This window comes from Myxocyprinus asiaticus, chromosome 48 (assembly GCF_019703515.2).
Source record: "Myxocyprinus asiaticus isolate MX2 ecotype Aquarium Trade chromosome 48, UBuf_Myxa_2, whole genome shotgun sequence".
Lineage (NCBI taxonomy): Eukaryota > Metazoa > Chordata > Actinopteri > Cypriniformes > Catostomidae > Myxocyprinus > Myxocyprinus asiaticus.
In genome coordinates, this window is record NC_059391.1 from 14,245,817 (window position 1) to 14,348,898 (window position 103,082).

The 103,082-nt window shown below is 39.3% G+C and overlaps 1 protein-coding gene across 3 annotated transcripts; it reads right to left on the minus strand.

Annotated features, from left to right (window-relative positions):
* Nucleotides 1-24,175: 24,175 nt before the first annotated feature.
* On the minus strand, nucleotides 24,176-97,171 carry LOC127437775 (chemokine-like protein TAFA-5). 3 transcript variants are annotated; one of them, XM_051692944.1, is made up of 4 exons: nucleotides 96,179-97,142; nucleotides 57,811-57,960; nucleotides 30,232-30,359; nucleotides 24,176-25,580 (listed from the first exon to the last, which is right to left on the minus strand). In XM_051692944.1, the coding sequence occupies exons 1-4, from the start codon at nucleotides 96,285-96,287 to the stop codon at nucleotides 25,572-25,574; spliced, it is 396 nt and encodes a 131-aa protein (XP_051548904.1). In that variant the 5' UTR covers nucleotides 96,288-97,142; the 3' UTR covers nucleotides 24,176-25,571. The 3 variants fall into 3 exon arrangements, 2 of the variants coding, with proteins under 2 accessions (XP_051548904.1, XP_051548905.1); XM_051692945.1 differs by lacking the exon at nucleotides 96,179-97,142 and adding an exon at nucleotides 79,607-80,284; XR_007896601.1 differs by lacking the exon at nucleotides 24,176-25,580 and adding an exon at nucleotides 42,556-42,913 and having other exon boundaries at nucleotides 30,229-30,359; nucleotides 96,179-97,171.
* Nucleotides 97,172-103,082: the final 5,911 nt, after the last annotated feature.

Here is a 103,082-nt window from a genome sequence, read left to right on the forward strand (position 1 = left end):
GCTTCTGCCCGATCAGGGGCTGCCTGTGGAGCTTCGAGGATCTGGACCAGTGTCCCCACCTCCATCACTGGACACTGATCCTGACTGTGTCCAGCTTCCTCTCAGCAGACCGGCCCAGGCTTTCCTTCCACACTCGTGGGGGTGGTCTCGCCAACCTAGGGGGGATAGCAGAGGGAGACAGAGGGAGTAGGAGGGACAGACAAGGGGAGGGGTCCCCTGGACCGGGGATGGGGTTTTGGCGGGGCACCTCCCCACTTCCGAGGAGTTGGAACTGCGCAGGACTGGGAGGGATGGGGTGGTTGGGGGTTGGGGGTTGGGGGAAGGAACATAAGAAATGGGGTTTGGAGAGAGAGAAGAAGGAAAAGAAAAAAACTGGATAGCTGCCTCCTGGAAATGCCGCCATGTAGTCCTCTGCCAGCTGGACGGCCTCCTCCAGCGATGCCGGGCGGTGGCACTGGACCCACTCGGACATTCCTCGTGGAAGCTGGGCGACGAACTGCTCCAGTACCACCAGGTCGACTACATCCACGACGCCCGGGTTCCCCCTGTCAGCAACCATTTCCGGCAGGCATCCCGGAGCTTCTGAGCAAAAGTGAACGGGTGGCCGTGCTTCCCAAAACTCAGAGACCGAAAGACCTGATGGCTTTGTTGTTGATAATTGAGGAGGCTGGCAGCGGGAAGTTGTTGTGCCGCCATCTGCGCCTCCCTGGAGAGTAAGGGCCATAGCCGGGCCACCCAATGGTCAGGACACCACTTCCAGACCTCCACAGTCTTCTCAAAGAGGTCCAGAAAGGCCTCCGGGTTGTCGTCCGGCCCCATCTTCATTAGGGCCGTGGGTGGGGTGGGTTCCGGGGATGTTGCAGCACAAGCCCCCTCTCTGGCGATCAGGCCCCGGAGCATCTGCCGGTCCTCCGCTTGTGTCTGGAGCAGGACTTGGAAATGTTGTTCCTGCTCCAGGCGTATGTCCATGAGGGCCTGGTGTTGAGTCTGCTGGATGCTGGCGAGGGTTTTGAAGATTTCGGCACCACTGTAGCAAGATCTCTGAGTTCTAGGCAAAGGAGGAGTGAGGAGACAGCGAAGAGTCAAAGGTGAGTGTTTTATTACTCTCTCTCAGTCTTAATAAAACTTAAACAAAAAGGGCTCTTGATGGCCAAACACACAAACAGCTTCAGGTGGTGGCTCTGGTCTCTCTTCCCACTCTGACGCTCAGGGGTGCCTTTTCAGGTCTCCCTCCGCCATCACTATAATGAGAGACAGGTGTTAGAGATAATTACGGCCCAGGTGACGAGCCTTACCACTCTCCCTCTCCTGCAGACCGACACATGACCACGCCCCCATGCCACAAACTTATACTTTACTGAGCGAACAGGCTTCTTTTAGTTTTCCTAAAAATTATGATGAAATGCACTGATGGTTTTGTTCTGCTAAGTTATTTTGTTGATATTTCTCCTGTTAGTGCACATCCCTGAAATTATTGACCTAGGAGGACTCGGTTAGATAATGGAATTAATCGTGGGTGTGATTCGGACAATCATGTGTGCTAGCTGAGGAGATTGTAGCTAGCTTACTATTTTAACATTAATTAAAATGAATAACTTTGAAGCCCACCTCTCAGAGTTTGTTCTTAAGTACACTATTTTATATGATGCAAACTAATTTTAAAACTACGCTGCACTTATGATAAATACAGGTTTTTATCGCCTAGGGCAGGGGTTTTCAAAGTCAAAGACAGTGGGCCTCCCTTGTGACACAACGTACATGATGGCCCATCTCAGTCAAACCAGTCAGAAGATCTGTAACAGAGAGGAGGAGTGTGTGTGTGTGTGTGAGTGTTTTTTTGTGTGTGTGTGGGGGGGGGGGGTGTTATGTGCTTTGCCCACCTTGGCAATATGCAGTGCAATATGATATGAAGTTTCAGTGGCCTTTACATTTAATTTGACAAATTCTCTGACAACTTTTTCTGACCTTGAAAGGCTTGAAGTTTTCTTTGGAAAAACTCAGGAAGTTTTCCCGCTACCTCAGCATGCTTGGTGTCAAGGTGTCGGCTGAGTTTAGCAGGTCGCATAATGTCATTAGCTAAAATCTCCTGACAAACAACACATAAAGGTCGTGGTGCATCAACTGATCCTGTCCATGTAAATCCTAAACTTAAATACTGCTCATCGTATCGTCGTCTTTTGGGTTTGACTCCTGAAACTGAAGGATTTGAATTTGGTGGTCTCAGAAACCACTCCATTGCAATTACAGACTAATCCGTCACATCTTCTTTATTGGCGGGCTTGACAAATATCAGAGAATCTTCACAAAGATTCTTGACCAAAAAAATTTTTTGCCTGTTATTTTGCCTGTTATGTTTTAAATATAATAAACTCAATGCATATATATATAGTCAGGCTTGAACCCCTGACTATATATATATATATATATACACACACACGTGCTCAAAAGTTTGCATACCCTGGCAGAAATTGTGAATTGTGGTATTGATTTTGAAAATATTTCATACTTGTGGTTGTTTCAAGGAGCACAATACTTGTTGACCCCTCTCCAAACATAGCACATAGCACATAGTAATTTTTTTAATTAATTGTATTTATTTATCACACATTATACATTTGCACATATACAGTGAAATTCTTTTTTTCACATATCCCAGCTCAGAGTGCAGGGTCAGCCATGATATGTGCCCCTGGAGCAGATATGGTCAAGGGCCTTGCTCAAGGGCCCAACAGTGGCATCTTGGCAGTACTGGGGCTTGAACCCCTGACTTTCTGATCAGTAACCCAGAGCATTAACCGCTGAGCCACCACTGCCCCTTGGCTTGGTATCAAGAGATCCCCAAATTTTCCACTTCTTAATAAGTGATTGAACCGTACTGACTGGCATTTTCAAGGCTTTGGATATCTTTTTATATCCTTTTCCATCTTTATAAAGTTCGATTACCTTGTTACGCAGGTCTTTTGACAGTTATTTTCTGCTCCCCATGGCTCAGTATCTAGCCTGCTCAGTGCATCCACGTGAGAGCTAACAAACTCACTGACTATTTATACATAGACACTTATTGCAATTTAAAAAGCCACTGGTGTGGGAAATTAACCTTTAATTGCCATTTAAACCTGTGTGTGTCACCTTGTGTGTCTGTAACAAGGCCAAACATTCAAGGGTATGTAAACTTTTGATCAGGGCCATTTGGGTGATTTCTGTTACCATTATGATTTAAAAAGGAGCCAAACAACTACGTGATAATAAATGGCTTCATATGATCACTATCCTTAAATAAAAGACAGTTTTTTTGCATGATCAGTCATATTTTTAAAATCAATGCCAAAATTTCACAATTTCTGCCAGGGTATGCAAACTTTTGAGCACAACTGTATATACACCACCGGTCAAAAGTTTTGAAACAGTTACTCATTCTTTATTATAATTTTTTTTTTTTTTTTTTTTTTCACATTTTAGAATAATAGTAAAGTCATTAAAACTATGGAATAACATAAATGGAACTATGGGAATTATGTTGTGACTAAATAAAATCCAAAATAAATCAAAACTGTGTTATATTTTAGCATCTTCAAAGTAGTCACCCTTTGCCTAGAATTTGCAGACATGTACTCTTGACATTTTCTCAACCAGCTTCTTGAGGTATCACCCTGGGATGATTTTTAAACAGTATTGAAGGAGTTCCCATCTATGTTGGGCACTTATTGGCTGATTTTCTTTATTATGTGGTCCAAGTCATCAGTTTCAAAAACCTTTATTTTTTTTATTCAATTTTCATTTTATAATGAAATAAATTAATATGGTGGCACAATTATATTTTTGTCTACAAAACTAATTTCAAACATTTAAGCATATGCCTTCAAATCAAAAGATTTTTAAGATCATGAGAAACATTTCAGTCAAATGTTTCAAAACTTCTGACCGGTAGTGTATATATATGCATATTCATTATTTAATAAAAATTTCTACCACACTCGGCGGCTCTCCTTACATGCTGTCTCGCCCCACACTTTGAAAACCCCTGGCCTAGGGTGTTAAAGTTCATTCAGGATAATATTTTTTTTGCCTTTTTCCATTATAGAAATTGTTACCCAATCAGATCAGAGCTTGCCAGATCAAGTCTCAAATGTAATTTTCAACTTTGTGTGCTGATTGGAAAACACACACACACACACACACACACACACACACACACACACATATAACCCACCCTTGACCCAGGGAGAGAAAGGAAAGAGACAATGGGAGGAAGAAATGTGATAAACACTTATTTAGCCTCAAGATACCAATGCATCTCACCTGAAACACACTACATGTGGTCAACCATGAGTGGGATGTAATGTAATCTGTGCTGGAAGTATAATTTAACTCTCCTTGTTTCTGTTGTCGTTACTTCTCTTTTCTAAAGTCTTAGAACTTAGAAGCCCATTTTTGTTCAGTCCCTCATTTCCTTGTCCCAGGATGATTTGTGGGGCTCACTGAAGGGCGAAGTGGGGATTCCAGCAGGTTAAAACAATGAGATCTGAGTGGGAAAGTGATGAATGAACCAACTCCGACCACATTTGTCTTCGGTTTAACATTTTCTTGTATCAAATGTTCGGGAAAGCTTGCTTAATATGCATTTCTGAGAACACTTGCACTGAAGGAAAGAATGAATCAATAGAGCTCTGGAACAAAAGAAGAATAGCAAGACGATTTGGGACTTCAAAACTCTAATTAAGAGCTAGGTACTCCATTTTGCCTGTTGTAATGAGAGCTCTATGATGAATGTCAGCACCGTAGATGCTACATAACAGGGTCTCCAACTGGGGGATTCGGAAGCCCCTAGGGGTTTGTAATGGAACAGTGGGGGGGGGGGGGGGGGGTGAAGGGGTTGTGAGATTGTTATAAAAATGCATTTTAAAAATGTATACATTTAAAAACATAAATTAAAACTATTTAAACTCTCTCATAAAACATTAAAAAAAAGTTGTAAATCAAATAATATTTTAAATGAAAATATTTAAATAAAAATATATTTAAACTACAGGTATATGAAAATAGAACACTTATATAGTCTTATCAAAATGTATTAGATCATAGGATTTGGCTGCCAAAAAAAAAAAAAAAAAAAAAAGGCTTTATAAGATTGTCAAACAAATCTCTCAGGTCCATACACTGAAATAAACAGCAAACTATATCATCCACTTCTGAAACCCTCTAGAAATAACAGGTGACAATTTTGAGTTTGTAGAAATTGGATTCATTGTTTGTTTATAAAGCTAGTAGTAAACCTCCTCCTTACGCAATGTCATGAATTAAACGAATGGCAGCGGAATAAAACAAGAAGCACTGCTGTGTGCAAAATTTATTTCACAATATCTGATGTATCATTGCACTCACTCTGTTTAATGCCATTGTCACTTTATATTCACTTTAGTTAAAGTATAGTCTTAGGCAGTTCATATTTGTCAAAGAAAACTTTAAAATGGGACAATGCCCAGCTGTGATGAATAGTCAGGATTGAGACTGAAATGGGTACTCTAATCTACTGTATATATTGACAAGCGGTTGATAAATGACATGAATGGCAGGCGTTCACTGATAATGAGCCAGTGAAGCTACCAGCCGCTTAAGCTCCAACTTTGATTCCAGAGCTCGGCATTCTTTGATACATCCCTTGAGAATAGACAGCATGGATGAATTAAAGAACATCTCCCATTGCCTCTTGAGCTGAAGATGAATATATACACTCAACTGTTACCTGATGTATACAGTATATGCTCTAAATAGTTCCCTGATGGATATGACAGTACAATTAATTAATCTTATTGTGATGTAAAATGCTTTCAGTAAGGGCTGTCAATTTTACATGTTAATTTACTACTTTTCTACTTTACTACTTTTTCTTCTTCTTCTTTTTTTTTTTTTTTTTTTTACATATTTAATAATGTCCTCTGACTCATATGTAAATTCCGTAATAAGGAATTTTTACCACCTGAGGAATTCAGGCTTGGAATGCCACCTAATTGCAAAGATGCGCCCAGCCCTTGCTGCTACTAGAAGCAACGCACCTTGCCAAGCCACACATTCACCTAACAAGAGCAACGAATGAGTTCACACAGTGTGTTTTTGTGTTCAAAAACTGCTAGACTGAGTCCAACAAAATAGGACAGGATGTATTTTTAAAAGGTGTATTACTTCTAACTTGAATGAGGCACCTTAAAAAATGTGGTGGTCATGGCACAAGATGCAGAAAAATAACAGCAAGATGCGATGCAATGGCCAAAAATGTCTGTCTGAGCATATGTACATAACGGAATTTAACAGAATTTGTCATGTGTTCTGTGTTAATGTCCCCTAATTCTACCTCTACCGAAATCTAAAGATTTTCTTGCAAAATGGATTGCTGTGGACTGCACAGTCAAAAGTATATTTTGTCAGATAACGTATATAATGTGCATCATTGGGTAACATCTAAATGAACAACTGTTATTCAAGTTAAAAATACTATTTAACATCACTGAATCAATATGAATACATTAGGTCACACCAACAAAACAAATTTTTAAAGGTTAGATCAGGTAGAAATAGCTCTTTAAGGTAACAATTGCAGGTAACCAATTTTTACATTGAGGCTTATGTTAAAGGGATAGTTCACCCAAAAATGAAAATTCTCTCATCATTAACTCACCCTCATGCCATCCCAGATGTGTATGACTTTCTTTGTTCTGCAGAACATGCGCGATATGCGCGAAGAATGCAAATCACCAAAAATACAAGAAAAAGGATTTCAATATTAGACTGTTTCTCACCCACACCTATCATGTCGCTTCACAAGATATGGATCTTGAAAATATTTCTGATTACTTTAATTAGCATATCATATTATTATTGATTAAAATTTACTCGAACAACAGCCCCACTTTCAATGTACTAAATGTTATTCTTTAGAAAACCTAGTCATTCTATACAAGCTTTTATGGAGGACAACTGTCACACATCATCCTTCGCTACAATAGCAGCCAAATGCACTGCTAGGAACCAAGACTTTTAAAAACACTCCCAAGGACTAATGTTGTTCCACTAGGTGCTTGTGGTGTGGTCCTTATGGAATTGCACGATGAACAAGACGAATGATGAATAGCCTGTCTCCAGGGCTCATCTGTCTTCTGAGGGGTTAAACAGCATTCAGTCTATCTGTTTTACCTTCTGAAGGCGACATAAATGTGCTTTGTTTAGCTATGGAAAACGCTGTACATAGATGTTCACAAAGCATTCTTAGCTTTCCTTTCTGATATCAGGGCATGACAGACATGACTATTCAAAAGCTAAAGTCTATTACTGTGCAAAAGAGCAAGGCGGTGACGTCTTTTCTGTTTTCTAAAGATATTTTTAATCAATACCATTCCTTCAGAACTTTGCTGCTTTACCTCACAGTGCATTTGTATTTTGCATTGTTTAAATGAAAACATAGAGACGTGTCACTGGTTTAAAAGCATTCTTGGTGTTTGAACACTGAAAATTGTGCAATCTCCTGCCTGCTGCTGTCACTGAATAGAAACTGATTCTATACTGTCTTACATCTGAAATCATAGGGATAAAAAAAGTCCCATAATGCTTACACTTTACGTTTCCCATAGCCAAAGCAATATATTAGATGACCCTTTCCACAAAAATGTGGCCAAGCTATGATCAATTTTGCCATTTAATGGTAATTTATGAACAAAGTTCAGGAGGAGCAAGTCCATTTAATCCGACCAATCACACAGCCAGAGTAAGAGTATATAAACAGCTGCTTACCTCTACGTAGCATTGAGAGTTTCCGGCATTTGGCCCCGCCCATTGCTCAGGAACAGACTCAGGCTATGTTCAGACTGCCACTAAAAATCAGATTTTTTGCATATCCAGATTGTATCCAGATGAGTTTTGATAGTCTGGACAGCAAAAAAACCACATGAAATCTGATTTTTCTGAATCTGATTCAAACCACATCGGGAGGTGGTTTCAAATGAGATTTAATTCTGATTTTTTCAGATGCGTCTCAGTCCGAACGCTCTGGCTGCTCCAATCGGATTTCAAATGGTCTTTTGCGTCACTCTTAACGTGACACACAACGATGACGTCAAAAATCGGTGACTGCAGCACGGAACATCACAATATTTACCAGTCTCCTCCATCGCTTAGTTTTTCTTGTGTGACGGAGAAGTTCTGCACCGCGACTGGGCAGGGCGCTTATTTGGAGAGCGTGATGATGCACCTCCAATTTTCCCACATCTGTTTTGAAAGCATTGTCACGTGAGTATGCCTAAGTCGTTACCAAAGCAACCCATGCAGATAGGTTGGTTATGTCTGAATGCGCAAATCTGATTTGATCACTTGCAATTAATAGTACGGACAGTCTGCCTGAAAAGATCTGATTTGAGAAAAAATCAGATTTGACTGCAGTCAGAACATAGCTTCAGATCATTGGATTGCAACTCCGCTGCAAAGCATTCACCTTCATCAGAACAGGTCTTCTATCTAAATCATCTTGTCTCAACAGAAGCTGCAACAGCAGCTCATTCATTTCACAGCATTGACTGCTACCACTTTAAGTGCTACTTTTACTCTGTCTTTCCTCCTAATCTCTATTCGCCAGAGCAGATCATTGCGTGAAGCTGCTTCCGCAACTGGCTGCTTTGGCACTGTATACATGTCAAACAGCTCTCTATGACCGCTCATATGTTCTCCTCTCTAAATTTCCACCGGTTCATCGCGTAAGCCAGCCTCCATGAATCGGCGCTGCTCCGGCTCATGCCTCTCAAGTTCTATTACAGCTTCATTTGAACGCAAGGGAAACAAAAGATTAACTATTTAATTAAATTAGCATTACAACGCTCCCCAGCATATCAGTCTGGTTCTCACACAGGTGATTCCTATCAGCCTCATTACCTTGTTGCACAGCTCGTTTAGGGCATGATCCATTCAGCGATTCTATTTGTATACTTTTAACATGAATATCACGATTGTTCTCCTTTCAAAGTGCCCTTCAGAGTGTGATTTATTCCATCCGGAACACAGGGGCAATTATGCAACAGCGAACTCCTTCCAATCTACCGATACTCTAATTACAACTTCTTTTCAAACCAACACAGACATTTTAACGCAAGCTCGCTCTGACCATTACACAACACACTGCAGTTATACACAGCCTCTGTCCGAACAAACACGAGCTGAATTCGGCTCTGCAAGAGGCGGATCACATGCCGCGTCCCAACTAATTCATAATCATTCTGCAAACTCGCCTCGCCTCTCAACATTCAAGCTCGCCTCGCCGCACAGCCCCGATAACATGAAGCAAGCACTGCTACAAACTTCCACTCATCTCTAAGCTATAACATCACTTTCCCTCTTTCCATAAGGACAAACTCTTTATGCAATTAAAATCAATCTATCATTTTATTTTACAGACAGTCGTCTCTACATTTGCCAGAATCATTGGATTACAAACTTTTATTCATAAGCTTGACCATACAACTTAAATGTGTGTGACGAGGAGGAGGGCGGGGCGGGGCTGGGCCGTGACTACGCATGCCTGGACCCCAATTGGGCTAATCAGCCGAGGAGAGGGATAAATGCAGCGGGATGCGGCAGTTTGAGAGAGAGAGAGCCACATGCAGCTGTCATGTGTGTATTTGTGTTTGTGTCTTTTTGTTTAAATTTAAATATTATTTTGACTGTTCAGCCGGTTCCAAGGTGCTATTTGTAAGATTGACAACAAGTGTTTGAAATGGGTACTGCAGTCCAAATTCAAAATACTGGAGAGTTGTCTGCCCCACCCCAGACTCGAAGCTCATGCGGGCTGCCAGAATGAGGACATGCAACAGGAACGAGCGAAACTGAAAATGTCAAGCGACGAGCTTTACACTGTAAGTTGATCAGTTTTTAGACAGATGACGAGGCTTTTTAGGTCAGGTGGAATCTGTTATCTCTGATCCAGTTCGTTTGCTGGCTTCCATGGCTGCAGCACGTAGAGTTGTTTGCCTGCAAACTTGTTCAAATCTGGCAACCCAGCGGTGTCTAAATACTATTGGTGAGTGGGCAGTAGGTGGGATCACACAGGCCAAAACATAAACAGAAATTCCAGCCCCAAATGGAAACTTCAAAGTAGAATATACTGGCTGTAGCATTGTTATCGGAGAAGCCAGTATTTCAACTTAGCATGTTTCCTAATTCTCTGATGACACAGTATTATGGTCATTTTATGATTTAGTACAGTAAAAATATTACATATAGCACCTTTAATTACTGCATGATTTTAAATGCGTTCAACAATCTGTCATAATTTTATGCTCCACCCAAGTTTAAAGTAACCGGTTTAAATCGACGCCAAACAATTTAGCTTGGCACCTTACTTTATACTTCAATGTTTCAGTTTTTCTGTAGAATTTATTACAGGTCATCAATATAAACAAGTCGTTTTATTCACCACACCACTGCAAATGGTGCTTTTAGAGTATCTATTAAATCCAACTCTCAGGCACAAACATTTATGATTTCATATGTCCTCGTCAAACAAGACAAGTCACCCCGTACCGATAATATAGAGTCATGAAATGACTCACATTACGTTGGAAAACAATATACAAAGCTCCAAACCATACACTTAAGTTAATAAACAGCAGACTATGGCATTCATCTGGGCACTCAGTTTCAGGGGCCTTCTAATTTCATGACAAACCAACTTTAAATGACGTCATTCGTATGCACACGCAAGCATGTTTCCTGACATTGTTTTACAATTGTTCCCGACATTTAAACTAGCAACTATTACATTCAGGCGTCCGCAGACACTACGTTTACCATGTTACCATGTTTTCTATTGGCTCAACACATTCCTAAGCAGCACAAATGTGCTGTCCAGGTGCCGCAACTGAGGCGTCTTTTGGGCCATATTACAAACTCCCACTACATGGTAAACAGCGCAAACGCGCCGTCCAAGCGCCGCTACTGTTCACATACCACAACTGCAGCACGTCTTTAAGATCATGCGTCTCAGCCTCCATGGCTCCGTAACCCATATTATGCCACACATACTAAATGAACCATCACACACTTAGCAACTGACAACAATCAGGCTGTTTCAGGTCTTCCCTAAACAGTTCACCATAAGCCTGCATCACCGCATCAATCAATTTCATTCAAACATAGCCTACCATACGCCCTCACGTCAAATGCCATGCTCAACCCATTCGTACCGCAGAGTGAGTTCTTGCTCATTTGCAGCATAAACTTTTCACACGAAAACATGGACTCTTCCTGTTAAACTCCGCGTGAGTCTGCATGAGTCCGTGCTCGAGGATTCATCCCATTCATCCTACCATTGAATGCTGTGCAGGCCCTGCGGATCCAGCCGCTCACAGCTTCGAGCAAGCTCAGTAAAATTCAACATAAACATTCTCACACAAATCATATGCTCTCCCATTGAATGTTGTGCAGTCCCATGCCCGAGGATTCAGCCCGTTCATATCATAAATGCCAACGCAAGCACATATCCTGACATTGCCTCACATATGTTTACATTTACATTTATGCATTTGGCAGATGCTTTTATCCAAAGCAACTTACAGTGCACTTATTACAGGGACAATCCCCCTGGAGCAACCTGGAGTTAAGTGCCTTGCTCAAGGACACAATGGTGATGGCTGTGGGGATTAAACCAGCAACCTTCTGATTACCGGTTATGTGCTTTAGCCCACTATGCCACCACCTCTCTATATGTTCCGGATGCCTTAGTTTTTCATGCAACCTGTTATCTCTGTCAACATCCATCACTCTACCCTTTCCTATCCATGGGCCTCTGGAGCAGATTCCCATAAGAGGCTGCCTCCGCTGGAGAACCTGTTCTAGACCAATTCCCCTCTTCACTTTATCCCCCTCCTTTCTACCATTTTAATCTCTCCTACTCCAAAACCATTCCCTGCATGAGGCTGCCTCCGCAAGCGAACTTCGTCCCAAATCCCTCCTCAAGAAAAACAGACTTCCACTACACCGCAAACAGCACAAGAGCTGTCCAAGCACTGCAACCGTGGTGTCTTTAGGGCCATACGACAAACTCCAACTACACAGCAAACAGCGCAAACGCTCTGCCCAAGTGCCACAGCTGTTCATTTGCCACAACCTCGGCACGTCTTTCAGACCATGCGTCTTTCGGGCTGTGCGGCAAACCTCCTACTGCACAGCAAACAGCGCAAATACGCTGTTCAAGCACCACAACCGTGGTGTCTTTAGAGCCATACGACAAACTCCAACTACACGGCAAACACTGTCCAAGTGCCACAACTGTTCACGTGCCACAACCTCGGCACATCTTTCAGACCATGCATCTCAGCCCCATTGCTCCTTAACCATATTATGCCACTCATACTAAATGAACCATCACCACCTAGTGATTGACAATCAGGCTGCTTTAGGTCTTCTCTAAACAGTCTGCCACAAGCTGGCATCTCCTCATCAATCAATTTCAGTCAAATATCGCCTACTATACGCCCTCACGTCGAATGCCGTGCTTGACGACTCAACCCATGCATTTCACTGAGTGAGTTCTTGCTTATATGCCGCGTGAACTGCTCACACAAAAACACAGGCTCTTCCTGTTAACGCCACGTGATCCTGTGCTCGAGGATTCAGCCCCTTTTCACATAGAGAGTTTCCTTATATGCATAATATATCACTTCCACAAGAATTTAGTGTCCTACTGTCGTATGCCATGTGGGCCCACGTCTACGGATTCAAGCTCAGTATAATATAGCTAAAATATTCTCTCACAAATTGCACGCTCTCCCATTGAATGCTGTGCGGTCCCTTGCCTGAGGATTCAGCCCGTTCATATCGCAAACATACATGCAAGCATGTACCCTGAAATTGCCTATAACGAGGGCATTTATTTTCATTTTCAATTTGCCAACTCCCATATCAGCCATCCAGCCCTTCCTGGACCCTCGCAGCAAGCCCAGAAGCTCTCCTGTGCGTACTGCTGAGAGGGCCGTCCCACATACATACATCCAAGGGCTGTCCCGTTCAAACACAGGAGGGTCCTCCCATTTGGATGCCCGGTGGACCCTCGCAGCAAGCCTGGAAGCCCTCCCGTCCATACCGTTGCGAAGGCCCTGCCACATACATACATCAAGGGCTCTCCCGTTCGAATTCACGAGAGCTCATTTCTATGCGGCAACAACTGCACTGTTTTTCAGTGTTTCAGCCTAATTTCACTGTCTAATTTCTCCCTATCCTGCACCTACTGGTTTCCTATCCCCCAAGCGGACCCTAGCGTGAGGCTGCCTCCGCTAGCAGCTACGTTTGTTCTATCGTCTTTGGCACCTCTGCCCATATGGCACAAAAGGTTAGGCTAGCACCGCCTTCCGTCCCAGTACATCGTTTCAGGTTCCATTCTTTTGGGGTGGGGTGGGGGGGAGATATTGTTGTTAAGATCAGTCGGTTCCTGTTATTCCTTCTAACACATCACTTCCGCCCCTCACAAGGCTACGACGCCAGTGACTTGCTGTTCCGTTTCTTGGCTTCTTTTGGGGGGCATTCGAGCTCAGGTCAAGTCTCGAGCCTTGAGCCCTCCGCCAGGGACAGCAAGCCACATATGTTTACGCTATCCTCACTGCAAGATTACATTAACTTGTGAACTACTGAAATGGTGTTTTATTAACAAAGTTCAGGAGGAGCAAGTTAATTTAATCTGACCAATCACACAGCTAGAGTAAGACTATATATATAGTTGCTTACCTCTACGTAGCATTGAGAGTTTCCGGCATCCCACCACCTTCCCGTCTCCTCCTGTCTATTCCATAAATACTAATCCTGTCCGGGGGGGTATTCGAGCTCAGGTCAAGTCTCGAGCCTCGAGCCCTCCACCAGGGACAGCCAGCCACATATGTTTACACCATCCTCACTGCAGGATTACATTAACATGCGAACTACTGAAAATATAAATGAGGCAATTAAAAAATGTTTATTAATTATTTGCCCAGGGGTTGATTTGCTCTCTGTGTATATCATGAGGGGTGAAAGGTCCCAATAAAATATAAATATAAACCACTCAAGTGAAGCATTTTTTAATTAGAGCACAGTTGCTGCAAGGCCAAAGTCCACCACCAGCGGAAAATGACAAGTGGTTGGTTCTGTCACTTCATCATTCTTAATAATCTTGATATAATGTAATAAAATTATGAATAGATAGTAATGATTACTCTATAGCAGAGGGAGGGAGATTAATAAGACCTTAGAAATCCATGTCTTATAAATCAGACTTCAGGATTTATTAAACGTCGGTTTCCTAAAGCTGAAGTGTGCAATTTATTGATGTTAAAATACTTGATTCTATCACAGCTTGATTTCCCTGAAAAGTGTAATCACTGTGACGCTATCAAAACAATGACTTTTCTTTCTTCTGTAGAACAAACTTGTATATTTTTATCTAATGTCCTGGCCATAAAATGAAAATGAATGGGGCTGTCAAGTTTCAAAATGACTAAAAAAGCACCATTAAAGTATCATAAAAGTGGTCCAAACGATATTCCAAATCTTCTAAAGTCATAGGATCACATAAGGATTGTGTTGCATCATGATCACATGGGAAGTCAGCCTGTTGTTTCATAGAGTTCCAGTACCCTAGGATTGGCCACATTATGCCAACACAATGGCAAGCGGCATCTCCTATCAGACAATTTTACATCGGCTCCAGTGTGATTACCTTCCTCTGTGGCACGACAAGAAGCATGTGGTGTCAGCAGTGTAGGAGACCTGGTTTCATATACTGCATTGAAACTAGGAAGTAACTGCATTCGCATAATTACTCATGAGCACGATTTGGAGGGTGCATTTTTCCCTCTAACATTACATTTTTACTCCACTGATGGTTAGGTTTAGTTTCAGGGTTTGGATTGGGGTGAACAGTTTATAAAATATGCATTCCTCTTCACTGTATTAACGTCTGTGCAGCTGAAAACAACTCTCTTCACAACTCCTTTTTGGTACCCTTCTGTGGGCATTTCAACTGGAAAATGGAGCTCACACATGCCCATTTGCCCAACAACAGGTACCTCTTTGGCCACTGGGGGCAGTGTTTCGAATTTCAGTGAATACAGACTGATTTTACTAAAGAAAAGTCAATCTACTGTTTCTGATTTCACTGGGAGATCAGTCTGGTTATTTTGAACCAAAACTGCTCTCTCAGGCTCATTTTCACAGACAAAGTTATATGTTTTCAGTGTGTCCTTCTGACCTTGGACTGCAGGAGTCTTTTGTGTTGATTTCCCCTCTACAGTCAGTTTCCCACAATCCCAATATGCAGTTGAGGGGTAAAGAAAGGCAAGCTGTTAATTGATTGGCAGCGGTTTGCATATACAGTACTGGAAAAATATCACGTCAAGCTGTTTGTGTGACCTAAATGGCTCTCGGTTAGAGTGACTGAAGAGGGTAATTTATCATTTGACAGGCTTTAGAACGGGCTGTCTGTGCTGTCTTGCTATTGTTAGCATCAGCGGTCAGCTGTCACGTATGTTGGATTAGCAAGCATAGATGAGCGACTCAGGATGGCCACAAGCATGGCCACACAAGGAAATGTCACAGGAAGACAAGCGCTGCATGAAGATCAGGAGCAATAATTAATAATCTGTGTGGCGAGAATATTTGGGAGGGGACTAAAACAGTTATAGGTTGAAAAATGATGCAGATCAAGTTATAACTAGATATGCATTTCCTGAATAAAATACCAGTACCAGCCAAAAAAGAGCTAACGTTTTAGGTAAATTTTAGGCTTTGGTTCTGTGTAAATAAAAAGCTGCATCAGAGCTGCTTTGTTGTCATGACACTCAGCATGCGTTTTCTGTCGGCTTTGCATGAGAATCGACACATAGGATGTGACTGAAACCGATAAGGCTGCTACCTTGCTGTCCAGTCAATGAAATACTTAATATAGACAGCGTTTTTGTATGAATTCTGCTTATGGAACTGGTTTCAGACAGGGTTCAAAGGCACCATATTGCTATTTCTAATCATCTAGAGCAAATTCAAGTGAGCTTTAGAGATAACCATGCAAATATTTAGTAAGTACAGTGCTTGCTTATTGGTAGAAATCCTGTCAGTAGAGTCATAAGTTATTTATTAAAAAAAAAACTAAAAAAACAATGGATGTCGGACCACCGAACTACATGCACAGGGTTGTAGTTTGTGTAGAATCTATGCTGCCTTCAAAGACCGATCAGATAAAGGCATCTTAGTAGACAAGATGTTACAGAAACATTGATTTGCAATTCAGAATGCATATTACAATGAAGTCATTGCTTTTGGTTACATTTTTTTATTGGGTCAGTAGGAGATTTTCTAAATTTAATCTTACATTTCTTGATAAGTATGAACTTCACAAAAAACAAAAACAACACAGCATACCCAAGGTTGAAATTACTTTCTTGGTGTAACTTAATGTGATCAGATTCATGTAGTCATGTTAAATAATATTTTTGACTTTAATAAAACAGTTCATTTAAATGTTACTACATGAAGCTCATGTTTAGGTTACCTTAAAAAAAAAAAGAAAAAGTAGTTTGCAGTGAGTCTATTCAACCCGGTCTCATGATGAGTTGTAATAGTAGTACGAGATGGCAAAATTGAATGAAATTGTACGAGTTACTTTGTACAACTACGTACAACTTTTATTCCCATAGATAAAAAATAAACAAACTAATGAACTATGTTATAACGATAAGTTTCAACCCTAACCCAAACCTAACCACAAATGTAAGAATGAGAAACATTGGTGTTTTGAACAAGATTTCTTACAAATTTTCTTGCATTTAACCTCAAACCCTTTCTTACATAAATTTTTGTATAGGAGGCTAGCTAAAATTGTATTGGTTGTTCTCTATAGGAATGAAAGTCTTTACGAACGTGTCAAGTCGTAGATATCTTACGATTTCGCCACTTGTACAAATTATTGTTGAGTTGTCATGAGACTATGAGTCTGTATGTTAAGCAGTTTGAGCTGAATTAATTGCATATGTTTAATTCTTTTGGTTAGGGGTTTAGAACAAAACCCAAACCAGAATGTCTGAGGAATATCAATACTTCACTATAATTCAGAGAATTTTGTGTCATTTTGTAATTCCTCAGGCTAAATTACAAATATCATAACTTTATATAGGGTCACTAAAATGACAGCTTTTGGCTTTTAGTAAATATATCCTCATCTGGAAAGTTGACTAAGGTTAAGAATGAGAGTATGATACAGAACGAAATTATGATAGTGACATCTGGTTCTTATCAGATGTTTCCACCTAACAGTTAGAGACTCCCTAGAAATGAAGACTTAGAGACCTCCGTAACAAAATGAATGCTCCCCTATCTCCCCGTCGTCAGCTGTGGCATTCTGTGCACTTCTGCCCCCCAGACTTGTCTTCCTCCCTGCGTTCCTGCATTAAGTTCATATCTCCCCAAGCCACAAGCATCCCTTTCCTTCTCACCTCTGCTCCCACTTTCAATCACACTGTGCAGTGAATGGCACCGATGTGGAAAGGTGACATTCAGGTGTTTGGTAAATTGTAGACGTGAATCAATCAGTTTTGGTAGATTCAGCTCAGAATGACTCACGGTCAGAGGAGTGCTGGCTTGCCGGTGTGCATCTCTATAATCCTATTTTGCAGATGCCCCTTGCAGTTCAATGTTCTGCCATTGCACGGCTGACACTGGAGGATACGGTTTTGGAACATTACGATTTTATAATGCCACTGCTGAGCGGGTTTACCTCTGACATAGATACTGTAATCGAAAGGTTTTAGACAATTTATATCTGTACAAGTCCAAAAGACTCCATTGTCTCTAAGTGTCCATTATTTTGGGGGTATTCTGTTAAATTCAGAGGTGAAGTTACTAAAAATTTCTATTTTCATCCCAAAGATCAGTATTTTTTTTTTTTTTTTTAATTGATAGCTCATAGACCTGTTTTGGAAAGTAACCATGGCTGGAAGAAAAATGTAGTGCAAAAGTGACAAAAAAGCCCTAGATATATAATTAGTTTAGATTTTAAAATGTTTAACATTTAGTTTATGTTAGCTTTAAAAAGGCAACATACTGTTATTCTACAAACTTGAATTAGTGTTACTCTAGAATCCCTAAACTAAGACCAAAATTCCAGTTGTGACACCTCCTTGAGCTTTGAAGTATCCACCAAACTTGATACTGACATTCAGACTGTTCTGACTTCTATGATTTTAACTGATCAGACATAAGTTTTTCAAGTAACGGATTATCTAAAGTCCAACAGTTCTATAGACTAATTATCCTATTGATGGCCTCGAAATGTCTGTGCATCCATCCATCCACCCATCCATCCGAACCTTGTTTTAAAAATTATTTTAAACTGTCAGGTCAGGCCAGGTATTTTTCAAGCCATCATCAAAGTTTTTACAAACTTTGCCTATATAGTTCTATATATCTGTTATTTAACATTTGGCATACATCAAAATAGTTCTGATTCTATCTAGCTGTTGATTTAGTATAGATTTAGTGCTGCTACAGACAACTGTCAGATATCAGTATTCACTTTTCCAAAGGTGAGTGTTGTTAGATGTGTAAGATAATGGGAAGTGTTTTAATGAAATAAAGATATTGGCTCCGAAAACAGTAAATGTGTAAAAAAACAGTCCCAAGAACTACAGTATAGAGCTGTATGACCTTGAGATTGGGCAGTTATTTAAAATATGTCCTAGCAGAGAGTTAGGTATTATGTACAAATACTTTAGTATTTGATGTTGATTCAATTTTATAAGATTTCAGATCATTTTTATTTTCTACTTTTTTTTTTCTTTTTTTTTTTTACCTTATTATTATTATTATTATTCAGTGAATAGTTTTAAGTATTTGACAAAAAAGGAAGAAATGCTGTGTAATCTTATATTGGTTGAAAAAACATTCCATCATATAAATATTTTCTCTTAATCAGTGTTGTGTAGTAATGGACTGCATGTAACCTTTCTTATGTAATCAGATTACAAAAAATCATGTTCTTAGTATTACAAGTAATTTGATTACATAACTGTTTTTAAATGTGTATAATCAGATTGCAGTTACTTTCTTTGGATTATATAGTTGTAGATAGTTCACCCAAAACTGTAAATTCTCTCATCAGTTACTCACCCTCATGCCATCCCAGATGTTTATGACTTTCTTTCTTCTCAGAACACAAACGAAGATTTTTAGAAGAATACATCAGCTCTGAGGGTCCATGCAATGCCTACACTGAGGTAATCCATAAGACTCTAGTGGTTTAGTCAATGTCTTCAGAAGCGATCCAGTTGGTTTTGGATGAGTACAGACCAAAATATAACTTCTTTTTCACTTTAGATTTCCAGATTAGATTTTCTAAAAGTGTAATTTAAAAGATTGTTTTACTGTTTACAATTTTAGTTGTGTAATTTGTAATCAATACCAGATTACATTTCAGAAGTGATCTGCCCAATACTGCCCTAAATTGAAAAATAAATTTCTGGCACTGCATTATGTATCCAATATAGAGTATACGTCACAGGCCATTGGCCCATTATGTAAATACAGTATATGGCCTTCAGTTGTGAAACTCAGTTACATCTACTGTATGTTTTGCATGGGCTGAATAGATGGTACAATAATTTCTTTAATTATTTGGACATAATGACACTTAGTTCAATACCAATGGCTAATACATCATACTTACAAGAGGGAAAAAGAACGCTTTAGACCTAATTTGTTATTGGATGATACTCCAGGGTTCTATTTCAGAGACTGTCCCCTTAAGAGGTCACACTGTTTTATGCTGCATCCTCTTTTAGTGGCCATGCTTCATCTGTCCTGCTTGTGCTGACTGTGTATTCAATGACCAACTCAATTAATTCTTGCAAAACATAATTTCATCTTGCATGACCCTCAAAGTACTTGTCCAAAATAAAAATAAAAATGCAAGTTTTTGACCTTAGTGTGACTGGTCCCATTGGAAGCTACAGCATCTCCCTCAATTTAAAGTCAGATTTTTTTGCCTCATCTTTGTGGTCCCATGTGATGGGCCCCAAAGGGACTGAGGGTGGACAGGTAGGGTGACAAGCAGGTCTCAGTTTGGTTTGGGAACACATTCCAGACCTCTTTCAAGAATGGGGACACCGGGCATAGATGATTAATGGCAGGCATATATGACTGCTTGAAGGGCAGACCATAATTCACCGCCCAGGCCTGAAGGAACTCTGTTGAGCCGAAACGCTTGCAACATTTGCTTAGCCTGTGGGTAAACCACATCCCCCTACTTGCGTTCATCTCAGGTGCAAAGATATCATTCTTTATGTGTGCAGTGTTTTTTATCATGCTAATACATAATTGCCCACTCGCAATTATCGATAATTGCGGGACTTCTCCTTCGGTTTTCCCTTAATCAGAAATTTGCACTATAAAAAGGGTCCTAGGTTTAGATTTGACACAATTACACATTCAGGGCTTTTCATCTCTTTTTAATCTCCTCCTAATCTGAAACACAGAGTTTGTTCATAAACACAGCTGAGACCAAACAATTTGCTTTGACATTTTGCTAAACGAATTGAAGCAATGCTATCAATGTTGTGCCTCTCTCTGTCTAGTGATTAAAATCATTTGAATTGCAGATGACTCGTCTTTGTCTAAAGAGTTCAGTAAACAGAGGCCTCATTTTGATAGGCATGCCAATTTTTAATTGAAATGAGATTGCCACCAGCTTTGAGCCATAACACACATAATGATGTGTGACCATTGAAAGTATTATTTTTTCACGTTCATCAAATGCGGCGGTTATGACTGTGATAATCTGGATTATTTCAGAAATCTATTATAATCTTTGTCATTCAAAATTATTTGAAATATACAAATAAATTGCTAATTTGGTACTAGAAAATCACTTGCCATTATTTCAAACATAGTTGAAAACTATTTGTTTCATTAAATGAAGCTTAACATTGTCTTTGTTTTTGTTTTTGAGTTGCTACAGTATGCAATAGACTGACATGTCTTAAGGTCAATATTAGGTCAAAAATGGCAAAAAAGAAACAGCTTTCTCTAGAAACTCGTCAGTCAATCATTGTTTTGAGGAATGAAGGCTATACAATGCTTGAAATTGCCAAAAAACTGAAGATTTCATACAAAGGTGTACACTACAGTCTTCAAAGACAAGTGCCCGACAAGACAAGACGGCCACATCTATGGCAAGTGTTACAGGAAGCATGGGGTGAAAAACAGAGTATCTGGATAAACTGACAGCTAGAATGTCAAGGATCTGCAAAGCTGTCATTGCTGCACGTGGAGGATTTTTTGATGAGAACTCATTGAAGTAGTTTAAGAAGTTCTGAACATTTTTTTCAAATTGTAATAGTAATTTTTCACGTTATTAATGTCCTGACTATAAATTGTGATCAGTTGAATGCCACTTTGGTGAATAAAAGTACCAATTTCTTTTCATAAGAGCAAAATCTGTACATTATTCCAAACTTTTGGCTGTCAGTGTATGTATATATATATATATATATATATATATATATATATATATATATATATATATACTGTATCAGAAGAGGCACAGAGCTGCATTATGCAGAAAATCAAACTGCTTGCCTTGTTTTTCTTACAAAAGTCTTTCTGCTTATGCAAAAACTGTGGCTAATTTATTCATAGCTCAGCATTTAGTACCTCTAATCTATGAATGATACTGTTACTGGTGCTCGTAATTGTATGATATTGTAAAAGCCTTTTTTCAGGCAGGGTGCTTATCAGGACCTGTTTAGTGTGCAGCTTGTGGGGAGGAAAGCCCAAATTGAGGAGAAATCAGCTGGCGCCTTGGTAAGCAGGGTCGGAATTACCGTGATGGACTGGTCCTGGATTTCTCTCCCATGCTTATTTTTGCCCATTGTCATGATCTTCGTCCTTAATAGGAGCTGACAGAATGTAAATGGGATTTTAAGGGAACTGGCAAAGTCTGTCATTTTTCTCATTTAGTCCATGGATGAGTGAGCCAAGCCGGTAAGATTTGTATGGGAATTTGAGATGGTTCAGTGCTACATGTCAAAGCTTGATTATGAACTCAAGAGAGCCTCTTTACCTCAGTCAATAATATTCGCGCCTCACATTCCTTACAGGTTTTTAAGAAGGGCTAATTGTTTGCAATGATGCTTCAATAGATAAAACAGATATCTGCATAAAAAAATAAAGATAACTAGACAACAATTACTGCTGAATGTAAAGTCTTAATCAGTATTTCTGCCCTGTTTTCCAGTATAATATCAAAACATCCTTAAAACAAGATACACTGCAAAAATGTCATGTCTGTAAACCTTAAAATGTGCTTCATGTGTTAACATCTTAAATCTAAAACTGGTTTAACACAACTCAAAAATAGTATTTATTATGATAAATCAACCTAATTATTAATTAGGTTACATTAACAAAGATAATTTTAGATGAAAGATTTAGATTTTGATAATTGCAGATTTTTTAAAGTGGACAAGCAAAAAAATATAATAATAAGAATTGTTTTCAGAGTATACATCTTGCATTAAAGGAATATTCCTGGTTCAATAACAGTTAAGCTCAATAGACAGCATTAGTGGAAAAATGCTGATTACCACAAAAAATATATTTTCTGCTCGTTCCTTGTTTACTTAGAGAAAAAAATGCTAAAATCGCGGCTTCAGCACACAGCAAAAAACATTTTCTTAATCTGTATTTTTGAAGTGAAAAAAAAAAGCATGTAAGCAAATTTAACACACTAAAATCACAACCGAGTCTGATAGAAAGAACGTTACTATAACACGTTTCGTTTGCAGTTTCGCTGCAGTTTCCTGGTGAAATTAACACTAGAGGCGCCACAATGACACATTTCTTAACACTTCTTTTTCACATTATTACTTACACACTGCTATGTTATGATATTGAAACACTTTTACTCTAATGCATAATTTGAAAAACGACACATTTTAACACTTGTATTACAGACTCACCTACATTTACACACTTATTCCAGCATGATTAGCTCCTGCGATAGCTCAACTGATAGAACTTTGGGTCTTCAGAACTCGGAACTTCGAACTTGGAAGACCGACTTTTTAGAAACAAGTCAAGCATGCAAGCTGACACGTGAGATGCGAGTGTCATAGAAACGACACAAAAGGATGAGCTTGCTTCGGAAAATGTGCTATTAATTTCTCTCTCTTTTTTTTACACTATCGGTTAGGTTTAGGCATTGGTTTAGGGTAAGGATGTCTGTTTATTTTTGATCACTATTGGTTAGATTTAGGTTGAAGTTTTAGGTTAGGGAGGTACATTTTACAGATATAAACCTCCATCTAATGTTTACCTTAAAACCTCGTCTGATTACGACACCATTTCACTCGCTTATGGCACCCCCCGCTGGACATTTTACTGGGAAACTGCAGCAAAACGTGTAATGAAAAAAAAGATACATTTTTTGCCACAGTCACGTAATGTTCATGAGACCAGGCTATAAAATCATGTTAACATATAATGTTTACATCTTGTGGCAATAATTTTAAAACAGTGTGTATTTTATTGTTTATGGACTGGCCCCATTCACTTCCATTGTAAAATTGCCTTACCATACTTGCCATTTTTTAACTTTTTTTTTTTTATAAACAAGGGATGGTTTTCTGTGGTAATCAACATTATGTCACAAATGCTGTCGAGTAAGCTTAACTTGAATTGAACCCTGAATACACTGAATATTTAAGTAACTGACATGCAAAAATAATTATTGTTTTCTAATAGGTTTCAGACTACTTCCCCTTGTCTTCCATTGGTCCCCAAACAGATAGTTCTGCCCCAAACTCACACATTGATGGAGCCAATGTCACGTAAATAAAGAGCAATGTTTTGAAAGCACCACAGAGACACAGTGTTGACACTTTTCAGGAAAATTAAATGGCTTGCTTATAGTTGTCTTTGCATACTATACTGGATTAAGAATAGCATTTTAACTTTAACAAAATGAGTATAAATTATAAAGGTCCTACTGTATGTTCCAAATAACTGAAGTAAATCATTAATATATGTTGACAAGATCTTATGAGAACAACAGTAAAACCAAGAAATCAAGCCAACACTATTCTTCTTCAAATCCTCAGGGTACTTCTGGGGAATAGGGGGACGGTGTATGGGTGGGTGTTATTGGGGGGCACTGCGGCTGTAGCTGAGAGACGCTGTGTGTAATGCAGGCTGTTAGTGATGTTAAATGAAGCTTGAAGCCTGGCTGACAGCAGCATTCCTCCACAGACCTGGCGCTGAGAGAAGAGGAGGAGACGGGCCAACAAGGGCAGAGTAATGGTCTAAGAGAAACTACGCAGGACACAGGGCTTTCTGCGGCGGACGGTCCATTATCTCATAAGGGCCATTATCTTAATGGGGCGACCGTCTCGATATGACAGATATCACAGAAGGACTGACACATAAACAGTTTTTATAAGATGAATTTTCCAGTGTACAATCACTGCGGTAAAACACATTTGACCCATAGCCATATACTGATGTATATAACCTTGTCAAGGTGGATTACAGTTAATTTTTATGTGCGTACTATATTGTAACGGTGTTACAAAAACAAGTTTACTCACAAATGCACTTACATTTTCATATTTCCTTGTCATTAACTATTATCATTTGCGATGAAAGCAACAAGTAAATAACTTCCCAGGACATTATGTTTTTCCAGCCACCCTTTATGAATAGGATCACACTGTCAGTGTTAAATAAGGTTCGCTACAAAGACACATCATACAAAACTGTTAAATATATATAACTTTATGACTCTGAAAATACATAGGACAGTCTCTCCCAAAGCATAAGTCTTTTCCAGTCTCTGCTAGAGTCTCTTCGGGTCAGATGGATAACATTCTGTTTTATAGATCACCTGCCATGCTCAACTCCGTTTCCAAATCCTAGCTGATATCAGTTCATTTCACAACAATGGCAGCAGATCTTCAATCAAAGAAGAGTCGACAGAGAACTCAGTTTTATTGTAAATGTCTTTGTTGTCCATTTCAGTGTGCTCAAATGGAAAAACTCCTTACAAAGTTCAGGTAAGTGTGCATTGTAACTTGCGTTTTTCAAAGCAGAAGCTGCTGATTTGTACTGAAAATCTTTCCACAAAAATAGTTTTTCCATATTTCTTTGGTCTGTAAAATTTCGATAGATCCTCACACGTTGCTTAATCCAAAGCAGGTTTGATTCATAAACTATTTTGTGTCCGGCAATATTTCGGCATTGGCAAACAAATCATCTGCCAGTTCCGATGGAGTGATGCTACCAACTTGATTGACAGCATGGGGGTGGGGTGGGGCGGGGTCCATGCCTTGTGGCCCATCTAAGCTCCGTATCTAGAGGTCCTCACCCCTTATCTTATGAGACTGAAGGATAAATGGAGAGACTAACAGACAGGGCTAACATGACTATGATGAATGCTCCCCTCCCCCACCCCGCTGTTGCTTTGGAGAATGAAGAGGTGCTCCCAAATGTGGCACCTCTCTTGGGAAAATCAGCCCCCACTGGCGTCAGGATACCTGGGATTCAACAACACAGGGGAGACACAAGAGGTACAACATGCTCAGTTATTAATTCAGAAAGGTTTCAGTGTTGGGCTAAATCCTACCCACTTGGACCCCTAAACTATTAAATTGGCTGAAAAAACTCTTGAGAATACTATTTGGTGCCTCTGCAATTCAAATGAAAAATTTTGGAAATGTACGTTGCGTCCCAGAATCGCACACTTCTACACTATTTTACTCTATTTTGTAGTGCGAGTAGTGTATTCACACTGAAAAATGCAACGAAACGAAGAGTACACGGATGATGTACTTCAACAAAACGAAAAAGTGTGCAGTCGTGGCTTGTCCTATATAGCGAAAGTGGCAGGTTTATGTAAAAGCGATGCTGGCCTGACACAACAATCATAAATAATGATAAATGTGGCAACTAGTGAAACTTCTGTGAAGACAGTACCATGCAAATGTAAGTTGAATGCTTTCCCATCACCCATGCTGTATGAATATGTAAATCATTTGCGAAAAAAATGCTCTCATGAACCTCATGTTTGCTTAAAGTTGCCAACTTTTTGACAAACGAATATGAAACGCTTGAGCCTTTTGAGTACTTCAATACAGGACGGGTCCCCCTCAGAAGTTTCGCCATCGGACCGGGGGGCTATGCAGTGATATTGATGATATTCTCTGAGTGAATTATGTAAATGGTGTATTCACATGGCTTGTTGGGGCTAATTCACATGACTTCTTTTATGTGTACCTATATTCCTATATAATACTGTAGGAATATATTTGGTAAATTTGTTTCCATCGTAGTTCATGTGCATTTCATCTTATTGAATAAAAAAATGTATCCACCTCAAACAAATGTATATGTTTTTATGCACATTTTGGAGATTTTATTTCCACTTTGGGGTTTCCATCCATCATTTTTAATGTAATATCCTAAAATGCACATGAAAATACATTTATATTTACAAATACACATTTACATATCACATTATATAACAAAAAGTAAATTTTACATTTCTCTTTATTTGTGTTTTACTTGACTTACATTTTTAGCAAGCTAACTGATTAGCCAGCTAAGCTACTATACCTTACGCAAGTTACCGCACATACAGTTGAAGTCAGAAGTTTACATACACCTTAGCCAAATACATTTAAATTCAGTTTTTACAATTCCTGACATTTAATCGTAGAAAACATTCCCTGTCTTAGGTCAGTTAGGATCACTACTTTATTTTAAGAATGTGAAATATCAGAATAATAGTAGAGAGAATTAATTATTTCATTCTGAGTGGGTCAGAACTTTACATACAATGTATAAGTATTTGGAAGCATTGCCTTTAAATTGTTTAACTTGGGTCAAACGTTTTGGGTAGCCTTTCACAAGCTTCTCACAATAAGTTGCTGGAATTTTGGCCCATTCCTCCAGACAGAACTGCTTTAACTGAGTCAGGTTTGTAGGCCTCCTTGCTCACACATGCTTTTTCAGTTCTGCCCACAAATTTTCTATCAGATTGAGGTCAGGGTTTTGTGATGGCCACTCCAATACCTTGACTTTGTTGTCCTTAAGCCATTTTGCCACAACTTTGGAGGTATGCTTGGGGTCATTGTCCATTTGGAAGACCCATTTGCGACCAAGCTTTAACTTCCTGGCTGATGTCTTGAGATGTTGCTTCAATATATCCACATAATTTTCCTTCCTCATGATGCCATCTATTTAGTGAAGTGCAGTAGTCCCTCCTGCAGCAAAGCACCCCCACAAAATGATGCTGCCACCCCCATGATTCATGGTTGGGATGGTGTTCTTTAGCTTGCAAGCCTCACCCTTTTTCCTCCAAACATAACGATGGTCATTATAGCCAAACACTTCAATTTTTGTTTCATCAGACCAGAGGACATTTCTCCAGAAAGTAAGATCTTTGTCCCCATGTGCACTTGCAAACTGTAGTCTGGCTTTTTTATGGCGATATCAGAGCAGTGACTTCTTCCTTGCAGAGCAGCCTTTCAGGTTATGTCGATATAGAACTTGTTTTAGTGTGGATATAGATACTTGTCTACCTGTTTCCTCCAGCATCTCACAAGGTCTTTTGCTGTTGTTCTGGTATTGATTTGCACTTTTCACACCAAACTAAGTTCATCTCTAGGAGACAGAATGTGTCTCATTTCTGAGCGGTATGATGGCTGCGTGGTCCCATGGCATTTACAGTGCATCCGGAAAGTATTCACAACGCTTCACTTTTTCCACATTTTGTTATGTTACAGCCTTATTCCAAAATGGATTAAATTCATTATTTTCCTCAAAATTCTACAAACAATACCCCATAATGACAACGTGAAAGAAGTTTTTTTGAAATCTTTGCAAATTTATTAAAATTAAAAAATGAAAAAAAATCATATGTACATAAGTATTCACAGCCTTTGCTTAATACCTTGTTGAAGCACCTTTGGCACCAATTACAGCCTCAAGTCTATTTGAGTATGATGCTACAAGCTTGGCACACCTATTTTTGGGCAGTTTCTCCCATTCTTCTTTGCAGGACCTCTCAAGCTCCATCAGGTTGGATGGGGAGCATCGGTGCACAGACATTTTCAGATCTCTCCAGAGTTGTTCAATCGGGTTCAAGTCTGGGCTCTGGCTGGGCCACTCAAGGACATTCACAGAGTTGTCCCAGAGCCACTCCTTTGTTATCTTGGCTGTGTGCTTAGGGTCGTTGTCCTGTTGGAAGATGAACCTTCACCCCAGTCTGAGTTCCAGAGCGCTCTGGAGCAGGTTTTCATCAAGGATGTCTCTATACATTGCTGCATTCATCTTTCCCTCGATCCTGACTAGTTTCCCAGTTCCTGCCACTGAAAAACATCCCCACAGCATGATGCTGCCACCACCATGCTTCGCTGTAGGGATGGTATTGGTCAGGTGATGAGTGGTGCCTGGTTTCCTCCAGACATAACACTTGCCATTCAGGCCAAAGAGTTCAATCTTTGTTTCTCATGGTCTGAGAGTCCTTCAGGTGCCTTTTGGCAAACTCCAGGCGGGCTGTCATGTGCCTTTTACTGAGGAGTGGCTTCCGTCTGGCCACTCTACCATACAGGCCTGATTGGTGGAGTGCTGCAGAGATGGTTGTTCTTCTGGAAGGTTCTCCTCTCTCCACAGAGAAATGCTGGAGCTCTGTCAGAGTGACCATTGGGTTCTTGGTCACCTCCCTGACTAAGGCCCTTCTCCTCGATCGCTCAGTTTGGCCAGGCAGCCAGCTCTAGGAAGAGTCCTGGTGGTTCCAAACTTCTTCCATTTATGGATGATGGAGGTCACTGTGCTCATTGGGACCTCCAATGCTGCAGAAATTTTTCTGTACCCTTCCCCAGATCTGTGCCTCGATACGATCCTGTCTTGGAGGTCTACAGACAATTCCTTGGACTTCATGGCTTGGTTTGTGCTCTGACATGCACTGTTAACTGTGGGACCTTATATAGACAGGTGTGTGCCTTTCCAAATCATGTCCAATCAACTGAATTTACCACAGGTGGGCTCCAATCAAGTTGTAGAAACATCTCAAGGATGATCAGTGGAAACAGGATGCACCTGAGCTCAATTTTGAGTGTCATGGCAAAGGTTGTGAATACTTATGTACATGTGATTTTTTTCATTTTTATTTTTAATAAATTTGCAAAGATTTCAAACAAACTTCTTTCACGTTGTCATTATGGGGTATTGTTTGTAGAATTTTGAGGAAAATAATGAATTTAATCGATTTTGGAATAAGGCTGTAACATAACAAAATGTGGAAAAATTGAAGTGCTGTGAATATTTTCCGGATGCACTGTATGCTTGCGTACTATTGTTTGTACAGATGAACGTGGTACCCTCAGGCATTTGGAAATTGCTCCCAAGGATGAACCAGACTTGTGGAGGTCCACAATTATTTTTCTGAGGTCTTGGCTGATTTCTTTTTATTTTCCCATGATGTCAAGCAAAGAGGCACTGAGTTTGAGGTAGGCCTTAAAATACATCCACAGGTACACCTCCAATTCAGTACACCTCCTATCAGAAGCTAATTGGCTAATTGTCTAAAGGCTTGACATAATTTTCTGGAATTTTCCAAGCTGCTTAATGGCACAGTTAACTTAGTGTATTTAAACTTCTGACCCACTGGAATTGTGATATATTCAATTAAAAGTGAAACAATCTGTCTGTAAACTATTGTTGGAAAAACTACTTGTGTCATGCATAAAATAGATGTCCTAAACGACTTGCCACAACTATAGTTTGCTAATATTAAATCTGTGGAGTGGTTAAAAAATTTGTTTTAATGACTTCAACCTAAGTGTATGTAAACTTCTGACTTCAACTGTAGTCATAGCAAAACTTTGTGGAATTTCATGCTCTCAGTGTTAGATGTTGCTTTGAATTACATTGTAATCTTCAATTGTTCAAAGTGAGGTCTATGCATTTATTATTTTAGGGATCACAACAAAAAGATATAACGTTATGGTCAATGTAATATCCACACAAACTCTATTTTTTTTTTACTATACTATCGATATAGCAGTACCTTTCGGCTTTTTAATCAGGAGCTACAAACAATCAGGTTGAGATTTGGCACAGAACTCTATTAAGCTGGCATTACTGTATATTATTGCTTTTCAGTGAAAGATTTACATCACTTACTGTGGTAGTTTTCACTTTGCCTCCCGGTTGTGCACACGTCCAGCCTGTTCTGTTTACCAGCAGGTCACAGCCTTCATCGTCCAAACAAGGCATCATCTCACACCACTGTCTGTTCCTCACAATATGCACTGATGAAACAAGAGAAAGAAAAAGATCAAGAAAACAAAACAAAACAAGAGCAAGTTAAACAAATACTTTAAAGTCAACATGAAACGGCATTTGCAAGCCATTTTAGTTATATAATGTGACATTTTCCTTAGTGAAACGGGCTATTCAACTAGGAAAAATGTAGGACAGGACTCGATTTTTTCCATCTGCAATTATTTGGAGCATGGTGTGGTCTACGTGACAGATCATTGAAAGGAGGGGGGCTTTGTGATGTCAGCCAAAATGGAATGATGTTTCAGAGGTGGTTTTTATGAAAGATCACAAAGACAAACAGTTTTTTCTTTGAAACAATGTGCAATGATAAGTCATGCAGGATAAGTCCAGTAATGTGTATTATGAAAGTAAATAAGGTCAATTTTTTATTTCATGTTGATTTAAAGCCCATTGGTGTACCAGGTATGCAAAAGAATTGCAATAAAAATTCATAGTAGAGCAAATTTATTACATTAATGTCATGAAGGTCAGGTCTACTAAACTAATACATAGATATAAAATTATGGTATTGCATAGATGAACATAGTTACACTCAGAGGTCAAGACTGAGTACAGTAAGGACATTTCATACAACAAAAGCAGATAACAATGAAAGAAAAGTAATCCAGCCCTTGGCCTAATATACTAAACCTTTCTCTTTGAAACAGATCGCAAAAGTTAGATTTTTTTTTTTTTCTAAGGTAAGACTGTTTTTGCACTTAATCGAACATAAATGTCTATTTATAATAACTAGGGCACCCTAACATGTTCATTTGCATACCATGACACCCCAATAGGCCCTTAGAGAGAGACAAAAGGGAGGGAGAGAAGGAGACAGAGAAAAAAAATTAAAGAGAGAGAAAGAAAGAGCATTCGTGAGGTAGGGAAAATGATAATCAGAGTGAAATATAACCCAGGGAAGCAAAAGTACATAAATATCAGGGCGGCAGCATTGTAAGTTTTGAGGAAGGCTAACAAAGTGTGCGGCAAATGAGTAGATACAAATGTTGAAACAAAAGAGGGGAAATGTCATTCTCTCCAAGCAAAAAGGCACATCCTTAAAGGTAAAAAATAGTTTTGGAGATGACTTAACATCTCAGTGTAGTTTGTTATTTAGTGAATGTTTCCCTTACAGCGTCTACTCTAGGGACTAGCTTCCACTACTAATCTCCAGCATTAGTATTCACAGTTATGCCCTGGGCCATAATGACAAATAAAAGAGCCTTTCATGCAAATGTGGTACGTCTTCATTCTGTAGCCATCATTCACAAAACAGTAGGTTGCAGCCAGTGTGGTGCTCTTGTTTATGCTTTGAGATTAGCATTCAATTCGACATGACATCTGTCTTATCCATAGATTTTTCATCGAATTTCTTGTGTCAGATTTTTAAATTCATCAATCAGAGTTGGGTGTAGAGGAGAGCGGGTTGGTTGGCACAGTTTTCATTCTTTGTTGAATATCTTCGGAGAAACAAACAGCTTAAGTTCTTGGCTAAAAACAGGCACATTCAATGTAACAAAATATCCCCAACATGGGGCAAAAGTAATATTTTAAGTATCAGCCACTGAAAATCCCTTTGGTGTGCATACATTAGGAGGCAAATAATCAGTTAAATAAGTAAGTGAATTATTTTAGTGGAACTAATCAGTATTTTTATCACATATATCCTTTAGAGCTAATGATTTATTATTCTAAGTATCTTAATATATGTTCTTTGTGATGTCATGCTCGTACAAGCAGTTTGAGACCATTCCATATCTGTCTTCATGCTTTAGGAGACAGTGTGTCTTCTGACTAAGAGGCCTAGGTCACATTGGCCACTTCTCTAGTGTCTTCATGACCCAACACTACACATTTGATTATGAATGTTTCTGCCAAGTTAGCAAGAATACAACTTCAGGTCTCCTGAGAGAAAGTACAATTATCTCTAAGTTTTAAGTTCCAATAAGACCAGTCTCCAACAGAAGCTTTGTAGTATAGGACCTTGAATAAAAGAAACTGTGTGTGTGTTTTTCCAAAGGTATTTCTGTTTCAGGATTTCAGTAAAGTGAGAACAGCAGTCGAGAGGTGGACAACTGGACCTCAGAGACCTACTACTGCCTATTAAGGGGAGAATGTCCATGGCCTAGGACCTGACTAGGACCACTGGATCCTATATATGGAATTAAAATGTCATGCCAACAATCAATGAGATAAACAATGTACATGATGACCATGTTCAGAAATGTTCTATAGATATCTATGCTTGTAACCGATAAGGATTCTAGAAACAATAACATTAACGTCAACGTGATGCTGTATCTTACTATAAGTATTGATGTTTTTGGACATGAGTTCAGTTCGTGATTCTCCTGTCTTCAAACTCAGAGGCTTTTGTACTGCTGACTTCTGCCATTTGATTTGCAAACAACTGTCTTCAGTAAAATTCAACTAATTTGATTGACACCTCGACTCCTGTTCTTCATTCCAAGCCTACTGGTCTACAGGCCCAAGCTGTAATCCCCTACAGTACAAGTCAAATGTTTTCTTACGTTTTCGCCATCTTGTACTATTATTACGTCTTGTCATCATGAGACTGGGTTGGAATGATTAAATGTTAGTGGTGCTTGCTTTACCAAGGTGCCACTATTAGTATTACTCAGACCTACATTTAGGGATTTTTCAAAATCCTTAACCATATTCTTCTCTTGTATGTTCTTCCATAACTTGACCTGCACGTACATGCTATGGACATGAACAATACCTCAAACCATGAATCTTATGGAGGAGAGGTGTGTTATGACTTTTCTAAGCCTCTTTCTAAGACTTACTGTTTTAAGAATTTGCAAAGAAATCCATTAACACTGAAAAAGGATCAGAAGGATGTTTGTTTTGATACATAAACTTGAAAAATCGTGCTCACCTTGATAGGATTTAATCATTTAATGTCTTGATAGAATCTATAATTTTGTCTCAAGAGGGCAAACAATCAGATCAACATCCAATTCTGAATTATGAACAGTGTCCATAATTTGGTTAAAGTAATATAAAACCAGAGGATCTCGTACAGCTAATAATCTCAATAAAGAGTGAAAACAAATTACAGTAAAGTACTCTGCTACTCCAAATACTCAGCTGTTTAGGAAAGAACAATACCCCAGATCCCAAGACCCCATCTCGAACTCACACTTTCCCTCTCTAGTAGGAAGTCAGACCACTCCAGCCTTCAATGATGCAAAACGCATGACAGATCATCAACATTTCAACAAATCAACACACAACAGGCAAAATGTGTCCTGTCAATGCACAACACAGTAAGCTCTCAGATTAGCTCTCTAATGAGCTGTCCTCGCCGTCTCCTGGTAGAGTGTAGAGATTGTCACTTCTCTGATGGCAAACAGACTATGACAGAGTGCACAAAGCGCCTCTCTGAATCAATACTGGTACATCAAAGAACTTGGTTTCAAAACTTGAGTTTTTTGGACAAAGGGGACCACAAATAATATTAAAGCTTAGCTATGAGTAACACAATGTGACAGCGTCCAATTAGACTAAACATATTCTTACTTACAATTTAAATACTGTAGATTAGAATGACAAATTCCTGTTACTGTTAGAGATGATGGAAATTGAATCTCTTGAATTATAATCTGTGTATACACAGAATCCTTACTGATTTAAATTAGAATAGGCAGAAATATTACAAATAAAATAATCCCTGCAATTAATTCCACACAAATTCCTGCTATTTTTGCATTTGTTTGTAAGTACAGATGGAATCTTTCTTTAAAACACCACAGAAGTAGAGCAGTTCATTTTAAATCATGGCATATCAGTATGTCACCAAAAAGCACTCTAAAGGAATAATGTTAAAAGCTCTTGCCATAATTAAAGTAACCAGTATGTATTTTTATGTTAATAGTGACTAGTATCTTTTTCAATTTTACTAGTACTTATTTATTAGACAGTAGTACGTATTTCTTTGCTACTAGTCACTAATTCAGTAATGACAAGTAACTATTAAAGTTTTGCCATTGAATTCTATGGAGATCTGTGTTTCAGATTTCAACAATTCACTTCCAACTTGTATGTATTCCAGTAGCGACTTCTATCTTTTTTTCATTTTATTAGCAGCTATTTATTTCGATGCTAGTACTTATAACAATTAGTATATATTCTGGTTTAACTTGTACTAATGTAATAGAGACTAGTGCTTATTTGTTAGACAGAAGTGTTTATTCCAGTTGTAACTACATTTTTAAATGAACCATAATAATAATGAGATAACAGTTGTTACTAGCAACAACCAGAATAGACAATAGTGTCTAATAAATAAGTACTAGTATCTAATCAATAAGCACTATTAAACTGGAATAGACACTAGTCACTAGTGGAATTAGTACTATCTAATTAATAATGAACTAATAAAGAACTAATTATTTTGTTTGTGGATAGTTGATATGCCATGCAGTGTGATATGCTATATTCCTTCTTAAACTATTCAAAAAGTATTTGCAAACCTTTTATAGTTGTTATGAATGCAGCTTTCATGACCTCAAATTAATTAAGAGACTACAGGACATCAAATGCTTGTACTAAAAAACCCACTTGTCACACCACAGGACCATTTATAATGAACTACTGAAAACAAAAGGCTGGTTAAAATTGTGGTAAGTCCATGGGCATGCTATGTGAAAACTACAGTACCCATGCTGCCCTACAAAGGCAAAATGCCAACACTAATTACGGCAACATTGAAACATGGCTTCAAAGTTACTTGGTTTCAGTGTGAATTTTATAGTTACTACAGTTTTCACACCCTGTTTTCTCTGAATCTGAGTAGAGCTATAATTATAATATAATTTTCTTTATTTATCACACATTATACATTTGCACATATACAGTGAAATTCTTCTTTTTCCACATATCCCAGCTAGGCTGGGGTCAGAGTGCAGGGTCAGTCATGATACAGTGCCCCTGGAGCAGACAGGGTCAAGGGCCTTGCTCAAGGGCCCAACAGTGGCATCTTGGCAGTGCTGGGGCTTGAACCCCTGACCTTCTGATCAGTAACCCAGAGCCTTAACCGCTGAGCTACCACTACCCAGCTGAGACAAACTCTTCCATTTATACACCTAGAGCCTTAACCGCTGAGCTACCACTAACCAACTGAGACAAACTCTTCCATTTATACACGCTAAATATGCTTCTCATCTGCAAAATGATTTTTTTAGCTGTGTGATTGAAGCCTGGTTTTCGCACGGGTGTGGCACGGGCCATTACATAACCTCTCAAGCCAATGATCTGCTCTGCTATAACCTACTGTATCTCTGGAGCGCACACGTGACAACTGCCCTTCCATCGATATTGCGGCGGAGACCACAAAATTGATGTGACCCGTTTGAATTTTAGTGAGAATCTTCTAGTTTAAAGCACTATGGAGAAAGTCCTCTCAAACAGTAGACAGCCCGGACATGCTAAGGAGGAAAAGAGACAAACCTATACCATGCGCCAAAATAACGTTTTCATCACCATCACTATTTTACCATTTTACAGTAGTAACAGTATTGGTGATATTTTGACAAGTGTTATAGTTTTATAATCAATAATCTAATTGGGTAGAATCTATTAGACAACATTTTAAATTTTAAGTTTCTAAATGTGTTTAGGCTACTATTTTTCATAACATACTATAATTTATTATTATTATTTTTAGAAAGACTAGTAACATTGACCTAACCACAGTAATGAGGAGCCCTCCATGGTCTTAGCTCTGCTTATATGGCATTCATTGTACTGTAATTATAAAAAAGAAAATGTGACCCAGGCCACATTAAATACAAGTAAAATTTTTTACTATGTTACTAGTATGTACTATGTCATGTCCAACGTAAAATCTGGGTCCTGAAGCAAAACCAGTCGAGGACCACTGGTCTAAGAGACCTGATATTGGTCATAACTCAATTTTGACAAAATGTGTAGTTACAGTGTTTTGCCTTTGCACTGCAGCATGTGCGAAAAAAATATATAGCTGTGGGTGTCCCACTTCTGTAATTTCCTCCAACGATGATTTAAGGGCACTAAGCAAAATAATTTAATAAAGTAAAATCCATTTTCATATTCTGGGCACTTTTTAAACCTGATTTGACTTGTATAATGGGTTCTTGATAATGTTGTGAGGAAAGGTAGTTCCAGTTCTCAAGGCCCTATCAGTCTTGCCCCAGTTAAGACTTTAGCTGTGACTGATGACCGATGCAGAGGCTGGACTCAGAAATTTATCGGAACAATAAATGAGATGGGCTGCTCATTGCAGCGGGCTGCGATTACTCAGACATTTGGCAAAGAGGAGAACATTAAACATCTGTCCATACATTTTTACAGCAGATACAGGTTGAGCATTCTATATGTTTATCATTCTAGTAATGGCACACACTAGCTTTCCGATCAGCTTTGCTTACATAGGAAATGTCATTAATTTACAAGTAACACGTTCTTCTACATAACTAATTCATGAGCGAACATTTCAAACTGTTTCTAAACCAAGCCCTTTTTATCCTCAATGTTAAGCCTGCAGCACGATCAGTGCAATCGATAAAGAATGTAAGAATTTATGATGTCATAAATGCCTCGATAATTAATTGAATGTGATGATGCAGAATAACAACAAAAATTGTTTTGCATCCATCATTTATCATGATGACATAACACCATTGCATTATTTGTTTTCATAACGCTCCTGCTAAAATAAAACTCTTGCAATAATCCCAAAATGTCCAGTTTTAAAATATATTGTTCCGGTCCTAGATGCTAATCGGTCAATACAGCATTCCAGCCATGCTAAAATCCACAATATAGTAACAGCTATGACGCAAAATTCCTGCTAACTATATCACAGTGCAGCACCCATAGTGGATCATTATTTTTGTTACGTAGCAATGTTATATCTTCAAGCAGAAAGATGGCATTAAATTAAATTATTAAAATAATGTCTAAATGTGATATTTTATTATGTAGTAACTATTTTCTAAAAGGTATAAAACACTCAAGGCTGTGCTAAATTGTGATTATAGTCATGGCTAAAGGGGTTGCAAGCTATTTACTGTGCATGATGCCTAACAACGGCCTTTAGCTGTGACTATATTTACAATATAGCACCGCCTCTTGAATCCTATTGCTTAAATATATACACACACTAATGGGCTTGTCCAGTTTAATTGATCCTAGAAAACAAACTTATGCTATAATGGATGTTTGTGTGCCTAATATATGAGGAGTCAGTATGTAGAGACTATGTAATCTATGTTTTCATGGGCACAAGCGCACATTCACACCTGCAGACACTTAATCACAGTGCATGCACATTTTTTGAGCATTGGGGAAACACAGAGGGTGCATTATATAATTAGTTTCTAGTGGGACCACTTATGTCAAGTTCCTGTATGTATTTAGTGGAAGTGCATTGTACATGTTGTTCCTTTCAAAAATACTGTCTAACCACCAAATGTTTACTTCCAAACAATTCTGAAGATGTTATGTCGTTTTCAGAAGGAAATACCAATGCTCGCCAGGCAGCAATAGAGTAATGTTAAAGTTTTAAGTAAATTAAGGTTTTAGGCTTTGGTTCTGTGTGAATGAAATGCTACTGAAGGAAGACCAAGGCAGTATGCAAATATTACGATTACATAATTGCTGTTGCTTATGTATATTTTAAATACAGAACAAGTCAATGGATTATTAAATTTCAATCTTACATTTCTTTATTTTTAACAATTTTTTAATATTTTTTATAATATGTTTAATATTTTTTCATCCTTTTTAATAACTTCCAATAATTAAACTAACAAAAAGATGCAGTGTTTTCAGACCTCGAATAATGCAAAGAAAACAAGTTCATCTTCATTTTTAAACAACACAATACTAATGTTTTAATTTAGGAAGAGTTCAGAAATCAATATTTGGTGGAATAACCCTGATTTTCAATTACAGATTTCATATGTCTTAGCATGCTCTCTACTAGTCTTTCACACTGCTGTTGGGTGACTTTATGCCACTCCTGGTGCAAAAATGTAAGCAGCTTGGCTTTATCTGATGGCTTGTGGCCATCCATCTTCCTCTTGATTACATTACAGAGGTTTTCAATGGGGTTCAGGTCTGGAGATTGGGCTGGCTATGACAGGGTCTTGATCCGGTGGTCCTCCATCCACACATTGATTGGCCTGGCTGTGTAGCATGGAGCATTGTCCTGCTGGAAAAAACAATCCTCAGAGTTGGGGAACATTGTCAGAGCAGAAGGAAGCAAGTTTTCTTCCAGGATAACCTTGTACGTGGCTTGATTCATGCATCCTTCACAAAGATGAATCTGCCCGATTCCAGCCTTGCTGAGGCACCCCCATATCATCACCAATCCTCCACCAAATTTCACAGTGGGTGTGAGTCACCATGGCTTGAAGGCCTCTCCAGGTCTCAGTCTAACCATTAGATGACCAGGTGGAGGATCGGTGATGATCTGGGGGTGCTTCAGCAAGAGCAACAACTGCAACCTGCATTAAAATGTAAAGAATTTGAACACTGCAATGCTGTCTCTTGGATTCTCTGATGTGATAATCCCCAGATGAACCCAAGTGAGTTCTATCTTGACTTGGGGATCTTGATTGATGGCACAGAACTTTTCTAGCCACTCTCAATGTTTTTGGGGGCCGGCATCCCATTTGTAATGCTGCCACATTGCACAGAAGACACACACGATATCAGGCAGATGCTTCTGAATTCACCGCCTGGGGTCAGCCCTGACCTATCACATCCATCTAGGCTGTGTGACTCAGGAAGCATAACTAATCTTTGGACTGACATTCTGAATTCAATTCCAGAGCCAAAGATATGGAATTAAAGGAATAGTTCAGCCAAAAAAATGGCTCCATGGAGCATTAATGAGTTCACAAGAGAAGTAGCAGTTCGTGAACTAATCGTTCTTTTGGGTCGGACTGATTTGGTTCAGCTCAATGACTTAATGATCCAGTCACAGTTGTTCTCAAGTTAATAGCTCACTGGAAAGGATAATATTGAATATTTGTTAAATTTCTGTCTGTTTCTCACCTAAAGCTATCATATAAGACATGTAATATAGCACACAAGTCATATTGACCACTTTTATGATACTTCTATTATGAATTTCCATCCTTTCTGAAGCAATAATGCTGCAGTCCCCATTCAGTTGTAACTGCATAGAAAAGATTGGCCAGCACATTCTTGAAAATATCTCGTTTTCTGTTCCATAGAAGAAAGAAAGTCAAATGCGTTTGAGTAATTAAACAATGACAAAATTAATTTTTGGGCAGTGAACTGTTTCTTTAATGGGAGAGTTCACCCAAAAATAAAATACTTTGGTAAATTTTGTGGTTACTATGGTTTCACTAAAAATACCATAGTTCAACTATAGTCACTGTAATAAAACCATGGTAAATTTTCATGAGGGATGGATAAAGCAACAGTATTAAAAGGGAATGCAAATTATTGTGAGGGAAAGCAAAAATATTGCATATCAGAAAATAAATTCCCTCCCAGTCCTCTGGGGCTCCATTTCAAAAGGCGGTGTTAGGAATATTGTTTATTTTAAAGTAAAAAAGGCACAATAAACGTGAATGGTGACTGAGGCTAACATTATTTTTTTCAGTCATTCTTGGCTGAACTATCCCTTTAATGAAGGTGTTCTTTGAGGGAAACTTGATTAACCTGGCACCTGTCTGACAATCACCTTGTCTAATTGTTAAAATGCTCTCATTGCTTGACTTTCTGCATTGATTTCAGGACATACTCCAGCTGTCGGCTCTCACCTCACTGCTACCATCAGCCAAAGGAACTGGATTCTGTTACTGTCACTTCATGCCTGCTTCCAGGAAGAATCTGCAGTCCCTCTGTGTCCCCACATGCTGTAGCCGCCTCATATTCGTTTTATTTATTTTTGATTTTTTAGCCTGGCATGATATTAATGCCAGATATTTTTATGCCACTTTGATTCTGTTCTAAATGAAAACTTAATGATAATGAGACTATTGTGTTGCTTTAATGATAAATTTATTCTAATTGTCAAGTTGCTGCCATTACAAAAGAATTTAACAGATTTCACAGAGAAAATGTGTTTTGAGCTCTGCTATGTTTTTGTGTGCAGTCCGTTTGCAGCTGACTTGTCACTGTACTTGTACAAGTAAAAATGTAATTATGATATGCACATGAATTATACATCATTTCAGCCTGGTTTCGTGCCAAATACTTTTGTTTCTTACAGGTTCAGTATGTATGCGAGCCACACATAAACTGAATGCAATGCTACAATGCCTCCAGGTGTCAAATCATATATGTATATAATGTATATACACTGATGAGCCAAAACATTATGACCACTCACAGGTGAAGTGAATAATGTTGATCATCTCCTAACAAGGCCCCATGTCAAGGTCTGGGTAGATTAGATGTTAAGCAAACAATCAGTTCTCGTAGTCAACGTGTTGAATGCAGGAGATATGGGCAGGAGTAAAGACCAAAGCAACTTTGACAAGAGCCAAATTGTTATCCAGATGATTGGATCAGAGCATCTCTGAAACGACAAGACTAGTGGGGTTCTCCCAGTCAGCAATGGTGAGTACCTACCGACAGTGGTCCCCGGGAGGGACAAACCACAAACCGGCGAAAGGGTGTTGGAAACCCAAGGCTCATTGATGCATGAGGGCAACAAAGGCTATCCCATCTGGTCTGAAGCGACAGAAGGTCTACTGTGGCACAAGTCACAGAAAATTTTAATGATAGTTATGGGAGGAATGTGTCACAACACACAGTGCATCGCACCCTGCTGCGTATGGGGCTGCGTAGCCGCAGACCAGTCAGCGTGCCCATGATGACCCTGTCCACCATCGAATGCACCTACAATGGGTACGCGAGCATCGGAACTAGACCTTGGAGCAGTGGAAGTAGGTCGCCTGGTCCGATGAGTCTTGTTTTATTTTACAACACGTGGACAGCCGTGTACGTGTGCACCGTTTACCTGGGGAAGTGATGGCACCAGGATGCACTGTGGGAACACAACAAGCCGGTGGAGGAAGTGTGATGCTTTGGGAAATGTTCTGTTGGGAAATCCTGGATCCGTCCATTCATATGGACGTCAATTTGATACGTGCCACCTATCTAAACACTGTTGCAGACCAGGTACACCCCTTCATGACAACGGTATTCCCTGATGGCAGTGGCCTCTTTCAGCAGGATAATGTGCACTACCACACTGCACACATTGTTCGGGAATGGTTTGAGGAACATGATGAAAAGTTCAAGGTGTTGCCCTGGCCTCCAAATTGCCTACATCTCAATCCGATCGAGCATATGTGGGATGTGCTGGACCAACAAGTCCAATCCACGGTGGCTCCATCTTGCAACTTACAGGACTTGAAGGATCTGCTGCTAATGTCTTGCTAAAGATAGCACAGTACAACTTCAGGGGTCTTGAAGAGTTTATGCATCGGCAGGTCGGTGCTGTTTTGGCGGCATGTGGTGGACCAACAGCATATTAGGCAGGTGGTTATAATGTTTTGGCTCATCAGTGTATATACATATAACAAGATGACATGATAATATGACACTGTATATCACAAGTATAGTGTGTATATATATATATATACACACACACACACACACACACACACACACACTCAGTGACCACTTTATTAGGTACACCTCTCTAACACTGGTTAGGACCCCCCTTTGCCCCAGAATGGCTGGAATTATTAATGGCATGGATTTAACAAGGCGCTGGAAACATTCCTTAGAGATTTTGCTCCACGCTGACATGATGGTGTAACAAAGTTTGTGATGGGGGCAAGGAGGAAGCTGGAGATGGCGAAATTAAACTCAAAATGTAATTTATTTCACACTAAAAAAACTCGCTTTCAGCGGACTGTCAACACACGCTTTCTCTTGGTGTGTGTGTGTGGGTAGCTCTCACTCTCTTCACTGGCGTCTGGCTCGCTCTTAAAACCCATCTCCACTCTCACTGCAATGACAAACAGCTGTTAGAGACAATCATTGCCAGGGGATGATCCTTGTTGTTCTCATCTCCTGAACTCGCTCTCCATTCACAAGCCAGCGCTCAAACACGCCCCCACCACCACATACCCCCACCGCCTGACTCAGGCTAGGGAGCCATTCGGCCTGTCCAGTACTCACCCCCCTCCCCATTTCTGGAGAGAAAGTCAGCAACAGCCATCTGCACTCCCGGCCTGTGGACTACCTCGAACTTAAAATGCTGAAGAGCCAGATACCAACAGGTGATCTGTGCATTGGTATCCTTCATGCGATGGAGCCATTGTAGCGGGGCGTGGTCCGAACAGAGGGTGAAAGCCCATCCCAGGAGGTAGTACCGAAGGGTGAGGACTGCCCACTTGATGGCCAGACACTCCTTCTCAATGCTGCTGTACCTTACATCTCTCACCGAGAGCTTCCGACTGATGTACAGCACCGGGTGCTCCTCCCCCTCGACCAGATGGGACAACATGGCTCCCAACCCTCTGTCCGATGCATCTGTCTGTAACACAAAAGGGAGAGAGAAATCAGGAGAATGTTACAACAGCCCCCCACAAAGCATAGATTTCACTTTCATAAAAGCCTGTTGGCATGGCTCGGTCCACTGGGCCGGGTCTGGGGCTCCCTTTCTAGTGAGATCAGTCAGCGGGCTGATGACATCCAAATAATTAGGCACAAACCTTCTATAGTAGCCATCCAGTCCCAGGAACTGTCTCACATCCTTTTTGGTCTTGTGTCTCGGGGAGGCTGCAATCGCTGCGGTCTTAACAATTTGGGGACGCACCTGCCCATGGCCCAAGTGGAACCCCAGATACCATATTTCTACCCGCCCAATTGCGCGCTTCTTAGGGTTTGCCATGAGTCCCGCCCATCACAGCGACCTCAGAACAGCCTGTAGATGCTTCATATGCCGCTGTCAATCATTACTGTATATAATGATGTCATCTAGATAGGCAGCGGCGTAAGCAGAGTGCAGTCTGAGAACTCTGCCCATAAGGAACTGAAACATAGCTGGGGCACCGAACAAACCGAATGGAAGGCTCATGAATTGGTGTAATCCAAACAGTATGGAAAAAGCAGTTTTCTCACGGGACATTGGCGCGAAGGGGATCTGCCAATCACCCTTTGTCAAATCCAGTGTAGAGCAGGACCCCAGGGAGGACGATGGAGATGGTGGATCCTGTGTCAGTCAGGGCTTGGCAGGGGTGGCCATCAAGGACACAGAGTGTGTACAAGCCCTGAGTGTGGCCCACCAGAGAGAACTTGCCATGGAGGGGAGTAGATAGTGGTGGGAGTAGTTCATCAATACGAGGCATTGGATATGCATTAAATTTAGACACCACGTTTATTATCCGTAATAATCCACACAGAACTAGACCATTGCACTTCGGAACCAGCACCACCAGGTTGGCCCAGTCACTGTGGGACTCTATTACCCCCATATCGAGCATGGCCTTTAATTGCTCTCGAACCACTTTTTTGTGCTAGGGTAAACGGTTGGGACGACTGCGTACCACTAACCCTGGATTTGTTTTGATATAGTGTTCAATGAGGTTCATACGACCGGGAAGGGGCGGGAATACATCAGAGAATTCTCTTTGCAACCGGGCCATGTCTGTGATTTGCGACGGTGACAGGTGGTCTCTGCAAGTGACCGGGGTGCCTCGATTGTCTTTTAAGTTTACCTCCGGCCTGAGCTCCTCCCTCTCCAGTACCACCATCGCCAAAGCCATGGGGACCACCTCCCTCCACGGTTTTAAGTGGCTGAGGTTGTAAATTTGCTGTACTCCGCCCCATCTGTTCATTTAACCTCATAATCGACTTTCCCAACTCGCTGTGTGACCTCAAAGGGCCCTTACCACATTGCGAGTAATTTAGAGCTTGATGTGGGTAGTAATACAAGGACTTTATCTCCCTGTGTAAATTCCCATAGCCGAGCTCCCCTGTTATACAGCTGGGACTAACGTTCTTGAGCCTGTAGCAAATTCTCCTGTGATAGCTACCCCAATGTGTGGCCATCCATTTGTGGGTGGTACACGCTTGGCCGAATTGATTTAATACCCAATAATCCGTACAGCTCGTGTAGTGTATGTGACATGAAAGTTGCCTTTCATGTCACATACATGCCTTGATCAGTGAGTATTTCCTTTAGAATCCCCACTCGGGAGGTGATTCTGAAGAGTGCCTCTGCAACACTACATGCTGAAATGTTGCGTAGAGGCACTGCTTCTGGATATCATGTTGTGTAGTCCACTAGAAACAAGCAATGCCCATGTGGTGTCCGCTCTAATGGCCCCACGAGGTCCATGCCAATTCTCTCGAAAGGGGCCTCGATCAAAGGAAGCAGGCACAAAGTCGCTCTTGGGGTGGCCGGCAGATTCACCAGCTGACATTCACAGCATGCCGCACACCACCTGTGAACATTTTCGTGAACGTCCGGCCAATAAAAATGGGCCATTAGATGGTTTATTGTTTTTTCTCACCCTAAGTGACCTGCCATTGGATAATGATGAGCTGTCAGGAATAACATTTCCTGACGGCTCTTTGGTATCAACAATTGGGTTGTATCCTCTTTTGTCTGAGCGCCCTGTGTCACTCAATACGACCGATCATTTATAATAGAAAAATATGGATATGAGAGTGCGATGTCTGGCCGAAGAGGTTGACCATCAATCACTTTCAATTGGTCAAAGGTGTGCCTAAGGGTTTCGTCTCATGTCCAGAGGGAAATCCCAGGAATCCTCTAAGGGCTGGGGAAGCCGAGATTTCCCCTCCCTTACATCATCTTGCCGTGGAGCTGACGAAGATGGCCCTGGCTCTGCCTCACCAGCAAGCGCATCGCAAACCACACACCAAGACTCTTTGTTACAGGACCCATTCACACAAATTTCCCTCAATAAAGTGGTAAACGCTGGCCCATTCATACCCAAGATTAGCGGATGGGTGAGGCGAGGACTAACTGCCACCTTGACACTATGCTTTTGTCCCCGGAATTGAATAGTCAGGGTCACTACAGGATAACTGTGGACATCACCATGCACACATCTCACTTTCACCCTGTGACTAGCACCCAAAGCCTCGTCTTGAACCAGGCATTGATGGATGGAGGTTTGGTTACAACCTGGATACATCAAGGCCTTGTATGTACCCCCCTTAATGCTCACAGGTATGCGGTATATTCCTGCTCGATCGGGGGCGGCCTGTGGAGCATCAAGGACCCGAACCAATGTCCCTACCTCCATCACTGGGCATTGGTCCTGGAAATGCCCAGGCTCCCCGCAGCTCCAGCAAACTGGCCCAGATTTCCCGCCTATGCCCGCAGCGGTGGATACAACGACCTGAGAGTGAGAGTGGAGAGGGACAGGGGAAACCGGCAGGTTGTGCAATCACCGAAGTGGGGAGCCGGTTTGGGGTGGGGGGGGGTACTCCCCATTTCCGGGGAGGAGGAATAGGAAAAGAGGAAGGGGAGGAGAGAGAGTGAGGGGAGACAGGAGAGGGAGAAGAATAAAAAGGATCTCGGGACTCACCGGCTCCCGGGTACACTGGCTCCAGAGCACCTGCCGGTCCTCTGCTTGGGCCTGGAGGAGTGCGATGAACTGCTGCTCCTGCTCTGTGTGCAGCTCGATGATGGCCTGATGCTACAACTGGTGGATGCTGGCAAGGATCTTAAACATTTCCTCCAGAGGTGAGGCCTCCATGGCGGCCATCTTCCTCCTTCAATTCCCGGGTTTCTGCACCAGTATAACAAAGTTCGTGATGGGGGGCAAGGAGGAAGCGGGAGATGGTGAAATTCAACTCAAAAGGTAATTTATTCTACACTAAAAAAAATCACTTTCAGCGGACTGTCATCACATGCTTTCTCTGGGTGTTTGTGGGTGGGTTGCTCTCTCTCTTTTCACTGGTGTTTGGCTCACTCTAAAAATCCCTCTCCACTCTCACTGCAATGACAAACAGCTTTTAGAGACAATCATTGCCAGGTGATGATCCTTATCATTCTCATCTCCTGATCTCGCTCTCCATTCACCAGCCAGCGCTCAACCACACCCCCACCACCACAGATGGCATCATGCAGTTGCTGCAGATTTGTCCGCTGCACATTCATGCTGCAAATGTCCCGTTCTACCACATCCCAAAGGTGCTCTATTGGATTGAGGTCTGGTGACTGTGGAGGCCATTGGAGTACACTGAACTCATTGTCATGTTCCTGGAACCAGTTTGAGATGACGTGTGCTTTGTGGCATGGCGCGTTATCCTGCTGGAAATAGCCATTAGAAGATGGGTAGGCCGTGGTCATAAAGGGATGCACATGGTCAGCAACAATACTCAGGTAGGCTGTGTCATTTAAACTATGCACATTTGGTATTAAGGTGCCTAATGTATGCCAAGAAAACATTCCTCACACCATTAAACCACCACCTCCAGCCTGAACCGTTGACACAAGGCAGGATGGATCCATGGATTCATGTTGTTTATGCCAAATTCTGGCCCTACCATCTGCATGTTGCAGCAGAAATCGAGATTCTTCAGACCAGGCAATGTTTTTACAATGTCTACCATCCAGTTTTGGTGAGCCTGTGCCCCCTGCAGCTTCAGTTTCCTGCTCTTAGCTGACAGTAGTGGTACCCGGAGGGGTCATCTGCTGCTGCAGCCAATCTGCCTCAGTGTTCGACATGTTGTATGTTCAGACATGCTTTTCTGCATGTTGTAACGTGTGGATATTTGGATTACTGTCACCTTGGACCAGTCTGGCCATTCTCCTCTGACCTCTGTCATTAACAAGCCGTTTTCACCCACAGAACTGCCACTCACTGGATGTTTTTTTGTTTTTGGCACCATTACGTGTAAACTCTAGAGACTGTTGTGATTTTTGTTTCCCCACTCTGATGGATGATGTAAAAATTAACTGAAGCTTCTGATCCATATCTGCATGATTTTATGCATTGCACTGCTGCCACACTATTGGCTGATCAGATAATCACATGAATAAGTAGGTGTACAGGTGTTCCTAATAAAGTGGCCGGTGAGTGTATATATATACAGTATACCATACTTGTGATATACAGTGTCATCTTGTTATGCTGGTCTTCAATATGCTATATACAAAATACCACTATGATCTACTTGAAAGCCTCCTCACCGTCCAACAGTAGGGCATTTTTACACAGCACAGTGCACATTATACAGTGCTATAGTGTTACTAAAGCTAATAAGTTGTTGCACGATCTAATAAGCTGGCTTGTGCACCATTCAAAATGCAGAATGAGAATGCTGTTTAAATTCCAATTCAGTTTGTAAATTTGAATACAATTTGAATTGAAGTAGCAAACAGAATGCAAAATTGTAAGATTTTAAGGATGTAAAATTAAAATGGAATACAATTTAATTAAATTCATATAACTGCTGGAAGAGATTATTTTTCATTTAATTAAGATTTAATTTTTCATTTTAAGTTGTCCATAAACATGTTTTTGTACACACAACATATGGGGTACTTTCAGAAACATTAGATGACATTAATAATCCATTTTTATTTATTTTATATATTGTTCATTATCATCAATAAACTAAAACATTTGAAGACTTTTTCTACATATTGTGTGCGAGCTTCCCCTCTCTTTTGGACCTTAGTATGATTTTTTTGAGCTTATGCACCAAAGCTACTTGGAAATATAAGCCCTTTCAGTATTTGGCGCGGACGTCTACAGCTTTAGTTCTGCTGTTGGTTTACATATACTGTTCATTAAAATACTGTGAGAAATTAACTTTTATTTTAATGGACCATGGTAAAAGAACACGTAATTTCATAGAAAGTCAAAATGGAGCCAAACAATATGAAGCAGGCTTACAAGATGGAAAATTTAACACCATAGAAAGTATCTGTCCGTTTTGTTCTTAATTGTGTGACTGTATTTCATTGATTCAGTAAATCCTAGATCCTAACCCTAACTCATAAATTGAAAGGGAGCCAATTCTTAAATTCTGAATGTTGCCCAACCTTGATGATGCTGGCTTTTCTTTCATGCTCAGTATCAAAATCTGTCTGATAACCTGCCTTTCATCAGATAAAGCCACGTGCACAAACCAAGATAAACGGTATCTTTTTCTTATTTATCCATAGAATAGATAATTTACTGGAGGGGGACTTTATCAGCCCAATATATTTAGAAGATGCTTTTTATCCAAAGAAACAAAACAAAAAGAAGAAATCAATATTTCTTTAATAGCTACAGACACTTTTTGCATGTAATTAAAAGCAAGTGGTGTAAATAGTCAAACAGCAAACAAAACTGAGGCAGGGTTAAATCTTCCGTCTTCACAGGCAGGGGTAAATTGACAATTAAATACACTGAGATTTTTCTTATAAGGTTTAAAATTGCATCTCAAGAATAGAATGTATGGGTTGTTATGAAATAACTGCATTTTTGAAAGGCCAAATCCTCTCGACCTGTGCTTGTACCGGTGAACAAATTTTATCCAGCTATCTTGTTAGAAAATGCCAACACTGAGTGACTGATTTTTATTGTCAATTTTGTTTTGTAAGCCATGGCATGGTTTGCCATTAGCAACAATGAGAAATTACTGACATGTAACCTCAGAGTGAAGAAAGCTAGTTTGTGCATTGGCTTCCATTGTATATATATATATATAACCCCAATTCCAAAAAAGTTGGGTCAGTATGAAAAATACTAATAAAAACAAAAATGATTGATTTGTAAATTATATTCACCCTTTGCTATATTGAAAGCACTACAACTACACATTATAGGATGTTTTACCTTGTGAATTTCCTTGTGAAATTTTCTTTTTTTTTTTTTAATGTACAGTCATTTCAAATCAGATGATTGCAACACGCTCCAAAAAAGTTGGGACAGTCGAGTGTTTACCACTGTGAAACATCACCATTTCTTCTAATAACACTTATTAAGCATTTAGGCACTGAAGACACAAGTTTGTTAAGTTTAAAAAGTGGACTTTTCCCCATTCATCCATTATGCAGGTCTTCAGCTGCACAATTGTATGGGGTGTTACATCCCCTAGGGGTAGGACGCAACAAGGTAATAAAATGACTCTTGTCAAACCAAACAGGACAATAAACTGTAAAATTCAACAATAATTTTATTGTTGTAAACAAGTATCATTAACAGCACCAAGATTAAGGACTTCAGGGTGACCCCTGGCCCAAAATAATAAACAAAAGTAATCTAAAAAGGAGAAGACATAAATAACCTAAATGTATAGAAAATCAAAATACAACGAGGCTTACCTAACTATTCCAACAAAAACAGGAACAAACCATATTCAAACCAAAAATGGCAGGCCACCCCACACCTGTCTGCTTTAAAGACAAATATCTAGTCAAATCTTCAAATGTTAAGTCACACACTACACATTAAGTATTGCATCTATATAACACATAACATAACACAGTTTGATTTGGCGGATGGAGAGGAGTCGGGAACAGTACGACCATCCCGGAGTCGTGACAGCTCCTCTCAGAAGCGTAGCAACAGGATCTTATTAAACACACCATCAGAGACAGCCAATCACCTTTGCACAGGTGATGCAATTTGCCGATCAGCTACACCTAGAAATGAGTACACAGCAAAAACTAACCACACCCACACACAGACAGAAAGTGAGAGAGAGAGGGGCAAAACACAGCAGCAGATTGTTAAAACTAGTACAGGACGTAACACCTCTACCACCAAGAATCAACACATCGTTGATTCAACAGGCCCTGGCGATTTCACTACAAAAAAGAACAAATCATAAATACTTTCAGAATTATACAAAATAAATCAGTCTTGCAGCATTGTACCAAAGTACAAAATTCAATCTCACCTTTCCGAAAACAAACGAGAAATGAAAACATCAAAAGGAATCATAATTTTTGTCTGACGAAAATGACGCATAAGCAGAATAAAAATAAATAAATAAACCAACCAAACTAAATCCAAATGAGTCTCGCAAAGTCGTACACATGGAAAACAAAAGCAAATCTGCTTGCACAAACGAAATCGGACAGCAAACAGAAAAAACACCACATTGACAGCAACAGGTCTAAATTAATACCATTAGTGGTGGGCAGTGGCTCTGAAAAATCAACTAGATCATTATACTTACATGTAACTGCACAAACAGAAGACACAAGAGCATAAGAAACCAAATTAACTGAATTTTTAGGTTCAGAGAACGGATCATTAATTACTTCAGATAATGGCGACACTTTACCTCCGGCAAGATCATTGTCAAGGATCAGATCAACACCCTCTACGGGTAATTTAGAACACGCCACGATTTTAACAGAACCAGAAATCAGTTTGGACTGAACATGCAGATTATGCAAGGGAACTTTTAGTATACCCACCCCAATCCCTTGGACCAACACGTCTGAACTACAATTTATGTCTTCTGTAAACGGCAAAACTCTGTCAAGAACTAATGATTGGGCCACACCAGTATCGCGAAGGATACAAATGGGGACTTGTTCTGGGTCGGTACAAGAAACTATGCCATCAGAAACAAACGGGTCATAAACAGAAATCAACTTCGTGCCCATTAGAATTTAGCAGTTCTCCCACAGAATAATCACAAGATTCTTGTCTTTTCGAACGAGACTGCGAACTAACAACACAAACAAAACCCACATTCTATTGTGAAATTTTTCTTTTTCAATACTGGACACGCAGCAATGAGATGGCCAATCTGATAACAATAAAAACATTCACGAGTTTCACTTTGACTATAAGCACAAATGTCTTCTGAAATCTTTTCTGGGTCTAAAGCCCTGTACGGACAGCAATTATTTTACATGGGGACGTGAGGTAATTCCAGCATTAACAGAGGGTAGACAGTGATTTTATTGCAGTCCAAATACGAAATGTCTGTGTTTTTCTCCCACCTCCCGCGAGAAAATTCCTGGCCAAATTACCTACTGTTTTTTGACAACACCAAGGTTGTGTTGTAATTTAATTACTGTCTGAATCCACACCTATAAGCTCCACAGGCCGCCCCTGATCGAGCAGGAATATACCGCATACCTGTGAGCATTAAGGGGGGTACATACAAGGCCTTGATGTATCCAGGTTGTAACCAAACCTCCATCCATCAATGCCTGGTTCACATTTATAATCCAAAAGCCGTTTTGGAAATCATTTTTGACCACTGCTAAGTGCCGTACGTTTGCGCTGTATGTGGTAACAGCTCTGGCGGTAATGGACAGTTGTGAAAGTTGGAGGATTGTGTTACAGAAATTGTATTCACAATAATAAAATTACGTCGCCGATCCACCACAGTGAGTGAGAACTCTTAAGTAGAAGGGAAAGAAAAATGAAAGCCAGATCACATAAACTTTTGAAATGGTCCATTATTATGGCAGCAATGTAATACAATTTGAATATATCACATTTTAATGTGGAAACGTTTACTAAATTCATTTATACATAGGTCTTGCATGACTACTCGTTTATACGGGTCGAGTAGTCCCAGAAAAGTTGCCGGGTTAATGTCTATCTTATTTAAAAGGTTTAATTTCCACCTCCACTTTTTAAACACTGACAAATAATTCCAAATGATGTCTGTCATTTTGAGAGATAAAACATAAGAAAACCTTTTTTACCATACCGCGTCAAACCTTTACAGTCCTTGATATGTGCGGCTTCTATAGGTGTTTTCCAAACTGCATTTTTGCACCCTTGAAGGGCACTTCACGAAGGGGATGCCACTCGAAAGTTTGTTCCAAACAAAAGAAAGTAAATTTTTTCACAAAGGGCACTTTCAGAATTCTTTTAGTGAAGGCTTAAACTGTAATGATATTGTGACGTGGAGGAGGGCGTGGCCGGGCCGTGATAGAGCACGGCAGGCACTAAATCAGCTGATCAACAGGGGCGAGATAAAGGGCAGCCGGAGAGGCCGGTTCGAGAGAGAGAGAGAGCCGCACGCTACCATGTTGCATGTGTGTCTGTGTTTGTTTTATGTTGCTTTAAGTTTGAGTTTTGACATTAAACTTATGTTTACTGTTCAGCCGGTTCCCCCCTCCTCCTTGCCCGTCCTTTATCTGTTACACTGTCTTTGGCCCGGAGAACACGACGGCTGTGTTTTTCAAAGAATATTTGAAATGTGGACTCATCAGACCAAAAAACACAGTTCCACTGTTCTACTTTCCATCTAAGATGAGACCGAGCCCAGAGAAGTCAGCAGCGCTTCTGGACAGTGTTGATGTAGGGCTTCTGCTTTGCATAGCAAAGTCTTAACTTACATCTGTGGATGCACCGGCAAATGGTGTTGACTAACAAAGGTTTACTAAAGTAATCCCAAGCCCATGTTCATGATATCTATTACAGATGAATTATGTTTTTTGAGACAGTGATGTCTGAGGTATCAGAGATCACGTGCATTCAGAAGTGGTTTTCGTCTTGCCCTTTACGCACTGAGATTTGACAATATTTAACTATATTGTGCACTGTATAGGGTGAAATGCCAAAATTCTTCCAGTTTGTCTTTGGGGAACATTGTTCTCAAAGTACTGAATTATTTGCTGAAGCATCTGCTGGCAAATCAACAAGTCTCGAATGATCCTTGCTCTTGAAGGACTAGGCTGTTTTTGGAGGCTCCTTTTATATTATGATTTGTATATCATCTGATTTGAAATTACTGTACATAAAAAAAACAATGAAATTCTCAAGGTAAAACGTCATATAATGTGTAGCTGTAGTGCTTTCAATATAGCAAAGGTTGAATATAATTTACTAATCACTCCTTTTTGTTTTTATTAGCATTTTTCATACTGTCCCAAAGTTTATAGTATTGGGGATTTATATATATATATATATATATATATATATATATATATATATATATTTAAGCAATATCACATGAGCAAGAATGCGATATGGCCCTACATCAGCACTGCTGTGATTCGGCCGCAGGCACGAGGCTGATTTAGGGCCATATAGTACGATTGCGAGTGTGATATTGCTTATATACAACAGTTCAATGAACAAGTACATTTTAAAAAAATTAGGAAAAACTGAGTACGGTCATAAAAACGCATTTGGAACTACATTCTTACGTGACGGATCAGAATCGTTGCTGGTTCAAACCAAATGATGCGTCCAAGCCTTTGTTAGTAATTCAAAAATGTCACTTCAGAAATAGTATCAGGGCTTGTGCTGTTTCTAACAAGTTATTGGATAAACAAGGATGGATGTGTGTGTGTGTGCGTGTGAGTGAGAGAGAGAGAGAGAGAGAGACGGAGCATTTGCGATCACCTGTTGCCACTCCCAAGCAGAGATGCAGACAGCTTTCTGAAGATCAGCTTTCTCAGTAGTAAAATAGCGTCCTGTAATCAGTCTGTTGTGTCTCTCAGCTGTGATGAGCCGTAATGCTGAAGTTGTTTGTTTAAAGCCGTTTAAAGCTATTTCCTAGCTTTAGTAGTGTCGTAGCGATCACGGAGCGCTGTTGTATGTAAACAGTGGCTGACGCGGATTCACTTCACGACACCAACTGGCTCATATTACACACATAAATTATCTTTTGCCACCACCTGCTGGCTAACATATGTAATGTAAAAAAAAAGACAAACAGTAGCTCTTAACACATATACACTGCTCTTACACTTTAGTTTAGAATGGCACGAACACAAGCGAAGTGATACACACACAGTGAAGCTTCCGAGTGCTGATCCAATCAAATTCGAGGACCGGAACTAACTGTTGTATATATATATATATATATATATATATATATATATATATATATATGTCAGTCTTGATTACTTATTGATGGACATGTGATATCAAGCCCACAACAGAGTAGCCCACTACAGGCAATGTAAGGTCACAGAAACATGGAGGACCGTGTCTTTCAAAAGCAATTACTCAAAAACACCTACTTTCATCTGGCCACAAAGAAACTCCTACCTTACGAACTATGTCTTGAAACTAAATGGGTGTCATAGCAACAACTGAAGGCAAGAAGAGACATGACCACATGAAGATAAGTACAGGTCACACTGAAAACCAGTCCAAGCAATCCTACAAAGAACCTAATCAAGGAAAAAAGGAAACCAACAAATATAGTATACTTACAAAAGTGGAGAATTTCAAATACTGTATATTTTATAAAATGCATTGTTCCAACTGTCAATTCTAATTGGAGCCGCATTCGAAACCATTAATGACTATATGAACGCACATCTCTCACAAGTCTGACACCATATTTTCTACTACATGGCTTGGAAACTGCAATCAACAGTTATGTATGTTTTCGGCTCAGTTATATAAATTATTTTGCATAGTTTCTTTATTCTAAAATTGTCTGTTCAAGTTTAATACAGTCTTTGTAATTAAGATTGTTGATTCCAAAACCCTTGTTTATGTGCCAGAAAAATTTTGCTCTGAATAAATTATAAAGTATTTTATAGGATAGATATATTTATAAATTTGGCCTGTCAGTCGATTTTATTTTTTTATCAAATTAATTACATGATATGCCGATTAACTGATCACATTTAATCAAATTAATTGCAATTAATTGCATATACTGTATAAATATTTGCAGACAATGGCCCCCAAATAACAATAATTCAATATACGATAATATAATTCAATATTGGTATGATAATTATAAATAATTATATTTCAATAATTAGACATTTATATAATAAATATAATAGACTTATTAAAGAGCTTTTCTAAGGACAAGTCTATGTACACATGCATCAGGGTTTTTTTGGTTGCGTCACATCATAAACATGTTTTTAGGACAGAAGACTTAAATTGCTCTGATGGTAGGAATATTCCTTATTATGGTCCGGCCGCATGATTAATTGTATACATTTTTAAAGTATTCTTTTTTTATATAATTAATTGCACTGAATTTAAGCGTTAAATCGACATTCCTTTTAAAAGATATAGAGATAAATAGCTTCAATGGAGTTGGCTACGTTTTTATTAGTAGCTTGTAGTGTAGCTAACATTTTCAAAACTTTACCTTGACAATACTTTAACTACTTTGAATTATGAATAGTTTGTGGCAAAGTACAGTTTCAAAGTATCTTCCCCAGCACTGTCTATCATATTGCTGTTGCCACCGTTTTATAAAAGCAATATGCTGATTCCATTTAACTGGCTCCATTTGCTTCTGTGTGACAGATTCAGAGTAATAACTTTGAATTACAAGACCCACCAAAAAACATTTAAATAAAAAATACTCAGATTCACTTGTCATTTGTGTTTTCACAAAGTTTGTCATTTAAATAGCACACTGCAGCTCCGATCTAATCTCTACAAACTCTACATTTCCCCAGTGTCCGGCAACTCATAACACATTCTGTACACGTGATCTCAGGGACTGATGAAACTTGCAGCAACAATACAAATCCTGTGAGTGACACTTCAGCCAAACTCACTGAGCAACGTAATCTCCGGGATACTGATAAAACATGATAAAGTGCCCTCTAGGTTGCCCCAACGTGCGAGAATACGTGATGCAGTGCCCTCCTGGTGCCCATGTTTTGTTTTGTTTTAATATATTTCCTTTTAAAAAACAGTTTAGTGGCAGCGTGATTCTACCTCAGTTTCATTTCTGTTTGGAGCCAATAAACTCATCCAGACAGTTTTTACAATCGTTAGCATGTTAAAAAGTTAAAAATTTAGAATGGAGAATTTAAACATATCTTTAGAAAGAAAAATAAATGTAAAAACCATCTGGATGAGTTTATTGGTTCCAAAAGACAGTGCAAATGAGGTAGAATCATCTCTTGGGTGGAGTACCCCTTTATTTTTGGTACAATCCTCACACACACTCAGCCACACCCCCTTTAGAATGTTCAGGTGTCAGTGGGTTTAGTGCAGTCTGAGCTGTAACCTTCACATCCCACTACAGTGTGTGAGGTAGGTTACATAGCAATATATTTACATTTAAACCAATGGAAATATTGCAGCTTACTAAAGATGCATTACTAATGTGTGTAGACCGCATTTTCTGGTTTGGTTTGTTTTTTATGCTGCATACCATGTGATGCCCGGATGCTCTTGCGTAGCATAGATTTTGAATTCATTCTATGCATGGAGATCGCCACACCTGTCTTTACTGAGACTGCCATTGCTTCTTCTGCACTCCAGAGACAGGACCTTGATCTGTCATTGTCATACACCATTGTGGAAGGGGTCATGGGAAGGGTGAAAGCAATGAGGAAAGATGAGGAATTCAAGGTCCTCTTTTCAAAAGCTAAAGAACAAGCAGGAGCAGCTGGCACTGAAGTCCCTAATGAAATACCTGGACAAGCCAGACACAGGAAGGTACCTCAGAGGTACAAGTACAGCTCCCAATCTTCTACAGAGGACCATCAAGCCCAGAGCTTGGTGTTCTTTACTTTTATTGACATCCTCTCCAAGGAGCTAGACCAGAGATTCAAGGGGAAAGATGACTCCCCAACTGGGGCAATCCTATTGGGTCTTCACTGCCTTATCATCTCAAGTCACTGGAAAGGCATGACAGATGACAGAGCTGCTCTATCTGTTAGAGATGTTTGCCAGTTTTATGACGTGGAGGAAGAAAATCTTTTCACTGAACTCAAGGTGTTCTACTCATCCTATGCTCTTCCAACCAGCAATGTTCAAGCTATGCTAAGGTGCCTTAAAGTCAACAATGTGGACACAGTTTTCCCTACCCTGACTAAGCTCCTCAAAATATATGCCACATTGCCAGTGACAACCGCTTCAGTGAGCAGTCATTCTCTAAACTGAAGCTGATCAGGACCCAGCTCTGGAATGGGGGGCAGGTTTAAGTGGTTTACGAGGACTTTTTTTTAGGTTACACACTGGTAATTTCAAAGGTATTATGCTATAAATGTGGTTTATGAGAACATTTCTAGTGTCCCCATAATTCAAATCGCTTAAAAAACATACTAAACGATGTTTTATTGAAAATAGTTAATACAGTATAAACATCATTATGTCTATGGAGAATCCTCATAATGATAGCAGCACCAACATGTGTGTGTGTGTGTGTGTGTGAGTGTGAGTGTGTGTGTGTGTGTGTGTGTGTGTGTGTGTGTGGTTAAATAGTTAATAGTTCCCTGTGTGTTTTTATTACAGAGGTGTAGTAGTTATACTTAAAATCTGAGTCACATAATAAAACAATTTTAATCTTAAACAGGGTTTGGAACTGTTTGACCATAAATGCATCACAACTTTCTGCGTACTGGTGCCCCACCACCTGCAGCTGGTGCCTTTTTAATTTTTTTCGCCCCTGTCCCACAGACAGCCTGAGTCCGCCACTGCTCCAGGAACAAAGTCAAATCTGAAAGCCACAGCTATGGGTGTTCTGGTGGGTTTAGAAGCAGTGATACCAAAGCTCGGATGAGCACCCTCCCACCTCACCCCCCGTTCTTACCATCGACACATGCTGGACTAGCTCTGGTAGTGCCAGCAATCTGGCCCTTCCTGCAGGCACATCTGGCTGTCTGCCGGGCGATGGTCCTCCTTGGTTGACTGCTGTCCCTGTCCAGGGTCACAATTTCACAAGTACCTGCCACCAACTGACCTGAATGAAGGACACAGAGTTAAGACAAAGATCAGCTGGGCTTTCAGTACCACTAGGATTAAAATAAACTGAGAAATAAGAAAATGTGAGTGGTGCTTGCCCATTAAAAACTTGCCACCATGATTCTAGGATGTTGTGGGTGGTTGCCAAGGTGTTGTTGGTGGTTACTAAGGTGTTCTTAGGGATTTTAAGTGTGTTGCTAACTTTCTATACAGTTGCTAGGGTGTTCTGAGTGGTTGTAAGGGTATAGGGTGTAGCTAAAGAGTTCAAGGTGGTTGAAAGGGCGTAGCTCGGGTGTTCTGGGTGGTTGAATGAGTGTAGCCAGAGTGTTCTGTGTGGTCGCAAGGGTGAAGCTAAGGTGTTTTGGTTGGTTGCAAGGGTGTTGCTAAGGTGTTCAGGGTGATCTTTAGCTCATTGCTATGCAGGTCTTAGCAACCAGCACTAATAATTTTTCTTTACCATTATTTGGGTACAGATTTTGTTTATTTCTTTTTTCCATGTTATTGATAGGAAAGTAGAGAGATTACAGCAAATGATGTAGATGAAGCTTGATTAGGTAACGACACAGGCCAAATTCAAACCTGTGTTTACCACATGAACGCCACAGCAAAGATCACTTTGAAGCTTTTGTGCTAACCACACAAGACCACAACTTCAAAAGAATAAATGGATTTTTATGGTGCTGAGCTGTTAGTTTTCCTACTAAAATTGTAGACTGAGGCATCACCCTTGTTAGCAGACTGATGGGGACCAAGTTCTGCTGAATGTGCACACTGCAGCCATTGCTCAATGTTCCTCTATTATCCTGCACCTGCATAAACAGTAATCTATATACACAGCCTCATCAAGCCAGTGCAACATGCTGGATATGGACCTGCGACAGTAGATCATGTCTTAGCGGTGACGTGTCAGCGAGAAAAACCTTGATGCATTAGGGTGGGCTGCAGATCTTCCACAAACTCCACCATAAGTCCACACAGATGGCTAAGAAAGCAGCAAGCAACCTCTTGACAGAGTGGTTATGTTAAATGATGATTAATCCAGCTTTTGCACCGGGGCGCCTCTGCTCTCCCCAAAGAAATGGTTTATGAGTATAATTAGGTTATCCTTTGCCAAGCTTTCAACAAACAGTCTGTCACAATCGTCATAATCGCTTCGCTATTACCTACAGGACAAATGCATATAAATCTAGAAGTTTCTGCTGGAATTAAAGAGTATGGTTGCCATGGACAAGGTACTGTCTATCTATTAGGAATGTAACTGTGAATATCATTTTTTTGTTACAGTACCACAGATCCAGAAAGAAATCCCTCATAATTTCAACTGGTCTATAAAATGGTCATATCTTTGTTTCAAAATGGTTTCATGATATAGGCATTAGAACTGGGTAAAAATATCGATTTTCTGAAGCATCACGATCTTCATTTGAATGATCTTGAAATGGATTGTTAAATCCCAAGTTCAATTTTTTACTCTATGCGCAACCCTCTAGGCAATAAGAGGAAACCACTTGCATTTGCAACCATATTTTGCACTATGTGATTAAGAATGTCTATGATTTGCCATTGGCTGGTAATTGTTCAGATTTCATACACCAGTGATTATGTAGTATAGTGGGGAAGAAGTTCAGCAGTGAGATCCTTTCACTGTGTGTTGAGAAAGTTTGGTTTGACTCATTCCGTTTAATGAGTCCAAAGACGAGATCATGCAATCCATTTGTCATTGAATAATGTCTCCTTTAATACCCTTTCTGTTCTGTACAGTCAGTTGTTGATGCAAAACAAAAACAAATATAAATATTTAATTCAAATCATGCACTACACGGATGAGGTAAAGCCATTCAAGTCCTCTCTCGTTAACATTCACTCATTTACAAAACAGCCGCTTTTCTTAAAGAGACAGTACCAGTGTTTAGCACAAATCAATGTAAATACTTGTAAATAGAATAGGGCTGCAACTAATGATTATTTTGATAATCGATTAATCTTCGATTATTTCTATGATTAATCGGATAAAAAATTTTTAAAAAATTCCTGTATTTTATTAAAATATGATTTTTCAAAAAACTGAAATTATAAAAGAAGTAAGGATTTGGTTTGATTTACATTACTGTATTCAAGATTCTATACTCTCACAAACTTTGAACAAAGCCTGAATCATGAAAAGTTAAGTTTTAATTTATCATTATTATTACTTTCAGGACATATGTGAAACAGTTCCTTTACTTGTAAAACTTAACAAAAATGCTCATCATTTAAGAGTAAAATGATCTATAGGGCATGGAGTGGGACAATAAAATCAGCCCAGCATAGAGCAACAGTGACACGAGAATAGAAATATTAATAATTCTGCCCAGCTGAAAAATACATAATTATGTTAGATACATATGCTTGTACACTGTCACTGATTACATACATTTAAGTATTTTAATATTATAGTTTTTAAACTAGTATTTTCACTGATTACATGTTCCTAAACTATTCTTAAAAAAAAAAAAAAAATTGTGTATGTTTATCCAGTAAAATAATGTTTGCCATAGTATAAATTTACTATCAGGAGGACTTTCAAATATCAGGACCCTTAGTATTATTATACATTATATTCAGCATTATTTACAGTTTAATATAGTACAATCATCTGTAAACCCTGTGCAAATTCACTCTCAGGCTGAAAAGACTCATCCCGGTGCTCAATGTATTACATGCGCTTACATGAGCAGGAGAAAACACTTTAAAAACCGGCACACCTTGACTGCTGAGACATCAGTCTGATATCCATGAAAGCTGTACAACTGATTACATTGAAACTGAAATCATGGTATAATGTTGGACAGTTTAATCAAAATGATTGTGCTCCATTTCTCCATTGCGATCGGTTTGATTGATGTGGATGCGCGCGCTCGCTTGCTCATTAGAGTTTCACTGAGAATAGCTTGTGGTAAGAACAAATAGTTCTGCAAAATATTTTGAAGTCATAACATGTTTACATTATAAAACATAGAAAATAGCAGTAGCCTAAAATGTAAGTGATGCGCTGGAGAGAAACAACTCTCGCGCATCAAACAGCACAAACCCTCTTTCAACGCACCTGACGCAGCAACCGCTTCACATTAAGCTGTATGCTTATTATGATCTTCTTTGAAGTCATTATAAAGTGCTCTCATGTGCTGGACATTTTGGGTCGTGTTTTTTCCGCTTCAATTTGTCATTTCATAAGTTTCATAATGCAACACATTTTTCACTTGGCTGTGAAGTGACATCACTGACGGGGCTTCTCCATGCTTACCGCAAATATCCAACTAATCGATAATGAAATTCTTTGTCGATGATTTCCATTATCGAATTTTATCGATTAGTTGTAGCAGCCCTAAAATAGAACTAATTATGCATGTAAACAATAAACACAATACAAAATATAATATTCAATATAATATCATAGTAATTGATTGAAACATGGATTTGTTTGTTTTGAAAAAAAGCTCAAATATTACCAAAATGATGAAAAATGTATAAAATATAATTAGTAAAATTTATATTTTCATACTGTACGTAGTAAAAGGTCCCCTATATAATTAAAAGCATTAGCTGGGAGATCATTTTCTTCATATGTAAGCAAAAGGGACATTATAACTGAAATGAACACAAACGAATCAATATTGAATCGAATCAAGTGCTTGTGAATGTGAATTGAGTTGAACCGGGAAATCTGTATCAATACCCAGTGCTAATAGGCATACTGTATATATGTGTGAATTAGGGATGTGCCCGAAGCCAAATACCTTATTCGGAAAGGCACGAATAATGACTTCAAAATGAATAACGGATTCATCTGAATAATATAAAAAATATTTGTATGACTGATTAACCAAAAAGCACAAGGATAAAACTACATTTTAAATAAACCTATCCAAAATTACAAATAACTTATGCAGCCAATATTTCTAAAGTGTAAACCTAATAAATTAAAATGCACAGAGTGTGATTTCAGATCGGATGGGCACGGTCTCGATTAATTGTGCACTTCTGGAGCTTGTCAAGTTTAACATTAACTAAGATACGACATCATATACACTTTCCACTTCTTGAAATGTCTATGTTGAGCGCGATGTTAAATTCTTGACCTGAAGTGATGTAACGTCGGAGCTTGTCTTTCCTTCTGTTAAAGTTTACCACATTTATATCCACATCAGCGATTAAGGTAATTAACTGGTTAAGACTTTATTCCAAACAAAAGTTATAATGATCCATAAAGGTTTAAATGCTCCATAGAGTATTCATCTATTTGGAATATTCCTCCTTATGTAAAACGAAGAAACTTTTTTTCTTCTTCTTCTTCTTTAAACTGTGCTAAATTTGAAAATGTTCTTGAACTCTGGTAAGGTGCTATATAAATGTAACATTATTATTATTATTATTATTATTATTATTATTATCATTATTATTAAACTAAATAAAGGTGTCCTATCATAAACATTCCTGATAGACTTATGGGACTTTCATCTGTTTGTAGGCTATATTGATTTTATTTTAATTAATTTTAATGTTTGAATTTGTATTTGTTATTCATTACAAAATGTGTGCTTGATATTTCACATTTTGCTTGACACCTCTTGTCTCCAGAATAATGTTGTAATACATGCACAGACAAATGAAAATTCTGTTTCATGCAGATATTAATATCTGAAATACCAGGAGAAACCACAGTTAACATATTCCACAGTTAATGTAGCCTACAAATTCAGCTTCATCTAGTAAAACAAAAAAAAAAAGAATAAAATAATATTTTTTTAAATAATAACTGTATAATAATAATAATAATAATTATTATTATTATTATTAGGCTATTATTATGAAAAGGCATATACAAGGCATATTTTATTAATAGAAACTATAAATGTAAGAGTAATACATAAAAATGGGCGTTTCATTTCATTTTGATGCACTTCCGGTTTAAGCCCCGCCCTCACACGGTTCTATCCGGATACAGAGAGATAATATTGTCATATGAACAGATACAGATACAAATACAGATAATGGCTCTGCTGCACACCCCTAGTGTGAATGAACTTTTTTTTTAACAAAATCTTTAAACATGATTTTTTTTTTCATCATTTTTTTGAATGGGGTGTGGGTGGGGGGGTCCAAAAGTTTCTCTAGTTTCAAAGGGGGACGCAACCAAAACCACTGATCTAATCTATTGCTTTTTTTTAATTCACCGTGACTGGGTGGCCCAGTTTCTGAACACCCAATATGTGTCATTGACATGTAAATGTTGATGTATTAAATGGATGGATCACACTCATCTTGTTCTAAACCTGTATGGATTTACTTTCTTCCATGGAACACAAAAGGAGATATTGGGAAGAACTGTAGGGACAGACTGCCTCAGTCACCATTCACTTTCATTGTATGAAAAAAAAAAAAAGGAGCAGCATCAACATTCTTCAAAATGTATTCTCTTGTTGAAGAAAGCAAGTCTGGAACAAGATGAGGGTAAGTAAATGAAGACAGAATTTAAATTTTTTGGGTGAACTAGTTAAGAGTGATTTGTTTTTCAGCTTAGTTTCAATAAATGCTCTTTTTGGACTGGGGGGTAAGTTTTGAGACCTGAAAGTTACAGTAAATATTATGTTCTCACAGTTCTTTTATATCAAAAGATCAAGAAAAATTTTAATCCTCATTGTGACTGATGTCTGGCATGCTGTTTAGTCAGCTAGCTAAGCCAGCTCCATCTTAACCCTAATTTATTATTTCAGCACATATAAACTTGCACTTTCTTATTATTTGAATTAATTCACAACAACATGGTTTCTGTTTTCAACACAAAAAAAACTTTATTTAAACTTTCTTTGCTTGTTGAGGTGCACACACAAGTAGTTTAAATGTTTATTTGTTTTATGAACACCCTTTTTCCTGTATGGCATTTGTTGCCGGGTTCCGTTCCGTCACCTAAAGGGGTGCGAGTGGAAACTGTCCTGGTTACTTTCGAAACCTCCATTCCCTGATGGAGGGAACGAGACGTTGTGTCGATGTAGTGACACTAGGGGTCACTCTTGGGAGCCCCAAACACCTCTGCTTTTTTTGAAAAAAGGCTAATGAGAATTGGCGAGTGGAATTTGCATGCCACTCCCCCGAACATACGGGTATAAAAGGAGCTGGTATGCAACCAATCATTCAGGTTTTGTGCTGAGGAGCCGAGACCAGGTCCCGGCCATTTCAGCGGGTAGTTCAGCGTTGTGGCAAGAGGGACACAATGTCTCATTCCCTCCATTAGGGAGCGGAGGTTACAAAAGTAACCAGGATGTTACCTATCTGTCACTCACTCGACGTTGTGTCGATATAGTGACACAAGGGGTCCCTATACAAAACGCTATCTACAAAACTATCTGAACTGTGTTACGTGAACTGGCGGTGTGTGACGGGCAGACTGCTGTGTGCCTCATAGCCAGCGCACCAGGCCGTCACGTAACCTCCCCCAATGCTCTTATGAGCATTGAACAGTCCTACAGGAACAAGTCGACTGCCCAACAATAGGGACAGGCTAGCCCAGCCGAGGCCTCTTTTCCTCTCTTTTCTCCCCAAAAAGAGTGTAATTTTTTAACCGACTGTGAGCCATAAGTGTCTACGTCGGGGGGTGTCCCTCCCAAGGGGAAGACACCGCGGAGACCACACCCTGCCCAAAGGGGGGGGGGGGGTATTTTGAGTGGAATACATCACATGGTCCTACCGAGTCTTGTCGGAAGTATGTCATGTGGAGAGGTCCATGGTAGGTCCTACCCGAAGGGGGAGGAGTTTTTTACAGAGCATGGCGACCTGGGGCAGAGGGGTCTCTGCCCAAGGAAGACGCAGTTTACCGATAGGGAAACGATTTTGTGGAAGATATCACATGGGGTTGCCTTCGGGGAACCAGCACATGTGGAGCACCTACCTCAGTACAGGGTCTCATTAGCGCACATACTGGGCTGGCATCGAGTTTCTCCGCAAACTCAACTGCCAGAGGACTAAGGATGAAAGTCATCCAGGGATCACAGTCTGTGAACACGACTGGGAGTCAAGAGCACACGTCTTCACCTCAAGGGAGGGGAAAGGTGCAATGCGCAAGCAGTACACCCAGCCAGCTGTCCCGGAAATTACCTGCTCGTGCCTGCCAATACACGGGACGAGACCGGCTCAACCCGGAAATTGTAGAACCTCGCAAAGGTGTTGGGTGCTGCCCAGCCCACTGCTCTGCAGATGTCTGCCAAAGAGGCGCCACTGGCCAGGGCCCAGGAGGCCGCCGCACTCCTGGTAGAGTGGGCTCGTAACCCCGCAGGGGGTGGCACGTCCTGAGCCTGATATGTCATCGTGATGGTGTCAATGACCCAGTGGGTGATCCTCTGTTTGGAGACAGCACTTCCTTTCCACTGTCCACCAAAGCAGACAAAGAGCTGCTCGGAGCTTCTAAAGCTCTGCATGCGATCCAAATAGATGCATAAAGCTCGCACCGGACACAGCAATGCCAAGGCTGGGTCTGCCTCCTCCTGGGACAGCGCTTGCAGGTTTCCCACCTGATCCCTAAAAGGAGTCGTGGGAACCTTGGGCACATAGCCCGGTCATAGTCTCAGGATCACATGAGAGTAACCCGGACCGAACTCCAGGCACGATTCACTGGCAGAGAACGCCTGCAGGTCCCCTACCCTTTTGTTGGAAGTGAGCGCAGTCAGGAGGGCAGTCTTCAAAGAGAGTGCCTTAAGCTCAGCTGACTCCAAGGGCTCAAAGGGAGCTCCCTGTAGACCCCGAAAGACTACAGAGAGGTCCCACGAGGGGACGAGGCGTGGTCTGGAGGGATTCAACCTCCTAGTGCCTCTCAGGAACCTGATGATCAAGTCGTGCTTCCCCAAGTACTTACCATCTACTGCATCGTTATGAGCCGAAATAGCGGCTACATACACCTTCAAGGTGGAGGGGGACAGCCGCCCCGCGACCTGTGCTTGACCGAATCGACTCCAAATCAGCTGGACCACCTGAGGGTGGAGTCTCCACTCTCCCCTGAGGGTAACATGACGTGACAGCGTGTCCGCTGTGGTGTTGAGGTCGCCCAGGATGTGAGTGGCTAGTAGCGACTTGAGGCGCTGCTGACTCCAGAGGAGGAGACGGCGGGCGAGTTGTGACATGCAGCCGGAGCGTAGACTGCCTTGATGGTTGATGTACGCTACCGTCGCTGTGTTGTCCATCCGGACCAACACGTGCTTGCCCTGGATCAACGGCCGAAACCTCCGCAAGGCGAGCAGTACTGCCAACAACTCTAGGCAGTTGATGTGCCAACACAGCCACGGGCCAGTCCAGGAGCCGGAGGCTGTGTGCCCGTTGCATATGGCACCCCAGCCCGTCTTGGAGGCGTCTGTTGTAACCACGACACGCCTGGAGACCTGCTCTAGGGGAACCCCTGCCCATAGAAATGCAAGGTCGGTCCAAGGGCTAAAGAGGCGGCAACAGATCGGTGTGATGGTTACGCAATGTGTCCAGCAGTGTCATGCCCATCTCGGGACTCGAGTCTGAAGCCAGTGCTGAAGCAGTGTCATATGAATCAACACAAGCAGTGTGGCCGCCACTGATGATGCCATATGCCCCAGGAACCTCTGAAAAAGTTTCAGTGCAGCTGCTGTCCTCCATCTGAACGCCTTCAGACAGTTCAGCACCAACTGTGCGCGCTCGTTCGTGAGGCACGCTGTCATCGAGACTGAGTCCAACTCCAGACCGAGGAAAGATATGCTCTGAACCGGGGAGAGCTTGCTCTTTTCCCAGTTGACCCAAAGCCCCAGTCGGCTGAGGTGCCAGAGCACGAGGTCCCTGTGTGCGCACAGCAACTCTCGAGAGTGAGCTAGGATTAGCTAGTCGTCGAGATAGTTGAGGATGCAGACGCCCACTTCCCTTAGCAGGGAAGGGCTACCTCTGCGACCTTCACGAAGATGCGAGGGGACAAGGACAGGCCGAAGGGGAGGACCTTGTACTGGTACGCCTGGCCTTTGAAGGCAAACCGCAGGAAGGGTCTGTATCGAGGTAAGACCGAGACGTGGAAGTACGCATCCTTCAGGTCTACCGCCGTGAACCAATCTTGATGCCAGATGCTCGCTAGAATGCATTTTTTCGTCAGCATCTTGGACGGTAGTCTGTGCAAAGCCCGGTTCAGTACTCGCAGGCCCAGGATTGGTCGCAACCCACCGCCTTTCTTCGGTACGATGAAGTAAGTGCTGTAGAACCTTTTCTTCATCTCGGCTGGAGGGACAGGCTCTATCGCACCCTTGCGCAGAAGGGTAGCGATCTCCGCACGCAAGATAGCAGTGTTCTCGCCCTTCACCGAGGTGAAGCGGAAGCCGCTGAACCCGGGCAGGTGCCTGGCAAACTGAATCGCATAGCCGAGTCAAACGGTCTGGGTCAGCCATCGCAACGGGTTGGAAAGCGCGAGCCATGCGCCCAAACTCCGGGCAAGGGGGACCAAGGGAATGATCACGTCGGACGTACCGGCGGGGGGGGCTTCGTCTCAGGGGGGCTTCGAAGCCTTCCTCGTGTTCTTAGCGGCCGGCCACGAGACAGGTGGCATCTGCTTCCTGTGGAGGGCTCCATGCCGGAGCCGGGCCATGGGGGCGGGCTGCGGCAGAGCCAGTGTTGTTGCTGCAGGAGGACGCCCTTGGCAACGAGCAGACAGGGTGCAGGGTCTTAAGCCGCGCCAGGGCAGGATATGTTGTAAGGCCTCTGTCTGCTTCTTCACTGCCGAGAACTGCTGGGCAAAGTCCTCGACGGCATCGCCAAACAGGCCAACCTGGGAAATGGGGGCGTCAAGGAACCGTGCCTTGTCCGCCTCTCCCATCTTGACCAAGTAGAGCCAAAGGTGGCGCTCCTGGACCACCAAGGTTGACATCGCCTGCCCGAGAGTGAGGTCAGTCACCGAGCGCAGTTCCTGCATCAATCCCGGGTCAGAACTACCCTCGTGCAGTTCTTTTAGCACCTTGGCTTGGTGTACTTGCAGGAAAGCCATGGGGACACAAGTGCACCGCGAGCGCCTTATCCACCTGGAGGATCACCGAATACCCACTGGCCGCTCCACCATCGAGGGTAGTGAGAGCGGGGGAGCTGAAAGACAGGGCAGTAAAAGGTGCCTCCCACGATCTTGTCAGCTCCTCATACACTTCCGGGAAGAAAGGAACGGGGGCGGGGCATGGCTTTCTTACGGGAGCAAGCCGCACAGTGATCGTGGCCGTCAGAAGCAGAGAGATAATGACCGCAACCAGGAATAACACACAAACACCGTTCTCTGCACTCCACGGGTGCAGAGGGGGAGAAGTGAAATGCAGCGTAAATCCAGCAGTTTTGAGGTGCGTCTTTGGAGGGAATTGAATTCAGTGCACTGAATACAACCACTCGGTTCCGAAGAGAAAATCTGAATGAGTGGTTGCATACCAGCTCCTTTTATACCCGTATGTCCGGGGGAGTGGCATGCAAATTCCACTCGCCAATTCTCATTTCAAAAAAAGCAGAGGGGTTTGGGGCTCCCAAGAGTGACCCCTAGTGTCACTACATCGACACAACGTCGAGTGAGTGACAGATAGGGAAACAGACTTTATATATGGTTCCAGCCAGTGATTAGGGCAGTACCATCATTGCCATGGCCAAGGGGAATCCTGAAGTCATTCTTTATTTGTTAACGTTAAAACAATTTATTATTTTCGTGATGTGATACTGCAAAAATTATGTATTTAATATGTAAATGTATTTATGTATTCTTAATGTGATTATTTTTGTCCAGTTTGTTTACTGGCCATTAATGTATGAGTTTCCCCCTCTTAATTTTTATTGGTGCTAGACACTAAAATATAAATTCCCCTGTGTTGTGTATGTCGGTCAGTCATGTCTTGGAGTGATTTAGGGACTTTACTACTATATTATTGCCTGGCAGCTGGGTCCTATTTTTACTGTTAGTCTGTAGTAGTGACATGCCATATGAAGCTGTACGTCTATAGTATATGATGGATTATAACATTTTCTAAGCTTGATACAGTTGCCAGCTGAATTATTGACATGTAAAATTACCTGCTTGTTTGTATATGTATCCAGCTCAAGTTTGATCTTCATGTGTGAAACTGTTAACTGATCAAACATGCATGAGCTCCAACACAAACAATGATGGATGGTGCTTCCACTGCCAAAGACAAGCCATCAATACAGATCTAGTGAATGGTAAAAGCACACCCAAGCTGGTTTGGCTTGGTTCGTCTGTTTTCCATATCTATAAATATAAACAACATGTATTAAGTTTCTGGGCAGAGCTGAAAATCTGTTTGCCCCAGGCAGCTAGTGAAAAACAGCCATAACTTTCTGAGACAGATGGAGTCCCTCGCAGATTCATCAGGATGTAAAGCACCCTTTATTACACCCCCTATTTCAGTCTGCATTTAAAACTGAGAAAAAATATTGCAGGGCTTGTCGGAACTGCCAAAGAAATGTAAAGAAAAGTTCTCCAGACGACCCTTGTTGCAAGCTACTCTTGTCTTATAAAACACGCAAACTTTCAATCCTATTTCAGGCAGCCGAGATGCTGGAGCGCTTCAGTGATTATTGGAACATTTTCAAGAGGTGATTTGATTTTTTCTCCCTCTGTCTGTTTTTTCTCTTCTCCAGACATCATTTCTCATTGTCTCCCCCTCTCTCGCGAAATCAAATATCAGCATGCCTCAGAGTTACAAAACTCACAAGGCATCGCTCAGATGTCTGTTCCAATACATGTGTGTCTGCTCTTTCTGTTTTTAAAAGACACACAATTTGAATAATGCCTTGAATAAAGTGAAATCATTGATATGACAGGGCAGATATTTCATGATTAAATCATCACATAATATAATGCGAAATTGACTCGCAGGATATGAGAGCAATGATGTGGGTGGCAGGGACTGAAAACAAAATGTTTTTTCATTTCGGTTCATTCTGAGCAAAACCAGTATTTTTTCATTCCGGTTCAAAAGTTCCGCAGCCTCCTTTCCAAAAGGTTACCATTAGAACAAAATAAAAGAACGGTTAATAACGTTCTTTTTAAAATGGCATTACTCTGCGCAAAGTGGTGGGTGAAATACCAATTCCAGTGTTGCCAGAACTTGCAAGAGAAACAAGCAAGATGGTCTGGAAAATCAAGCCCAAAATAAGTAACTTGCCTCAGCAAAATAAGCGAAAATAAGCAATATTTTTTTTCCTGTGTGGTGGATTTATTAGCATTGAAATCATAACAAGCAGTTAATTAACAGTTAAGTATAATTTTAATTACAGATCTGCTTCTCAGTCAAAACCAGGCAGCATCAAATCTGTATGAATGCATCATTATCTATCAATAAGACTTGGAAATAACTGAGAAATTTAATTTTTACCTCTAATAATGTTTTCCTAGTATCTGTATTAACCGTGCATGTATAGTATATGTAGTATTTATACATAGTTCTACAGGTCTTCATTCAGAGAATGCAACATCCACAACGGCCAATCAGGCAAAGAAATGTGTGATGCAGCAGTTTCCTTCAGGATCAAAGCACGTTTAATTTTTTTGGGCAATATGAAGTGGTGTAGATCCTAATATTTACTGTGATAAACCCTTTGGCCTTTAATTTCATGAAAAAATTATCGGAACAAATTAACCGGTTATAACCAGTTACCAGCATATAAAAATAAAGTTTTCACTCCGGAACATTTGAAAATCACTTTTTCAGTTACGTTCTGGTAAACATTCATTTTAGCCTTTTGATGATCTCTGACATGCATTTCTCAATATTTATGCATTGTGCATTCTGAATAGGTTTAAAAGAGTTTTTTTTTTTTTTTATCAGAGGAACCACCATTTCAACCACACAGTCATTGTTGCCATAACATGATTACATGGGAAATTGACATGTTGCTTCTGAATGTTCATGTAACCTGAAATTTACCTCTTTTTAACAAATTACTGACAAGTGCCATCCCCATCAGGCATACTGAAAGAGTGTTGCAAAAGCTATCTCCACGACACAGGTTCTGGTCCCGTGGAAACCAGGATGTAATTGCGTTTGCATAAACAATGGTGAGCGTGATTTTGTAGGGTTAATAAAACTGCATTCCTGTTGACTTTATTGCATCATATACTACTACAAATACAACTCACTTTTGGCACCACCTTGTGGACATTTCACCTCAACAACACTTCCAGCTTTGGCCACTGGGGGCAGTGGTTTGAATTTCAGTGAGCACAGACCGATTTCAGCAGCAAAACTTTTGACCTACTGTCTCTGAATTCACAGTGTGTTCATTCTGGATGAACTGAAGAATGATTTTTCATAATTTTTCATTTAAATGAACCAATACAACAATACACAGTAATACACAACAATATTTACCTGCATACATATTTTACTAAAACTAAAGGACATGAGAAATGCAGAGATTTTGTGAACATTTTTGAGTAATGACACAAATGATTAGTTGAATCGGAGTTGAAATTGACAGTTTGAACTGATTCAAGGATATGACGTTCTTTTTTCTGCAGAACACAATTTTTTTTGAAGGAGATGTTATATGTTTGTTTATCCGATGTCAATGTCAAACAACATAAAGGCAGCATAAAGATAATTCATATGACTAAAGAGGTTAAATCCATTTCTTCTGAAGCCAAGAAGTCTGCAGCCAAGGAGACTGCAGATATCAAGGTTTATAGTGCAAAACAAGTTACATTTTGATCTGTTTTTCACTCAAAACTGACCGCATCTCTTCAGAAGACATGGATTAAACCACTCAAGTCATATGGGTTACTCTTATGCTGCCTTTATGTCATTTTTGCCATTGACTGATTGTATGGATATATTCACATCATCTCTAAATCAAAATATCTTTGTTTTTATTCCGCAGAAGAAGAAATTAAGTCATACATGTTTAAGGTGGCATGAGGGTGAGTAAATGATGAGAGAATTATCATTTTTGGGTGAACTATTCTTTAATGGCTAAATAAAAAGTGCATTATTAATAATAATAAGTTATTAAATAAATAATAAATTTTCATATCACCAAAGAAATCATCACAAATCTTGAATATTCAGTACAACACCCATCTCTAGGGTGGAAACTTCTCATTATCAAAGTTGCACTGACTTAAATAGTGTACTGTCTGCTTTATCTCTGTGTAAAAAAAGACTGACTTGATGAAGTTATCTTCTTTCTCGTCCTCTCATTTTTGCCAACATCCACCCTCTCTGTCGCTTTCTCCACAGTGCCCTAGTGGTGAGCCATACTATTCATCTCCAACTTCAGCCCCAAATAGACTGTAATGACTGGGCTCTGAAAGACACTGGAGAGAGAGAGTCCATAGAGCCATTCATGGCGCCTAATCAGCATGCCAGGAGCAAAGTCTGGCTCTGCAGTGACTGAATGCAGACAGTGAGCACCCTTCCTTTAAACTCTCACTCATTCATTCTGCCCTGTTGTGGCTTTATGACAAACCTAATACTGTCCCTGTCTGCCGTTTTCCAACACCTTACCTTCCCTGCTGAAAAAAATAAAAACAGCTAGCTGGTTTGAGCTGGTCTTAAATGTTTTAAGGTGGCCTTAGCTGGTCTTAGCTGGTCTCCCAGTTTGGCCATGCTGGTTCTCAGCTGGTTTAGCTGTCTGATCAGCTAAAAGTGTTCAAAACCCCTCTAAAACCAGCCAACAGACCCTTTCACAGAGTTTGATGATGCATTCAGCCTTATTTAGCAACATAAATCTAACCTTAACCATAACTTATATATTTAAAAAAATAAATAAATAAATACATTTATTCAGCGATAATTTATAACACTGTTGTTTGTGTTATATTACCCTGGTCATTAACACTGTGATAGAGTGTCTGATACAACTTCTGAGGGAGTGACTGCAGTGCTCTCTGTTTTTTCCTCATTTGGAAAGTCGTGGAAATGTAATACTGGATTTTTTTATTTTGCTGTTGGAGCAAATGTGAACGTAAAAAACAATATTTGCTGTGGTCTCCCATTCATTCAGCCTGATCTCATGAACTTTACGTGACCGTGGCAACATTTTTGCAGAACTAAATTGTGTGCTTCATTATACATTTGGCTGCTGTTTCCAAGTGAAATGTCCAGCAGGGGGTGCCAAAATCAAGGGAAATGGTGTCGTAATCAGATGAAGTTTTTAAGGTGAATATTAGATGGAGGTTTTAATGAGTAAAACGTACCTCCCTAACCTAAAACTTTAACCAAAACCTAAACATCTAAAATACACTTAGAGTTACACAAAACAGACATCTTTACCCTCAACCAACACCTGAACCTAACCAACAGTGTCCAAAAATAAAATAAGAAATGAAAAGCAAATTTTTTTAAGCAACCACGTCATCTCGTGTTGCTTCTATGACATTTTTGTCTCACGTGTCAGCTTGCCTGCTTAACGTAGAACGCGGCATTTACAAGTCAGTTTGCAAAAATTTAGTTATAGTTACATTCATTCTATGAGACTAGGTTGCATTCATTGCTATGGAAGTTTATCCCACTATAGTTAACCAATCTCACAAGGCTTTGGCTGTTTTTTGCAGCAGATTTTCTTTCCTTTTTTCCTTTTCCTCATCTCCCATGAGTCAAAGTAAACAACCATTAGATGTGTATGAGTATCGGGATAAACACAATTAAACAAAGAATATAAAAAGCCGTTATTAATAAAGCAACTCACAGTGGGTTCACCCCAGGACAAGCCATTATGACATCATTAACACTGCAAGAATGCAAGTCAACACTTTGCTAATGGTTGCAAGGGTAAAACCCTCTGATAAGCTTCAGATTGGTTCATATTGTTCTAAACTGCCTTTAAGTGCTGTAGCTTAGACGTGTTAAGCGGCACAACTCTTGATAGATGATACGCCCCCCTGTCTGTTTAAATAGCCCTACTGACAGTGAAATGTCTGATTCATCTCCAACCTCTGTGAGCTCTCTCCCCAGGATCTTCTGTATACTTCAGTGAACACTCCAGTGCATGCATTTTAGGGATGAAAGAGCTGCCAACCATGCATCTCAGAGATGGAGAGTTGCTGCCTGTGCTGATCTAAAATTCAAAAGCTATCCTTTACAGGCTGTCAGAAAAGTGATGGAGTGAAAAGGGAGTCTATCATCAGGGGACCCATGCTGGACTCCACCAGCGCTACACAACGCTATCAGCCTTCATTCTCATGCCAAGATCGTTCACTTCAATTTTAGAGTGGAAGGCTTTATGCTGCAGTTATTGCATTACAATGTGAGTCAATTGGACACAGATGACTATAGGATGTTTTTATTAAGAAAGAGCACCAATAACAAAACACTTTCCAAAATAGATAATGCTTTAAGACCAAGAGAAATTTTGATGACATTTAGGTTACTGTATGAAGGCAGACAGTGTGGTATGGAGTAATTCTATTATAAATGGCACCTAGACTGAGCCCAGAACCACAGGAGGTCAAATTCAAGACAGAGACAGGAAAGGCTAGATCTCAGACATGACAGAGTGGGGGTGACAGATTGGGGTGTGCTGAGGACAGGGCTAAGACTTAAAGCTGAGGTGTTTAATTGTTTGTGTTGTTAAAATACTTTCTCCTATCCCATCTTAATGTGCAGAGACAACTATAAGTAAACCATTGGTAGGTTGATACCCCCGAAAATTGTAAACACTTTTGTGACGCGCTTTTAAAAAATAACAGAATAGCCCGACATATCAACATGATCACAGAGGAAATCAACATGTTGCTACCGAATGTTCCAGTAGCCTGACATTGATCCCATTTTGCCGAGTTACTGAAGGAAGTAATCGCATTCACATAATCAATGAAGAGCTTTATTTGGAGGTGGCAATTTCCCTCTTACATTAAATTTTTACTCCATTGATGGCTAGGGTTGGGGTTTGGGTTAAGGTGTACAGTTAATACAATATACATTTCTGTTGACAGTCTTACATAATTTACAACTAAAAGCAACTCAATTTTAACGCCACTCTATGGACATTTTACCAATAAACTGAAGCTCACACATTGGGGGCAGTTATTCAAATTTCAGTACACACAAACTGATTTCAGCTTAAGGACTTTCGACCTTCTGTTGCCGAATTAACATTGAGATCAGTCTGCTAAAAATAACTCGCTTTTGGTGCCACTCTGATGACATTTCACCTGCTGGAGCTGTCATGTGCTCAAACATTCAACAACACTTCCAGCTTCGGCAGAAGGGTAGCAATCTCCGCACGCATGGTAGCGGCGTTCTCGCCCTTCACCGAGAAGGTGCTTCGAATTTTGGCAAACACAGAACGATTTCTTTACTTTAGACCTAGAACTTTAGACCTACTGTCACCAAATTCACAGTGAAAACAGTCTGGCATCTTGGCTCAAGCAATTGCTTGAGTTTGTGGTGGGAAATATTAGCAATTCCATTTGGTGTCACTTGTGGGCCAAAGACAATACACTTCACCTTTATGTATTGTCTAACTCAAGGCGTTCTAAACAGTAACAAAACAGACTTATATTTAAAAATCATATATAAAATTAATATATAAAATATATTGCAAGTTTATCATTTTAATAATTCGTCAGCAGAGGTTCATGTTGTGTTTTGGAGAACTGAAAAATAAGCTAAAACAAATATGCATGTATTTGGGTTAACTACTTATTTTAACCGGTAATATGGGGGGGGGGGGGGGGGGAGAGAATGATTCCTTTGTATCCAAATCCCCTTAGAGATTGTGACAAGTTCAAGATCATAAAATATGAAGTGCAACAACATTTCCATTGAGCACAGAGAATTATAGCAAGCTGAAATTGGGTACATTACATCCTGTATGCACATAATTCAGGGCAAAACATTTTTATGACAAGTCCTCTTTTTCAGCCAGTGACTATTGCATCATTTCATCTGCCAATAACTTGCTTAAAGCTCAGAATACTTTAGTATATATTTCTCCCTGTCACCCTGTACACCTTTTAGCCCTCACTAGACTGTTGTAGTAGGTAGAAGGAGGGTTTGCAGGGTGGAGGGACTCCACTTTAAAGTCAGTAATGACAGTGTGCCTGAGATTGGACCTGATGCCAGGTCAGTCTGGCTCAGCAGGCAGACACAATCTTTGCTCCCAAAAGTCCAATCACACCAAAAAAAGCCCCTGCAAACTAAAGCAGAACTTTGAGATGTTTGCTTTTACAGACTCCTGGGGAGTGTTTTAAACTAATTTATTTAGAATAGTTCTAACTTAAAAATGCAGAACACTTTGTTGAGACATGCAGGCATTACACATCTCTGCTGAAACCACAATCTTCCACTTTGTTAATCACTCCATGGTTTTAGTCTGGCATCCATCCTCTTGCAAGCTATTTCCATCAATTATCAACTGCTGGGGGAGTTGAGATGGTCACGGCAATGAAGAACCTCAAACTTTATAACCAACTGTTCTTTAGATGCTTTTAAAGCAACAGCATGAATTAGAAATACTTATCAACAGGATTGAGATATTGCTTTCTGTTCTGTTGCTTTTGATTGTCATTATCACCTCAATTCTGACAGATTGAAATTGACCTTAATAGCCCATGGCATCAAGCCATGTAGTAATGTAGCATTACAATAAAAACGGAAGTGACAATGATTAATCTAGAAATACTACTTCATTTCTGATCATTTTTCTCCTTCTTTCCTTATTTTGTGGTATATACTATGCCAACAATACATCACAATATAGTAATCAAGGACAAAATGAGAAAAAACAGCATCAACACAAAGCCTGTTTTTATTATTAGCATTAATATTAGTCAAAACGAAACAGCATGTGCAACCAATTTCAAATCTTTTAAGTGACATAATCTGAGTGAAACATTAATATTCACAAGAATGTGAAGGACAAGACTTGTTTTTAAACATCAGGAAAAGTGAGCGTTCATGGAGCCAGGCCTAAATGCGAGTTTGCAGAAGATTGCCGACAACTACTTTCTTTCTGAAACACAACCAGCACCCGCAATATTTTAGAAAGGTGACATCAGCCAAAAAGAAAAGTCGTTTCAAGCTGGAGCAAATATTACATTTTGATGAAAGACTAAAAAGACAAACTTTTTTTTTTCATTGGAAAAACATACACTGATTAATTGTGCACAGTAAGATAAGGGATGTGTATTTAGAAAGTAAATATAATTAAAAATATACATATTATTATTTTAATTTTAGATGTTCTCTTGTTTATACAATCAATTTAATGAAATTAAAGAGTGCAATTCAAAATGCAGTATATGCAAAGAAAATAAGTGGTATTTAAAACTGGCATAAAGAAGTGAATAAATGGAGAAATGTTGGAAAATGTGAGCACAGATCTAAGGCTGGTGCATTACAATATCAAACACCTAACACGGCAACTCTCCTTCTGTAAGAAATGAAAGGTGTTGGGGCAGATGCCTCCTGTGGTTCACTGTATCACAAGGTTCCTTGGCAATTTGTGAGAAGCAAACCCATGCATTCTCCAATTATTTTCTTAAAAGCCCAGTTACTGTAGCAACCAGCCAACATGTGTTGTTTGCCAAGGCGGCAGGCCAACTCAAACCTTTAAGCTGTTCAAAGCTAGCTCTCACATAATGGGTGATTGAGCAGACCATGAGACCAATGCTCAACCTTACACCTATACTGATTTTGCACACAGAAAGACATGTGTACATAACTTTGTGATAGTACTATTAGTTCACACGGAAGTAAACTGATTGTTTAAAATTAGTGATGATCTGTGAGGGCTTTCAATCAAAATTATATTCCAATGGGTCTTTATTCTGTATAAAGATCAGTATTCTATGGTGAGAAAGGACTAGAATATAGAAAAGTAATGATCTCTTCTCAGGGCCAAAAGAAATACATTAGCCACCGGTCGTGAACATGCCTCAACTTTTTGACACTGAGCATTATACTGGGACACTTATGCACCATGGATCAATTTTATGGGGCAGAATTTTCTCACTTTTTCTCTCTAGAGTGTATGGAAAACAAAAAAATGTCAGAATGAGCTTCAGGGTGTCACATCATCATCTCCAGGACTGGAGCATTTTGTATTCTTTCTTTCTTTCTTTCATCTATCTATCTATCTATATATCTATCTATCTATCTATTTACAGAAAAACACCAGCGATGATGGTCTGCTCAAAGAAGGTCAGTTTGCTAGATTTTTTTAAAAGAAACAGTTTGCCCAAAATTGAAAATTCTCTCATTATTCACTCCCCTTCTAAAGGGTTGTTCTAAACCTGACTTTCATTCTCCTGTGGAACACAAAAGAAGATATTCTGAAGATGCTTAATTTAAATTTAATCTGTTCCTAAAAACAAAGCTATCATATGGCTTCAGAAGACTTGGAATAGTCCTATGACCACATTTATGATTCTTTTATGGTGCTTTTGCATCCTTTTCAAATCTTAAAAGCCTCAGTACACTCACAAAATACTTTAGCCTATTTTTAAGATTTTAACATTTCAATTTCATAACAAAATTCCATCATATTGTATTGTGTAATCTTACAAATAGGCTAAAATATGTGTACTGAGGCTTTTAAGATTAAAAAAAGATGCAAAAGCACCATAAAAGAATCATAAATGTGGTCATAGGACTATTTCAAGATTATTCCAAAATGAAATTAATGAAAACTCTTTTTTTTTTTTTTATTTATTATTTTTTGTTTGTTTTTTGTTTTATTAAAGATTAGTCAATTCAATTTGATTTCATTAAATTAATACTTGTAAATCTTAAAATATTTTTGGGAGTTAACCTTTCAGTGTAACTGCATGGAAAAGAGCGACCAGTAGACTTACGTATTCTATTGGGGGGGTGTCATCCAGGTTCAGAACGACATGAGGGTAGGTAAATAATGACAGAATTTTCATTTTTGGGTAAACTAGTGCTTTAAGTGTATCCCAATATTTCCTTGCAATTTGGTCTAAGGGATTCCCACAATATAACTTATAATGACAAATGATTGTGAATACAACTACAACAGCTAATTGTGTAGATATCAATATATTATAACATCTAGTCTCACTTCAGACAAAGTGAAATGATTGTTGCTGTTTATTTGAGTTACAAAGAGGTTTAGTAACGCTATACTAGCATGGAATCTCCATGAGTTAATAAATGTAATAACAATCCAAACAGATCTCCTTGGTTTGCCTCTAAGCCAGATTGAAGTGCTGGCAATTGCGAACTACATTAAATGTCATGTCTTTATCAATTTCTATTTATTCTATCTGTATCACTGATACACCTATGCTGATAGAACTCAACACTTACAGTGTATGATACTCCCGACAACTGCATTAACCTTAGCATGTGAATACATCTTATTCTTCAAACAAGGGTCAAAATTGCTCTTGTGGAGCGTGTCGACTCCTCAAAAGACGTTTGGAATTGTAATGTATTTGAAGAGGTAATGTTACTGTGTAATTACATACCAATTACATAGTAATTACATACTGCAACTTTTCGGCTATATATGATTGTTTTCGGAGCTGTTTGTAATTAAAAAAAATATTTTGCTATTTCAGTAATTAGCTATAATAATATGTCATATGTGTAACATGGAAAATGCAATGTATTTTTTAGAAAACTCAATAAATTATGGCAATTATGGTTTGGTAGATGGCTTACCTTCTCCGAATAAATGTGCTTGAATCAAGAACAGTAAAAAAAAGCCCACCGCCGCTCCCGCGAGCGCCCACGCCACACGGAGATGCTGCATCTTTCTTACGATCTGACACTGACTGACACGTTTAAAACAGCAAATCCATTCCGACTCAACGCAGCATTGTTTAAACGCACCGAATAAACATTCCCTTATTCTCTGGAAGAACAGTCTTTTCGGGAGAGACACTTTCCATGCGTTAAAGCCTCTCTTCAAATGTACAGAACTGCTCGCGCGACAGGTTTCTATTCATTAATGTTAAAGTTGGATACAAGAGAGTTTCAACACGCCATCAAGGAGGGGGAAACGTTAACAGTTGCATAGTCTGTTTCTCACTGGTAGACCCAAAATATTTAACAGACACTTTACGCAAAAGCATCCGCATTCAATGACAAACCCCGCTCCAGTGTATCAGTCAGGAGAACTTGAGACTAAAACTGAAAGAAAAAGATCCTTATTCAGTGCGTTTGCCGCTGTTTGCATTTCAGTTCATTTAATTCAGCCTCGCGCTGCACTAGCAAGTCGCTCTCCGGAATTCCGTCTGTCTTTAAAGTCAATGAAAATTCCTCAGCTATGTCCAGTCTCATGTGAGGAGTCTCTAGTCTACTGCATCATTCTGTTGACTTCCTAGTAGAAACTGTGCGGACGCTGTATGCATCCCAAAGACGCGCGCGCGTAGTGCTCGAGCGACTCCTGTTACGCTGCGGGTTAGCACGCGAGTTTTTTCTTGGTTTAATATCGACGTCATCACTGTTAAACTGTCAATCTCCGGGCGATTCCACTTTCTAGAGTGAGTGCGGGCTGTGAATACACCCGGTTACAGTAGGCCAACTAACAAAAAGACTTTTTTTCTCTACCTCTAAAATGCATGAATTTTGTGTTAGCCTGTATTTTGCACATGAAGACATCTAACATTCCAGGAATTCCTAAATTAAGATGTCTTAATGTGAGCTAATGTTTTCAAATGTTTATATTAAAAGGGAGTTTGTATTAATACCCCTATATTTAGAATAGGTTATTTTTCCATTTTCCATTTCTTATGTATGTGTTTGTGTCATGTAAGATGTAAGTATCTAACTAAACATGCAATGTTTGCCCACTGTTTTATGATTGAATGTTGTACCGACCGACGGTAATTTCCAAGGGTGCAAACTATATTCATCATTTCAGTACGTGATTTGTATGTCATTCATAACTGTGATTGTGAAAACATTAACAGAGTAGTTTTCAGCATATCAGTCTCAAGACAAAGAGTGAATGTGTATATTGTAAAGGAACTGAATGAATGTGGTAATCTGGCAGGCTTTGAAGCAGCTTTTTAGAAAATTCCCTTGACATTGTCTAAGATAATGATCTATAAAACACAAAGTAGAGTGTTATCACCCAGATCAGAACTAGAACATGGTAAGACCTGTGACTTGTGGCTTCCATTGAGTTTTTAGTTTGTGGCAGAGACAGTGTCATATATTTTAATGCAAATATTATTAGGTAATAATTTACAATCAATTTAAGATTTCTAAATAATTTCTTTATGTCTTGAATTAATTCTATATTTTTTACATCATCTCCTAAGAGTCTTCTTTTAAAAGATACTTTGAGTATGTGCTAAAAAAAAATGAGCCACCGTTTAAAGCAACACAATGTAACTTTTTTTTTGTTCAAAAATAACAAAATATTATTAATGAGAGAGTGCAACAAAAATTCATCTTCCAAACCATGTCTTTACCCAAATACACTTTGATAAACCTATAATAATGATTTATATTTTAGAGCTGTTGGGACAGATTTCACGGGAAATTGCATACATACGTCATTCGCCCGTGCATGTTCACGTCACATCCATACACAGAAAAAATAAGATCCGGCTACTGTAGCGTGTATGGTGTGGGAGTATCGTGAAGCTGAAAGTTTGTTGTCACAACGAACAAGAAAAACTGACCATGGATCATTCAAAATGGCAAACCCTCCGGGGAATCACCGGTTGTGAAAACAAAGAAACCCCGAACAGAGCAGAGTCTACAAGCAAAAAGGGAAAGTGACAGAGTCTGTAATAAAACCCAAATCAACATCGGCTTGGCTTTTCAGATATATACAACTCAGAGATCTTAAAGGATTTAAAAGCGACCCAGAGATGTCTTTTTTCTTACTGAACAGGTAAGATTTTTTATTGTTATGGTTTATGTGTAGTTGTGTAATCAAACACACATACACACACACACGTCTGTACAATAATTATAATGTAATTGGTGCAGAACTTTTCTCTTGCTTGCACACGTGTGTATTTTTCTTTATAACGTGAATAATTTATATAAATAAATCCTTTAGTCCTAGGCTTGCCATGGACATGTGAGTCTTGAAATGATGTTGACCACTGGTTGGTAACAATGACAATCTATAAATTAGTTACTATCGTGGTCTATTTGGCCAGAATATCCTGCAGTTATAAAAACTTTACAACGTTTGACCTTATCAGACTAGCAATCGTTATGTCTAATGTTAACGAACGTTGCCTAACATTTGTAACGTCATTTATTTCAAAACATCAATGTTTCCAATAAGTCAAAACAACAGCATAAGATGTGGCACTTACCTGCTCAAATGACGTTTTTCAGATATCCATCTTTTCCTTTCTTTGGTTATTTATTTGTCCATTCTCTCTGATAAGATGTCCTGTATCCATGTGTACACCGGTGCCTCGAACCACATTCATCCGTGCAGAGGAGCAGAGCTGAACCACAACTTACATCATTACAAAAAAAATGTTCTTCCGCAAGACACGTGCAGTTTTAATTTTAACTGCTAGAGGGCTAAAAGTTACATAGTGTAGCTTTAAAGGAGTAGTTCACTTAAAAATTGAAAATTGACTTTTTCAATATGAACTTTTTCAATACTTCCATACAATATGTTTTTGTATGGAAAAGAGCTGCGTTAGGATTCTTGGAGAATGTGTTAAGATTCTCATGGGAGAAAAAAATGAGGGACAACTTGAGGGCAGTAAATAATTTTGTGTATTTCCTTTTTGCTAGCCATGCTGACACAGTCACGTCATTTTACAGATACATCAGTGATGTAAAGAAATTCAAATTATATTCGTTTTATTTTTTTTTTTTGAGACAGCATTATAGAAAGAAAAGATGACAGAAACAGGTGAATTGTTAGCAATGTAGACATAGTGTTTGTCATGTACTGTGTGAACAAAAAAAAAAAAAAACATATATTTTAAAACCAAAAATTATCAATGTTTAAGACATGGTTACGGCCTTGCATAAAAAGGCCATGTTAATAACATATACATGTTCAGACTTATATATAGTAAGAAAGTAAACAGCTGTCAATTACCGAACACTTTTATCCAAAGCGACATTCAGTATTTTTAAAGTGAGAACATTTTAAATATTTAGTTTAATCCACTGGTGGTCATAGAATTACAAAAAGCACATAAAGGGTACAATGGCGCTAAAGGCCCCCCTGGGTTAAAAGGCACATTTGATTTTCATTTTCTCCCAAAACACTAAATAGCAACAAAAACTACCACAGCACTTTCCTAAACACCTCTTTGTCAATAGTATGCACTGCAAAATTTTCCTGATACATGAGATCATTGCGTGTACTAAAGGTTGATTTTAAGAAAGTGATAGTATTTGGGTCAAAAATCCCTCCTGTCGCAAAGGCCCCCAAAAAACACATTGTTTTTCTTAAGTGGGGTGAATACATTTGTCATGAAGTATGTTCAAGGTGGGCTCACATTGACTGATCCAATCACATTTGAGATGTTATGAAATGCCACATGAGATGAATAGGAAATGGTGCCCCCTTTTATGAAGTGGTTATTTTGAATAAGCATTACCTTAATGTATTACTCAAAAAAGCATCTTGCTGTCTCAAAATTGTTTGCATTAGTTGACAAATATTCCACTATAACTATTGCCCCTATATCTACATGATGTCACTATAAACCCTCCGGGGGCATTTTACCCCAAGTGTGGGGTTAAAAAACACCTTTCCACCTTTTTTAAAAAAACGTAATTTTAATCAAAACAACCTTCTGTTATTATTTGATTCAAACAAATGATGATGTTCCATCAATATTCAGTAAAAATAAATATTTTTTTTCCAATCTTGATACATTTTGTGATCATTCAAATGCCATTTTTCCTTAAGGTGTGCCTTTAGTCCTATTGTACCCAATAGTGCATGAAGCATGTTTACAGCAAGAATGCAGGTCATACATGTAGTCAATCATTAATATCAAGGATACTAATAACAATGCCTCCTCCACACATTGCGAAACAAACAAAAAACAAACAAAAACATATAATTTATGAATGGATAGTTTTTTCCCCAAATGAGGACGTCCTAAAATGTACCCAAAGGGAGGTTTTGTCAGATTAAGCTCACTTCTGGGAACAAATTTGTACTCAAACTATAGCTAAGTACATACACATGCACGTTTTTCTATCATGGTAGGGACTTACAATTGACTTCTATTGCTTTTTACTGTGCTAATAATATTTTCTATGACCTAACCCTATTCTAGACATTATTTATTATGTTTATCAATCCGCTTTCCATTGAGTGGTGATTACAGTAGGTAATTTGGTTGTGGTAACATTTGGTATAGGCAAAACCTGACCCCCAGTGATTACAATTATCCATCTAAATTTATTTTCAATGACAAAATAAGTAAATAATTAGCATCTAAATGTATCCATTAATTGAGATTTTAGGGACAAGTGGCTTATTTTTGGATTTCTCTGGAGTTTTTTATCCTTCTTGGAAAATGCTACTTTATCCAGTAATGGATTGCTATTTGGTTTGTCTCTTGAAAATATAATTGATTATGATCTATTTTAATACATATATTCAGATTCATGAGTAATCCATTTTCTTTGCCGTTAATGCCACTTTTCATCTTAGCCCCAAGTACAGCTGTCCACATGTGACATCCCATCACATTCTCATATTGTTCTCACGTACTCCGAGCTTCAGTGGAAGAATGGCAATCAATCAGCGGGGACCCAATTAAATATGTTCAGAATACCGCACCACTGCAAAGTCAAGCTGCTACTGAAATATCCTGCCCTATAATAACGTGTTCCCCCCGTGTTGCCAATATATCTCCTACAGATCTCTCTTTCTCTCAATTTCCATGTCATCTAAGGGGAATATCTATATTTGACCCTGCAGTGTTTGTTGAAAATACTGTATGGAAATATGTAGTTGGACAACGCACCCACAGTTTCAATTTATTAAGCCTGCTTTTTATTTATTTACTTTTTACATTTGTTTTCCATAGCAATTGCAACGTCTCTGAAGAGACATTGGAAAGCGATATTGGCGTGATATAGGCTAGCCTTCCATTCCATGTGATGAAACTCTTGGTCTACTGGTGTAATATGTTTCTATAGAAACAATAAGAACCAGACCAGTACCCTATTTTTTTCTATTTGTGGTGTATGAAAGGTAAATCTATTCACGGCGAGTTATACATACCGCAATACATATCTGCAATCATTGCCAACCCTGCAAATCAAATGTTCTGAGAACAATTATGAATATTTTATTTTGAACTATTTTCATCGAGATTTCAGCACTTTATGCATGAAATATTTAGTAACAGTGTTAAGTCAATGTAACAGTTGAAATTCTACAGCCACTGCAACACCTTAAACTGAACTGAAAACCTCACCATTTCAATTTTGGGCTTAATCTCTCAGATCAATGCAGGGACAAGCCTCTGTTTGCCTTTTTATCTTAATCCCTTTCCTTGATTTAGAATCAGAGAGACAAAATCCATTTCTTCAGAGCACTTCTGTGAAACAGATTGCTTAAAGCACATCAGCAGCAAACTTTAGATTTCAAATGAGAAAGATTACTTGTAAACGAAACATTTATTTCATGCTAATGAGAGTATTAGATGCTAGATGAATTATTGCGAGACAAAAACAACATTCTCCCAAGGCGAAAAGGTTTGGTAATGAATGAATAGCATGTGTAATGATTCACAGCTCTTTTCATAATCAAACAGATATGATGTGCAGATGTAAGACTTTCTGCTCTGACAGGTGTTCTAACTACAGGATCATCTGGCACTGGGTGTAAAACCTTTATTCCAATTCAGCAATAATAAGTCAAGACAGATATTAACCTAATAATAGATACTACAAGAAGTATGTAGATGAGAAGAAATTGATATACTTAACAACCAAAGGATTCCACCCCCACACAATGTCTCTAAGTGCATAGCGCATCCTTATTACAGTTTGGGTTGTGCAATCCAATTTGGATGATTCCCATTAAATGTGACATCCGCCTTCAGAACACATTCACAAATACCACAATGTGCATTCCAGTAAGTCTGCTGCATTTTAGCAATATCTTTTCTGTTCTCAAGATATGTTAATCCATGTATATTTCAGACTCTGGAAACACATACAGTTGCTCAAAAAGTACACAATATGGCCAAAAGTATGTGGACAGCCGAATGCCACACCCATGTGCTTGTTGCGCATTTAATTTAAAAACCACTGGCATTTATAGGGAGTTAGTCCTCCAACAGCTTCCAATCTTCTGAGGATTTCCACAATATATTGGAACATGGTTGTGGGGATTTGCTCCCATTCAGACACAAGAGCATCAATATCATATACATTGCCTGAAAAGTGTGTTTGTGCTATCTTTCTTCAAAATAAATGGCAATTGGTTTGAGAATTTTTTAAACACACAAGAGTCCAAATACATTGTGGGGCCTCTGAATATTTCAAACTACAATATATAACTGCAACTTTATCCTGTGAAAGGAGAGGTTAGCAATGTGTCTCTGCTTTCAGACGTAATCAGAAAGAATTAGGCCTCACAGTTTTTTCGACAGCCAGAGAGGAAAGCCGATGGTAAAGATCAAAATCAAAGAGAGGTGGGAAATAGTGACAAGTCTGGATACGTTGAGTGATAAGAAGGCATGGGCTCTCTTTTTTTCGCCTGCCCACAAAGACTTTTGCAATCAATCTTCTCAGGCTAATTTGGGCCAGACTTCAGCATGTGTGTGTCTGGGTGTGTGTCTGTGTTTCAAAGAGAAGTGGGAAATGGTCTGACAGGCTATAGTGTAAAACTGCAGAGACACATTTAAGTCAATATTTACTGTCTTAAACAGATGTGCCTTAGTGTATTTGAAACCACTAGCCCCACAATGCCACATTTGAGTATAAAAAGTTTTCTTAAAGAGGACATGACAATGAACTCTTCTCCATTTTGGAAGACAGCAGATCTTTCTTTTCCATGCAGTGCAGGACAGTATTGACTGGACAGGACTGCTATTTTGCCCATTGACCGTGATGCACCAGGCCACATTACTGAAGCAAGTGTTTGTGGAATGGATAGCGTGAGTGAAATTAATTATTGACAGATTCCAAAATTCCATCCACAAAGGTTTTTGACGCTTTGGATAAATCAGTCAGACAAGGTGTAGTGGGCAAGCAATGGAGCTTAAAATGTTTTTTCTGTGAATGATATAGGAGCAGATTATCAAGCTGTAACCATGTATTGCCTCGACTTGTCAAAACACTTGAGTCTTGCTTGTGCGACCAAGCTTCTGAAGTGATACATCACTCGTCACAGTGAGAAACTCCTCAGAGGCATTTGTAAATTATAAGCCCCAAGAGACTGTGTGTTACAGTGATTTTACATCAGGAAAAAGGGGTTTTCTTAGGCATGATGCAATATGGATGGCCTAAATCCCTCTTAATCATGGTAAAAATATTGCTTGTAATCTGTTGCCATAATTTAATGGAGTAGATATACTGTAATATTTTTGATAGACAGACAAACAGATGGACTGATTGGTTGGTTGGTTGATTGATTGATTTGTCAAGTTAACAAAATAAATAGTTAATTTAATCATTGATAATAATCACAACAGACAATTTGCCCACCAAGTAATAAAAACGTTCATCATTCTAAATGAAGGTTGTTTGCAGTTGCCATGCAATGTATTAACTTGTTGCATTAATATTGAATGTGTGGTCGCATTTGTTCATTTATGTACAATGGCTTTGAACATGGCTCATCCAATCAGAATTTAGAGTCAGAACTACTCATTTTGTAAAAGGATTTCCAACGTGAGCCGAACTCACACAGGGTTTCTATTTGCGCTACACAGTACGCAGCCAATTCAAAGGCAGAACTTAAGTCAGATGATTTTATTAGCAATGACTGAAAAAGATTGCTTATTAAAAGCAAATATCTTGTAAAGGATCACTAAAATGAAATATGGCTTTGACTAAAATATTGTTTCGACCAGAGATGTAATCACGAGAAGGCATTCCACTGAGGATAACTCCATTTTCTCAAACTGTTGGCGGCATTACCAATAAATTGAGAGAAGAAAAAAGTTAAAGTGCTTGTAAAAGATGGGGCACTTTATGAATTTTACTGCCCACAGGCCAGATGGGAATACATTCCTTCTATATTCAGCGTAGAATTTATACCGTTTCCTTTCGTTGCTATGCAAAGCACACAAGAACATTTTCAAGACAAACCATAAAGCATCTGCCCTTAACAGTTGCAGAGATGGAGAAACAGTTCTTGAAAGGTGTGAATGTTTATGTGTCTATCTGCCTGTCCTCTAACACTTTAGACTGCCAGAGAAGAGTGCAAAATAATTTATTATACACTGGCACCAAAATTTTTGGACATTTAAAGGTACAGTTCACTTATAAACAAACCTATTTACTCACACTCATGATTTCCTTTTTTTTTTTTTTTGCAAAAAAATTGGCTAAATCGTTTCTGAAAGACATAGATGCCGTTCAGACTGAACACGTTCTTGCGCAAGAAAAAAGGATTGTAGGTAAATATCCACTTCATCTAGCAGAGTGTTCTTCAATATCCTATTTTACTGAGTAAGAAATTACTGCAAATGATTTAGATAGAAAGTGGTACGAACAAACCGGACTGAATCGCAAATCGATTCAGACTGTTTTGCTAAGCCGTTTGGCCAATTCACTGAAAAGAGTCAACTCAAAAGAATGATTCATTAGTGAATCGGGCATCAAATCTGATTTTACACAGCCAACAGAAATATGGGAAACATGTAAAGATCACTGATATTGTCAGTCAGAGAAATGTTTATCAGATAAGTCAGAGCGCTCATGGTATATTTTTTAAAGGACTCGACTGGTCTCGAGGAAAAGTCTGATTCCACAATTGTTCGAATCCGAGTCCATGACAAGACCAAGACCATACAAATATGGTCTCGAGACCAAGTCCGAGACCAAGTTCGGTCTCAAGTACAACAACACTCCTGCAAGGACACTTGTGTCAACTTGAGGGGAATTGACTTCAGACATCCACTAAAAATTAACTTTCAGTCAGTTGGTTAAAGGTAGTAGGAAACTAAAATGGTTAAGAAAAGTGACATTGTTTCAAGAAAAGGTCTAGCATCATTTGTTTGCAGATGCCACTTGGTTTGATATTTTGGATCTAATGCAATGACATTCAGACATATTTAAGTGTGACTTAAGCGACCAAAAACTTTTGGGGTCCACTGTATGTGTCTTCCATAACTGAGTGACTTTTCTTGTTTACTTGTTGTAATGTTCATTGAGCCTATAAAAAAGAAATGTAGCGTATACCAGTGCAAGCAGGCGTACTTTCTAAAGTGCAGGTTAACAATACCGTTTCAACTTCTGACCTAGGGTTAAAGTGAATTCTAAACAAACAGGAAGTGGCTGCAGTTGTTGCAGAGTAATGCTCATAGTGAAGGTGGGGTTAGAGGGAGGAGGGGATGTACACCAAAATAAATGAACACTTAAACAAAATAACCTTGGTGCCGGCCAAGCTCTTTACATATGACAATTTGTTTTAAGAGACCGGAAAAAGCATGCCGGCGCTGCCACAAGAGTGATTCTTGAAAGCTTTTCTTAAATTATTTGAGCCACAAAGAGATTCTGCAACAAGCAAAGGCATCAGCTGCTTTACATTATTCAAGGCTTACACAATGGCACTTCTGGCACATCTCCTGCTTTCAATTTGAACTTGATTTAGTTAAGCTGGGAGAGTTCGTAGCAGAGGATAGTGTGGCCTGCCAAACAGCGGGGGGGGGGGATTCACTAACAGACATGCTGCAGTCAACATGCAGTGCAAAATACTGTTGATCTTCTGTCTGAACACATAACAATGCTGTTGTCCAGAAAGAATTATATCAGTGGATGACAAACTACATCTGTCTGCAAGTTTCAAGGATGAACATCAAGGAGTGAGATATTTTTAAAGACTCACCATGAGAAAACCTAATATAACACATATTAATAGGATATGGCTGGGACTATAAAGTGCCAATACAATCTAGCATTTATTGCTCCTGAGAAAAAGCACAGAATCAAGAAACAGAGAAAGATGGAGGAGTAAAGACATTTTGTTTCCCAGAGACAGCCAATGAAGCTTAACAAAGCCATGTTTCAAAATTTATGAATGTATCAGCTGGAATTACACTGCTCCAGTTGAATAAATATCTTCAGGGTTTCTCTCCCTTTGTGTCCATTAAATGAGCTCTTGTAAACACTCTCGTGTCTCTCTCTTGCACTCTCTCTCTCTCTGTCTCTCCCTCAATAGGTTTTGTGGGGAAACAAACGGATTGATCTATCACACACTGGTCTGAAAGTGTCGCATGGATCTCAGTGTCAGCACATTGTCAGAATGGAATGCAGAGATAGAATGCAAAAGGTTTCGAAAGAGCTCAACCGTGTTAATTGAACTGCTTCATTATTCGCTGCTTTCATAAAATAGCAGCTAATTTTGTTGTCCTATGCTGGACTTTTCATATTTCTTTCCGTTCCTCTTCCAGCACTGCTATCAAACGTATTTATTTTACTAAAACAGTTTATTTCCTCTGCTACGGATCACTGGAGCAAAAAATTCCCCTATCTATTTTTCTGATTGTCTCTATTCTGTTTTTACGAAGGTTCCTCCATCAGAAAGCTCTCCCTGCCCCCACAGCGCAACAGCACCTCTGGCGATTAGTATTTTACAAACCAGCAAACTTCTTTGTCAAGTCCTGTAACTTTGACATTTTTCTCAAGGCATACTTTTGTGCTCTCCCATCTTCAAAGTGACTTGCATTGCTTTATGTGTACAGTATGTGTGTAGGGGTTATTTTATGTTTCACTTAAGCACACACTGTTCCTTTCTATGAGTATGTAATTTGTGTGGGCTTAAGTAATAGTTCACACAAAAATGAAAATTCCAAATTGTCCTTCCAGACTTTCTTTCCTTCATGGAGCACAAAATGACTTTTATTGGATAGAAAAAGATGCAATGAAAGTGAATTTGACTCAGGCTAACATTCTGCCTAGCATCTACTTTTGTGGTGCACAGAAAAAGTCATGCGGGTTTGAGGATGAGTAAATGATGATGATTTCTGGGGGAACTACTCCTTTAAGGCCTACTCTGTCTCTTCCTCTTATTTTTAACCCTAAAATCCATATGCTATTCTACCTAAAAATATGAGAAATCTAGATGTTTATTCTTTATCTAAACTACTTATTTTTTCAAGGAAAATTAGGCTAACTGTGATAATAATTATATTAATAATTTACATTTGAAAGTGGTTTATATATCTTTTATCCTGAGTTTCACACACATTGAAAATGATGTAGGAGTTTTGGATGACCTTTAAAGGGGACCTATTATGCAAAATTCACTTTTACATGGTGCTTGAACATAAATGTGAGTCTACACAACCACCCTATGTTAAAAGTCCACCCACTCCTCTTTCTTATATTTCTATTAATCAAAAACAGTGTCTCAAAATGACTGGTTTTCGTATCCGCTCTAAAGTGTCGTCACTTTTTTCAGCGCTGGAGCAGCTACAGTGAGAAGAATAATGTCTCAACTTCGTAAGCGTCATAAGTGTTCTGTTGTTGGCTGTAAAAGTGAACATAAGAGTCTTCATGTACTCCCGGCATCAGAGCCACTGAAGACGCAGTGGACAAGTTTTGTTTTTGAAGAAAATGAGCCCCAAAACATATCAAAATTCATGTATGTTTGTGCAAATCATTTTACACCGGACTTCTTTGTGAATGAGGGTCAATATAAAGCAGGATTTTCAAAAAAATTGACTCAAGCATGGATCAGTACCAACTGTTCATGTTCCAGCTTTATATCCTGAAGAAGTAAGTATCGCACTTTATATTTTGTGAATGTTTGCAAATCGCCTTTCCGAATGTGCTTGTTAGCTGATTCCACGGCTAATGCAGCTAAAGTTACCATTGTCTCTGATTGTATTGACCAGAGCTATGTCGTTATAGCTTGTTTGCTTGATTTGTTGTTGCTATAGTATCCAAAGCACCTGTAAAGGCATAGCCCTCTTCCGGAAAGGGGCGGGGAGTAGCAGCTCATCTGCATTTAAAGAGACACGAAAACAGCGTGTTTTTGATTCCACCCAAAAAGAGGCATTTACAACATGATATAATAAATGATCCGTGGGGTATTTTGAGCTGAAACTTCACAGACACATTCTGGGGACACCTGAGACTTATATTACATCTTGTAAAAAGGGGCATAATAGGTCTCCTTTAAAAAAAAAGGCTATATAACACTAATATGGGCAAATTCCATGTTTGTGGTAAGATCAAATGCTTTTGTACTCTATATTAATGTATTACTCTATATTTCCATATTACTCTATGTATATTTTTTGTTAGGAATGACAAATACCATGTCCATGTTCATCTGTACATATAGTATGCAAGCAGCAATAATTGCATACTACATATAACTATAAACAGGAACATGGTATTTAGCATATATTTAACTACATAACAGATGGAATATGAAAACAATCAATGTATTACAAGTTTAATATCAGTGTTAAGTGCATTAAATACCATAGTAAAAACATATGGGTCATATATGACCACATATGCATTCTAGGGGTAGTGATACAAACTCTCTAATAATTGAAAACATTTTCAACTAAATGTCCACTTCATGTTAAAAAAAAATAAAGTCAAGAAGTAGAAGGCCGTGTCATTTTTGACCAACATATGCATTTTAGGGTTAAAATAGCTGACTTGACAAAAGTGGGGTCAAGGAGTGCCTTTAACTTTGCAAATCTCTCTAAGTACACATGCTTATCCAACGAGAAGTCTTCAGTCCTTTTCATTTTTGAGTTTGCATAGTGTGCACTTTGGAGAAAATCTTTATAGGGACTGAAGCTCAGGTAAAAGAAAACCAGAGATGGGATATAAGGTATTATTGCACTTTAAATGCTGGGCTCCTCAGAGAAGCTCTGCCTCATTCGCTTCTCACTTTCTGCATCTGAAGATCAAATTGAATGAAACACTTCCAGGCTGTTAAAACGTTAAAGGCACAACCCGACCAACAAGAGCTCTTAAAGGCTGAAAAATCTACACTTTCACTTCCACATTTTGGTGTGGAAGTGACATTCACTTTCACATTCAGCCACTTACTGGTTGACAAATAAAAAAGGACTTAAATATTGATATGTTTCTCACCCAAATCTATTATATCGCTTCAGGAGATATGGATTTAACCACTGGAATCATATGGATTCTTTTTACGCTGCCTTTATATCCTTTTTGGACCTTCTGAGTTCTGGTCACCATTCACTTGCATTGTATGGACCTACAGAGCTGAGATATTCTTCTAAAAAAAAAAGTTTGTGTTCAGCAGAAGAAAGAAAGTCACACATGGCATGAGGGTGAGTAAATGATGAGACAGTTTTCCGTTTTGGGTGAACTATCCCTTTAAAAAGTGAGTGCAGTCAGAGGCAACTCCCGAGTCTCATACGCACTTTGGAAATAACGGTTCATAGAAATTCATTCTTTTTTTAGCTTGCTTGTTTGAAAGGAAGTTCAAAAGAATGCTGTGGGTCTTCACACCACCTCTGCATTATATTATCACATCCATAATAAGGCATATGCCTGTACAGAAGGGTAAAATTAGAAATAACAAATGCAAACAATGCATTGGCTGCTTTCATTCAAGTACTTTATCATGGGCGACTTTAATATGCTCTGCATAATAAGCCATTAGGTCAAGAGCAGATGGTCATCACAGCCATTTCATACTGTAGCTTAAATTTCAAAAGCCAAAGAACAGCAGTCAGGTTAAAAGAGTACAGTGTGTCAGCACAAAATAATACCAAATTTTTGCCTTTTTAAACACACATTATTTTGCCTTTTGACTCTCCATACTAGAGAATCAATATACAGTATTACAAATTCTGGGTATGAATAATTAGAGGCCAATATGGTGAAGAGAAATGGTTGATTAAACCAGTTGCATGTGAGATAACATACTTTGTTTTTAGAATATTCTGTGTATGCATTGAAAAGATTGCCTGTCTTCAAGCTTATATTGAGATATGCACTGTAGTGTGCATTTTAGCTTTTTAAAGATAAATAATAAGACAAAAAGAGTGGGGGCAAAAGAGAAATGTTGCTCTTAATAAAATGATTCCTCCTAAACTCTTGGCATCCTAAAATCTGTTGAAGGGGTAAAATGGGGTAAAATGGTGTGTGAATGCTGGCTCTGCAGAACGATCAATAAAGATTTCCATTTACTGGCCTGTCTGAGGATGAGCTTAAGATTTTAATGTACTCTGGTCAATATGCAATGGGACTCAGAAAAGAATACAGCCTTTCTGAAAGTATTGTGCTGAAAGCTACAATGTGCTGTGGGTGTAGGCTCCAGGAATGCTACATCCTCTAATAAAACTGATTAAGGGATTTTTGCCCATTTGCTGAAAGGCCACTGGGGAGGAAGTGTCTCTTTTTTGCTGTGTCCTCTAACTAAATGCAATGCTACAGATGAAATCAATAGGACAACACAATGCTATTGAAGACTCAGGCAGTGAGAGAGACAGAGTACAGTGGGGCTTGACTCCTTGGTCCCCAAACACCAGACTGTTGATCTAGTCACACAGTCACATAAAGGGGCTGAACTTGATTAGGTTAAATTTAGTATCTATCTATCTATCCATCCATCCATCCATCCACCCACCTACCCATCAAACTGCGAACATGCAAATTGGATTTTAGTGATGGTGTGCATGCGTATTCACATTTTAAAGTTTTGTTTTATTACTGTAGCATACTTAATGGTCATTAATACAGTATATATTCATATAACACACACACATTTATATATTAGGGCTGCACAATTAATTAAAATTAAACTGCGATATGACATTGTGCGATTATTAAACTGCAAAGGGCTACGCTGATTTAATTAAATTAATAAATAAATAAAGCTGTTCGCTTCAAAGTCTATGCACGCTGTTCTGTCCTGTCTGTATTGTGTATAAGCATTATTACAGTGTATTCGGAGCAGTTCTGTGCTCCACAACTCCATCTCATGCTAAGAGTAACAGATGTGCTTCATTCAGTTCCGTGTGCTGAGCGCGTCATTTTTAAAGCATTCCAGATTCACTTTAATTTCACTTTTGCATACTTCCAATACTTACATTTGACCATGACATGTTAATATACAAATACAAATAATTCACCCCAAGGCATTTATGTACAGCGGAGATGTTAAAATGAGGAGTACAATATAGTGAGTAGGATGAGTAAATTGCTTAATTCATATATTTGTTTTCTGTGGATAAAGAGGAAAAACAAGGAAAAGTAATTTACGAAATCCATGGTTATGACCATTTTTAAAAGCGAAGCTAAACAAATGTCTCAGTGTAATACTTTAATACTAAGTAAATATACTCACTGTAATGCATAAAAACCAAAACATCCACTAAGTCACCAAATCCACTATGCAGAGGATTATATCCACTACATCATCGCGCTATAGTCTGCAACAAGGACCCTCTCAGTAGTATGGGTATCGGTCTGTAGGCCTATTTACTGAAATTCGAAACACTGTCACCAGTGGCCAAAGCGGTAAGCATTATTGGGCGTATGGCATGTGTGAGCTCCATTTTCCGGGTGTATTGTCCACGGAGGGGCGCCAAAAATGAGTTGTTTTCAGCAGTGCAGGGTTTAATGCAGTGAAAAGGAACGCATATTTTATAAAGTGTACACCCCAACACAAACCCTCAACCTTCAATGTGGGATCCAAACCCTGGTGCTGGTGGGTAGGTAACAATATTTATACCATGATCAATGGAAACATGTAAATGCTTCACGCTGCAACCCCCCCCCCCCCCCCCCCCAAAAAAAAAAAAACTCTACGCCCTTGCCCGGACTTTCGGAAACAACATGTCGACTTCCCATGTGATCATGTTGGCAGACTTTGGGGGCATCCATCATCTATCTATCGATCTATTGATATATCTTTCTATCTGTCTGTCTGTCTGTCTGTCTATCTATCCATCCATCTCTCTGTCTATGGGATGAAATGCTCAATCCAAAACTCCTCACCAATTAACAATAAACAATAGTTTATTCCATGTCATATCGATCTTATCACATAGCAAACTCATTATTGCTGTTGAATTTAAGACTGAATTATTGTTCAGTTCATATGGGAATAAATTACAGAAAGATGAAGAGCAGCCTTCTTACCGCAGTACAGGATCAACAGACCGGTCAACAGCAATACAAGCCAGAAAGTTGAGGACATCGTCACCCATGCATCCCTCCGTCTATTCCTCTTTCTAAAGGACGAAGCCATCAAAGTCAGTCCGTTTTTAGTCTCAGTTCTCCAGTCGAATTACTCATTACGCTCTCATAGCCTCCAGCAATTCAGGCGTTGACGTTCATCGCAAAGTTGGCTTAAAGAAATGAGGGAGAAATGGTGCGAACGTATCCTTGAGAATCGAAACGCTGGAATTGGAAATCGAAACGCTGGGAGAGAGGAAATTACAATTATTTAAAGAATGATCCGTCCTTTCATGCTTGTTTGTCGTAGGCTATAATTGACACACCGAACGCGTCCTTGCGCTGGAAAAATAAAATAAAAACTACAGCCTAGAGTAAAACGAAGGTGTCTCGAGACGCGTTTTGAACAGTTGAAGTAGCCTACCTACTTTAAGGGACCGTTCAGACCGAACACGTCTTTGTGCTAAAAAACAAAAACGAAAAAGCTAGACGCAGCGCCACAAATAAAGCAAAACGCAGGTGTCTAGAGACGCGTTTTAACAGTTTAAGTTCTTTTAAACTTGAAACGACGTCTACAAAACGCGGGGCTTCAGTGCGAGACGCTGAAAATCAGCGAGACGCGGCACCACGGTCAAAGACGTCAGTCTAGCGCATGATTACATAGAAAAACTATTAAAAACAGAAAAACACGTTCGGAGTGAACGGCCCCTTCGAGTCTGTTCAAGCCGATAAAATAAAGTAAAATAAAGAATAACGAAACAGCGTTAAATTACAACAAATAGACATCGAGTGCTGCATATATATAAAGTGAAAAGTTGTAAAACTTGAAGAAGAAATATCTAAAAATGTATTTTGCTTCGAAGAAAGTTGGAGATGTGCTGCGCTGCGGCTTTTCCAGCTCACGACTACAGAAGAGTGTTTGATAACTGAGGTGAGTGTCTTTGAGACTCAGTTGTTGGGTCGAATCGATTGTTGTGCTTATCTTTCCCCCATAAAGTGTATAGCCACATATTGACGTCCTGACTGAGATATCTACTCCGCCTCTCTTAGAAGCAATATGCATTTGACTGTGTGCGTTTTAGTCTTCACAACATCATATGCCGATTTTCCTGTGAAAAGGAAGCCTTTGAGTTCAGCACCTCAAGCTGTAAAAAGTGACATAATATCCAAGGAGACCAGAAGAACTAAGAACATGTAAGATTTCAGCATTTAGTAAAAATGCCATTCGTAAATAATACCCAAAACTAGAACAGAAAGAATTTTGAACCAAATGTGGATTCAAACAAGGAAAATCACCACTAATGCACATAACTGTCTCAGTAAGAACCTTGAGCTGGTATTAAAGCAGCCCTCAGCTCCAGCTATCTCTTGGGAAAGCCTTATTTTCCAACACCTTCATTTAGATGAGCAATGATGGTCTTTGATGGTTTTATTTATGACATGGTAAGTTTCTCCCCTTTGAAAGATCAATAGATCAAGTGTGGGTGGGTTCCTGGGGCAGAGAGTCGTCTCTGAGTCAGGTGCGTGTCTATAATTCATAGTCCTAGAGCTTGCAGATGCTTGGTTGCTCAGATGATTGTGTACAATAGCAGATAGCCTTCGACCCACCTCCTTCTAAACCCCACAGTGTCCACCCCTGCCCCCCGGCCACCCCCAAGGGAAATCACAACTGCTTCAAAGCTGCCTCGGCTGTTGGAAAGAGAAGCCTGTCTAAAATAAGAAATATTTCTGATTGTATAATTTTTCATTTCCTTCATTCATCACAGCCCAGACAGTGAGCTCTCTGAGACCCCAGAGACTGAAGATTGCTGAACTTCAACACCTATCTGTCCATTCATCACCTTCTCATTGTTCACCTCTACAATTCAGAAACAAGTGTGCCATAATGCAATAGCATTTACTTCTATTTCTCATCTAACAGTTCTCATTAGAGTGCAACAGTCTGGTTCCTGAAGTTAAAATCCCATTTATTTTTCCCATAGCGGAATTGATTATTAACGATAACCTCTAAACCTTTAAAGACAGATAACTACTGTGAGCTCTGTGGTTGTTAATCAATGGTATATGCTTCTGCTGAAGCCATCAGTCCACGTTAGTTTAACTTAATTTTTAAAAAAATCGTGTTTAATAGCAGAATTCCTGATGAAGAACTACACTACCCATAGTCCTGAAGAGAAAGATCCACCAATCCGAGAATCCTGGCCAACAAAGCCATGATGCACTGTGTATAAATCAGAATATTTTGCTAAATACTTTAAATATATTGATCCCACAATTACAATCAACAACCTTAAATCAATAGTTTTCTATTTTTCATCACTTTTAATTTGATTACGTCATTTGCAGTGCTACATGGGATTGTAGATCTTTCACTCAGTCTTTTACCTTTGTCTTTTTGTCCGATTTTCAAATACATTTTTGCTTCAAATCTAAGTTTGTAATGTTGCAATTCACTTTGGAGCTGGTTGGTTTGGTTCATTGCTTAGAATTTTATGAAAGATTTTAAGAAATTCCTATGAAAAACAAATGAATGGGAAAAAATACTACCAGATCCAGGACAGCAGGACGGCAAAAGTAGGCAGGCACTGTTGCGCTCTTGTGTTTTTGCTTCGGGACCTAAATTATACTTTGGATTTTAAGTAGTGACCCAATACAGAATCAAAATTGTTTATCATACAAAAATAAACAATTATGTCCTTAAAATCAAACAGTGACAATTATTAATATTACCAAAAATGTTATTGACTATTTGGTTACTAAATGTGTCTTAAACTTTATTCGATTAATGTTCACAGCAGCCAGAAATTCACTGTACAAAATACTTAGTTATGTTCATATTTTTGGAGGATGAGGGCATGTCAAACAACCTGCCCACAATGGAATCTGCCTAAGTTGGCTAGCCCCTACCAAGTGATGAATTTACACCAAATACCATATAGTTTGATTGGACAGACAGCCTTTGATTTCAACAACAAAAGATATGGGAAGCATTTTCTTCTCCCTTTTAAAAGTTGATTAGCCTATTTATTTTTCTATCCTAACTATGCATGGTTATATGGTGGGATGAATTTTATTATTTGCGTTTAGCATTGTTTTTCGCTCCTGTTCGCATCAGAACTGACCTGCATCCCCTTTTTTGGTCACAGCCCACCAGTTAAGAACCACTGATCTAGAACAATGTAGCTGGAAAGCCATTTACCTTTGATGTTATGCAAGTGGGCCCAACTGTACTCATCAGACTCCTTTGTAATAGGCACATGTTTTCTTGTTTCACAGCTTATTAAAGTTTCACAAGCACTACTGTGTGGCTGAAGTTTGCTTTTATTCAAGACACGTGTCAAAATAGTTAGTCATGCGAGTATCATATGGTTTCACTGAGGAAAGTATATACTGCGTTTAGTGGAAGGGGGCAAGGAGATGTCAGGGAAGAAGAACATTACTCAGCCACTTAAGAGGTAGGGACCTTCAGGAATGAGTACTACAAAAGATTGAGGATGCGCAACACTGATTTGATGGGACCTGAGGGAACAGTCAAGGTTCTTGTCACTCTCCTTATGAGATGGATTAAGCATGAGTGACTGACAGGAGGTATGTCTTCATACACCCTGTGTAAACAAATTTCTAATGTTTATTTGAACGAGAGACGAACAGATTGTTGGTCATTATTTTTGTGTAGTTTTACTGTTATTAAAAACTGGACTTAATTGCGCTTGTCCCTCTTTTTAATTGCATAATTTTGAATTAAATGGAATTGTTCATTATCCTGGGACCATTTTAAATTAAATATTGGAGAGTGATAATACCCTGTATTTCCTGTTCATTATTACCTCATAAAGTCTTCTGTTAATTGCCACTTATATTACATTTATACTATTATAACATAAAATGAAAGATTGCACACATGAACAGTGCCCAAGGTTTAATGTCTAGGTCTTCATACAGTTTAAGTTTCCAAACAGGAACTTGGCCTCTTTATCTGTGTAACTTATAATGGAAGTCCTTGGAAGTAGCCCAATAGTAGAGCCTACATTTGAATTACCCACATGTTTGATTTATCCTAGATTTTTTCCACTTCACCTTTACTTTAAAAGGTAAGATCACCCAAAAGTGAAAATTATGTCATTATTTGCTTATTCTCATGTCGTTCTAATCCCAAATGACTTTCTTTCTACTGTGGAATGTATTATATTTAATTATTATATTTGTTTAAATGTTACACACGCTGATTCGCACACAATAGCAACCAAAAGTGTCATAAAAGTAGTCCTTACAAATCATGCGTCATTTTCCAAGTCTTCTGAAAGGGGCAAGTATTGGAGGAAACTTAGATGCCAAATTACAATATTTTGTAATGAACATTAGACATGAATTGCAATCATCTGAAACATTTAAATATATGATGGACCAACAGCCAAGAGCACACATTTATTGCATTTAGGAACATGTATAATAAAACTACTGTGCATTATTTGGATCCCTAAGTCTGGTTCTCTGCTCAAGTTTTGCTTAACAAGGAGTATCTACTCTTAGAAGCTCCACAAAGGCTCTCTTTGGTGATTAGTTGAGTGTCTTGATTAGTTAGGGGCAGGAAGCCTGACTCAGGTCAGTAACTGATGACAAGACTAATCTGTTATTCTTTTCTCCTTCTTAGCAACAGTCAAATGATTCAGGAGAACTTTACAGAGCTGAGGAAATGCTACGAGCCTCTACTTCCTTCCCGCATGTCTTTAGCATGGTGTCCTTGGTCCTTTTGTGGCCAGCTGTCAAGGGAGTTTTGTCTTTTGATGGTGAAAGAGACCACACACCATCTGAAGCTGTCATCTGTAATTGGTTGCCTGCCTAAGGACCCACCTAGCTGCCATTCTTCTTTATCTCTTCACTCTTATCAGTCCTTTTTCTTCTGGGTGTCAGTAGGGCAACAGATGTTTGTTTATACAATTGGAGGGCACTGCGGCCATGATCAACCTTGGTCTTTGTGTCACCATGAACATTATTTTCTAATGAAAAGTCTGAAGTAACCTTTGCACCTGAAAAAGTTGTCCATTGGCTGATATCTCAAAAAAAAATAAAAGACAACATGATGACTACTGTGTAGGTGCACTGAGATATTCAGCAGGGTCCGAAAGTTTGAGATCACATTGAAAATCTGGTATTTTATTTAAATCTGATATTTTTATTTTTTTATTTTTTACTTGGAAGACAGAAAGTTTTAAGGTTTTGAAAAATGTTAAACAATGAAAAGATATGACAGGAAATGACATGGAATATTTAAGATTCTGCAGTACTTATATGTCACTAATCAAATGTAAGCAAACTTGTGATGGGTTAAAAGAATAGTTCACCCAAAAATGAAAATTTTAATTTACACTTTTTTTTATATACTTACCCTCACACTGTTCCAAACCTGTATTACTTTCTTCTGTGGAACACAAAAGGAGGTGTTAGGTAGAATGACAGCATCAGTCACAATTCATGTTCATTGCATCTTTTTTCCATACAATGAAAGTGAATGGTGACTGAGGCTTACATTCTGCCAGAACTACCCATTTATGCTGCTAATACTATATGCAATATGTGTGAATATGTATAATATATAAAGTAGTGTTTTGCATTAAATTAGAAAACACTGCAACATTAGATTCTCATACTTATGAACACTATACATGTTAACTGCAGTGCCTTTATCCCTCCAAGAAAAATAAAACAGGTAACACTCGCAATTCTGAGACATATAGTCGGAATTGTGTGATGTAAAGTCACAACTGCAAAAGAAGATCAAGTTGAAATTGCGAAATATAAAGTTGCAATTGCCTCAAATATATAGAATTTTATATAGAATATAAAATTGACATTGCAAGTATAATGGTTGCCAGCTTGTATGGGCTGTGCAGTGTGGGTAAACCTCACTCCCCTGGCCTCAAGAGGCGCACAAGCAACTGACACTAGGGGCTGTCGCCTTTAGCCGCCTCATTAGCGCGTCCACCTCCTATGCCGGACACCCCAGTTCGAATCCCGCTCAGAGTGGGTCAAGCAGGACCGGTACAGTGGTGCCGTGACCCGGATGGGAGTGAGGTTTAGGAGGGTGAGTGTAACGGTAGCCAGCCAGTGTGTGCTGTGCAGTGAGTGTAAACCTCACTCCCCTGGCCTCTAGAGGTGCACAAGCGACTGACGCTAGGGGCTGTAGCCTTTAGCCTCCTCGTTAGCGCGCCTGCATCCCATGCTCGGAGTGGATCGAGCAGGACCGGGTACACAAGACATAATTGCAATTGTGAGATATAAAATGGTAAAATTCGCAAATGAGAGATGTAAAGTAGCAGTTGCGTAATATAGTCGCAACCGCAAGAGAAAATTACGTTTAAACTGCGAGAAATAAAGTCGCAACTGCGAGAGAAATTAAAGTTGAAACTGAGAGATATTAAGTCGCAAATGAGAGATATTAATTTGCAAATGTGTGATATAAAGTCTCAGTTGAGAGATATAAAGTTGCAAATGTGTGTACTAAAGTCGCAACTGAGAGATATGTAGTCACAAATGCATGATATAAAGTTTCAGCTGAGAGATATAAAGTCACAATTATGAGAAATAAAGTTACAATTGCATGATAAAAAAATGCAACTTTATTTCTTGCAATTGCGAGTTTATATTATAAAAGTGCAATTGTGAGAAATAAAGTCACTATTATGATATATAAATTCAGATTTATTATTTTTAAATTCCATGGCATGATCTGGCTTACATACAGGGTGAAACTTCCTATTTAAAAAATTAATAAATAAATAACATTTGCAAGTGTCAGATATATTGACTCCAAAATAAAGATAAGTTCATTTGTTTGGGATGGAGGAAGTGCAGAAGTGGGAGGTGTCAA

Bases quoted from the DNA above. Each gene is read 5' to 3' on its own strand.
- LOC127437775 (XM_051692944.1), bottom strand. From the start codon at position 96,287: ATGGCTTCGTCCTTTAGAAAGAGGAATAGACGGAGGGATGCATGGGTG. The intron at 57,961-96,178 runs GTAAGAAGGCTG...TCCTTCATTCAG, and splicing joins TCTGTTGATCCTGTACTGCG to GTCAGTTGGTGGCAGGTACT. The intron at 30,360-57,810 runs GTAAGAACGGGG...TTGTTTCATCAG, and splicing joins TAGTCCAGCATGTGTCGATG to TGCATATTGTGAGGAACAGA.